The sequence below is a fragment of the Homo sapiens genome, chromosome 1 (genome assembly GCF_000001405.40).
Source record: "Homo sapiens chromosome 1, GRCh38.p14 Primary Assembly".
In the NCBI taxonomy this organism is placed as follows: domain Eukaryota; kingdom Metazoa; phylum Chordata; class Mammalia; order Primates; family Hominidae; genus Homo; species Homo sapiens.
The window spans coordinates 165475077-165606512 of record NC_000001.11 but is presented as its reverse complement, the minus strand read 5'-3'; the positions used below and the strand labels follow the sequence as shown (position 1 = coordinate 165606512).

The 131436-nt window shown below is 41.8% G+C and overlaps 1 protein-coding gene, 2 long non-coding RNA genes and 3 pseudogenes across 3 annotated transcripts, besides 4 other annotated features; 1 reads left to right on the top strand and 5 right to left on the bottom strand.

Annotated features, from left to right (window-relative positions):
• Positions 3978-4138: a silencer, noted in NCBI's record as "fragment chr1:165571612-165571772 (GRCh37/hg19 assembly coordinates)". NCBI's record gives its function as "represses an EF-1alpha promoter that drives an FKBP-Casp9 reporter gene in an ReSE screen in K562 erythroleukemia cells {active_cell/tissue: K562}" and the evidence as "EXISTENCE:reporter gene assay evidence [ECO:0000049][PMID:32094911]".
• Positions 9528-9600, bottom strand: TRK-CTT13-1 (tRNA-Lys (anticodon CTT) 13-1; annotated as a pseudogene).
• Positions 10123-10330: a silencer, noted in NCBI's record as "fragment chr1:165565420-165565627 (GRCh37/hg19 assembly coordinates)". NCBI's record gives its function as "represses an EF-1alpha promoter that drives an FKBP-Casp9 reporter gene in an ReSE screen in K562 erythroleukemia cells {active_cell/tissue: K562}" and the evidence as "EXISTENCE:reporter gene assay evidence [ECO:0000049][PMID:32094911]".
• Positions 23997-24955, bottom strand: RPS2P10 (ribosomal protein S2 pseudogene 10; annotated as a pseudogene).
• Positions 24358-129671, top strand: LRRC52-AS1 (LRRC52 antisense RNA 1). The gene is made up of 7 exons (NR_026744.2): positions 24358-25158; positions 31144-31230; positions 32425-32495; positions 83426-83539; positions 104886-105082; positions 123906-124164; positions 129398-129671. It is a non-coding gene; the product is annotated as an LRRC52 antisense RNA 1 (long non-coding RNA).
• Positions 42556-62513, bottom strand: LRRC52 (leucine rich repeat containing 52). Its single transcript, NM_001005214.4, has 2 exons — positions 61595-62513; positions 42556-43008 (listed from the first exon to the last, which is right to left on the bottom strand). The coding sequence occupies exons 1-2, from the start codon at positions 62214-62216 to the stop codon at positions 42689-42691; spliced, it is 942 nt and encodes a 313-aa protein (NP_001005214.2). The 5' UTR covers positions 62217-62513; the 3' UTR covers positions 42556-42688.
• Positions 45074-45603: an enhancer, noted in NCBI's record as "OCT4-NANOG hESC enhancer chr1:165530147-165530676 (GRCh37/hg19 assembly coordinates)". NCBI's record gives its function as "activates a minimal SCP1, AML or CMV promoter by ChIP-STARR-seq in naive and primed H9 embryonic stem cells {active_cell/tissue: H9 hESC(naive and primed)}" and the evidence as "EXISTENCE:reporter gene assay evidence [ECO:0000049][PMID:30033119]".
• Positions 70598-70982, bottom strand: LOC124904448 (uncharacterized). The gene is made up of 2 exons (XR_007066707.1): positions 70931-70982; positions 70598-70693 (listed from the first exon to the last, which is right to left on the bottom strand). It is a non-coding gene; the product is annotated as an uncharacterized LOC124904448 (long non-coding RNA).
• PRELID1P7 (PRELID1 pseudogene 7) lies at positions 108169-108788 on the bottom strand (annotated as a pseudogene).
• Positions 129267-129488: a silencer, noted in NCBI's record as "fragment chr1:165446262-165446483 (GRCh37/hg19 assembly coordinates)". NCBI's record gives its function as "represses an EF-1alpha promoter that drives an FKBP-Casp9 reporter gene in an ReSE screen in K562 erythroleukemia cells {active_cell/tissue: K562}" and the evidence as "EXISTENCE:reporter gene assay evidence [ECO:0000049][PMID:32094911]".
• Positions 129672-131436: the final 1765 nt, after the last annotated feature.

The window sequence follows — 131436 nt, the reverse complement described above, 5'->3', positions numbered from 1 at the left end:
CTTTGTCTTGTGTCTTTATTTCTTACAATCTCTCATCTTTGCACACGGGGAGAACACCTGCTAAGCCCTGTAGGGCTGGACCCTACACCTAATGATCATGTGTAGCTTCCTTCCTTCCTTTCTATTATAAGATGTTCCAGACTCATCTTGTACATTTCCTGCCCTAGATCTAGAATCAGCCATGATTTCTTTTAATGGAAAATAGATTTCAGATTCACAATATTGGCTCTAGAGATATTCATTGATACTAGGTTGATCATTATTTCTTGGCTTTTCAGTGGACAGAGCAAGGGAATTTTTAAAAGATAAAATACCTTACAAGTTAATATTGATACTTCTCTATTTCAAATTCAGCAACACAAGGTTTTAACTTAACTTCTTCTAATACTTTATCATTGTTCTTCCTTATTGATAATTGCCTTAACTTGCCATGATCAGTGGTCCTTTAGGGCTATAGATAGTTGGGTGAGGGTAGGACTGACTGATCCTGATGGAGCGAAGACACTGGAGGTACTCTTTGGGAAAAGCTCAGTTCCAATAGGGTAAGATATTATGGTTAGTAAGTTAGGCCTGAGCTTCTTCAAGTTATCACTGTACTAGAATTTAGACCATGTTAGTAAACTAAACCTAGGACAGGGTCAATAGTTGGGGTTCAAGAACAGGTATAGGGCTGCAACCAGTAAGCAACCAGTAACCAACAAGAACCAGGAAGGCACAGTCTGCCAGAGAGTCCAGGACAGTGGTTGGCAGAGGCTGAACAGGCAGAATGGAACATGGAAATCAATGAAATTCCCAAGGAGGCATAGCATCTTTAAACAACTTACCTAAAGAGTGAAGGTAGGGAGGGGTTTGGAGTCTTGCCAAGAAGTCATGGCTGCTGGTGGTGGTGGGCAGAGTTCAGGAACTTAAATCAAGACCTACTAGAGAAAACCAAATGGCTCACACAAATGTATGGTTGATCTAGGAGATGCTGGGGGTACCCACCCACATCTCAGCTGCAACCATTACCATGGATTACAATTTCCAGCTGTCAGCAGCTGCTATTCTTTGCCTGAGGGCACTCTCTGACTGCTGAAACCACTCTACCTGGGCATGCTGTAGATAGTGAATAACCTGAGGCTCCTCCACACCCCGCAGCTGCCTCCCAGATTGTATTTTCCAACCGGGTTTGGGTTCCTCTCTCTCCTTGTGCCACAGGCCCACGTATTTTCCAACCGGGTTTGGGTTCCTATCTCTCCTTGTGCCACAGGCCCACATGGACACTATATTCTAGTCAGTAGGATGTAGTTCCTCCAGCGGGTCATTCTGTTTCACATCTTTGTACCTTTGTACATGCTGTTCCCTCTGCTTCAATTCTCTTCTCCCATGCCAATCTTCTCCAACAATTCCTCTCATTCTTTAAAAATGTCTAAATGACCATCTCTTTGAAGCTTTCTTTCCTAGTTTCAGGGGTCTTTTTCTTATGTTCTTATAGCCCTAGGACATAATAAATATCCATTGAGTATTTGAATTAAGTATGGGCAACAGCAAGTAAGGATCCCAGGCACCAAAGCTCACACAGTTTCAATTCTGAGTGTCCTTCTGCCTCCATCAGCAAATTTCTTCCAGGAAGGATCCAATCTTAATAAGTTCCAAGCCAGCAAGTAGACACAGGGAAGCAGATACAATCTGGTTGGAGGCAATAGGAAAGGGCAGAAATATGAGACATGTCTTAATAACTCTCCCTATATTAGTTTTCTGGAATTACATAGCAAAGTACACCAGCTGGGTGGCTTAAACAACAGAAATTAATTTTCTCATAATTCTGGAGGCTGAAGTCTGAGATTAAGGTGTTGGCAGGGTTGGTTTCTTTGAAGACCGCTTTTTTTTTGGCTTGTAGATGGCCATTCTCTTCTGGTATCTTTACATGATCTACCTTTGGTATATCTGTGTCCTAATCTCTTCTCCTTAAAAGACACCAGTCATATTGGATTAGGGCCCATCCATATGACCTCATTTTACCTTAACTATCTTTTAAAGGCCCTCATTCCAAATACAATCACATTCTGAGGTTAGGACTTCAGCACATGAATTTTGTGGAGACACAATTCATTCCATAATACTCCCCCAATATAGAGAACCCATGTTCCTAACATTAAGTCCTGAAAAAACAACAGAGGTATCAATCCTGAGAGAGAGTTTCCAGGCTCTGGAGTCCTTAACTTGAGTCATGGGCTTTGTTTTTTAAACCTGTCTCTCTGTTTAAGGCCAGTACTAGAGGGCTAATAGGTTAAAGTCACAAAATGATTCTATTCCTTCATAGCTGTTATGATATCCCATAGCTAGTCTAGAGACCAAACTCCATCTAGGAAGTTCCTAGGACTGAGGGATGTTGTTGAGGTTGATTATTGGGAGATGAAGAAAATAACTGCAGTGAATTTCCAAAGATTATGCAGTGTCTCTTCCAGATTCGGAGTGACCAGGCACAGGCATCAGGGTTTGCAGAAAGAGCTGACTCAAGTAATCATTAACTTCTACCCAGAGCATCCTGGACACTGACATTTGCAGTGTCTCCGGGCTCTAAGAGGAGGTAATAGGGGCACTGGAAGGAAGCCACTCCTGAGGGAAGGATCACAGGGTAGTCTTTCTGCTGGGACCCTGTGCTTTGGGAAGTTGCTGAGCCCTTCCCACTCTAAACTAGCCATGTCTTTGGCTGAGGCCACTCCCTATTATTATTTTTTTAAAGACAGAGTCTCCCTCTGTCACCCAGGCTGAAGTGAAGTGGCGTGATCTCGGTTCACTGCAACCTCTGCCTCTTGGGTTCACGTGATTCTCATGCCTCAGCCTCCCAAGTAGCTGGGAATACAGGTGCATATCACCACACCCAGCTAATTTTTTGTATTTTTAATAGAGATAGGGTTTCATCATGTTGGCCAGGCTGGTCTCGAACTCCAGATCTCAAGTGATCAGCCCGCCTTGGCCTCCCACAGTTTTGGGATTACAGGCATGAGCCACCATGCCCAGCCCACTCCCTGTTTATATGTAGTCTTTGATTGAGGGACAGGAAACTGTTCTGCCTCTTCAAAAGGTCTGGAGAGGAAGGAGTTGTAGAGAATGCTCACAGAAGTGTAAAGCAATCCTATTTTAGTTCTTGATAGCCCCTGTTCCCCTAAAATCAGGAGATACTTTATTATTCACTTGCTGCCAGACTTCCATTAATTTATGAGAGTCATCATTGTAATAAGGTATAGAACATAGAATATTAACATTGGAAAAGACTTAAAGATCTAGTCCAGTCCCTCCTCCCCCTACTATTTTTGAGACAGGGTCTCACTCTGTTGCCCAGGCTGGAGTGCAATGGCATGATCTTGGCTCACTGCAGCCTGAACTTCCTGGGCTCAGGCAATCCTCCTGCTTCGGCCTCCCGAGTAGCTGGAACCATAGGCACAGGTGCATGTCACCACATCCAGCTAATTTTTTGATTTTTTTTTTTTGTAGAGTTGGGGTCTCACTTTCTTGCCCAGGCTGATCCCCAACTCCTAGGCTCAATCTATCCTCCAGCCTTGGCCTCCCAAAGCGCTGGAATTATAGGTGTGAGCCACAACACCTGGCCCAGTCCCCTTCATTTTGCATATGAGGGAAAAAGAGGAAACCAACATTTATTGAAGTAGATATTTTACATGTTACAAATCCTACAAGATGGATATTACCCTCATTTTATGGACAAAAGGATGCCACTCATAGAATTAATTAACTGGCCTAAACATACAAGCTATGTGCTAGGGGTGGGATTAAAATCCAGGTCAGTCTACTGACTCCTAGGCCACTTGTCTTTGGGTAATAATTCCTTAACAAACATCCAGTCAGGCACTGCTTTCTCAATTTTAATGCCCTAATCTATTTCCTCTATAGAAGATCATATCATCTAAAAAACTCAAACTGACTACTCAGGAAACTCTTGAAGATTACATAAAGTCAATCAACAGCCTTCTGTTACTCAGCCCTGTTGGACCCCAACGTGACTGGTGAAATGGCCAAACCAGTGGACTCTGCTGCATGCCTCACTTAGATTCCACTGAATGTGTGACTTGGAGATGCAGTGGAGGAGCTCACTTTTCTATTTTATTTATTTATTTAGTTTTTTTTTTTTGAGACAGAGTCTCACTCTGTTGCCCAGGCTGGAGTGCAGTGGTGTGATCTTGGCTCACTGCAACCTCCGCCTCCTGGGTTCAAGCGATTCTCCTGCCTCAGCCTCCCAAGTAGCTGGGATTATAGGTGCCTGCCACCATGCCTGGCTAATTTTTGTGTTTTTAGTAGAGGCGAAGTTTCACCATGTTGGCCAGGATGGTCTCAATCTCTTGACCTCGTGATCTGCTGGCCTCAGCCTCCCAAAGTGCTGGGATTACAGGCATGAGCCACCGTGCCCTGCCGAGCTCACTTTTCTGAAGGAGGAATTGCCGAGTACAGGACCAACAAGCAGGGTCACCTGCGAGTAAAGGGAATCCATGCTGAAACAATGAGAATTGAGACCTATTGAAAGAAAAGAGGAACTAGGGAAAGAGGACCACTGACTACGGAATGTGGGAGAAGAAAGGCACGAGGGTGTTTGCAAAGACAGCTTTTAAGGGTGCTAAGTTGTAAGAGGGCAGGGCAGCAGAGACAGAGCCCTTATGCAAAATGGAGTCACTTGGGAGGAAGGGAGTGCTCTGTGGCTGTTGTCCTATGCCACCTTGTGGCCACTTATCACTTCTCATCAAATGTTCCACCTTCTCTTATTCACTTTATATTTCTAATTACTCCTATATCCTGGAAAGTCAGCGTCACTTGAGTTTCACCCACAGCAATGCTTAATTTCAGTGGTGGATCTCAGGACACTGATTTCTTTGGACTCTCCTTGGTAGTGTGGAAGGAATTGATTGTGGAATACTGAAAGTTACGAGAGAAAGAGGTGGAAAGCAGTCAAGGTTCTCATATATTTCTTTTTCCACTGTGCTGCTAACATACTCATAGAGAAGCTATTGTAGAGAATTTCCACTATCAATGGATGACAATTCATACTGACCCTTGTATTAAAGTAGAAATGAAAATGGATTATGATGCTTTTACTGAATTCTAAGCAAAAGCTTGTTTGCTTAATTAATGTCCTGGACACCAAGTAGAGCCTATAACAATAAAAGAACAAGTAACTATGAGAAAGAATGCCCCACTGTCTTTGCTCAAAGAATGGTTGTATCAGAGACACTCCTGTGGTGGCAAGCTGCTGTGGGTTTGGGATTATGGCTCTAGAATAATAATAGTTAATACCTATTTAGCACTTCCAAATGCCAGATGCTATTCCAAGCACTTTATATAATCAACCTATTCAATTGTCACAACAACCCTGTGAAGTTGGTGCCATTAGTATCCCCCTTTTACGGACAAGGAAGCTGAGGTTGAGTAACTTGTCTAGGGTCACCACATAGTAATCACCACAGTGGAAATCAGAACCCAGGAGTTTGTGCCAGCAACCACTAGAGTGTTCTGTCTTCCTTATACCCATGTTCTATTTACAACATCGAGTTCACATACGTCTGAACTCTGGCCCTTCCTCTGTGTATCCTACTATTTCTAGAGTTGTCTGCCCTACAGTGTCACTTCTCCTGACTAGGAGCTTTTGAGAAAAGGCTTTCACTTCAGCTTTTTCCACTCATCTTTGTTCTCCTCTCACCGCCTCTTTTCCAAACACTCAAACTATACTGATTCAGCAATGAATAAGAATGTCCAGGATATTGTGATAGTTTAAAAAATGATGGAAGAGTAGGAGTTAGGGAAGGTGAACCCTATTTGAGCCTTTCCTCCCCAAGGTTTAGCATGCAGAGAGCCATTTAGATGGCTACAAGGTAACATCAGAGAACAACATACACCAATCTGCCAACATCGTGGGGAGTGATACTGAGCTCTTAAGGCCAGTGGATCTGAGGTCCAGACGTTAACAATCTTCCTTGTCCCCTTAAATGGCTTGAAAGCCTGAAATATAATTCACCTAAATTCTAGCAGCTAGAGTGACTTGAAACATCAGTAAGGTAGACCAGCTATATGAAAAGAGGAAAGGAAGAGTCAGGAAACAGCAGAAGCCAAAAAACTTTCTATTTGAGTTGTTAGAAAATTAAAGAGAGTCGGCCGGTCGCGGTGGCTCACGCCTGTAATCCCAGCACTTTGAGAGGCCGAGGCGGGCGGATCATGAGGTCTGGAGATCGAGACCATCCTGGCTAACACGGTGAAACCCCGTCTCTACTAAAAATACAAAAAGTTAGCCGGGCGTGGTGGCGGGCGCCTGTAGTCCCAGCTACTCGGGAGGGCGAGGCAGGAGAATGGCGTGAACCTGGGAGGCGGAGCTTGCAGTGAGCCGAGATTGCGCCACTGCATTCCAGCCTGGGCGACCAGCGAGACTCCGTCTCAAAAAAAAAAAAAAAAAAAGAAAAAGAAAATTAAAGAGAGTCAGCCTGCTGTTTCTAGTACCCCTTTCTCTGTTATACCATTTCAGAGCTCTACGGAGAACAAGACGCTAGACTCCTAATGAAGATAGATTCCAGCTAAGATTCAAAAATAAAACAAGAAAAACTCCCGAGGGACCTATGGGGAACTGACTGGGCAGAGCTGCTCAAAGATGTGAAAATTATAGTAACACTGGTTTTATAAGTCAGAGCCCAGATCATCAAAGCACAACGTAACATGGGTATATCTCCATAATGGAAAAGGAAGACCTTTCCTTTTATTAATAATGTTCCTGGAAAAGCAACTCTATATATAGGGAACTCAGAATTACAGCACCCTTTGTGTAGTCAGAAACAAGCTTGGAAGTGAAGTAAAAACAGTATAATAATGTGAGCAATGGGAAGCGACTTCAGCAGAATGGAGGCAAAGCCATTGTGAGAATAGGAGAGATTCAGCCAGGCACCTTCAAAAGAGAAGGGAAGGGGGTGACACAATGATTTGAAAAGTACAAAGATGTAATGTATGTAGGGCTTTAAAAATTAACATTGTTTTTCCTTTCAGAAAATAGACAAGGTCTGCACAGCTAAGAACAATTCCATGTTTTATGTGCATTTGATGAAAAAACAACTGAAGTAAATCTAAAATAATTCTGACGAAGAACTGACCACAGTCTATGACTCCTGAAGGTTTCTGAAGAATGTAGCATACATGCTCTGAGTGTTGATTGGATGCAGATTCTTTGCTGGTCATTCAGGCTTCCTTCTATCCTTTCTCTCCTGGGCCTATGAGTTAAATCAGCCATAAGACTGACAAACACGCAGCTTGGATTTTCAGGGACAGGACTAATTTAAACCAGCCACTTTCTCCACAAGTTCAATAGCTTTTTTTTCCATCTTGTATCCTGATAATGGACCAGAAAATACAGTCCTTTTATCCATGAAACAAAAGCTTGCAGAATTTTCATTTCCTTCTATTTTCACCTCCATTGGTTCAGCTGTTGTCTTTCTTCTTTCAAACTTTTCAATTATTTCTTTTTTCTTTCCTCTCTGTTATCTTTCATTATTCTCGTATTTTCCCCCTGAAACTCTAGTCCTTGCTAGGTCTCACTAGTGTGCAGAATGGGATTGGCAGAATACCAATCACCTCACCTCACCTTCCCTCCTCCCCTCTTCTCCTCTCCCTTGATTTCCCCTCCCCTCCCACTCCCTCCTTTCTTTCCTTCCTTCTGACGGTATTCTCTTCCCCAGAAGCAGCATTTTCTTCTTCCACTCAGAACCTTACTTCACCAACATGCCCACGCCTTCCCTGAACCTACAAAATTAGTGAGTTTCTCATGAGACCTGCTGCAACTGTCCCCACCCAGGGCTGTCATTACTATTATTGGGTTGTTTTGTTTTTCGATCTCAGGAGCAAACTCTGGAGTCGAGATCCAGTCACCTCCTTCAGCACACGACGGCAGGGTACCCGCAGGGTGTGATCTCAGACACGCAGGGGAGGGCTCCGTGGGCCCCTCGCATATCCCAGCACTCTCACTTCCTGGGATTTCTCTGAAACCATCCTTTTGGCCCCACAGGAACACTCGACTTAAAAGTCTCGGCTCCTCCCTTAACTGGAAAATTGAGCTTTAGTCACTAACATCCATTTCACACGCCAGGGGAAATACAGCCCCCTTCTCCGTCCTGTTTCTGCACCCTAACCCCGCCCTCCCAGGCAAGCTGACCACTCAGCTCGGGCGTGGCAGAGCCTGATTGGTGGATCACAGAAAGCGCGCTAGAGAGGGCGGAACTCATTGGGCAGACTCTCCGCGCTTGGGAAGTGCAGTCGCTCACGCAGGGACTTTGACTGCTGCTCTGGGCGGCCTGTTGCCACAGCAACCGTTGAAGCTCTGGGCTGCTGAGGTCGCCTGGCAGCGCGCTGAGCCCCACGCAGGTCCCGGGCGTGCCAGGGACACAAACCCCAGTTCCTTCAGAAAGCCTTCCAGATCGACGAGGAGAGATGGTATATCCCCGATGGCTCCGCCTCGGCTAGCCGGGGGAAGCCCTTTTATTCGTCATCCCCAAAGCATTCTTATTATTCACCCTTAAAGTAAAAATCCACTTGCTTTTGACCGGGGCACAAGAAATACTTTTATTTTATGAGTCAGTGTAATTGTTTAAAATAAGTAAGCTCTGAAAAGGTCGGCAATCAGCCTTTCTGTCACTTCCCTACTTTTGGCCTTTTATATGAAAAACAAAAACAAAAACAAAACAAAACAAAAACAAACAAAAAACCTTTCCTGATGTTTTTTTATATACTTGCTAGACATTTACATTTTGTTATTTGGGTGCTTACAGTGTGTTTCCGCCCACGTAGAGAGATTACACCACGAATCCCTTCCACCTTCTGAGGAAGTAGGTGCAGTTTACCTACTTTCCATTTTCAGATATGTTAAAAGAAGCAGAAAGAGTAAAGGAATATGTCGAAGTTACTCCCGGTGGGATTGGGGCTGGCCGTTGTAAGGGACATTCCCACCATCTCATTTCGAACCACCTTGGTTTACAGAGAAGAGACCTGGTTTTCTGTCAGAAGGTGGAGGGTACTGCTGGAGGAAGTGGGTAATAAGCAGACAAAAAGGGAAAGTGGGAGAATGTACCCGGCATTCTTGGGTATCCTCAGTGTAAAAATATTTTCCTTTCCCGAGTCGTTTTTATTTTATTTTTATGTATGCATGTATGTACACATTTTAGCAAATAGTCAAAAAGCATCTGGAACTAAGTAGATCAATAAGCTGGTTGGTGCCATTTTCTTTTCTTTTCTTTCTTTCTTTCTTTTTTTGAGACAAGGTCTCACTCTGTCACCCAGGCCGGAGTGCAGTGGCGCTCTCAGCTCACTGCAGCCTCCACCTCCTAGGCTCAAGTGATCCTCCCACCTCAGCCTCCCAAGTAGCTGGGACTACAGGCATGCGCCACCACACCTGGCTCATATTAGTATTTTTTTGTGGAGACGGGGTTTTGCCATGTTGGCCAGGCTGGTCTCGAATTCCTGAGTTCAAGTGATCTGCCCATCTCGGCCTCCCAAAATGCTGGGAAACACAGCGCCCAACGTAGGGCTCAAACCCATGACCCTGAGATTAAGAGTCTTATGCTCTACCAACTGATCTAGCTAGACACCCCGTTTTGGAATTTAAAAAGAAAAAGAAAAAAATATGACTGTTAAAGAATGTACTGGTTTTCTTATGTAACTTGGAAAGTGATTCCAAAGAGGAATTCCATGAACGTTCTGATCAGTGTGGCAGCGTCACTTGGAATTAGATATGTAGCTATAGGGAGTCCTTTGAAAGACAATGCTCATTTGGGTGTCTAAATTTCGATAATTAAAATTAGTCCATCTTTCCTTCTTTCTTTCTCTCTCTTTCTTCCATCTTTGTCTCATTTTCACACAAAGGATTTGGAGAAATGGCTTAATAGAGTCATTTCATTTAAAGCTACTTTGAAATATAAACAATAAACAAACATGAAGTGTATTACTATTATTTTAGGCATTGCCAAATTTATTACTGAAGTTCTTACTTCAGGTGAAACCCCATCTCTACCAAAAAATACAAAAATTAGCTGGGCGTGGTGGCACACGCCTGTTATCCCAGCTACCAGGGAGGCTGAGACATGAATCACTTGAATCCAGAAGGTGGAGGTTGCAGTGACCCGAGATTGTGCCTGCCACTGCACTCCAGCCTGGGCTACAGAGTGAGGCCCTGTCTCAAAAAAAAAAAAAAAAAAAAAAAATTCTTCTTAGTTATCACTGATTATATCCTGTGGTATTCAGATTAAAAGAGGCTATAGGTATGTCACTGAAAAAAATTATACATCTAAAAATAGAAAACATTGAACAAAATAATTTCCTGTTGACTTTGTAATTTGAGAAATATATTTTTTAAAAATTTTATTTCTGCAACCTTTTGTAGGGATTCCTAATACTCTCTTTAAATTTTTAGTGCCAATGTTGTTAATGAAATGTATAGCTTGAATTGCCAGAATTTGGGGGTTTTTGGGTCAAAAAGAGTCAAATATTTGCAGTTTCATATGATTCAACCTACTATGTGAGTAGGGAAATTTTTATTTAAAAATATTTTTGAGTTAATCCTTTTTTGATATGTGATTATCTAATGTATTGGTTTTATAAGTTAAGATTTTATACACTTACAGCAGGACCCACTTAGACTTTACCAGACTTTTCTGTTTTGCACATGTGTGGTATGATATCCTGACTAGAAATTCAGGAATTTAAGGGCAACCAGAAATCTTTCAGCACATGTCTTTCACAGCATTAACCACAATCTTCCCTGACAAGTTGGAGGTTACTGACTTTGAAACATAGCCAGCTGCTGGGAACTCAATGTGTATTCTTTCCATGACCCTTAGAAACTGGCTTGTTTCTTATTAATGATTTTTTTTGTTTTGTTTGAGGCATGTTATGGTCCATTTTTTTTTTTTAGTTAATTTCCAGATCTTCTGCCATTCTTCTGGTACAACTCATTTTCTTTGTGGTGGGTCTTAGCAAAAGATACCGTGTACAGAAAAGGGGCTTCTGGAAATTATCATGTTTCAGCAACAAAATTGTTTAAACATCTGACAATCATTTACAACCAAACATCTCTGGTCTCATCCATGGAAAATATCACACATAGCAGAGAAAATTGAAAAGAGCTGGCAGAAGATATCTGTTGAGTTTGTATTGTGCACTATTCAAGTGGGTTCCTAGGAAACCTCAGACCAGGGTTTTTTTTTTTTTTTAACTTCAATTTAACTTATTGGGTCTGTTCCCTTATGCTGAAAGTGGGGGATCAGAGTCTGGTTTTGAAGGCGAACTTGAGAAATTAATTAGTCCATTCTCCTCCTGTCTGGAAACTCGGCATCATGATTGACATAGACCCTGACTCCAAGGGGCAGATGGAGGCTCTTTGAAATTCTTGGACAGGCAGAATGTCTTCTGCCATCCCAGAATGTGCTCTGCCTGCCCAAGAACCCTGCTCATGAAGTCCAGTCTCAGGTACCACTGTGCTGAGGGCTCTGTAGAAGGAGCACCTCCATATGGTTTGGACCAATTGTTTGTCATCCTAGGGAGTAAGCCTGATCTTTTAATTCCTGGTTAGAAACTTTGACTGTATCTTGTCTTTAGGAGTCCATTGGCCTGTAGATTTCTCTAAGTCCATTTTTCCAGGATTGTTTTTGATAAGAAAAAGTTGTAAGGAACCCTGGTTAGCCTGAAAATAAGCCTTCGAGGTAAATAGGTTTAATCCTAGGATGTGACTAGCCTTTGGTTCACAATGACATTTCCATCTGCTTTAAAGACATTGAACTAGGTAGGGGTGAGAAGATTCTGCAGCGTCTTAGGAACATGCTTCTGAGGGGAATAGTAATAGCTCAACTTTCTCTAATATGAGAAATGTGAAGTTATTGTTGAGCCTGATAGAGCATATTCTTCTAGTATATAAATCACACTATTATTAATGTAATCTGCAGGATAAAAAACTTTGGGATAATTAGTGAACAAATCAGTCACTCATAAGGCATACAACCAGAGAAAATCAGGCTTCATTAGTTTGCTCACGATGAGAAGCTCCCGGTTAATAATTATAGTTGTCTTAATTGAACCTCAGATGGCAGTTTTCTGCCTATCAACTGAGCAGGAAACAGATTTTGGTTTCATGCCTGTGATCTTATACTAATTAATGTATGAAATGCGTTTCTTTACAAAAGCATGTTTGCATGTCTTTAAACCGGCGCTATCCAGTTGAAATACAGTGCCATCCAGACATGTAATTTAAAATTTTCTAGTAGTCCTGTTAAAAAATAAAACAGATGAAATTAATTTTAATGACATACTTTATTTAACTGGATATAGCCAAAATAGTGTCATGTCACTGTGTAATCAATATAAAAATAATTAATGGGATTTTAAAATTTTTATATGAAGTCCCAGAAATCCAGTGTGCATTTTACATGTACAGTGCATATCAATTTGGACTAGCCTAATTTCAAGTACCAATGGCCATATGTAGATAGTGGCTGTTGCTACTGTACTGTATCTATAGTTAGACAGAGGATTTTAGAGGGGAGAGAAAAATGGGGCAGGAAGGAGAAAGGAAAAAAAAGAGCCCCTACGGGTTAAAGAGAATCTGTGGCACCAAATCTCCCGGCATAGGCATCCCCTAAAGCTTTGGTTTCCTTTATTTAACACCCCAGCAGGAGATTGTAATCCGAACAATCTTATGTACTCAATATTTGCCTTAAAAAATTTGAAAAGTGAGAATAGGTGGTTTTGGTCTGTTAAAATGAGAATGGGCTTTTGTGACAGGGCAGACAGACCTGAGTTCAAACCAGCCCTGCTGGGTCTGAGCTGTGAGCTTATGCAAATCTGTACCTTTTTTTGGCTACACTCTAATAATAGGGACCCAATAATGGAGACGAAAATGCTAGTCTGGCAGGGTTTTAGTGGGGATTAAATTAGATTCCTTATGTGAATGTACCTTGTTGAGTCAGTGTGTGGTGTATGGGAGGTGCTCAGTCTCCTGGTGCTGTTATCTTCCTCTTACTCCATCTGTTTTTCTAATAAGGGCGCTTTTCTTAGCCTTTATTCCCTCTATTCCCTCTTTCAGGATTTGAACTGATTTCCTACTCCACATTCACAGAATTAAGGAAAAGTACTAGAGTACTTACTCCTTCACATTCATGACTCTACTTTCCTACTCTACATCCTCAGTTTCTGCCGCACCCCCTGCTCATAGGATTTAGTTGTGATTGTGTTAGGACTAGAAAAACCTTATTGTTGAAGCACCAGTAATGATGGTAATAACAATTCAGTGACTACCTATTCCAAATCCATATGAAATTTTCCATTAAGTCGCTCTAAATTTGTTAAGACCAGCCGTACTTCCATTTTTGGTCGATAGGTGGCAGCATTGTCTAAGTCACTGATCTCTGAGCTGCTGGTCTGTCAGCCAGTTTCCTTTTTGGTGCTACAATTGTAATTTTCTATGGTTCATTTTCTTAACCTGGAAAACTTTTTCTTTTCGTCAAAAAGTCTAGGGTAACTGGCTGGGCGAGGTGGCACGTGGCTTGTAGTTCCAGCTACTCAGGAGGCTGAGGCAGGAAGAATGCTTGAGCCCAGGGGTTCGAGACCAACCTGGGCAACGTAGTGAGACTCTGCCTCAATTAAAAGAAAAAAAGTCTAGGGCACCAGACTACCATGCCAAGGTGCCTATTAAGCCCCATTGGGGCTGGGTCCCTGGTAGGGGCCTAGGAGGGTGATGGCAGGAAAGAGCACTTTCCAGTAGGAGATCCCCAAGGGTCAACATGTGAGGAATGAGAGTGGAGAAGTGGACCCAGAAGGCTGGATGAAAGCTGGAACAGCTTCTATAGACAGAGACTGCTGATAGGCATCAAAGACTGGTCTTCTGGCAGGTTCACTGTAATAACTGGGAGCGGTTTTATTGCTCTCATCCCCCCTTATAAGATGTGTCATCTTTAAATTAGAAGAATACATTTGAAAAAAATATTCTGTGTTTTTAAATATTTTGTCACCTGGAGTTTCTATGCATCTTCTCTCCCCTCAGTACAATGAGAGTTGGTATTCTGAATGACAATCTTAGGGAATCGCATTATCCGACTATTTGAATTAAAGAGAGTCTAATTGTATTTGCAAACTTAAAGTTCTTACAGGCTTTCTTTTGCATTTCATCAGGTGAGTTCATTTGACTTATTTGGTGTGGATCAAGTGATTAACCAGAGAACATTTGGAGAATGCAGGAAAGATGCCATAGACAAAATAAAATGAAAGAAAGCTTTGGTTTCTTTGATTTAACACCCCAGCAGGACATTGTGATCAAATATCCCATTAGCTTTAAAATGCATGTATCTTAGAAAATAGGATAGAAACTATTAGTTATTATTCCAGAGGATGGACTAAACCAGAAAAACTTTTGAAGTCAAGCTACATGAATTCTATGACTGATCATGCTAACAAAAAAGAGAGCAGGAAACCACTAGGGTTATCTTGGTTTGTCTGTATTCAGTCATTTATTTATATATTAAAAAAAATTGGGCCGGACACCGTGGCTCATACTTGTAATCCCAGCACTTTGGGAGGCCGACGTGGGTGAATCACCTGAGGTCAGGAGTTTGAGACCAGCCTGGCTAACATGGAGAAACCCTATCTCTACTAAAATAATAATAATAATAATAATAATAATAATAATAATAATAATAATAATTGGCCAGGGGCAGTGGCTCACACCTGTAATCCCAGCACTTTGGGAGGCTGAGGCAGGATGATTGAGTCTAGGAGTTCAAGACCAGCCTGGGCAACACAGTGAGACCTTGTCTCTAGAAAATATAAAATTAGCTGGGCATGGTGGTGTGCACCTATAGTACTAAGTACTATGGAGGCTGAGGTGGGAGGACTGCTTGAGCCTGGAATGTCAAGGCTGCAGTGAGTTGAGATTGCGCCACTGCACTCCAGCCTGGGTGACAGAGAGAGACACTATCTCAAAAAACAGAAACAAACAAACAAAAAACCTAGCCACGCGGGGTGGCTCAAGCCTGTAATTCCAGTACTTTGGGAAGGAGGTGGGAGGATCACTCGAGCCCAAGAGGTCAAGGCTGCAGTGAGCTGTGATCACACCACTGCACCCTAGCCTGGGTGACAGAGCAAGAACATGTCTCAAAAAAAAAAAAAAAAAAAAAAAAAAGGCCGGGCGAGGTAGCTCACACCTGTAATCACAGCACTTTGGGAGGCTGAGGCAGGTGGATCACCTGAGGTTGAGAGTTCGAGACCAGCCTGGCCAACATGGAGAAACCCGTCTCTACTAAAAATACAAAAAAAATTAGCTGGGCCTGGTGGCGCATGCCTGTAATCTCAGTTACCCAGGAGGCTGAGGTGGGAGAATCGCTTGAACCTGGGAGGTGGAGGTTGTGGTGAACCAAGATTGTGCAGCTGTACTCCAGCCTGGGCAACAAGAGCGAAACTCCATCTCAAAAAAAAAAAAAAAAAATTAAGTACCTTCCATGTGCTATGTATTGTGATAGAGGGAGGGCAGAGGAAGGAGAGTTGAACAATGAATGAAGCACAGTCCTTACTTGTAAGTCCTTACAATTTATTGGAGAAGAGAGACAAGCAAATCAGTAATTCTAATGTGGTAAGTACCACCATAGGGAAATACAATTTGTTATAAGAAATAGAGAGAAAGCCACTTACCTGCCCACTGGTAGCCAAGAAAGCCTTCACAGGGAGGTGACACAAACTGTCTTAAAAGGCAATAGGAATTATCTGAATTGGGTATAGGAAGTTGGAAGAAGGCTATTCGAAAGAAATGTGCAAAGACCTTTATATTAGGTGGCTCAATATTTGTGAGGAACGGCAAGTACATTGATATGAAGCTGAACCACAGGGTGTGAGTGCATTGGGGAATGAGAGAGTGGTGGGAAATGAGTTTGGACAAAAAGCAGGAGTGAGATAATGATGAGGTTTTCATGCCATGTTTAGTAGTTTGGCATTGTATCTTATAGGATTTGATGACAGATGGATGTGGGGGTAAAGGAGTGGGACAATTGTGGGATGATTCCCAGGCTTCTAATTTGGATGATAGAATGAATGTTGGGAATACAGAGGGGCAGGGTTATGGGAGGTGAGAAAGACAATGAGTTTACTTCGGGACTTTGAGGGATCCTGCCCAGGTGACAACTGACTGTGTAGAACTGGCTATCAAGAGAGAGATCTAGATTTCCAGTTGCAGATTTTGTTCAATAATAATTACCATTTACTGAGGACTTACACTGTACCAGATTTCATATTAATCCTCATGTTAAATCCTCTTAACAACTCCATAATCACATTTTACAGATGAGAAAGATCAAGGTAGGTGACTTGTCCAAAGTTACATGGCCAGCCAGAAGTAGGGCTGGAATGTGAACCAAGGCTGATACTACTAGCATCTGCATCCTTAACCACTGCTTTCTGCAGGAGCCATCCACATGGAAGTGGTAACTGCAGCAACAGGTATAGATGAGACTTCAGGGACAGGATGTGCAATGAGAATAGCAAATGACTGAGGCTGCAGTTCTGGAGAATACAACCATTTGTGGGACAAGTAGGAGAAGAAGAGCTCATACAGACGGAAAGAATTGCCACAGAGGGAAGAGGAAAATGAGGAATGGATACTGTCTAGAAACCCAAGAGGAAAATTTCAAGGAGGAGAGGGTCAACAATGGCAAATACCACAGAGATAAGGTAACTGGGACTGAACAGTATCTTTGGTCTTCCAAAGATACTTCTGTGACTTCCTGACACCAGGCCCACATTTCCAGTGGATGACCAAACATAAGCATTTGGGATTTCTACAGGCATCTTCACTTGCTGAGTTCCTTTTCTGTTGATAATATTATTATCTTTTCAGACATCCAGAATACACCCATCAGGATTATCTTTCATGTCCTTCTTCCACATGAGCACCAATGAGCAAATCATGTTGACCCTAACCTGACAACATTTCTCTCATCTACCTCCTCCTCTCCTTGCCTTCTCTGACACCACAGTTCTTTGCTTTTTACCCACATCACTGTATTTCTATCCTGATTAGTCTTCTTGCCTCTGCTCACATTCTCCTCTAATCTGCCTTGCCCAATTAATCCTTCGGAAGCCTCACCCTTGGCATACCACTCCCCAGCTCAGAAACCTTCAGTGGCTCTTTTTTATGACATAAATTCCCAATTCCTATTGAAAGCCATCTATAAAATGGCTGTCACTTATTTTTCTACCCCCCTCCCCAAATTATGTGCCTTGCAGCCTATTCTCCAGCCAGACTGAAACAAATGTGTTGTTTCCTGTGTTTGTTTCCTTAGATTCATTGCTTAGAACGATCTTTCCACCTGGATGCACTTTGCTATCATCTTTCAGGTTCAAATCCTGCCTACCCTTCAAAGGTCATCTCAAATACTATTTTCCTCTGTGAAATTTTTCTAGACTCTTTCCATCAGAGATAATTTCAGCCTCTCTGAACTCACATGAGTGTGGCACTTTATACCCCTCTTAGGGCAATTAATGCTTTCTACCTTATTTTTTTGGGGGGTGGGGAGGGTTATATATGTCTTAGTTTTTGAAGGCAAGGTCTATTTTTAAACTACTTTTTTATTTCTCACTTTGCTTGCCACATGGGTGTTCTATATGCAGGTGTTTTTATTGAATATTTATTTATTGAATGAATGGACAGATCTGGCAAAGAGAGCATTTCAATGGGTGGTTGATGTCACTGTCAGAAACTGTGCAAACTCTGGATATTTCTTTCTTAATTATCTCTTTAGATAGAGACTCTCTAGTGCCCTGACATCTCAGCTAGATGGTAAAGACCTATATCTAATGTTTGAGAAAAGTTCATTTTGAGTAGTGTCAGTGTCTGTGACAGAAGGGTTTAAGCAGATATTTGGTTTCTCAGATATGCTCTGAAGAGCTACATTTTCTTATTTGGGGAAAAATCTGCAGTTCTCTAGGGTATCACAACATCCAGTATGGTTATTTTTGAAATGTTTAATGTAGTCACCCTCTGCAGAGGCAACGTTTAGAATGCGCCTCTGAAGGTGGGTAGACAGCAAGGTAAAAGGAAAAGGTGCTTTTCTTTGGAATGGAATCCTGGATCTCTTGGAAATGTCTTCATGTTTGGTGACTGTATACCATTTCTAGATTTTCCCTTGACTCATAGATAGAACCAGATTAGGGAATTAGAAGCCATAGCCAGGACACTGGACCCAGTTTGGTGGTGCCTGTCTGTCCTGCTCGTGAAATTCAATCTGGAGTATGGAGTTTCCATGGATGAGCCTTCTATCCTGCATGGGTCTCTTTGGCCTTCTCTGGCCTTTGAGGTATTTTCTTCTCTAGCCACATGTGGATGAGCTGCTTGTTAAGCAAAATGCAGTGGAACTCAAGGGAAACATCAATGGAAAATGTCATATGGCATTATGTTTATTTAGGTTTCAATGTCAAATTTAAACTTTATAATTTGAGCACGTGGACAGTTGGAGTTCTTAGCCTCTTACCTGCTTGGGCAGAGCTAAATTGATCCTTTGGGCTAAAAAAAGACTATTGAATTGCTCTCTTTGCTAGTTCCTATGCCAGGCAAATAATCAACAACAAATTTAATTTCTCTTGGTCTTCTTTAATGAAGATAGCATATCCTTCCCAGATGCTTATACCCAACCTTTCTTGTCTATCTTTTTCCCTCTACTCAGTGATGGGTTAGCCAAGAGGCAGCTGTGAACCAAGGTAAATGCCACATCTTCATCAAAAGGTGAAGCACAGCCCATCCTGGAGGAGGGGAGGAAAGGATACCCACCACCTGCTGCATTTCTTGAGCAGGTGCTGCAGGGGCTGTCTTATTTTTTTTCATGCCTGGGACATAGGTACTCATATCCCAAATGAGAAGCTCAAAGATTAAGAAGGTCCTAGCTATGGGTGCCACCCTCTGTCAGCTTGAATATCACTTTGTGCTTTCATCCTCTCTCTCTTTATACCGCCTTTTACCCAATCTCTGACTTATTCACAATTACACCTTCCTACATGGAATCTAAAGGGATTGATTTGGAATCATTTTCACTGCAAATCAGTAAATTCACATGTGCTCACAATTTTTTCATATTCTATTTTAGAAGGAATGGTTTTGGTATTTTTGTGTAAGCACTCTAGTGCTTTTCCTTAATTCTTTGTTTCTTTGGTTTTGAGTTCTACATGCCTTTCCCTTCTAATTTGACCCCATTTATTTCCTGTCCTCTTTTAACCTGTGCCTGATGCCTTTGCCTGCTATTCATTAGAAACTTGATGGTGACAAGGGTCTTGATTTATAGAATAAGAAATTAGATGGGACTCTCTTTTTAAAAGGGGGGCTCAAGTCAGAAACACCTTTTGTGCTGTGGTCAGAAATTTTATATGGCGCCTGGAGTTTAGATATTTTATATAAAGTCTGGAGTTGAGAATTAGGAATTTAAATTTATAATTGATGGTCTAAAGACTCTGGATTCCAATTTATGGAGTATGCCAAAATGGGTTGGTAGAATCAGGTGGCTCACTGCACAAGCAAAGGTAACCAACCTTTAAGACTTTAGTCAAGATTGTGAAGAGTGACAGACTTAACAAACTATATCTCCAAGTAGCTGATTAAACTTTATATAATAACATGGAATGATGTATATATAATATTCTAATCAATGTAAAGAATTAAAGCCAGTGGGATTGGAAATCATGTTCATAAAACACTTTATGGTTTGTTATTCCTACAACAAAACATGTTTTTTCATTTAATCATCACCATACCCTTGTGAAGAAGGCATTACCGTGACCTCATCTTATACATAAAGGAACAAAGGCCAGAAAGCTTAGCTTAATTGCCCCAAAGTCACACGCAGTGACTGAGACAATCCAGGTCATCTGGCTTCAGATGTCAGCCTCTTTCCATATATTTAAGTCTTTATCGTGGTGAGCAAATGTGACAAAGACAAAAACATTACATATGCACATTCAGAATCTTTCCATTCCTCCTGCCTTCTAAAAGAAAGTAGGTTTCTTGGATGGGCAGCTGCTTTTGTTATGTGGTATCTGATAATGAGAAGGGAGAATTGAATGATTGAGCTACATTGGTTAGGGCAGAGAGGTACTGGAGGGAGAGAAGAATATTCCAGAAAGGGAAACAGGAAGGGGATGACAGCAAATGCAGGCTGAGATTTGAGAGCTAGTTTTTGGGTGTTTGGGGGAGTGTGAGACATGAAGTTGGTAGCACGTCTGTTCTCACGAGAGAGTAGGAAGAGGATGGGGAAAGAGGGTCTTGAGAAGTTTTATTTTTATTATGAAAGGAATGCTCCCTTGGTGCCTTTTAAAGAAATTGCAGTAACAATTTCAGTTTTCAGATCTCTTTGAAGGCTAACTTCTTCTTTCTTTAGATTTAATGCTTCTCTGCAACTAGTCCAGCTTTACGTGTGTTACATGGGCTCATTAACGTGTAATATGTTAATCCAAGTTTTCACTTTCTCATGTGCAGTTAGGCAGGGAAAGAGAGGTCAACAATGTGTTGAACCCAAACTCAACAATGCCAAAGATAACTCTGAGGAATACGCAAAGGAGAAGTTTCTCTCTTCTTGCCTCAGGTCTGTTGTTGGAGGCCACACTCAGGCCTGAGCTAGTCTCAGGTTTGCATTGTGAGACTCCTCACTTCACAGGTTCTTCTTTTCTTCTTATACTTAGGAAATTCTTCTTGGTGCTAATCTGATCCTTCTGTAATTGAGTAATGACCATGAATTTCCTTTTATTCACAGGAAGAGAAACAGCACAGCTCTAAAGGGAGGTTTTTTTTTTTTTTTCCGTTTTCTCATATTTCAAAGCTTGTGGTAAGCATGGTCTTGTGACTCGATTCCACTGGTGTAATAGTCTGGACAGCAGTGGTAACCATGGATCATGAACTGGGTATAGAAATGTGCTGCCTTGGCTGAACCATTGATATTGTCCCAGGAGAGAAGCCACTGAGTCTCAGCTGAGTCAAGGCTGGGAACAGGAGAATCTGGGGCCAAAGGTAGACCCTGGCATATGACTTATCTGAACATCTGGGGACTTTAGGTTTGATTTTGTTGAGATTTGGTACTTTATCTGCAAGCTTCAGGCTATTACTTCAGGGATAGGAAGCTGATTATTCATTAATTTTATACCAATGTTCAGAACAGACTGACAGATCAAGAGCCTATAGTTTTAACATGAGTGGAAGCAAGTACTTTTCTTCCTGTCCCTTGAGCTACTCCCTATGACAACATGAAGTAACTAGGCTTGCAAAATCATGTACATTATTCATTCCAAAATACTGGCCAGTGCTTGATCAATACCATCATTTGGGGGCATTTTTTCATAGCATTTCCTCTGGTTGCCTACTTACTTGCAACTTCATTTTCCTTAAGATAACTACTTCGAAAGGAACTGCTGTCATTTGGATGAATACACCTTGGTATGTGAGTTTTAAAAGAGTCATCCACATTATTTTATTGTTTCACCTTGCAGGTGTTCATTTTTGTCTTAAATAGGACTCTTTGGGTTGTAAGCAACAGTTAAAAAGTGAAGTTATTTTAATCTAAGCTGCTATAACAAAATACCATAGACCAGGTGGCTTATAACCAACAGAAATTTATTTCTCCCTATTAATGGAAGCTGGGAAATCCAAGATCAAGGTGAAGGCAGATTGGTGTCCGGTAAGGGCTTGTTTTATGGTTCATAGATGGCACCTATTTGTTGTGTCTTCACATGGCAGATCAGGCCTCTTTTATAAGGGCACTAATCCTATTAATGAGGGCTCTATGCCATGACCTAATCACCTCTCCAAAGGTCCTACCTCCTAATACCATAACCTTGAAGATTAGGATTTCAACATAAACACTCAGACTATAGCCAAGTCAAACTAAAGTAAAAGTGGCAATTTAATTCCTCATGTGACTGAGAAGATCATAGATATATTAGTAAGGCTTGATTGTGTCTTGAGGGTCCAACTGTCTTCACTTCTCAGACTGGCCTCTTCCTGGTTGGCTGCAATTTTGTCTATGTTGGCAAGATATTTGCCAGCACAGAGCTGGCAAATATGTGCCTAAAGAGCTATGAGTAACTGGAGGGGCTCAAATAATTTGGAACTAGTATGAGAAGTCTAATGACCTTGCTATACTTTGGTTTCCTCATCTGTAAAATAAGATAATAACACTACGTCCATAGAGTACTAAGTGAATATTTAATGAGCTAGTGGAAGATGTATACCTCCACAGTTAACATGAGCTTTGGAGTCACACCTGGTTCCATCACTTACTCAGTTACTTGTGTATGAGGATACTTATAACACTTGGTCATAAGTTGTTTGAGATATAAGTTTCTAGAGTGTCTATAAAACCTCTAATAGGGTATCTGGCACAGAGTCACTCAGTAAATGGTAGCTATTAATTGAGTAGAATTTTGAGAAATTACCATCAATGGCTTGAATGTAAAGCTAAACTCAGGCACGGGGAAGGGCATGGGCAGTGATCCATAAAGGAGACACTTTGGGCTTGGGGCAGCGAGGTAAGCTTGGGTAGCACCCACGGGTAGAAATGGGACTCTTACTCTTTGTGTTAGAATTATGGTAAAAACACACACACCAAGAGACGGTCTGGGGAAGAGCCTGCCAGCCTAACAAGAAGTTAGCACCTTTGGAGGAGAGCTCTGGTTCCATCAGAGAGGCTGTGTTTTTGGAAGGATCCTTTTTGTAGAATTTCAGTACTTAGCTTAGTGTTCATTGCACTGACTTGAATTGCCTCTGAAGTCAGAGGGAGTCTTCTTAATATTCTTCATGGCGGCAAATCTTCCGCTTATGAGGTGGATTCTACAATTCAGAGCCACATCTAATGAATTAGGTAGGGGATAAAGCCAAGTAATTCTGATTCAGATTAAAAGAGAAGACCAAACTAGTGTGATTATTTTTTTTCCCCCTCTGGCTTAAGCTGGCTTTTGAAAACAACAGTATGAGTAAGTTATATAACACTTTAAAAATCAGTGTCATAATTTTATATTTTACAGGTGGAATGTATATATATATTACAGGTGGAATATATATATACACACATATATGTATATTTTACAGTTGGAATATATACACATATATGTATATATACACATATACATATATGTATGTATGTATGTGTATATATGTATGTATGTGTATATATGTATGTATGTGTGTATATGTATACGTATATACATATATGTGTGTATATGTATACGTATATACATATATGTGTGTATATGTATACGTATATACAATGTATGTATATATGTATACATATACATACATATATACATGCATGTATGTATATGTGTATATATACATACATATACACATACATACACATATATGTGTATATGTATACACATACATACACATATATGTGTATATGTATACACATACATACACATATATGTGTATATGTATACACATACATACACATATATGTGTATATGTATACACATACATACACATATATGTGTATATGTATACACATACATACACATATATGTGTATATGTATACACATACATACACATATATGTGTATATGTATACACATACATACACATATATGTGTATATGTATACACATATACATATGTGTATACGTATACACGTATATATGTATACACACATACATACGTATAGATGTATACACACACATACATACGTATAGATGTATACACACATACATACGTATATATGTATACACACACATACGTATATATGTATACACACATACATACGTATATATGTATACACACACATATACGTATATATGTATATAGACACATATACGTATATATGTATATATACACACATATATACGTATATATGTATATATACACACATATATACGTATATATGTATATATACACACATATATACATATATATAATGTATATACACACACATATATACATATATAATATGTATATATACACACACATATATGTATGTATATTTTACAGGCTTAATTAACTTTCTTTTTCTTGTATAAAAACCCTATGTTGTAGCTACAGCTGGAGCCTGGGTCCTCTGCACGGAGACTCTGGTGTGGGTCTTGGCGAGGTGGTCAGTGAATTCTTGATAGGGACACTTGGTGAATACAGCCGTCCTCCAGAGGTCAGGGGTCAGGTAGCTGTAGGTCTTAGAGATGGCATCAAAGGTGGCCTTGGCGAAGTTGCTCAGAGTGGCAGTGCAGCCCCTGGCTGAGGTGTAGCAGTCATCGATACCAGCCATCATGAGCAACTTCTTGGGCACAGGCGCCGAGACGATACCGGTGCCTCTGGGCACGCGGATGAGGCGCACGAGCACGGAGCCGCAGCAGCCCGTCACCTTGCAACGGATGGTGTAGGGCTTGCCGATCTTGTTCCCCTAGTAACCTCTGCGCATGGGGACAATGGAGAGCTAGGCCAGGATGATGGCCCTGTGGATGGCAGTGGCCACCTCCTTGGAGCACTTAACACCCAGACCGACGTGACCGTTGTAGCCCGCAATGGCCACAAACGCCTTGAACCTGGTTCGCTGGCCGGCTCCGGTCTGCTTCTGCACCGGCATAATCTTCAAAACCTAGGCCTCGAGAGAGGCCCCCCAGGAAAAAATCAATGATCTCAGATTCCGTGATGGGCAGGGAGAAGAGACAGATCTCCTCCAGGGAAGTGATCTTCATGTGCTTGACCAGGCAGCCCAGCTTGCTGACGGGCATCCACTCCTTATCCTTGGCCTTGCCTCCGCGAGCTCCGTGGCTTCGGCCCCAGCCTGGTCCACGGCAGTGACCCCGGCCTCGGATGCCACTGCCGAAACCTCCACGGAAGCCACCATGGTTCCCCATCCCAGGGCCCCGGGGCCTCCGGGACTCCCCCCGCAACCCAATGCCGGCTGCGCCGGCGTCATCCGCCATTTGGTGTTTTCTCGGAGAAGAAGCTACATGTGGAATATATTAACGCAACAAATTGTGCGTACTTGCTAGACATTAGGCATGATAGCAAGTGCTAGGGTTACAAAGTATTGCTTTTTGGGGAACCCATGGTTGTTGGGGAGAAACCAGAAGATCAGTCATCACAGTGCGGCAAGATCAGACTTGTGGTTTGTTCAGGTTCTGGGAGCCGTCACTGCAGTGAGAATGGGTGAGTTGGGGCAGGCTGTGGTGTCTGGGAAATTTTAAAATAGAAGTGATACTTGAGCAAGAAGTTGAAGGATGAATATGGATTTATAGAATAAGCAGGGTGTAGAGACATGTGTGCATGTGTGTGTGTATTTCATAAAGAAAGACATGCATGTGCAAAGGCCTGGAGGCTGTTGATGTCAGCAGAATGTTCTGAGGAATGAGTAAGATGAAACAGATGAAACACTTAAAGGCATTTTTTCTCCATTAGTCAAGTCTAGGAGAGGCATTCAATGTCTAATGTCTAACTAGGGTTAGGATTTGAAGAATCTTTCTAAGATGTCTGGTCTTTTTTTTTTTTTCTTTTAGAGATGGGGTTTCACTGTGTTGCCTAAGCAGTGGCTATTCATAGGCACAGTTACAGCACACTGCAGTCTTGAACTCCTGGACTCAAACTATCCTCCTGCCTTGGCCTCCAAAGTAGCTAGGGCTACAGGCACATGTGACTGTGCCTGAGTAAGACGTCCCCTCTCAAAAGTCAGCAAATAAAAGGCAGCTTAGAGAAAGCCATGGTTCCTACCTGATCACCCTCCCAACCATCCTATGAGGATTTTACAGATGAGGACCCTGACGTTCAGTGGGTTTAAGTAATTTCCCTAAAGTCTCTGCTAGGAAGAAGGAGAACTGGGCTTTCCATTGGAGTCTGCCTCACTCCAAAGCCCACGACAAATTGTGAACATAAGTTCCTCTTTATCTGATGACTTGGGACTTTGTCTCACCTTAGGACCAGTCTTCTGTATGTGAGATTATTAGGTAGTTTGGTAGCTGGAGATGTAGCAGCAGATGCAGAGGTCTGAGCACATGGACTGGCCTTAGGCAGTGTCCAGACTAGTGGGCCTCTGACTTCAGAGTGCCTAAGCATCCTCTGAGGGACTGCTCACAGTTCAGATTCCCAAACCCTGCTTCAGAGGGTCTGTCTTGTTATGACGCACCTAGGGTGACTCTGATGCAGATGGTACATGGTTCACACTTAACATCGCTCTTAATGAATTTCTTATATGAATTTGGTTGTCTCTCCCTCCCTCCCTCCCTTTCTTCTCTCCTGCCTTCCATTCTCTCCCTCCTTCCCTTCCTCCTTTCCTCTCTTTCTCCCTTCCTTCTTTTTGCCTTTATTTCTTTCTTGGTGTTTTGCTTATTCTCAGATTGCAGGATTGGGAAAAGCCAAAATAATCAAGGCTTCTGTCAGTTGGTTCCAATGACTTGAGGAAATCACTCAAACTACTATTCATTCTCTCTTTCTGTGTGTGTGTTCCCTGTCTCTCCAACAAGAGTATGCATTCCTTGCAGGCAGAATTCACGTATTTTGTGTGCCTTTCACAGATGCTTCCATGGTCATGCTCCCGGGTACACTGGGTGCCTAGTACCTTTTGACTACTTTTCAACTAGGCATTTTGAAAAATGTAATTCATCCAAGGCAGGCAGGCTTAGCTGCTTGCCTCAACATTCTGTGCTGTCCTGTGGACTTCCTGTGAATGTCCTCCACACAGCCTCTGTCTTTTCTAGCTCTTCTGCCCTTCACACCATCCTGGAGAGTCCTTGATGGGTGGAACATAGACTCAGGCCTAGTGACTCTTTTCCAGTCTCAGCTCTCAGCGTTTTCACAGCCTCTGGTGAAACTTCACCCCTTGGGAACCTGCAGACCTGTGCTTCCCTAGTCATGCTCACCTATTTGATGCTTTTATCATCTTGTGTTTCTAAAAAAGGATATCCCTTTTTGGTTGACTTTTGATTCAGCTCTCCTTGTTGCAGTTGGCTTAATATCTAGGTAGAGCTGTGTGGATGATCTGACCTTGTCCTAGTTAGGCAGTTTTCTCTTCTCTTCTGGGCTTTTAGTGACAAGAACCCAACCTTCTTAGCAGGCTGGAATCTTGCACAACATCACGCAAATGGGAGATTCCTGTCTGTGTTTCTGCCTTTCTGCCTTTCTGCCTTGGCCTATCTACCTGAATTCTGAAGTCAGATTACATGGGTTTGAATTCTGCTTGCTGACTCTGAACTTGGGCAATGTTTTTTTTTTTTTTTTTGTCTCACTCTGTCACCCAGGCTAGAGTGCAGTGGCACGATCTTGGCTCACTGCAACCTCTGACTCCCTGGTTCAAGCGATTCTCCTGCCTCAGCCTCCCAAGTAGCTGGGAATACAGGCACGAGCCACCACGGCAATTTTTTAAAGCGCTCTAATCTCCCATTTTCTCATCTGTAAAATGAGGATCATAAGGTGGTTACAAGGTTTAAAGAAAAGGATGCTCGAAATGAGAGAATACCTGGAGTACAGTAAATGGCTATTGCAATTATTGTTATTGGGTGATTTTTTTTGTTCCTTCACTTTCCCAATTCACATTCTATTGGTCCTACAAGGCCCAGATAGAACTGTGCCCCATCCACAAAGCTTTTACTGTCCACTGAAGCCAGTGGAGAACTCTGTCCCAAATTCTCATGATTGCTGATGTCTGAGATTCATGCTTGCTTATTTCCTTTAATATTTAATGTGTTACTACTGTACTGGATGCTAATTAATTTTATTCTTCCTCCCTATTGTGGAGAAAAGTCCTTGAATACTGAAAATAGACTTATTTTTTCTTTTAGCCTCTCCACTATCAGTTATGTTAGACACCCTTCTTACGGGTGTCATGATTAAGGACATATAAATCAATACACTCAACATAAACTCATTTGGGATAAATTGAGATAAATTGGCAGTGTCTACACTGCAAATGACAACATCCTGTTGTCTGACATTCAGCCATCTTTATCCTGTTGCTTTTACTAGATGAGGAAGAAAGTCCTTTTTTAAGGAGTAGTGCATTTTGGGCTTTGAGTGAGTCACTGGTAGAGAATAGGTGGAAGAAACCTGTCTCCTAAAGCTGGTGATTTGCAGCCCTGGATGAGCAGGAGAATTGCCTGAGGAGCTTAAAAACAACACAGATATTAAGCCATATGGGCCAGTTAAATCCATATCTCTGTGGTGATTAAGACTTATAGAAAATACTATACCTGATATAGTATTTTTTAAAAGGCTTACCAGGTAGTTTAATTATGCGGCTGAGGTTAAGAACCTTTCCCTGTTCTGAAGTCAGGTTCCCCAACCCCTATGCCTGATGAATGGACTTTGAATTATCTGCATCCAGTCTGTTTTTCTGGGGTGATGGCTGCAATTAGCTTGTAGGAATTAGCTTTTAATAAAGCATGGTTTTCTTAAGGGTCCAAACCATGCCATTAAAGAGGTTATGATGCCAGAATGCCTTGCAGCCTTGCTCACTGACACTCAGTATACCTACGAATAGAAGTTTCCTTGCCCTAGGTCACTAGTGGCATAGCAGAGAACTGACTGAGCTCTCTAAGGACCTAAAGTATTTATAACTCTTATAGTATTTCTGCAAGGTGAGCTTTGCTGCCAGAAGCCTGAATTGGGGCCGCTAAGTCTCTAGGCAGAGAAGTCCAGTACAGCTGCTGTAGGCTGCTTGGGGAGACAGTTCTTAGTGTGGAGAGGTAGGAACTCAGGTGCCCTTCCCAGAGGACACAAAGGAGAAAGGCTGGAGAGGAGATTTATCAGGCTGCCTCCTTTGCCGTGTTTCTGATATTTTGCAAAGGAATCATTAAGACCTTTTAAAAAACAGATTTATTGAGGTATCATTTGCATACCATAAACTTCATCTGTTTTAAGTGAACAATTCAATGAGGTTTCATAAATTTGCAGAGCTGTGCAACCATTAGCACAATCCAGTTTTAGAATATCTCCATCATCCCTCAGAAATCCCTTGTACCTATTTGCAGTTAGTTCCTGCTTCCAGCCCCACATCCAGGCAACCAGGAATCTGCATTCTGTTACTATAGTTGTGTCTTTATTGGATGTTTCATATAAATGAAATCACACAATATGTAGTACTTTGTGCCTGGCTTCTTTAATATTCCTGAGGCCCATTCATGTTGTATCATGTATCAGTATTTTTTTTTCCTGAATTGTTCATTGTGTGGCTATGTCACATTTTATTTATTTATTCAACAGTTAGTGGGCATTTGGATTATTTCTACTTTTTGGCTATTGTAAATAATGCTGCTATGAACATTTTGTACAAATTTTTGTGTGGAGGTATGCTGTCATTTCTCTTGGATAAATAGCTAGGGGTGAACTCACTGGGTTGTATGGTAAATTTATATTTCAGAAACAGCCAAATTGTTTCCCAAAGTGGCTATAGCATTTTGTATTCTCACCATAATGCATGAAGTTTCCAACTTCTCTACATCCTCACCACTCTCGTTATTGTCTGTCTTTCTGATTCTATTGGGTGTACAGTGGTATCTTATGGTTTTAATTTACATTTCCTTAATAATGAATACTGTTGGCATTTTTTCATGGGATTATTTGTCATTTATATATCTCCTCTGTCTAAATATCTCTTCAACTCTTTTATTCATTTTCAGATTGGTTTCTTGTCTTATTATTTAGTTGTAAGAGTTCTTTACAAATTCTGAATAAGTACATTTTTAGATATATGATTTGCAAATATTTTCTCAGTGGCTTGTTCTTTCACTTTCTTAATGGTTTCTTTTGAAGCTCGAAGTGATTAAGTTTGATGAAGTCCACATGTGATTTTTTTTTCCTTTTTGAGTCATACTTTTAGTGTTCTATTTAAGAAATATTTGCCTACCCAAGATCAAGAAGACTTTCTTCTAGATTTTAGGAGATTTTAGATTTTCTTCTAATACTTTTATAGCTTTAGCTCTTACATTTAAGCGTGTGATTAATTTTGAGTTATTTTTTCTGTATGATGTGAGCAGGGGTGTACATTAATCTTTTTGTGTGTAGATATCCATTTGTTCCAACACTATTTTTTGCAAAGATTATCCTTTCCCCTTTGAATTGTCTTGGTGCCTTTGTTGAAAATCAATTCACCATAAATATAAGGGATTATTTCTGGACTCTCAATTTTGTTCCAGTGATTTATATGTTTATCTTTATAGTCAGTACTACACTGTGTTGATTACTGTAGCTTTATGATACATTTTGCAATTAATTATAAGTCTTCCAACTTTCTTTTTATTTCCAAATTGTTTTGGCTACTCTGAGTCCTTTGTATTTCCATGTAAGTATTAGAATCAACTTTTCAATTTCTGCAAAAAAAAAAAAAACCTGCTGGGATAATATTATAGATCAATTTGGGGGGAATTATTGGTACCTTAACAATACTGAGCTTCCAGTATATGAATGAAATGTTTCTCCCTTAATATAGGTTTCCTTTAATTTTTCTGAGCAATGACTTAATTTTTGGTGTACAATTCTTATAATCAATACCTTCTTGTGAGTTTGTGTGGTCCTGCCAGGGACACTTGTTTTTTTCTCAGAGGTCTCATTGAAAGCAATGGACAGAGATAACCAGCTGAGCAGCTAAGAGCAGGAGGCAGTGTGCCAAGTGGGAAAGGCGTGGGCCTGGGGGTCAGGAGGACCGGGTCTGAGCTGTGGCAAGCCACTTAACCTCTCAGTTTGCTGACCTCTAAAATGAATGTAATACAATTTGTTTTGCTTCAATGTTGTAAGCACTAGAGTTAGAAAAATGTTGGTATAGAGTGGGTGTTCACGATTTGCTGCCTGACCTTGTTGGTGCCTGTGATGATGATTATACAGCATTGTGCATGCCATTAAAGGGGAGGGGAGGAACTTGAGAGGAGATCTTAGGGCCCTAGTCCTGGCCACAGAGTCTCCTTGCAGCCCAAGACAGAAGCTGATGATTCACAGTAGAGAAGAAGTGAATATTCCAGTTCATTTTATCTTCAAACAGCTAATTGGATTAGCTACTATCACCCGAATTTTACACCAAGAAAACTGATGATCAGAGAAATAAAGCCAAGTTCCTAGGACCACAAAGTGGGTAAGAGGCAGAGCAGGATTTAAACCCAGATTTGTTTGACTTCAAAGCTTATGCTTTTTCACTATTTCTCCTCACACCCACTGACCCCACAATGTCTCATAAGGGGATCTGCAAGGCAGCCCTAAATTCCAAGCAGGACATGTAACTCCTCAATGGACAAATGGACACTGGTAAGTGATTACTATATCTTGCTTCTCCTTGTTCCTTAATATGTTAAAGGTTTAACTTTGCCTCAAGATTCAGAAAGGTAGTTATGACTCCTATTACCAAGGATCAGGTGGGAAACCCAAGCTGAATTCATAAGGGGTGATCACAGTGAGCTATTACAAAAAGTCACCTGGCTATAGAGATTGAGATAAAAATGTAACCTTTGTTTCCAATGTTTCAGTGCGACCTGACTTGAGCACCACATTTCACCAAATTTCAAGCTATAAGGCTCCCATTTTCTCAGCTATGATAGTTTGTGAGAGGAAGGTGGAGCTTGTGGCAATATGAGCTTCGGATCCGGAGCTGTAAATATTCTCCTGCTGGTTGCTCTTGGCTTGCTCAACAGCAGCACAACTGTCAATGTATTAATATGTCTTGTTTCCCATGTGGGAGACTTACGTTTTGATATCTAGGAGATTCATTTCATTAATATGGCAATATAGAGAATGCATGGGCTTTGGAATCAGTTAGATGAATTTTTGTTCCATTTCCATTATTTATTTGCTAGCTTTGTGATCCTGAGAAATGTATTTAACTTATCTGAGCCTATTTGTTCATGTAAAATGGTGAAAATAATTGTCATGAGGATTAAGATGAGATGATGTCTATAAATCACTTATTAGTGCCAGGTATATAATACAATCTAGACAAATAGTGCTATTTCTTCTTTGGACTGGAGTTTAAAATAAGTAGATTTGGTGTCAAAGATATCTCACTGTGGACAAGTATATTAGTCAGCATTTGCTGCAGTAACAAACAGCCCCCAAAGCTCAGCTGCTAAAAGTCACATTCAGGCCAGGTGTGGTGTAGTGGCTCATGCCTATAATCCCAGCATTTTGGGAGGCCAAGGTGGGAGAATTGCTTGAAGCCAGGATTTTGAGACCAGCCTAGGCAACACAGTGAGACCCCTATCTCTACAAAAATTAAGAAAAAATAGCTGGGCATGGTGGCACACACCTATAGTCCCAGTCCCTCTCGCTGAGGCAAGAGGATCACTTGACCCCACGAGTTCAAGTCTGCAGTGAACCATGACTGGGTTACTGCTTTCCAGCCTGGGCAGCAGAATGAGACCTCAACTCTATAAAATAAAAAAAAAAATCACATTCATTTATGTATTGCTTATGTTGGGTTCTGCTCTTTGTATCTTTTCATTGCAGGACCCTGGTTGAAGGAACCTGTTGTTCTTATGGTGGAGGGCAGAAACCCAAGAGGGCTGGAGCCAATCCATGTAAGTGTATTTAAAGTCTCTGCTTGGCCATGGTGTGTATCACATTTGCTCACATTCATGATCATATGGTCAAGCTCAGAGTCACTTGGTAGGTAAGTGTACTTCATCTAAAGGGAAACATGGTAGGAGCTTTGTAAATGAATAGTGTAATCTGTAGCAAGGAAGAATTTTAATAGAGGGAATTCTTGGTAATACAAGTATTGATCATTGCATACATGCAATATTCGAGCCTTTTCGTTTCTATCTTTCCCTTTGGCTATGGAAGTTTGTGTCCTTATTCAGTTTTTCTTACTTAAAGCAGAGCTGATGAAAGATAATTTGTCAATATCTGAGAAAAGGTTTCCTGTTTCTCTTCCACCCTCTTATTCTCAGCCACTTGTGATTCATCCTTCTGTGCTGCTGGCATTCTCAAAGCTTTCATAGGCTCCTTTTTCTTCTTCTTCTATGCTCTTCTACAGGTGATCTTATACATAAGCATGGCTTCAGTTAAGTACTCTCTGTTGATTCTTACTTCCACATTCTCAGCACAGAAGCCTCAGAGTCCCAGACCCATATAACTTACTGCCTGCTCGACATCTCTGCTATGATTTCCACATAAATGTCAGTATAGTAAGACTTAACTCTAGTCACCGTAAGTGTACCCTCAAGGACAAGGCCATCCAGCCAGTTGTTCTTGGCAAACACTTAGAATCCATTCTTAGTATCTCCTTCTCCCTTACTCTCCTATCCAATCAATTTACAGATTCTCTTCTCTTTATCTCATTGGGGACCCTGTGATCAGCCACTTCTTCCCATCCCTACTGCTACCACCAAACCATGATCCTCTTTCACCTGGCTATTGCAATGTCCTCTAACTGTCTTTTTACATCCTTTCTTTTTCCTTTCTAGTCAGAGTCTTTTTATTTAAATTCAAACTTGGTCATCTTCTTTTGGCTTAAAACTCTTCGATGACTTTCAGTAGCTTTTAGGATAAAGACCAAAACCCTTTCCATGGCCCTGCTGATTTGGCCTTTTCCTGTCTCTCCCATTTTATTTTGCACCACTCTTCTTATTGCTTATATTGTAGCTTCAATGTTCTCCTCTTTCAAGTCCTTGAATATGTCATGCTGTCACCTACCTTGGCGACTTTGCACATGCTTTCCTCAGTTGCAATGTTTTTTCCTGACCTCCATCCTTGAAATCCCAGCTCAGATGTCTCCTTGTTGAAACACTCCTTAGCTTCTCCAGACTGAGAGAACTCTTTGCTCTTCTGTGGTCTAAAAAAGTCTAAACATATATTTATGTGTGAAGAATCCATCTTATAATGTTATTATTTGCTTATATGACCCTCTGCCTGAGGTGCAAAGTCTTAGAGTAGGGTACCATTTCATTTTCCAAACAATTTTTAAAAAATCTTTTTCTGTCAAAAAAAAATTTTGCAAAACCCAGCTAAGGCTTAGAGAAACCAAGATTCCCCACTTGAGGACTTCTTTTAAATGAAACCCGATACTAACAAGCGTAAAAAAATTGGAGGCAGCTGGGCACGGTGGCTCATGCCTGTAATCCCAGCACTTTGGGAGGTTGAGACGAGTGGATCATGAGGTCAGAAGTTCAAGACCAGTCTGGCCAAGATGGTGAAACCTCTTCTCTATTAAAAATACAAAAATTAGCCAGGCGTGGTGGCAGGCGCCTGTAATCCCAGCTACTCAGGAGGCTGAGGCAGGAGAATCACTTGAACCCGGGAGATGGAGGTTGCAGTGAGCCCGAGATCATGCCATTACACTCTAGCCTGGGCAATAAGAGCAAAACTCCATCTAAAATTAAAAAAACAAAAAACAAAAAAAACAAAAAAAAGGAGGTAGGGGGAATATCAGAGCTCTAGCCCACAACCTTTATTTTTACTAACAAAGAAATTGAAGGCTAGAGAGATAAAATTGTTTGCTTATGATTATGCAGCTGGTGGTGTCAAGCAAGAATGAAACATGAGTGCTATGAGTCCATCTGAAAAAGAGCATTCTTGTGTGTGGGTGCTAAGGTGGCTCATTCTCTCCCCCAAACCACCAGTTTTTTTGAACACCTAATTTGTGCTAGGAATGATATTAAAGTCCTTTATATGAAGAGTCTCTAACTTTTAGAACCACAAGGCGAGTTTAATCCCCATTTTAATTTGAGGGAAAAGGAGAATAACAGAGATTATAATGTGTTCAAGGCTCATGTCACTCACTAGGAAATGTCTAACCATGTCAATAATACTTATCATTATATTATATTTCTTTTTACTTGTTTATTGGGCAGGGTGAGGAGTTAAGGCTAGATCAGCCTAAGGAGATTTTCACTGGAAACTGGTAATCCCTGAGAAGCTTTCTTAGTAGGAGACTTGAGAGGTTTCAGCGCTTCAGTGTAAGTTGTTGCAGTATGAGTTTCAGTGAGCCTGTAATTCAAAGAGCTTTATGGAGCCCCTACCATGTGTACTGCATCATGCCAAGTTAAGTGCAGGTAAAGAAGAACTAGAAGCCATGAGTATGCGCCAGTCCTGATCCATTTTGCTGAATGAGAATGAGCCCAGAGTCACTTAAATGAGTGCGAGGAGTGGCATGCAAGTAAACTCTAAGTTATGTACCTGAGTCTGTTGTTCTTTTTTTCTTTTTTTTTTTTTTGAGATGGAGTTTTGCTCTTGTTGCCTAGGCTGGAGTGCAGTGGCGCAATCTCGGCTCACTGCAATCTCTGCCTCCTGTGTTCAAGTGATTCTTCTGCCTCAGCCTCCCGAGTAGCTGGGATTATAGGCATGCGCCACCACACCTGGCTAATTTTGTAATTTTAGTAGACACGGGGTTTCACCATGTTGGTCGGGCTGGTCTCGAACTCCTGACCTCAGGTGATCCGCCCGCCTCGGCCTCTCAAAGTGCTGGGATTACAGGCGTGAGCCACCGCGCCTGGCTGTTGTTCTTAAATGTTAATCTCTTGGCCTAAATAGTCGGCCTGCTTAAAACATCAACCAGCCCTAACCCTTTCATCATCTGATTCTTGTCAAACACGGAGTGTTGTGTTGAGAATTCCCCACATTCTTAGTGGTTCCTCTGTACTCCTCAGTAGTATCAGAACTATTATTGCCAGAGCTGATTGACAGTGTGCAGTCTTCACCATCTGGCTCCTTGCAAAGAGCGGATAATCCTTTTAAAGTCTTAATAGTAATAGATGATTTGTTTGGCCTTATTTTCTAACATTAGCTTTTAGACAGACTGTGTCAAATCCACAGGTTTTGAATTTGCATCCTAGCCTAGAGATGGAGAGCAGTTACTTAGAAACAGGAGAGCTGAGAACAGGGTCATGCAAAATAAGATTTGGAAAAATGTATTTTGCTAATTTCCCTAACATGGAAGTCTTTTTATCTGTACCTAGTGGGAGAGTAAGTTGGTAGAGAAAACGTGAAACGTGGTGTCAGGAAGACCTGGGTTGCTGAACATCTCAGTTGTGCTGGGGACTAGCCAGTGAAACAGGACAACTGTGAATCTTTCTAAGCATTAGTTTTTTTAACCCATACAATGAGGACAGTAGTATCTTTCAAAGTTGTGGAGTGATTTGTGAGTTAGAAATCATTCTAAAATTATTAGGTAGTGTTCTATGTGGAGCCCAGTCCTTTCTTCCTCAGGTGGGCCGGTGTTGAGGAAATGTAGGGAGGTGGGTGGGGTTGTACATGGAAGGGTTGCTTGTGAGGTATCCTCAGCCCAGTAACGACCTTGCAATCTCAGAAACAGCTGCTGTGTAGATGGGCTTGGCAAAGACCCGGCAAAAGGAGAAACTTCAACAGATGGGCTCAGGGGAGGTGACCAGACACTGCTTCCCTCCTCCCCTTTTGTTAACCTCAGGTATAGAAGGTTGAATTACTCAGAATCCTCCCTTAATGGTGTGTTATCATCCTTGATCCAGACTAGGCTCCTCTCTTATTTTGTTTAATCCCCTTTATCGCCAATTCCCACTCATCATTTTCTGCATGTGCATTCATATAATGTGTTTAAAAGTGTATTTAAAATAGTGCCTTTTTTGGGACAGGTTTTGCTCTCATTCTTGGGAGACATCAGTGAACAAAATAAGCAAAAATGCCCATTCTCAGGGAGCTTATATTCTAGAGGTGAAGGTGGGGATGAGAAGACAGTACTTATTGCCTTTTAGACTAGGATACAATTTAGTTATTATAATTGATTATTGTCTAAGTTAAAAATTGAGCAGGGTAAGGGAAAAGGAGTGTGAATGCATGTGTAGGGTACTTTGAAGGGTTACAAGCCCAGGAAGAGGGAAGAGCCAGTGCAAAGGCTCTGTGGCAGCATCAATGCCCCATATCATTTCATGGCAGCAGGGTGGCCAGTGAGGCTGGGCAGGGTAAGCAATGGGGTAGTGATAGAAGATGACATCAGTGAGGTAAAGAGGTGGTGGGGGTAGGGGTGGAGGCACATCATTTAGGGCCTGGTGGGAGATTGTGAAGACTTTGGCTCTTATTGTGAAGGAAATAGGGAGCCATTTCAGGATGCTGAGTGTTATAGAGTGTTCTCATTATATTTATTCTTTTTTCCCTACTCAGCTGTATTCATCTTGTTGCTAGATGTATACCTAGTTATTTATTTCTCTCTTCTTTTTTCTTTTTTTTTTCCTTTTTTTTTTTTTTTTTGAGACGGAGTCTCACTCTGTCGCTCAGGCTGGAGTGCAGTGGCATGATCTAGGCTCACTGCAAACTCCACCTCCTGGGTTCACGCCATTCTCCTGCCTCAGCCTCCCAAGTAACTGGGACTACAGGTGCCCGCCACCATGCCTGGCGATTTTTTTTTTTGTATTTTTTAGTAGAGATGGGGTTTCACCATGTTAGCCAGGTTGGTCTTGATTTCCTGACCTCATGATCCTCCCACCTCGGCCTCCCAAAGTGCTGGGATTACAGGCGTGAGCCACCACAGCCTGCCCCTAGTTATTTATTTGTAACTGTCCTATAGTAATCCACAAATTTTCCCTAGTCAGTCTTCCACACCCCTGCCATTACAAATAATACTGCCATGGATGTCTTCATATGTGTTCCCTTGTGGACTTGTATGATCATTTCTGTGGAGAAACACCCAGGAACAAGTGGATTTGCTGGGTCCCAGGTCCCACTGAATTTAATTTATTAGTGCCAGATGACTCTCTAGGCTGGCTGTGCCCATTTAGAGTCCCTTCAGCAAGGCATGAGGGTTCCTGCAGCCCAATATCCTTGCCAAAATGCAACATCCAGATTTCAAAGCTTTGCAAATCTAATAGAGACACAGTGACATCTATTGTTTTCATCTGCATTCTCTGATTACTGATGAGCATCAGCATATGCTTGCTAGTTTTTTTTTCATCTCCTATCCATTGCCTGTTCATATTCTTAGCCAGTTTTTTCTATTGGAGTTTCATGCTTTTCTTTTTGATTTGTAGGAGCTCCTTGTATGTTCTGGATATTATCCGGAGTTGTTTTTAGAAGCTTAGATTTAGAGGTGGCCTTTGAGGTAATCTAGTCTAACCACTTCATTTTACAGTTGGGGAAACTGAGACTCAAGCAATAAAGTGATTTTTTTCAGAGTACATATAGAGTGGAAAAGCTGAGACTCGAAATCCCTATATCATATTTAGTGGGAGGACTTGCACTGAGGCAGGAATGAAAGTCAAAGGTAAGCAGGAGCTGCAGGGCATTGCTGCTTCCCCACGATCTGCATTTCTTTGCAGGCAGAAAAGCCACTTTACCTGACTTGTTGGCCAAGGCTAGCTCTGGACCCAAGAGACCCTGGGTCTGATAACCATTTCCTCCTCCCATTCGCACTGCCATGACCTTATTTCAGGACTTTATCCTCTTGCTTGACTTGTGTTTCTCAAATTTTGGTGTGTATGAAATTCACCTAGCGAACTTACTAAAATGCGGGATACTGCCTATCCTTCCTGAGCATCTGAAGGACTGAGAGATCGTCAGGATCTTGATGTGGGTCCATGAGCCTTCTTTGGAGAAACATTTACCACTTTCGTGAGCTCCCTGATTGGTCTTCCATCTCCATTTTCTAGTCACCTTCATTTGTCTTCCAGGCTCCAAACACAACTACAGCTTTTCCCCTAACACATCTGTTTGCCATACCTCCATGCTCTAACCCTTACCATCCATTTGAAATGCTCCTTCCTGTGTGAAATTCTATGATTTTTCAAGATGTAGGTCAAGCATAATCTCCCCTAAAAAGCCCTCCTTGATTTTTCTGAGAATTAAGTGCAGGGGCCTATTGCAAATGGGGAAATGTGGCAGGTGGTATGAGTGTCCCACTGACTAGTACCCTACCCTTTGTAATCACAATGGACATCTCACCATTTAAGGTGGTTAAAGACAAAAGACACCTCTCAGAGGAAAGGAGCAACATCCTAGACCAGCTGGTCTTTCCTTTAAAAAAATTCATTTTTATCAGATATGTATGCACATAGTTTAAAGAGTAGCAGTTGTACAAATTTTTTTAAATTAAATAGCAGTCTTCCATTTTTTGTCCCAGTGTTTTTTCCTCTCCAGAGGCAAGCACCTGGAACTCTTTTTGCTGATTTCTTTTGATATGTCTAAAAATTATGCCTTTATTGCTCCCATTTGATTTTTCAGTGTTAGGCACCAGCTACCGACTTTCCACTGAGACAATGAGGATATAACCCTCCATCCTCCCCATATCCCTTCCCCATATTTTATTGCCCAGCACATTTTTGCATCCAGTATGCCATGTGGTGGTTTTCTCCTCCTTGGTGACTGATGCTGCCAGCCACCTGGCTGTCCAAATCAGAAATTTGGGCCCTCTCCTTAACTCCTTCTTCTTTCTCTGAATCCTCCCTCCATTAATTCTTCCCCAACATCCCAAATCCAGTTACTCATGAAATTCTGCCAACTCTACCTCTGACATAACCTCACAAATTCATCCAGTTCTGTTTGTTCCCACAGCCACTGCCTTTGGTCTATCACCCGCACCCCCTGCTAGAATACTGCAATACTGCTAGTCTCCCCATTTTCCGTCATGCCTCCCTCTGGTCTCTTCTTCACCTTACAGCCAGAGTGAGTTTTCTCAAATACAAATTAACTAGACTTGGTGGTTCTCATGCTTACAACTCTTGAGTGTACTTCATGAGCAAGTCCCATATCTTATCCTGGTGGGGCAGAGACAATTCCTTGTTTTCCACAGCATTTTTGGCACACAGACTATGTTTCTCTTCAGTAAGGTTGGGACCATGTGAAATGTGAGTTGAAGTGACACGTGTCATTTCCAGGCCCAGTAGTTACAAGCTGTGTGCCTATGGCCTCTCTTTTCTCTTCTGGAGTGGACCTCTGAGGCCATGTTCTAGGTGCTGGAGCTACAGGGTGGGAGGGCTCCCTACCCACATGGGACTCTACATGAGTGACAAATTAGTCTTTGTTGTGGTAAGCCAATGAAACTTTGGGGTTAATTTGTTATTGTAGCATAGCCTATCATAATCCTGACCAACACAGGGATATAAAAGGCCCTTCAGGATCTGGCCTTGCTTCTCTCTCTAACATTATTTCTCTTTTCTTCCTTCCCTTATACTCTATATTCCAGTTATAATGGCATGCCAGGCTCTTCCTCACTTCCAGGCCTTTGTAGATGCAGTTCTTGTTGCTTAGGATGTCTTTTTGTCACCCACATCCACTTTACCACTTTGTCTGGTGAATCTCAACTCAACTTTCAAGCCTCAGTGTAGATGCCTCTTCCTCTGAGAAGCCCTCCAGGATGCCCTACTGCCTCCTGGTTGAGGCGCCCTTCCTTTGGGTCCCCTTAGAATACTGTGCCGGCCCTTCACTTACCACTCTGTCTTGAAATGGACTTTTTTCTTGTTTCTCCACCAAACTGAACTGGAAGCTCCTTGAGCTTTCACCACTTTGCCACGTTCACTGTGATCTTCCCAGGCCTTGTCAGAGTAGGTGCTCAGCCCATTTTTGTGGAATTACTTATTGTTGGAAGATCCAGGCGAAATCTTAGGGGAGAAGCTATCATGAAAAGCTGCAATTCACATTTCTTTTGCCAAGACTTTCTTGGTAGTTTAAATTCCTGAGAGACAATATTGATTAGTGATTTGGAGGAAACAGTCTATAGTCAGCCACAGCTGGTTTCACTTCTGGTTGTACTAGATGTGTAATGTTTAGCAAGTTACTTACCCTCTTAAACCTCAGTTTCAGGATCTGATGGGAATAATGCTTACCTCATAGGATTGTTGTGATGATTCAATTAGTTGAGATGTGTGTGTTTGTGTGTGTATGTGTATGTGTTTGTGTGTATGTATATGCACTTAGAACAATGCCTAGCATATAGAAGTGCCCAATAAAGTTAGACGTGTTATTATATTAAAAATATCCTAAATGCAAACGTGGTATCCTAGATTGGGTCTTGGAACAGAGAAAAGGGCATTGTGGAAAAAAAAACTAATGAAATACCAATAAAGTGTGGAGTTTAGTTAATAATAGTGTTCCAATATAAATTTTTCAGCTTTGATAAATGTACCACTGTAATGTGAGATAACGTTAGGGGGAACTGGGTGAGAGGTATGTGGGAACTCTGTGCTACCTCTGTAGCTTAGTCCAAAGTTATTCCATAATAAAAAGTGTATTAAAATAAATTCTTATTATAATTGATATTCATTGTATTCTCAAAATATCCCTATATAAGCACTGCAGTGATTGCCACTTACAGATGAAGAAACTGAGACACACAAAAGTTAAATAACTTGCCCATGGTCACTCTTAGTTCAGGATAACAAAGTAGGAATGATTGGTGGGTTGGGATTTAAATAGAATGCAGTAATAAACACTTATTTTGTGGAAGTTATCACTCTATATGCTGTGTCAATAGAGAACACTGAAGGCAAATGGTCTCTGCTCTCAAGGTCATTATAAGTAGGAAGCCCAAGTTCACACAGTGCTAAGTGCAGAACTGGGGATAGAGATCCAGCTCCTGAGTCTGGACCCATGCTCTTAAGCATTGCACCAAACAAACTGGAGGGCAAGTGGTGATTAGAGTCACATGCAATTCACAGTGGAAGTGCAGATGTAAAAACGGGTCTGGTTGGGGGTTTAGAGACAGCTAGTTTCATGGGTGGGGGTTTGATCTGAGTCTTGAACATGAGTATAATTTGATCTGAGTAGAGCAAAAAGGAAAACCTGGAATGGGTCTTGGGGCCTGGGTTGAGCCAACCCTCTCTTCACTCCCTTTGCCACATGTCCCTGAGCGCAGGACATGCTTGTGTACACTTGGCTATTCTGTTTAGTGCTCAGTGATAAACAGTAGCTTGTAGTGAGAGGGCATGGACTTTGGCATGGGTCCAGCAGTTGCTCTGCTCTTACCAACTATGTGATCTTGAGCTGGTGACTTCATCTCTCCATGCCTCAGGAAAACGATGGTGACAATGACCACCTGACCTTGTTGTCACGCACATTAGCCCAGGGGGAAATGTGCATAAAGCTGGGCACAATGCTGGGTACTTGGGATGGACCCGCTGGGTGGTGGCCACCTTTGTGTGGCCAGGCTTACATGATGAACCCTTGGTTGTGCTGCTAAATATTTATATTTCATGTAAAGGAAAGAACATGGACTTTGGGAGGCTGTGTTACTTACCAGTTGGGTGACCTCAATCAGTTGTTTAACTTGTTCAGGCCTCAAATTTTCACGGTAAAATAATATCAATATTATAGGATGGCTGTGATAACTACAAGATGGAGTGTGAAGATGGTACATGGATGGACACATTCCATTAATGTTAGTTCTTATCATTGTCTTATACTTTTCTCCATTTGATTAATATTAATCTTCACTTCCACTTAAATTGTTTGCTCTTTAGGGAAGATCTTAAATCTTGTATTCCTTGTATCCATCCCTCCAGCACTTAGTTTGGGGACATAATATGTACTTATTAAACATGAGATGGCTTACTTTTGGGGTAGACTTTCTCGGTATTTAGGTGCATCCAACAACGTTTCTAGATTTTGTTCTACCCCATCCTGCTGAGCTCAAGGAATCATCCTCGGGCTGGTGCAGTGGGAAGGGACCAACCTGTGAAATGGCCATCAGAGATTTTATTTATTTTACTAGAAGGTTTCAATCTCTATGACAGCTCCAAGGTGGTGGGATGGGGAGGGCAAGAGAGAAAGCAGGGAGCCTGGGGGAGGCACATAAGATAGTGGTCTCTGGCAACTAAATAAGCTGAGGGAACTCCTGGACCGAGCTCGTCTGGGTTTGAAAAATCCGCCGGCTGACTTCCACCCTAGTCCCGGCCTCGTCCTCATCTTCTTCACTCGACTTGTGGCGGGTGTTCTGGTAGAGCACAGCACACACACCTGTGAGCCAGGCAGCCACAGTTCCCGCGGCGAAGATGCAGAAGCCGATGAGCAGCAGGAAGATGTAGTCTTTGTGGTCCAGGTGCGTGATGCACATGTATCGGAGTGGGTTCCCCACCCGGGTGATGGGCCACCCTGTCAGCTCTGTGGGCTCCACACATGTGGCATTTAGATCATCTAAGAAGAAAAACACAGCAGGCAGGGTGCTGAAACAGCGTGACTCCCAGCGTCCTAAGGCCAAAGGGGATCAGGAGGGACCATCTGCACCCTCAGTGCTCCAAGTGTGGTCTGTGGGCCAGCAGCATCGACATCACCTGGACCTTGTTAGAAATGCAGAATCTCAGGACCCACCTGTGACCTCCTGAATCCAAATCTGCATCTCAACAAGACCTTCAGGGTATCTGTTGCACATTGGAGTTTGAGAAGTACTGGGCCTGGACTGTTCCTTGTCCCCAGGCTTTGCTGCATTCAGGCCATGAAAATGCTTCTTAAGGATGCTCAAGGAAGGAGAGGCCACAACAGGGGTGGGGAGGTTGGAAGGTTAGGCAAGATTGCCATGGAGTGTTGACATCTCTCTGTTCTTTACCAGTCACCTCCCTCTTGCCCCTCCCTTGCCTCCATCCCGACTTTCCCTTCACCTTGTCCCTTTCTCTTTAGCAGTAGCTGAGTCCAACCTGGCATCACTAGCATCCCCCGAGAGCATTGCAAGCCACTCAACTATAGGCTTCAGGAGACGAGATTCTCCTGAAATGTTTACTGTGTGTTCTACCCGCTCACCACTTTCCCCCCGGAGCAAGTCAGGGGAGCCCAGGGTAAACAGGTTGCCAATAGGGAAAGCAGTTCTGCTTCTTGGTGGTGATGTTGGCCATCACTGGCTGATTATGTCATCGACATGAGTCTTCAGTCAGTCTTAGTAGCTGACTCAGCTTCCTGGCTACTTCTCTGAGCACCTCCCCATATGTAGCGCCATGGCCTTCACTATATAACAGAAAGAAAAGTGGGCTCTGGAGCTAGACAGGCCAGGCTTCTAATCCAGATTCTGTTACTTGCTAATTTTGTAAACTTCAGCAGGATACCGGATTCTGTCTCTGAATTCCGTTTCCTCATCTTACCAGTGCAAAGAATGACACTTCTCAGGGTAGTTGAGAGAACTGACTGACATAGGTAAGAAGGCACAGGTGATTGTGCCTCAAGCACGGAATCCTCGGAGCCCTATCACTGCCCCTACATTTTTCTAACTCCATATACTCTTCCATGCTGAGGCTGAGTGCTTGTGTGATGTGCTCAGGTGAATGTATCCAGCACACACTAGATCACTGAGCTCCGGCTCAGGGCTTGAGACAACCATAATCAAAATTATAATAGCAGCCAGTATTTGCTAAGTGCTTACTATGCACTAAGTTATTTACAAATATCTCATTTAATTCTAATAATAACCTTGATGCACATAATATTATTTTCCTTGTCTTACAAATAAGGAAACTGAGATTCAGGAGATCCCATAACTTGAAGGTTTTAGATAACTGCAGAATCTAGATAGAAGATAGAAGACAGAAGACAGAAAGCCAGTGTGAGCTTGCTTTGCGTAAGTGGGATTTGCAAACAGGAGCTATTGTGGAGAGGAGTTTCCTCTAAACTTCAGGGCAGGAACTGCCTGACTAGTGAAAACATCACTATCCTTGGTGACCCAGGATGTTAGGAAAATCAGGTTCAGTTAGGTAAATCCTAATGGGGGCTGGAAGCAGCATTCAAAGAAAAAGTACAGAAGTAAGTTGGCTGGGGAGAAGGCATTTGGGCTTATGGGTGGCTGGAAAGAGCAGTCCTCTTCACCCGGACACCAATACTTGCCTCTTGCTTCTGTATCAATGCACCTACAGCAAAGTCATTTTGTTTTGTTCAGGAAGATGGTGTGCAGTGTGTAATGCTGTTTAGGACTCAAGCTTTTAGACACAAGAGGGGAAGCCAGTGCACGAACTGTGTCATATCCACTGTTTGTAATGATTACAGAGGAAGGGAGAGGAAGAAGCCTCTCTCTAGACAGTGTGGGATGGTGGCCCTCAGGGCAAACCTGCCCCACCAGAGAGCTCTCAAGTAGAGGGAAAGGAGTTGAGGGCTGAAGTTGCAGGAACACAATTATGCCTCTGTACCTCTTTCTAGTCAGCCTGGCTTGAGGACCTCTGTGGCTTTGCCCAGGAGGCCTGGGCATGGGGCTCCCATGAGCAGGGGAGGCGCCTGGGAGCTCTCCAGGAATTCTATCGAGAGAGAGCTCAGGTCACCTGCCCAAACTGTGGGAGACACATGAATCTTCAAAGAAAGATGTATTTGAGAAAGGCAAACATGGGATTCGGAGGGTCTGGGATGTGTCTAGGGGGGTTTATCTCATTCTATTTTTAAAAAGATTGGGCTTTCAAATTGCAGCTTGGGCGGCAGAGATGAGACTAAACATCACACACGTTTCCCCATTTTGGAGCATTAACTTTGAAAGGAGCAATTAGGCAGTGATTTTAATGCATTGTTAGGCTGCTAAGTGAGGGATGTGGGTGGCTTTGTTGGGAGGGAGGCCTGGGTTTCTCTCCCACTGAATTATCTCCCCCTCTTCCCAGTCGCAGTCACTGCCAAGATTTGGGCTCTCCCCTCCCGGGCTCCCTATCTCCATTGTTTCCTTTTCCCAGCTCGGGGCCATTTCACACACTTCTGCCAAATTGCCTTCCCCAAGTACAGCTCTTCTCGGTCACACTCTGGCTCAAAACAGTCCTCTGACCTCCTGTGAACCTCAGAATAACACCCAGACCATTTGGCCTGGCATTCAGAGCCCCTCAGCAGCTACCCTTCTCCCCTTCCCTCCTTCTCAGCACTGCTGGTAACCTTTGCTCCAGTTAAATTAAACTACATATTATGCCTTGATTACACCTCACCCTTGCCCTCATCTATAGTTACTTTGTTACACTGCTCCTTTTTTGTCAAATGCCTCATACCCCTAGTTTTGCAGGATCATGTTCTTCCCATCTTTTAAGATCTAGCCTAAATGCGTCTATTCCAGGGAGACCTCCCTCAACCACCCCGTCCTCAGAGCTCAGAGGACATGTGATTGTTCCCACTCGTGAACTCATCCCTAGCATTTCCTTGTGTCATTCTTAAGTACCTATCACATTCTATCTTGCATGATGGTTATTTACAATGTGCATCCTTTCTCCCCTACCAGGTAGACTTTTAGCTCTTAAAGGTATAAACCATGTCTGATCATTATTGTTCTTGTTAATAAGAGCTATCATTCATTGACTGAATTGTGTAATTTGTAAAATTGAGGGATGTTCTGGTACTTTTTTAAATTATGAGATTCTAGGTTAATCCTACTATTCTGGTTTAATTCTATAGAAACACTCTGATCCTTTGAAATTTCTTGAGAATTTGCTATATGGCTGAATGTAAGGTCAATTTTGGTACATTTTCCATGTGCTACAAATATATTATACAGTAGATCCTCTAACAACATTATTTCATTCTATGTCATTTTGTTACAATGTTAATGAGAAAAAAAGTATTCCCAGCCAGGGCCACTGTCTGTATGGAGTTTGTGTGCGCTCCCCATGTCTGGACAGGTTTTCTCCAGGTGCCCTGGTTTCTTCCCACATCTCAAAGATGTGCATATTAGGTGGACTGGTGTGTCTAGATTGTGCCAGTCTAAGTATGTGTGAGTATGTGTATGCATGGCCCCCAATGGAATGGTGTCCTGGCCAGGGCTGCTTCCCACCTTACACCCTGAGCTGCCAAGATAGGCTCCAGCCACTCACAACCCTGAACTGAAATAATTAGGCAAATATTATCTTACTTGTTTGTATAAATCTTTCTTAAATGTATGTATGTTTCATATTTCAATGCTAAATATTAGAAGGGTTTTTTGATCTTTATTAGAAGTTTGATGATGTTTTTGTGACTAGAAATAAGCTTTAGAAACTTAACTCTTGCTTCTATCAATTAGCCTATGGTAGAGTTGGCTTTGCTATATGTCATTTTGCTTAAAGTGGCAGTTTCTAAGAACCTATGGATATTAAGTTAGGATTTACTGTATTCTTTGTTGAGTACATTGTTCTATGCATGTCAGTTAGGTTGTGGTGGTGTACTGATTTTCTATACCCTTATTGACTTTTTATTTATAAACATCTATTGTCTCTTAGTTATTATTAGACAATCGTCTACTAGTTCCTCTAATTATTTAAAATTACCAGTTTTTACTGTGCATTGGTCTGCTCCATATAGTTCTTTCAAGTTTTGCTTCACAATTTTTTTTTTTTGAGACAGAGTTTCACTCTTGTTGCCCAGGCTGGAGTGTAGTGGCATGATCTTGGCTCACTGCAACCTCTGCCTCCCAGGTTCAAGTGGTTCTCCTGCCTCAGCCTCCTGAGTAGCTGAGATTACAGGCACACGCCACCACGCCCAGCTAATTTTTATATTTTTAGTAGAGATGGGATTTCACCATGTTGGCCAGGCTGGTCTCGGACTCCTGACCTCAGGTGATCCTCCTGCCTTTGCCTCCCAAAGTGCTGGGATTACAGGCGTGAGCCACCACACCTGGCCTTCACTTTACAAATTTTAAAGCTGTGTTATTAGGTGCATACAAAGTTATAATTGTTAGGTCTTCCTGGTAGAATTACCCTTCTATCATTGACCAATATCTCTCATTATCTCTAGTAATGCTTCTTGCCTTAAAGTTTACTTTGTTTAACATTAGTATGGCTGCATTGAAATTCTTTTGGTTAGTGTTTGCATTGTGTATCTTCTTCCGTCCGTTTACTTTTAATCTTTCTATGTTCCTATATTTAAGGTATATTTTTGTAAGCAGTATGTAGCTGGGTTTTGTTTTTCATCCAAGCTAGCAAACTTTGTATTTTAATAAGCCCATTGACATTAAATGTAATTACTGATATATTTGGATTTATACCTAGTATCTATTTTTTTATTTGTCTCACTTATTTCATGTCCTTTTTCTAACCTGTTGCCTCCTTTTTTTAAAAAAATCATTTAACTTCCTTTTCTTTAGCTCGTTAACCATACCTTCTTTTACTATTCTAGTATGATGACTTCAGAGGTTTTATACCCATCTACTGATCCTGGAGTGCCTGACATGTGCTAGGCACTATATGAGATGCTTTACAAAATTAAGCTCTAAGCTCTACTTTTGATCACCCCACAGGGTAGTTTTAATTATTCCCATGCTATGGAATGAATAAACTATACATCAGTTCTTCCTTCTCTGGCTTTCTTAATTTCCTTGCCTCTCACACAGGGGGTCGGCAAGTACTGTTTTACATGCTGTGCACTGCACAACTCCAGGAGCTTCCATTAATTTTATAGACAGGTGACCCAACTTTATGCCATCCCTTTCCTCAGCCTCACTCCAGTGGGCCAGGCATTAACTACAGATGTCATTAATATTGAACTTCTTATTGCAAATAGTTCCTAAGGAAACATAAACCACCACCTGGTTTATTTCTGTACACAACATATTGCTCAAAGGCAGAAAACCTCTTTGTCAGAATCAGATGCATGGAAGAACTACGGTGTCTGGGTCCTGGAACCACACCTATTAGTGTAGGAGCCAAGGAGGCCTCTCTTTCAGAAAACAGTATTGAACCCGCCAGTTATAAGGGGAAATGGTTCTTTTCTTGGTCTTCAGGAGGGACCCCAGTTCTGCCCAGGGCTGTGCTGCAGGTTCCCAGGGCCTTGGTGCCCCCAAAGGAGCCAGGCCATGGGCAGGTTGCTCGAGCCCCTGTGGCAGCTTGCTCAGGAACCTTCTGGGCTGACTGGAGGGGTGAGCATCTAGGCAGTGGCAATGGAAAGCAAGAGGGTGGAATCTGAAGGCATTGCAATTACTTCTCAGTGAGGAAATTATGTTTCTATCAGCTTTATGCACCTTGTCAAGCACTTCGTCAACTTCTACCCTGGATCTAGAGAAAAGCCTAATTCCCCCATTTTTTCTTTTAGGCCCCAGTCCACCCAAATATCACTAGATGTACAGTGCTTTGCCTTCCATTTTTTTGCAAGCTAAATTATGTTTTTGTCAAGGAAATTGATTTGCCACCTATTCATTTTTCTGACTCCACTCATTAGATTACAGATACTATGAGCATAAGAATTTTTTGTCTGTTTTGTTCACTGACGTCTATCAGGATGCTAGAGCACAGGGCGTATTTGTTGAATGAATTGATTGTTATTCAAACCCCTTGGGCTCACTGTCCCTGACGTAATGCTCAGGTGGAGGAAAGGGAACCTGAGTGGTAGAATACCATAGGTGGGTCAGCTGACCTTGGACTGCCTCGGACACTCTACACTGGGTGAGTACCAATCCCTATGAGAGTCTGGGGAGGGTTCAGTGAGCTAAGTGAAGCTCCAAGGAGGCAGGAATGGATGCTCTCTAGGACCAAATGGAGGTATAAGCCTTGAACTGGGAAGAGCACCTCCTCTGTCCTGTGAGACTGAAGAGAAGGAAACAAGGGTAAGAGTATGAGGACAAACTGCTGCAGACATGATATCAAAAGGTAATTATTATTATTTCCAAATTACTTTTCGAGAACTGTTTGAGAGCAGAGACCCTTTTTCTGTACTCTTGTATCCTTAGTGCCTGGCACACAGTAGGTGCTCAATAAATGAATGCAAGGGTGGATTATTGGTCTGATCTCCTATAGCACTTTTAAAACTCTGATGTCTTTGGCCTGTTGTTTAGGACAGGTTCCCCAAATGGAATATGAAGGGATCACTATTATATATTCTGTCGTACTACAGGTGCCCAGAGGAGATGATTCCCTAGAAGGAAACCTAGGTTGGGCAATATGACTGCTCAAGAACACCAAAGCCAACTGGCCAACAAGGCCCCTTCTCAGATCCTCATGCACAAACCTATGAGAATTTCAAGCCCTGGCACTGGCTTCTACCTTTGCCTTTCTGGAGCTCCACTTACTCATTGCCCAGCTGTCATGCAATGATGGCATAAGCCAGGGGTCAGCAAACTACAACCTGTGGGCCAAATCCAGCCTGCTGTTTTGTAAACAAAGTTTTATTGGAACACAGCTTTCCCATCCTTTTGCATATTTTCTAATGCTGCCTTCACCTTAATGGCAATGTTGAGTAGGTGCAATGAAGACCCACAAAGCCTAGAATATTTACTATTGGCCTTTTCTGGAAAGTGTGTGCTGACTCCTGGTCTAATCCATCCTAGGCACCTTAAAACCTTAAGGATTTGTGTTATTTGGGCTTGTGCAAAGTATAATTCTTATCTGGTATTCACAATTTCCCCCCCTTGTATATAGAGTCTATAGATTTTTAAAGGTTAAAAGTGATTCATAGACTCATGGAACATGGAGATGAGACCTTGACGTTTAGCAAGTTCAACCTGATTATTCCTGTGCTTTACAGGTGTTTTAGGTTACAGAACTGGTCTCGTGTATAACTGGTTGCAAATGGGCATGATTCAGAGGCAAAAAGCTTTCTTTTTCTCATAATTCCTTCTCATGGGCTTGTCAGTACCCAGAACTCTGTCAGTGGGAGATGAAACATTCCATTTCACCAATAAAATAACACTCAAAGTGTAAAGTTTTCTGAAAAAGAAGCAAATGACTTAATCCCTACTCAGGGGTAGCCCCCTGCTACCACCTTTTGGTGGGGTGAGGGGAACAAGCTGCATGGTGGGGCTGGCGGCTGGGACCAGGTTCTTCTTGGAAGTTAAAAATTAAATTTTTTTCTTCTAGTTTCTTCTCAGTTTGGCCTAGAGCTGAGCCTGCTTAATAACTACCCATCTGCTCAGAAAAATCCAGAGAGCAGACAGTTGTCCTCATGGATAACAAACCATTGTGAAACCCCAGGAGCCGAAGGGCACCATCATTCACCAGTTCACCAGGCAGAAACATCAGGCAGAAATTGTTTGCTTCCTCTTTCACATTACATGTTCAGATCATAAGCAAACCCTGCTAGTCCTACCTTCAAAATGTATCCTGATTCTTACCTCTTCTAATTACCTGGACCATTGCCCTGGTCCCAGCCAGTGTCCTCTTTTGCCTGAACTGTGTTGGCCTCTGAATGTGTGTCCTTGCTTTTTCCTACAATCTCTATCTGGAGACAGCAGTGGGAGCAATCTGTAATTACAGATCATGTCACTTCCCTGCTCAAAATCCTTCCATGACTTCCCATCACACTTAGAATAAAATCAAAAGCCTCTCCATGGCCTATCTACCCTACGTGACCTGGCCTCAGTAATTTTCTATCTCATTTCTTCCCTTTCTCCTTTTCCTTCACTCTGCTCCAGCCATATTCCCTTTCTATTCCAGCCCAGAGCCTTTGTGTTCGTTCTCCCCTTGGTCTAGAAAGACCTTCTTCCACCCCTTGTAATATTTCCTTGGCTTCTCTCTCACTTTATTTCAGTTCTCTGCTCAAAACCACCTCCGCAGGCCCACTGAGCCTGAAGTATCTGCCTTGTTCTCAATCTCAGGCACACTCTTCTCTTCCCCTCTCTTATTTTCCTCCATGGCACTTGTTATTTGACATTATGTCATATGTCAATTTATTTATTGTCTTCTTCTCCCACTAGAATGTAAGTTTCATGAGAGCATGTCTGTTTCTGTTCACACCAGTATGCCCCGTGCCTGGCCAAGCGGCTGGCATCTGATTGGTGCTCAGTAACTGTCAGTGAATGCATGTACTCAGATCCCAGTCTGGGCTCCTTACCTCTTTGTAAATGTCAAATAGGGATGACAATGCCTGTGCCTCATCTCAGCCAAATGCTGTGACCAAAGCATCTTGGCTGTTAGAAGAAAATGCATTGAAAATTACAAGGGTTTGTCTAACATGACTTTAATTCCATCTTAACTATGTTTTAATTGGATGCATTGGATTTTTAGTTATTCTCTTATTTGGGTTGAGGAGAAGGCCAAATTCTTCTGTGTGATCAAAAAAGCTATCATTGGCCGGGTGCAGTGGCTCACACCTCCCAGCACTTTGGAAGGCCAAGGTGGGTGGATCACTTGAGGTCAGGAGTTCCAGACCAGCCTGGCCAATGTGGCAAAATCCATCTCTACTAAAAATAAAAATTTGTCTAAGCATGGTGGCACATACTTATAGTCCCAGCTCCTGGGGATGCTGAGGATCACCCCAGCCTGGTAAGTCAAGGCTGCAGTGAGCTGGGATTGCACCACTGCACTCCAGCCTGGGCAACAGAGCAGCAAGAGTCTGCCTCCAAAAAACAACAACAACAACAACAACAACAACCACCTATCATTGCATATGGGTCATGCAGCAGATTAGGTGTTTTTTATGACATCATCTTGGAAGCTTTAACGTCCCCCTCAAGAGCTCTGGCTCCCCCAAGTTGAACTCCTTGCCTCTGCTCACCCTGTTTGTTTCTGCAAACCCACATTGCTTTACCCGTCCTCTGCATCTCGTGTGACACTCAGAATCACTGCCAGGCAAAGAATTTGTAACAACAACGACAGCTAGCATTAATTGAACATGTACTGTGTGCAGTTCTAAAATCTTCATGTGGGTTTTTTCATTTAATTATCACAACTTGAGGAAATAGGCACTATTTTATCTGCATTTTGCACATGAGGACTTGGGTTGGATGGAGATTGTTGCCCACAGTCAAGTAGTCGGCAAGTGACAGAGGCAGGATGAAATGACAGGTGGCCTGCATCCACAGCCCACCTTGGTGTTGCCTGCTCAACTAGGATGTGAGCATCTCAAGGACAATGGATATTTTATAGTCGCCTAATTGGATTGGTGTTATGGAAGCTTCATAGAAAACATTACATGAAAATGTGTACTTTATAGATATATAGTCATTTTTTGTCTTTCACCTCACTGAAAGAGAAATACAGGCACCAATTGGGCCCCTCAATTGTATTTGTCCCCTGTTATTACAGTCACCCCCATCTATGTTTACCCTCGCCTCCTTCTCTGCAGTCCCAGAGGGCAGAGGGGGTGCCACTCCCCTTTCAAGGATTACCCCTTGGAGATCATCCATCCATTTCTGTCCTCTCAGGGACTTTACCCCACCAATGACTTCCCCTCTTTCTTGTATCTTTGTCCTTTTTCTCTGCATCGACTCTTTCCATCAGCAGATAAACACATGGTTGGATCTCTTTTCTCCTAAAAATCCTCCTTCTTCATTTGTTTTCTCTCCAACTAGCACCCTATTCCCTTCAGTCCACAGCCATGCTTTCTAGAAGAGTAGTTTACATGGTTTACTCCTTCACACCTTTTATGTTCAGTTCATAGCCCATTATGGATTGGTGTTCACTCTCATCATGCCAGCAGAACTGCCCAAGACATCAGGGATCCCTGGTGCTAAATCTGATGGACAGTTTTCTGTCCTTATCTGACCTGCTCCCACTTTTTGGAACTCTTTGGCTTCCATGAATTTATCCTGTTCTAATTTCCTTTGTCTGGGGGCTCCTGCTGTCCTACATGAGTTGCTCTTTCTTACTTGACCCTTTAGTATGTTGCATTCCCCAAAGCTTCTGTACTTGGCCCTTATTATCCTCACTTGAAACTCTTTTTCCTGATTGATCTCATCTTCTGTTAGGTTTCAGTGATCACTAGTAAGTTGATGATCCCCAAATATATGTATATTTTATGCCCTGTCCTCTATTCTGAATTTCAGGTCAGAACATACAAATGCCTAGTGTTTTACAGGGACTTCCCACTCAGTAAGGTCAAGATGGGACTTGACTTCTAGCCTGACTTCCTCACTGCCCTCCTCCAAGTGTGTTTATGTCAGCAAAGCCCCCACACTGTCCAAGCCAAAGTCTTGGGAGCTACCATTGATTTTTCCCTTTTCTATATTTTCTGTATCTCATTCATTCACTCAGGAAACACTAGTTGAGCATTTTCTCTGTGTCAGGCCTGTGCTTGTTTCCGAAGATCCAGATCTGCTGTCATAGAGCTTCCGGTCTATCAGGGAAGACAAATGTTAAATGAATACACATTTATTAATTAGAATTGTGCCAGAAGTTACAAAGGGTGCACAAGAAACTATGAGAGGAGCTAGTTCAGTCCCAAATCCTGTTGCTTCTGCCTTCTAAATGATTCCTTCTCAAATGTCTACACCTCTCCTCCTCACTGTTGCCATAGGCTGCCATACTGTCTGGCTTGAACGCCTACGGGAGCTTCCTTCCTAGCCTTACCTCCAGCTCACTTGCCTCCCAAGACTTCTTAGGATATATTGCATGTTCCCCAGAAAACCATTCAAGGCCCTTCCTAGCTGGGCCCCCATTCTTTTCTCTAGCCACATCCATCCTTTGTAGGATTACCTCCAGGATGAGGAGCTCTTCACCTTTAAAGATGAGCAAACTGAGGTTGGCTGCTTTAGCCAGACTTGAACTGCTGTTTTTCAGAGTCCTGAGTGATGCTGGGTGACCTGAGGGGCCAGGTGTAGAAATCTGGCATTTCTGAGCTTGGAGTAACCTTCGATCACCTACTCTCAGGGATCCCAATTGGCCTGAGTCAGGGAGTGTGTCAGCATCACCCAGGGGTTCCTAAATGTCCCATGCTTGCTGCTCCTATCCCTTCTTGGATTTTCTGGGTGGCTTAGGGATCACTGACTCAGTTGCACCCCTCTCAGCCCCCTCCTTGCCCTCAGGAGGCTGCTGTTCTGGCTTTCAACAGCCTTGGAAGCCTTGGAGCTGCTGGTTGCCCAGCCTTTTTTTTTTTTTTTTCTTTTTTAGCCTTTGGTCTTTATTTTAATTTCCCTGATGGAGGACATGGGTAAGCATTGATAGTGGAATAACGTGAGGACCTGAATTCATTCCGGAAATCTAAGTTTGGGCACAGTTGTGGATGACTTTGTACTTGGTAGGTAGAAATGGGGCCATTATCCCATTACAACAGTCTTGAATACAGGATGATATAACCTCGTAATGAAACTAAGATGTTCTCTGCTCAAAACGCCCTCAAAATGACTTGGACCTGAAGCAGCACATGACTCAACCCATCTGCTCCCTGCAGATGGCCCTGAGTGGCTTTGTCCACTGCCTCTGCAGCACCCTTGCTCAAGCTCCTCTGATGTGTGGGCCCCACCATCAGGCTCATTTAGTACTGGCTAAGGCTATCAGAGCTGACACAGAGGGGACTCTCTGTCCTCAAACCGCCCCACTCTAGCCCCTGGTAGCCTGTCACTTTCTGAATTCTCACTGTTTCTGGTTGTTCCCTGTCAAATTGCAAATGCTCCCTGAGGGGATATTTCAAAACACTAGCCATTAGCATCTCAGAGCAAATCGATTCATTTACTAATTGGAACAGCCACTGAAGGTCCAGAACACAGGCCACTGTTCTAGGGTTTCTGAAAAGTGGCCTAAGGACAACCGGCATGAAGAGTTGACTGAATCAGAACCTCAGGGCATAGGACCTGGGATTCTTGTGCTCATTAGAGTTTGAGAAGCACTGTTTGAGCAGGTCTGGCCTGGGAGGAAAGTCTGGGGCAATGAGTTTCTTGGGGTGGAGGCATTGTTTTAGTGAAGTTGAGGGTGCTTAATATAGGAGGTGGGAGAGTACAGGAGTTAGAGGCATCTGTTTCTTAAATGAACTTCCTAATTATGTGATGTAGCCCTCATCACTGGGAACACCTTCGCCTCAGCACTTGCCACTCTGCACTTGCTCACCTGGGACCTTGCCTGCTGAGCGCTGTTCTCCTCTCACCTCCTGTGTGCTTATCTTTCTATTTAGGTCCATAGGCTACCAGCTATAGGAGGCCTTTGAGGATCTCTAACCCAAATCCTTTATTTTAAGGACAAGAAAAGTGACTCTTGAAGAAGGAAAGTGAGTTTCCCCATATCACACAGTGGCATTTCTGGGATCAAGACAGGGCTTCCTGGCTTTCAATTCTATTTTCTGTTTCTCGTATCCTAGATTATCTTATTCAAGACAAAAATTATGACTTTTTTTCTCGGTGAAACAGCCACCCCAGCATTATAATGCAATGTTGGGGACATAATGAATATACAATAAATGTTTCAGAGTTAAATGGATCATGATGTGCTTGACAGCAAAGAAATATCATGGCATCAGGGAAAAACATTGAACTTGGATGTCAGGATATCTCTGTGCTGGGCTTTTCTCTATAGCCACTTACCTGTGACTCTGGATTCTAAAGTTCCAGCTTAAACATCCTATGTTAAAAGGCTACCCTAACCAGTATGGTAGCCAGTAGCCTTAGGTGGCTATTTAAATGTATTGAAATAAAATAAAATAAAAATTCAGTTCATTTGTTCTAGCCAAATTTCAAGAGCTCAATGGCCACATGCGGCTAGTGACTACTGTATCCGACACCATATATATAGACTATTTACCCTGTTGCAGAAACTTCTATTGGACAGCATTAGAGCAGACTTTGCGGGTAGAGGGGAATGGGATGTATGAGGCTAGGTTTTGTATGTTTTGGAGCTTAGAGTTTGAGTGAGTTTTCGAGAGCCTCCTGAAAGCCATTCAACCCTGTCCCCTGAGGGAAATCAAATATCCTGGGAAGAACTCAATGACCACTCTCACCTTCAAGTAGCATTAATGACTGGAAAATAACAGTGCTGGCCAGGAATTAGTCCTCCCACTTGCTAACCTGGGCCAGAAAGGAAATGGAATGTGTGGGTCTGTTTTCAGTCTGTATTGGTCAGGGCTCAATAGAGCACCCTAGCAAGGGACACATTACAACACACCTCCATTTCTGCTGTAACTTTCGTGTTTAAAAAAATGACTACATTAACTCTTTGAGAACTGAATACTTTTCAGTACATCTGGTGAGTATGCCATTGGAGAGTTTCTTTTGAATCAGACCTTTGATTATGGTGCCAGATCTCGCCAACTTGAGAAAGTTTTGATATTCTTGTTCAGTGTAGCCTTATGATAAAATAAAATGAATGAAACACTGGGCTTCCTCTACAACCCCTCTATGGGGGAGGTCCTTAGCAAAAATGTGGCACATTTTTTGAAGAAGCGTATGATATTGCCCTCATGTCTTTTCTTTTAAGACCTCTCCACTTCCTTCTTGCACCTCTGTTTCCTTCAAGGTTCTCCACTGCTGCAGAATTAATCTTAGCTAATCAAATTCCCAAGAATTAACTCCTCCTTCTGATATGAGAGCTGATAAAGGCTTAAGGACACTTGTCTTATTCTTCCCAGGAGTTCATGTATTTTTGCAGTTTCTTTTTCAAGATCATAACACATAATTGGGACCCAAAAGGATGAACCTCTAGTGACTAATTTCAGCTTAGTGGTAGGAAGTGGATAGGGACACATTGGGGCAAAAGTATTTATTGCTCAGTTATACCATGTAGGTGAAGTCTTTCTCCTGAGGCTAGAGAAAGTTGCCTACACATCCCTAGAATGTAGTCTACACATCCACACCTGCCTCTGGAAGTGGAGCTTGTCTTTAGGTAGAGCTTTGGTTCTAGGTTCAGGTGACTCAGGAACAGGCACCCTGCTGCTGCTGGTCCAGCCCCAAGTCTCATGGCCCAGGCTGAGACAAAGTCTTGATTTGAGCTTCTGCTTTTGTTCCTTAGGGTCTGAAAACCCATGTTCTTAACTTATCTAATAATACCCAACTTAGTCAGAATGTGACATAGACTTGTCCTGTCCCTCCAGGATTCTCCTTGCCCCATTTTTGTATGGATTAGAGTCTTAGAAGCAGCTACCCACCTTCCCACATTCTATCTATATTCCCGCCTGCATCTCTATAGTCATATTTCTAGACAGGGTGCGTTGTCCTCTAACACCACGTATGCTGAGCCTTCCTGAAGTCCACTGCTTATCTAGGGGAACACTTGACTGCTTTCTGGTATTCTACTCTCTTAGTATCCTGTACCTTTCCTCATCTACCAACCATTTGTTTTTTGATTGCTTATGGTGTGTCAAACTTAAATGCTAATGGTACTTCATAAATGTTCTCATTTCATTTTATGACAGCCCTAGGAATGTTGGTTCTATTATTATCCTTGTATTCAAGATGAGGAAATTAAAGTTCAGAGAGGTTAAGTAACTTATCTTATATCCTGCAGATAGTCAGCATCAGGGCTAGAATTATAACCCGTCAATTTTATTACAGAACCTGAGCTCTTAACACTGGGCTCTGCTGCCTGAGGGTGACTGTCCTTCATCTCTTGGAGGACAAGTGGCTGCCCCAAGTGCCTGTCACCCCAGCAGGCACATGCTGGCCTCGTTTGTCCTGCCCTGTTTTGTTCTGTTATGCACAACTAAACTATGACATAGATATGGCACAGATGACCTAGAGTTACGTAAGTCTCCATATGCAACCTCAGGTTTCTTGGTTAGTTACCTTCATGAGCACTTGTTTGGCACATAGTAGGCACTCAATAAGTATTTAAATAGATAAATGGATGAACTGAATTGTAGCATGGAAGTCCTTTACTTCACTGCATTGCTTTTCAAGGAATATATATGCACTCTCATATTGCCCTTAATATTACACTACAGTGAAAATTTCCCAGGGCTAAGGTTCAGTATTTCCTTGGGCCTAAAATGAGTCTGTTTGTGAAATGGATTCTGTTTTATAAACACCAGATAACTCAGGTTATTTCATAGAAATCTTCCTATCTCCTGAAATGTGGATATATGTAGAGAGATACATGGGCTCCATGCTAGAATATGTCAAAGATCACCATTTTGATAACAAATGTGGTATAAATAGGTGGGCTTAAGTTTGAAACTTCACCAAGAATGTTTGCCAATAGCAAAGATATTTCCACGTAGCAGAGACCATGAACCATCATTTGAGAGTCAAATGAATTAAATACCTTTCCTTACATTGAGGTTTGGCTAGAAGGCAAGAGAAGCAGCTAATGAATTTTACTGTATGTGTGTTCAACTTTATGGGTATGCATGTATCTGTTCATGTATATGAGTGTGAACTTGTACATTTATGTGTGTGTATGTAATATGTGGATGGGTACGTAAGTAGGTATGTATGTATAAATGGTATATACGTGTGGGTATGTAAGTATGTATTTATATATGGTATGAACATATGTATATATGGTATATACAAACCTTTGTGTTTGCATATGTGTGTGTAGGTATTTGTGTTTGCATGTGTGTTTGTGTGCATATTTGTGATTGTATGTGTGTATGGGAAGGAAGAACCAGACTGATTAAGGCCCAAATGAGAGCAAATGCTAAGGTTAGATTCACCCTTTTGGAGTTGGGGTAGACTGGGGTGAAACCTGGGTTTGCAAGGGAAGTACAGGCATATCAATGGATTTATGACGGTTAGTGCTTATTATCCAATGAAAATGATCTCAAGATCATTTCCCAGTTCCAAGCGGCAGCCAGATAGAAAATAAAGCTGAAGTTTAGATGCTGTAGCCATATGTTTATAATATAACTTATATTTATAACTAAACTCACTTACAGGATGATAGTTATGTAATTTGAGGATTTACGAGATAGTATAGTCTTGTGGAAAAAGACCTGCATTTGAAATCAAGGGGTTCAAGTCACTTTCTTGCCATTTATCAGCTGTGTGATTTTGGGCAGGTGAGTCTATTTTCTCATCCAAGGATAGGGTTAAAAATACCAATCCTAGACTCTTCCACAGGCTGAGGGCACAAGTTTAAGTGTTGGTGTGACACTCATGCTAAAGGAAATGAGGTACCATGTGTGGAAAAATGGAGGGAGATGAGCAAATTAGCAGTTGTGGGTACGTGTGTGGGGTCCCACGGCTGGGGGATGAAAGCTTTGTCTACCTCACAAAACAGACTCTTCATTCATGAGGAGCTTATAATCTTGACAAGATAGACACTCCTTTCTGATGTCTTGGAAAATATGCGGTGAAAAAGATCTACTTTATAATCCCATTCAACTGTGGATTGAACTGAAGAGTCAAGGAGTCCAAAGTGGTCAGCCTGAAAATTCTGAGAAGATACAACTGTGCAAGCAGAAATCTGATGAAGGGAGATGGAGTGGGAGGTGAAATGGTAGGCTTAGGTGCTGGGGTGGAAGCCAAGCTATGTTACTCTTGTCATCTGGGGTGGGAGGTCCCACTTGCAACCTGATGGGCTATACTCAAGGAAAAGTGCATGTATGGTGGGGAGGGGCAAAAGAAGATGACACCCTTCCACAGGCTAATTTACAGGAACATGGACAGGGGAGAATCCCCTTTATGGACCACAGGTCATGCATGAGGATGATTAATATTGAACCTCTTTGATAGTGCTTTCTAGACACTATCACAGTTTTGGAGAAAAGTAGAAAACATTATCTCTGCCTCCTAGAGTTGGTGTTATAGAGAGGCAAGGCAACCTACCTGAGATAACTGCTTCTGCATTCTAGTCCTGTTGGAAGATGGTCTGACAAAGTTAGTTTCTTTTGATTTATTCTAACAACTCAAGTTGAGGTATCTGGCAGTAGGGTCAGGTGTCTAAGGCACAACATTTAAGGAGGCACTGACTCACAATGTCTTATTCTCAGTGCACTCGCTCTCAGTGCCTCCTTAAATTTTGCCTCCTAAAAGCCCTGCTTGCCTCATCCCAGTCCAGACTCTGCCAGGAGGACTTTTTGAGACACACCCATTGGGAAGCCAGGAGGGCACGTTTTTTACTTACTGTCACCACTTGATTCTCTCTCCCCCAGTTCTCCTTGAAGTCTGTCATTCTGGCCAGGATTATTTCTAGCATATTGCCACCTGGGCAGTACTTCATGGTGGAAGTTTCAGCAGGAGTTTTATGAAGCTGCGTCTATGAAAACGTTTTCAAAGGCAAACACCCAGGGAAGACAGAAACTACATGGTTTTGACAGGATTTGATTTTCTACCCAGAGTCCAATTTTGCCGGATTACATCAGTGGCTCCAGACTTTCTGTGAGGAGTTATTTCTCATTTTTCTGAAGCTCTGACTTTCCTGGGTAAAAATGCTATTATTGGTGGAGAGAAGAATTGGAGGGTAAGGATGAGACAGTAAAGTCCCTAAGATAAAGAGGGAATGAAGCACAGGGGCCGTGGCAGGCCGGGTGAGGACAGCGGGTAGAGTGGTGGCAAGGAGCTTGGAAATCTCCCAGGTAAGAGCTGAGCATCTATCTACCTGTAAGACTAGAATCTCTCTGCTTGACACAGTGAGCACTGGACCCTTTCTCCATTGATTCATGCCATTCTCTCCTTCCATAGGAGGCCAGCATCTTCAAAACAAAGCAGCTATCAAAAGCCCTTTCTTCCTTCTTCCCTCCCTCTCTCACTGTCTGGGTAGCTCACGTGCCCCTCCTTCCATCTTTATGTTAAACTTTCCTTTCTATATATCATAATCCTATATGAATGACTGAATTTACTTTTTGATCCTGGAAAAATTCAGTTGCTGAATTAAACAGATTAAAACAGTTTACCAACAGAATACAGTGTCCCTATATTACCTTGTCACTTTGCAATTAGAGTACTTCATCATTTCTACACACATCATATATTTGATGCAACTCTGTGCCTTAGGTAATATTATTGTCCCCACTTTATGGATTAGAAAACTGAGGCTCAGAGAAATGGTGACATTTTCAAGGGTAGCCAACTGGTAAGTGCTGAGTTTGGGACCAGAACTCAGCTCTTTGAATTCCTATTTCAGAACTTTTTCTTACTGCTACTCCAGTCAACCCAAGGGTGGGCCCTGCAGAGTAATAAGAATGCATTCAATCAGCTTCACCCAACTTTTTCTCCCATTCTGACCATCTTTTGAGTTCACCTTTTCTGGAGCCACTTCAATCACATCCTCTTCCCCACACCCAATCAAGCCCTCACCTGAGGGGTCCATATGGAACACTATTAAGAAGATGGCGAAGTCCAGGAAAGAGCAGTTGCACTTCCAGGGGTTTCCACTCAGAAACAGGGTCTCCAGAGTAGTGAGGTGGTATAAGGCAGCACTGTCCAGGGTCTGCAAGCCGGTATTTCTGAGGTCCAGGTACCTCAAAGAGGTGGTGTTGGCAAAGGTGAACTTGTGAAGCGATAACAGGTGAGGGTTGTTGGCAATGTTCAGCTGCACCAGGTTGCTGAGCACCGAGAAAGTGAATGGGGAGATCGAGGTTAGGTTGTTGGAGCTGAGGTCAAGGTAGATGAGTTTGAAGACCCCGATGAAGGTATAATCCATCACCTCTCGAATCCGGTTGTTCTGACAGTCCAAATAAACAAGGTCACTGAGGAGTCCTAGATGCATTGCTGGCAAACTAGTGATTCTGTTCTCGTTCAGGAACAGCCTCCGGGTGTTCAGGGGTATGTCAAGGGGGTATTCGGTTAACTGCTTCCCTGTGCAGATTACTTCTTGGGCTTGACACAGACAATTATTTGGACACTTTGACCCTGATACCAGCCCCATTCCAAAGGAAAAGAGTAACCACCCAGGGCCAGGGCCTGAAGCAAGGGACATAGTAAGAAGCCACAACCACCCTCCTTTCACCTTCCTGCGGGCTCTGTCCTCTGATCCGAAGGCTGCCGGTGGGGGGGTGGGGCGGGGGAGGGGCTCTGGAAAGAACTGTAACACTTTAGCTTTGTGCAAAGCAATTTTCCATTACAGGAGAACTGAACAGAAATTGAAACGCGAGGCTCAATGCCCTGCCGCCCAGCTTGGTGGCTCTGTCGCTCGCTCCCAGACTGCTGCTGGAAGCTTGCCCACTTGGCAGCTTTGAAAGGTCTCACCCTTTCCCTGCGTTTGCAAGTGAAGGGGAGCCAGGGGAGAGCCACATGACAATGAGGTTGCCAGTTGACACCTTTGTGATGTCAGCAGCCTCAGGAGACTGCCTGGCTGAGGGAAAGAGATTCCTCACCTCTCCTTCTGGGTGGTGTGAGGGTGTTTTATGTGTCTTGGTAAGCCAGCTGGAACTCCCTGGGGGAGTTGGGGCCTCATGGGTAGGGGCCTGCAGCATGTGTGTGTTGGAGACCAGGCTGGGTTCAGTGTGTGGATGTGTATAGTATCTGTACCCGCTCCCCATGGAGCTGTAGTAGATTAGGTGACATTGGACCCCCTAATCTGCAGGCCATAGAGGGAACATGGGACATCTCCAGGCCAACTCCTTTTCTTAGTGATGAGCAGTGACTTGCTTGAGGTCAGTTCTCAGTGTGGGTCTTTTCTTGGATATTGATTTGGATGGGTGCCAGTTTTTCAGTGTTGCCAGAAGAAGATGGGAAAGGGGGTGTTTCTTTTGAAATGAGGCAAGGGGAATTCCTCTGATAAAGTGGTACTCTTTTCAGACTTTATTCCTAGGATGTATACATCTCTGTCTGCATTTTGAATATATATATATGTGTATTTTTAAAAAGTTTTTGAATAAGTGTAAGCTACTCCTTCTAACACAAAACCCAAATGTATATATAAAAAATCTGAGTGCAACAATAGAAGTATTTTTTTACCACTCGTATTCTCCTAGGACTTTTAAAATAGTGAGTGCCTCTCTAGTACTTCTAGTGTGAGTTTATATTCATTAATTACTTGTCAGGTGATTAGTCTTTTGGAGCGAGGGATAGAAAACCTGGAAGCTGAAGAGTTGGGATGTATCACACACCCCGTGGAGGAAGGCATATCAGGCAGAAATAAGATAAAACATCTGAGGAGTTGAAACTTTTATTTTTGGGAAAATTGGATTTCATTTTTTAAAAACATTCATATATACTGAGTTGTGAATATTAGTAACATATTGAAACCTAAGCACAGTGCCTGGCACCTGGTATGTAATAAATGTATAGTGAATGAACAATGTGAGAATGTTTCTGATGGTTTGCTTCCTTCTCTTGCTTCTTTGCCAAGAGAGAAATTAATAAAGTCAGATGGATTTGTGGCTAGTTAGCTAATGCTTGATTGTTTACTTACTCAGCATTCCTTGGGTGACTGGCTGTGAATTAATATGATGACTTAGGCGTGTTTACCAAATTGAAAGTGACCTTATTTAAGTAGACATTTCAAATACTTAAAGTAATGACCCCAATGATAGCTGTACTAATTGAAGCATGACTTAATTGATAGGGCAGACACCCTTTCCTCATAATTAAAACAAATTCTATTAAAATATAAGTTCCTTTCTAGATCTTATGTGATTGCCGAGGAGAGAAATCTAGCACATGAAGTCTATAGAAAAGAATTAATTTCCAAAGTGACTGCTCTGGGAGCTGTGGCGAGGGTGTGTTTTGCTGGTGGAGTGTGGCAGGGATACTTTGTTTGGAAGGGCTGTGTTTGTTGTCTGCTTCCTTTCCATGAGAAATGATCACTGATTCACTCGCCAAAGCTCATGGAGTGATTTTGCTGACGTGTCACCTTTTCTTTTATGCCATTCTCCCTCTTTCTGACTTCTTCCCCTCAGACGGCCCCATCTCCAGGTTGCCCTACTTCATTTCCAGCCTCATTATCCATACTAGCTTTCTCAAGATAGTAGTCTCAGGATTAGGCCTACCTGTTTGGCCGTATGGTTACAAGTGCTCTGCTTAGAAAAGCCTTAGGTAAATATATCATGCTAAAGGTTATTGACTGACACCAGTCAGCTATGCCTGGCTCTGGAGTATTACCATTTTCACAAAGCACTATGAGTGGTTTAACCTCAGGGAATATTCTTTTTGTTTGAGGTAGCTGTATTGTTTTTGGTCCTGAAACCTGGACACTCATGGGCTAGTTTCAGCTTTGCCAGGTTAGACCACATCTCTAAAGTGTGTACCTCATTTTGAGACTGAATAAATATATGTTCGATAAAGAAGAAGCAGACTAGACAAAGAAAAGAGAATGTAGCATTGCTTGAATTACCTGATTTCAGAACCTTAAATAAATTTTGTTTTCAAAGAACAACTTGTGAAACTATTATTTCAGAAATCCTGCTTTGGGAAGTCCTAGACTAGGCTGTTTGTTCTTGGTTGAGGTGCTTAATTTCTCTGGGCTTTATTTCTGTCATCTACATATTGAGGGAAATGAAGTAGATAATTTCCAAGTGTCTTTAGGACTTCCAAATTCCTTCATAATGGAAAGGTTTCAGGCATCACCCAGCAAACCAGTAGAGGCTGGAGTGCAATGGCACGATCTTGGCTCACTGCAACCTCTGCCTCCCAGGTTCAAGCTATTCTTCTTGCTCAGCCTCCCAAGTAGCTGGGATTACAGGCCCCCACCACCATGCCCAGCTAATTTTTTTTGGTATTTTTAGTAGAGTGCAGTGGTGTTATCTTGACTCACTGCAACCTCTGCCTCCCAGGTTCAAGTGATTCTCCTGCCTCAGCCCCCCGAGTAGCTGGGATTACAGATGTGCGCCACCACACCCAGCTAATTTTTGTATTTTTAGTAGGGACAGGGTTTCACCATGTTGGCCAGGCTGATCTCAAATTCCTGACCTCGTGATCTACCCGCCTCGGCCTCCCAAAGTGCTGGGATTACAGGCGTGAGCCACTATGCCCGGCCGCCTTTCTACTCCTTCTAATCACACCATATAGTCCCACCTATCATGTGGCTGCAAAAAGGACAATCTCTCTACCCAGTGAGCGGCTCATGCAGCTTCAGATGCAGCATGGTCGCCCTTCGTGTGTGTGGCTGTTTTATTAGCCTGCCCCTGCCCCTTGGATAGCTGGTGTGCCCATCCTTCCAGGAGGACAGGTGAAGCATCAAGTGAGCACTTGGAGAGGCCCCTCCTGTCTCATACAATCGCGCTAGCTGACTCTGCTCTCAGGCAGGCTCCTATTTTTAGCTGTATCTGATGGAGGCACTGTCTTCCCAGCTTAATGATCCCTCTCAGGTGCCAGTGTGCCTCCAAACAGCTCTCTGGTGATCCAAAGGACAGGTGGGCACAGGCCCTGATATCATACAAAGAAGAGGCTGGGTGATATAGGGCAAAGTGAACACAATTGAGAAGCTGAGGCAGTATGACATCGTGCCCTCTCAAAGCCCTGATTTTCTTTCTGTAAAACAAGACAGGACGCTCTCCAAAGGCTTTCCCAGTTTTAAAGTTCCATCAAACTTCAGTTGTGAAGGGAGAGAACAGATGATTGAAGCGTCAAAGCCCAAGCAACTAAGACAGAGTCAAGCGATTACAAAGCAGACCATGAATGTTAGCTAGTAAATAGTCCACTCAGCTGTCTGGGTACAAGTGCTAAGGGATATTTAATTTTGGCATGCTTTTATTTTCTCAGGAGAAAAATAGCAGAAGGAAGTGCACATGCCATTTTATTCCATTGAAACTGCCAATGTGCTCAACTTAGGACTTACATGGGGTTAGCAACGTAGGGGCACACAAGTCAGTACTTTGTTAAACTGCTCCCCAGGCAGGGAATGTTGTGGGTTCAGGTCTAAAGAATGTAACAGTCTCAAGGACTTTGGTGTAGGAGCCACTTATGGTATCCAGTTCACTCCAGACTTTTGACACTGCCTGGGCCCTCTTCAGCAAACTCATCTCTCAGCAGGTGTGGGGCTTGGGGACAAAAAGTTCAGCCTGAAAGTGGAAAAAGAGTTCCAAAACATGCCGGGAAGGCTGAGGCCTAAGGGCTGAATATGTGTGTATCTGTCTATTCATGAGCCTTGGTTCTGTTTGCTGTGCCAGCTGGTAGAAACTATTTTTGTCTTTTCCCTTCAGGCTGCCGGAGTCTCCACTAGGGAGATTGGACTCTAACAGAGTAAAGGCCAGAGGGCCAGAGGAAATCACTCCCATTTGTTGCATTCCCCAGGGATATCTTTGATTTCCAGGCTTCATCCGCATTCTATACTTCTGCAGGATTCACTGTCCAGAGGAATCCAAGGGGAAGCCTGTAAATTGTATACCCTTTTTAGGGGCAGAATTAGATCATGTTTTCAGCTTATAGCAAATCAATAAACTGTTGCCCATGGCTAAGATTATGTGTAGCAGTCCTTATGCCTGAAACTTGATTTGAGACTGCCAATAATGGTGGCTGTCTAAGCCCAGTTGATTTGGGAAGAGAATATGGACCCTTTATAGGAGACTTGTAGATTTCAGAATGGGAGAGAAAACTGTGGCACAGTGTGAGCTTTGTAGTGAGAAGATTCCTCTGTGGGTGGCTTTGGGCACACATTTTAGCTTCTGTGGGCATTGGTTTTCTCTTTGGTAAAATAGAGATGATGAATATTGCTTTTCCAGTGTTGTTACATAGATTGCCTGTGATTTAAGGAAACACGATAGCCACTATTTACTATTTACCCTGTGTCAAGAATGTGATCCTCCCAGCAACGCAATGAGTCATATTGCATGACCCTCATCTTATGAATGAAGAAACAGAAGCTCCCAGAGGTGCCACTCGCCCGTGGTCACAGAGCTGGTGAGTGACAAAGGCTGTATTGGAACAGGAAATTTTACTACTGGGCACAAGCTCTAACTACTGTACAGCATCAGTGCCTCAAAATGCTAATTGTTTTCATCAGCTCCATGGAATACATTGTCCCTCTCTAGCCCTAAATGGTGCCTTGACTTCAGACCAGATCAAACTACTGTTTTTAATGTGCTCTATTTATGCTTTTGGTTCCCTTGTCTTTCAGAAGGCTTATGACATGTTTCAGGCTTTAAGTTCTTATATTAACCGTTGAGATTAAGGTTAATGTATATATTATATATATACACACATATATGTACACACATATATATATATATAAATACACACACACACACACACACACACACACACACACACACACACATATATATATATTTTTTTTCTTTTTCCGGGTAAGGAAACTAAGTGGAAAAACAATTTGCCTAAGCTTACTCAGAAAATGAGTAAATATCTAGGTACCTAGGCTGGTGAGAATGTAGCTGGATAGAACATAGATTTCCTAATGTTTTTGAAAGGCAATTTCTTTTCTGGCTGGGGTGGCTAACAAAGAGATGAATGGAATGATGCGATGAGGGCTATCTCATCACAATATTCCTGAAAGGACAAAAGGATGAAAGGATGACTTCCATAGGTAAGCTCTTCCTAGCACTTCAATTCCTGGACACACTGAGAAAGTTACCTTTAAGACTTGGCCATTGTTCCAGTGATACCAAGTTAAAGAAAAGCTGAGTGGTCAGCTTTTGGATCTATACTTTCGCTTTTGTTGCCAGACATGCTGCCATTTGAACTCTTTACCACAGGATCCTCCATGATGACAGATGTGGCAAAGGCATCCCTCCCCCACCTCTTCCTGGTGTCCTTAGATTAGTCTAAATATCAGAGGCAGCTGGGTGCAGTGGCTCACGCCTGTAATCCCAGCACTTTGAGAGGCTGAGGTGGATGGATTGCTTGAGCCCAGGAATTCTAGACCAGCCTGGGAAACATGGCAAAACCCTGTCTCTACGAAAAATACAAAATTAGTCAAGTGTGGTGGCACACAACTGTAGTCCCAGCTACTCCAGAGGCTGAGGTGGGAGAATCACCTGAGCCTGGGAAGTTGAGGCTGCAATGAGCTGTGACTATGCTACTGCATTCCAGCCTGGGTGATGGAGTGAGGCCCTGTCTCAAAGAAAAATAAAATACAAATCAGAGACAGTATTGCTAATCTGTCATGGGGCTTCAATAGCTTCAGCTCCCTAGATCTTGCTATCTTCCTTCTTGGAAAGCCTGTTTCAAATGTCTCTACTCCCCAAATTGTAGAGGGTGAAAGGTCTAAAAAATGTCTATGTGAAGTCTTGATCCACGCGGCTTGCTGCGTCACTTGGCCACTTGCCTTCAACCCCGTTTTCCCAGCTTAGAGCCACCACTCTTCTGTGCAGAAACAGGCTACGATGGGTTCTCTCTGAGATAGGTTCTTTTGCTGTTGCCCTAGTAACAGAATTATTAAACCAAGTTCCAGCCTCGAGAGTATTTGTGCCTGGTGAGGTAATGTCTGTCGCATCCAGCCTTTCTTTTTGTTCCCACTCCCACTCCCTTGCTTCAGGCCCTCTGTACCTCACATCTTGACTGATGGCATTGGTATCCTCCCTGGCCTCTGTGTTTCCAGTCCGCTCTCACCGATGGGGCTGCCCCTCACTCAGCAACACTCTTTCTCAGGTTCAGACACTCTTCCTTGGTCGAATTCCCTATCAGCCTGACATTCAAAGCTCTCCACGATTGTTCCGAAATACAACCCACTGTGTGCCTGTGCTTTAGCAGAGCAGGATGTGGCCCAAGGGTGGTGACGGGGTAGAGCCAAGACGAATTGGAAAGAGGAAACTGTAGGGCTTATTGAGCAACCTGTTTGTTGGGAGGCTATGTAATATAGTGTTTAAGTGCATGGGTTTTGACTCAGACTGTCTATAAAATCTTCCTGCTCTCACTTAATAGCTGTGGAACCTTAGGAAAGTTTCATAACCTCTCTAAGTTGCACCTTCTCCAAATGCAAAATAGAGATAATGACAGTACCTTCCTCATAAAGGTTTTCTTCTGCCAAATTAAAGAAGGTCATCTTCTAAAGTGCTTGGCTTGGCATCTTCAAACTTAGAAAGGCACCAGAAATGTTAGGTGTGATGATGATGATAGTAGAGGAAGGTGGAAGGGTGGTGGTTTGAGAAATGGAACTGAGAATGGCTCCTGATTTTGGTGAGTGGGTGGAAATCATGTCAATAGAGAATTCAGGCACAGAATGAACAGGTTTTTGAGAAGAGATAATGATTTCATTTTTGGGCTTATTGACTTTGATCATCATAGCTCACTTTTATTGATTCTCACTGAGTGCCAGGCACTACACTAAGCATTTTGCATATATTGTCTCTTAGTAATTCTCACAACAGTTCCTTGCAGTAAAGGTTATCAACCCATGCAAACTTCAGTAACCAGCCCACAGTTATTAACTTGCCCATAACTTGTCCACAGTTATAAAGGTGTAGAGCTGGGATTTGAACCCAAGACTTTTGTGTCTCCAGAGGCGGCACACTTTACCACTATATACACTGCCTCTTGAATATCTTTACTATGAATATTAAATTAATCTCTTTTTCATGTTTTTAGTGCTAAGATGGTCTTTGGGGGAACATAATGGTCCACGCTGCCTCTTGCCTAGGTTGTGTTTTGTCCTCTTGTTTGCAGTCCCCTTGTATAAATTTGACCCCCAGACTCCAGGATTTCTTTTATGACATGTGCCTTCCTGAGTTTGTGCTTTCCCCCTGGATGGGATCTTTGATCTTGAAGTGAATTAGTGTCTCTAAGCATCAGTTTCCTCTTCTGAACAATGCAGTTGTAGAATTGTAGTAAATGTCAAGAGACAGATGGAGTTGATTGAGGAGAAAGGCTGTTTCTGATTTCTGTTAGCATTCATGGTACCCGGGCCAGTTCTGGGCATATATCAGGTGCTCTCTGATCATTCAATGAATAGATGACCAACTCAATACATATGCTGGAGTATATCATGAGGGCTTGCCCCTTTTGTTTGACTAGTGGCACTGCTTCCTTTTTCAATTGCCCTGCTGTCCCAGGTGATTACCCCAACTTAATGTGGTTTTTTTGGGTTGACTTTTAAAGAACGTTTGGAGTCATGTACACCACAATGGTAAACTGGGTTATGATATTAGTGTTGGGTGGTAGGCACTGCCTACATATGTGGTGGGGAATGAGGAGGTGTGGAGGTACATGGGGTGGACTTGATCATATTTCCTTACTTGACTTTCTTTGTAGTGAAGAAAGATGCTCTAAGAACCCAAGGGACATGTATTTAGCTCCAGTTGACGGAACCCAGGGCACAGTAAATTGTTTTTTAACAGACGTTTTCTGTTATTTTAATAACAATGCTTTAACGTGGCAACTTTCTAAGTATTTTTTCCCTATCATTTCAGGTACTTACACTTTCAATAACCTGCATATGGATTTCAACGCTATTTAATTAAGCTCTAAACCTATAAAAATGCACATTTAATACTCAGAGTAAACCCTTGCCTTGTTCTTTCTGAAGGTAAACAGAGGAGATATCTTCTTGAGCTCAGCGTTCTGAGATAATTACGATTAGTTGCCATAGAGAGAAAGAGAGAGAGAGAAACACATTAAAATGTATCTTGCTTTCTGTGTTTAGGAAATTCATTTAATGAAATATTGAGAGCCACCAAATCTACCCAGGCCCAGATACCTATTAATCTGTTAGCCACTTGGGCTCCAGAGGGATCTTTCTTTGCCAGGAAAGCTTTTTGATTGCTCTACTCCTGTGCTCAGAAACTTTTAATGGCTCACCATTTTCCTGTGTGCAGATGGAGTTCAATCTTCTTAACATGTGAGATTCTAGGCCTGTTAGGGTCTGGACCCAACTGTCCTTCTCAATCTCATTTGTTACCACCTGGGTAGTAACACAGGGGCTTGTTGGCTCTGCTGGCACTGACGGTGGTATCCCAAGCCTCTCTATGGTATTTTCCCTTTGAAGTTCTCTTTCATGCACTCTGTTGGCCTTGAAGCTCCTGCTCACCCTTCAAGACCCAGTTTAAATTCCATATCTAGTTCAAATGCCAAGCCCCCTTGGATTCCTCTAGACAGAATTACTCTAAGCTTTCTTGGACTTTGTACTTTCATGGCAATTCTAATCACAAATATAAATTTCTGCCACTAGACTGTGAGTTCCTTGGGGACCACAGACCTCATCTTGTTTTATTTATTTGTATTTTTGTATAATGAATAGCTCATAATAGGTCCTGATTCAATCTTACTGAAGGAAATTATGTTAATGACATATTGCCAGTTAATAGTGTGAATTACGGTGTCATAAAGTTTTTTTAGGGGAATGAATTACCTAACCCAGATCTCAACTGTAGCTGTGCATATAAAAGTTCCACAGTTTCCTATTGAAGGAGGATTTTCTTCACATACATGGCAGCAGTAGTATGAAGATAAATCTAGTGTTTATTGCTGCCCCTTTGGTTAACTAGCAGAAAGCTCCAAGTTAGAGTCTACAACAGAATCACTTCCTTCATGATGCCTGTAGCATACTATAAATGCTCTAAATACTCAGGAATGGGATATCATGTAACTTAGTGGTTAAAACATGAATGTTAGAGGCAGGTGGACCTGACTTATCAGCTGTACAACTGGCAACTTATCAAACATCTCTTCAGTTTTGTTACCTGGGGATTATCATAATTTACTACTAAGATTGCTTTGAACATTAAATGAGCTATTCAGGCCATTTGATTAAAAGGGCACCTGGCATACAGAAAAGTGTTCAATAAAAGATAGTAGCTATTATTTTCATTTCATTTTATGGTTATGAATTATTAATAAAATAGCAATCCAAAATAATATAATAATATACATTCCCCCAAAGAAATAGCAACTGCAGTAAGAATTACTAATTTGCTGGTAAGTTAGAAATGGTTTGTTATTCTGAGTACTGTCAGAGGTTAGAGCCAGACCCATAATTCCAAAAGAGCTGCTCGGCTAAGGTTATCCTCAGAAGCTGTTCAGATATCCATGGTTCTAAGCACAGCAAGAGCAACTGGTAAGGTTTCTGCATGAAGCAGTCAAAGTCTATGTATGTTCAGGACCCTCCATGTGAATGAGGCTGGGACACAGCTGTGTGGATACAGACCTGCAGCATTGCCACACAAAGCATACGTGATGCAGGTAATCTATCTGCACACAATGCTGGATTGCATGACACTGTCATCCCCTGCACTGGATAAAAGCTCTTGACAATGAACTTTCTTGGGGGTGTTACAGGAAGGCTACTCTTAAAGCTTCCTCTTGATTCTCTCCTATCAGACCTGTCATTCTCAAATCTTGTGGTGCATTCTGACTAGGACAGGTGAGTGTGTGTGAGTGTGTAACCTTGGATGAATAAATTCATTAAAAATGGGATCTTATGTCCTTGGTGTCTTTTTAAACATTCCTCTTTATGATCATGCATTACCAAAGAGAAGTGTTGCTTTATTTGATCATTTGATCTTTGCTTTTACAATTACCAACCTCCGGCTGGGTGCGATGGCCTGTAATTCCAGCACTTTGGGAAGCTGAAGCGGTTGGAACCCTTGAGCTCAGGAGTTTGAGACCAGCCAGGGCAACATAGGGAGAACCTTGTCTCAATACAAAAAAAAAAAAAAAAGAAAGAAATTATCAACCCCCATCCTTTTTTTTTTTTTTTTTTTTTTTTGGTATGAGGTTTCTGCAGGCAACTTAAAGTACAACTGACTCTGATTCTTTTTTTTAGAGCATGAGAGGGAAATCATGTGTGTGTTGAGGTCTGCAAAGAAGGTCCGAGGAGATTACTAGGGTGTCCTTAAAAGACCCAGGAGTGTTCATGAGCTGGCCTCTAGCATTTGCCAAATCCATGAGAGGCCAGTGCCCCTTCGGAGGCTCCGGAAACTGCCTTGGCTGGGCAACTCATTCTCCTCCTCCCTCTTCTTGCTTCAGCTCCTGCTGAAAGTCAAGCATGGAGCCACGGAAAAGGCTAATTGGATTGGACTTAGGATTGGGGTGGGAGATCTAGCTGGAAAGAGCCTGGAACTGGAAATCTGGGGACCTGAATTTTAGTCCTGATTCTTTCATAAACTCACTATGCAACTTTAGACAAGTATTGCACTCCATAAACTTGTTTCCTCATCTGTGAATCAAGACAGCTATGGCTTTGGGTCTCAAGTTCTGCGGGGGCCAGGCCAGGGACAAACAGTGGCATGTGAAACAGCTCCTTCTCCTCCTAAACATTCTAGCTGTCCTTTAAAAATAGTATTGTCTAAACTAATGTGAGTGGTGCACCCTGGAATTGGCTGCGTGAGGTCTAGAACATCCAGGAGCCACTGGGAGAGGAGCGGACACTGTAACCTGGGGACAGCAAAGCTCTCAGATTCCTTGGGACGGGAGTGGAGAAGTATCCTTCCACAGAAGAGCCACTGAGAGCTCAGGAGAAGGACAGACTCTGGTCTTTGGTCTTGGAGGTGAGGAACCTCCCTCCTGCAAAACAAAATGAAACAAAAACAAACCTACAGGATGCGGTGATCTCCATTCAGATAACAAAGTGAACTTGAAAAGCTTAGGGACCCTGGGAGGCAATAGATGAGGCTGAGGAGTTCTATTGATAAGGCAAATGTGGCTTAGTCCACTGGGCCAGTTAGAACACCACCAGTGACCAGATAGAAGGAGATTTTTATAAATTGAAAAAAATAATTCATGTCCCTGGGGATAATTTAATACAGTACAAAAAATTATCATTGAAAAATAGGTTTCTCTGTTACTGGCTCCCCCTTGGTGTCCATTCCCAGAGGCAACCACCTTTTACAATTTCTTGTGTGTCCTTCCAGAAGGAGTCTAAGCAACAGTTGCACTTTGCTGTTTCATGGAACAATACATCTTAGAAATTGTTCTATACCAGGACACATATTCATTAATTAAACTCCTTGCCATGGTCACAGGGCCACATGGGCTCGTCCCCTGTCCATTGCTGTGATGTCCTCTCCCCTGACTCCCGTGTCTCACTCTGCTTAGCCACACTGGCCTCCTTCCTGTTTCTCTAATGTGCCAACACGTCCCCATCCTGGGACCTTTGTCCGTGTTGTTCTCCTCACCTGGAAGGCTCGTCCACCCTGTCCTTGGCATGCGTCACTCCTGTATGTCACCTCCCCAGACTGGCCCTCCCTGGTCATCCCATCTCAAAGAGCTCCCATCACTTACGTCTTCTTACTGTTTTTATTTTCCCTCACAGCACTTAGCACTACCTGGCATTATAGAACATAATTACCATTCCCTTGTTTATTTTCTGTTATTGCTGCTGGAATGTTAAGGAGGGCTGAGACTTTGTCTTGTTTTTCCACTGCTGTAATTTCAGTGCCTAGAACAGTCAGTGCCTGGCCCTTAATAGGCACTCAAATATTAATGAATACAATATTCAGGAAGCAATGAGATGTTTAGTTTAGAGGGCATGGCTTAGACTAGAGTTGGAGATAGAAGTTTGGGTATCATCAGACACTATTTTAAACTTTGGGATTGAATGTAGAGAGAGAATATAGACAGAAGAAGACCAGGGACTGATTCCTGGGTCCTTTTCACATTTAGATGTTGGGAAGAGGAAGAAGGTCTGACACAGGTGACTGAGATGGGACAGCCAATCAGGGAGGAGGGAAATATGAGAATATGGTGTCCCAGAAGCCCAGCCTAGATAGTATTGGCTAAGTCCGCTAAATCTTTCATATGTCTGCATAGTATTCCATTGCAACGCTGTGCCATAGCTTATTTAATTAGTCCTCTATCCACTGGTGTTTGAATTGTTGCCAGTCTTTGGCTGGTAAATAATGCTGCAGTGAATGCAGTTGTCTTTATCAGTAGTTCTGGGTGAGGCAATAGCAGGGAACTATTTAAAGATCTCAATTTTCTATAGAAGCAGAATGCATTCATGAGTTATTTAGATGTGGCATGGCAATAGCACTGGCTTGCTGAGAGCATTATATACATATATAAATGAATGTATTAATTGCATATGTAATGCACAAATAAATGAATATTGAGAGAGTCAGAGGTTAAGGGCAGGAAAGCCCTTTTGAAACCACTAGCCCCAGCCACTGCCTCCACGAGCAAGAAAACAAATTGTCCAAAGTCATCTGATACCTTGAACATAGCCAGGGTTAGAAAACAAGTCTCTTGACTTTCTGCCCACTCTTGGCAGAACTCCACAGTGCATGCAATGGCGTTTCTGATGATCAGCTTTGCCAAATTTGCTGAGCTGCAGGATATGGATATTTCTTGATTGAAGGCACTAGAGATAGATGAATGAGCAAAGATTTGAGACCAAACTGACTGGAGTGAATTTTGTCTCCAGCTTTTACTAGATGTGTGGCTACATACTTGACTCTGGACCTTGTTTTTTGTAAAACTCCTACTCTTGCCCTGTATGTAGCAGGCAGTAAATGTAAACTCCCATCTTTGCCCACCCATACTCTTTCTGTTTCTTCCAATGCAGTCCAACAATGAGAGAGAAACTGGAAACTTCCTTATAAAACTTGAAGAAAAACAAGACCACAGAAAGCAAACCAAAAGCAGTACTCTGTGTGTGTATGTGTGTGTAATTTAAGGCTTTGTCTTATTCTGGAAATAATGTCAACACAAATGTCTCTAAGCAAACTATTAATATGAATACATTAGGACTACCACTCTCAAAGGATGGGTGAAGATGGAAGTAAGAGAGACTAAGGAACACAGAAATCCCTAGATAGTCCTCATTTTAAAATTAAAAAATCCTATTTTTCTGAGTATAATACTTTTTTTGTGATTATTATGCTTTCTGCAAAAACATGAAAAATATAGAAAAGTACAAAAAGGAAAATAAGTTTAATGCATAATTCCATTATCACTATTAACATTTTGGTACATTCCCAGCCTTTATTCTATGCAGATACAGTTGTGGACCACTCAGCTTCCCCTTCCAGAAACACCTTGACTCCAGCTGTTAGCTCCTTCAAGACTGGGCTTAGCATTCGAGCCAAGGTCCCACTATTTTAGTGGTGGTCCCAGTAGGTGACTGGGCCAGCTTGTGCCACAAAGCCTGGCTACTTCTCCCAGTATAGGGCTCTTCTAAAGGGCGATCTTTGCTTTGTTGCTACTTGTTGGGCTGGCACTGATTTTCCACCTCTGCACTGTAGTTTGAGGGTCCCATGCAATTCTGCTGTTTGTCTTTCACAGGTATTACTCCCTGATAAAATATTTTGCTTTCCTAACTCCTTATTGTCTACATCCTGGAGAACCTAACTGTTCATACATATAGTTATATAGTCAAGCTTATATTATTAAATACAATGTGTATGTGTGTGTGTATGTATATATATGTGTGTGTGTATATATCATATATTAAATGATATAATATTTATCATATTATTAAATACAATGTGTGTATGTATAATTATTAAATACAATGTGTGTATATATATACACACACAGTATTGTCAATACTGTGTGATATTTAATATATGATAATATATAATATTATTAAATAAAATATGTGTGTATGTATATAATGTGTTAAATACAATGTGTGTATATATTATTAAATACAATGTGTGTGTATATATACACACACAGTATTGCAAATACCATGTGATATTTAATATATGATGATATATTATATTATTAAATACAATGTATATATATACATACACACATTGTGTTTAATAATATATACACACATTGTATTTAATACTATTTAATAATATGATAAATATATCGTTTAATATATGTTATATATGTTATATGTATTATGTATAAGATATAATAGATTATATATATTTTTATATATGATAAATATATTTGCTCTTTCATTATAATTCTTTATATACATTATTTTTTATTAACATTGCTTAGTATTTTCATTATTTGCATATAATAGAATGTTGATTTGTGCAAATTAATTGTGATTTAAATATTGCTGATGAATATTAACATACATAAATTTTCTAGAATATCCCCTATTGTTTCCATGAAATAGGTTCCCAGAGTGGAATTACTAGATCAATCTGTCTGAATATTTTTAGGGTCTTGGTAGGTAGTTATTAATTGCTCTAGGAGGATTACATCAGTTTATACTTTCATCAGTGTAATGGTTGTGTACACTTTACTGCACCATCACCTGCATTGTGTATTGCCATTACAATTACATTGACAGGCAAAAATAGTGTTTTATTGTATTATTTTGTACATCTTTGATTTTTACTAAAGTTGAACCTTAAAAATAAGTTTATTAGCTAATTGTATTTACTTTTCTACAAGTTGTCTGCTCTTTTTGTAATATCTTTTAATTTAGAGGGATTTAAAAATATTTTTGCCTGAAATCTATAGTTGAGAAGGCACTCCTTTCTCAGGCAATTCTCCCTCAGACTGTTTGGCTTTCTATTTGGTTTTGTGACACATAAGTGTTTTATATTTTTATGTAGACTGATCTTTTCTTCTCTTTTTTTAATTTATAAAGGAAAGAGGTTTAATTGACTCAGAGTTCCATATGGCTGGGGAGGCCTTGCGATCATGCAGATGGCGAATGAGGAGCAAAAACACATCTTACATGGTGGCAGGCAAGAGCAGAATGTTTTTCTTTTGGGATTTTTTCCATTGCTTTTTTGTGTGTGTATATGGGCGGACAGGGTCTAGCTCTGTCACTCAGGCTGGAGTGTAGTGATGTGATCATGGCTTCCTTCAGCATCAATCTCCTGGGCTCAAGTGATCCTTCTGCCTCAGCCTCTCAAGTAGCTGGGACTACAGGCATTTGCCACCACACCTGGCAAATTTTTTTTTCTGGTAGAGATAGGGTCTTGCTATGTTGTCTGGGCTGGTCTCAAACTCCTAGGCTCAAGTGATCCTCCTTCCTTGGCCTCCCATAGTAGTGCTGGGATTACCAGTGTAAGACATTGCACCCGGCCTCCATTGCTTTTATGTGTAGAATACCTTTCTTCATCTAGTGATCAGGCAAATCTTTGGCTTTCTTCTTAATAGTTTTATTTTTTTGTGTTTAACCATTTAATCCATCTGAGATTTATTTATGGTGTCAGGTGCAGCATCTACATGGAATTATTCCCAAATAATTTTCCTGGCCCCATTTATTGCTTGACCAAAGGCAAGTTTTTAAATCTCCTTTAACTTCCATTTCCTTATTAAGAGAGGATTATGCAAATGATACTTCACTGGGTTATTTTGAAGAAAAATAAAATAAAGTCATGGATCAGAAAGCATTTTATAAATGCTATAGAAATAATTGGTTTTTACAGTTGCTATCATTCACATGACCTAAGTGAGGAAATACTATGCGAAGAAATGCTTGTTTGATGTAGTCCTGTCTCAGTTCATTGACAACAACAACCCCAAACAAGGCTAGTTCCCTAGATCCTAACAAGCTCAAGACTTCTTGGACCGCCAGAAAGGGTTTACAGTATCACAGATGAGTTAAAAGCAGGCTATTTATAGTGAGTACACTTCAAGGGCACATATATTTAGGAGTGTGGAGCAAAGAAGAATGCAAAGCCTGATTGGGGTTGGGGGTGTGATCAGGGAAAGTGGCCAAAAGCCTTTCGTGGAGAGACAGGATCTGAGGAAGGGAAGGAGTTCATTATTATTCTCTGAAGTCATCAGGGAGCACCAAGAGGGTGGGATTTCAGGAAGTATTTAAATGAAAGGAGACACATGGCTTGGCACAGTGAGAGGGAGGTTTTCCAGGCTTCCTGTGCTGTCTTGGGGACCTGCTCAGAGGCTGGACCGCGTCATGCTCAGAAGGGTGAGTTGGACTGTACTCTCTTGGCCTGGCCATGGGTTCAATTCCTCATTTAGACAAGAAGAGAGACGTCTTGTTTCTCATCAGAGGGAGATGCAGAAGATGTTTTCTGGCAGTTGGAGGCCACTCTTAACCACTGAGGGGAGAATGGCTGAAGATCTAACATTATAAAGAAGGCGCTGAGAATTTAACCACTTCCCCTTTGAAGCCAAATTATTTACTGGCTTGTCTTTCTTCTCTTTTTAAATCTGCCAGCATGATTAAGATGTGTTTAGCAAGGTAGGGCTACAGAAGGTTTGATGGAACTCCTAAACGAATACTGTCTCTAAGAAATAGTAGAAGAGGAGACAACTGTGACAGAAGAAAAATAAGAGGAAAAGACATTCTTTGAGGTTAAGAATTCTATCTTCTTCATTTTTGAGTTATTTAGGGAGTTTAGTACATGGATTATTAGCATGTAGTGGGGGTACACTTTAAGCTGGTTGGTGGAAATAAATGAAGCACAGACGGCTTCATCTGTGTGAGAAACTGCCTTGGCTAGCGAGGAGTTAACATGGTGCTCTTGAGGAGTAATTGGTGGTGGCTGAGTTGTGGTAATAATGCACATTCCCTGCTTAAGTGCACATTTCCTGTTCAGGACAAGGATACGATGGGGTCTCTTAGAAGTAGGTGACTTGGGCAGTTCTTTTTATTGGGGGAAAAAAATGAAGATAATTTGGCCAGGCTTTGGAACCTAATTTCCCATGATTCTCATCACAGGGCCTTCATCCTAGCCGGGCGAGTCTACTCATTATTCTTTACATCTAAACAGACTGTGCAGATCCTGCTCGGCGCCCTTGTTTACGCTGTTCCTGGCAAGGGCGGCGCCTGCTTCTCTGCCCTCTGCTGGGATCTTACCCTCCTTCAAGGTCCAACACTCGCTGCTTTTGCAAAGCTGCTTTAAAAAGCGTTCATCCTTTTCCAGTAATTTCTCCCTCTCCGAATTCTTTTTATTTTATTATTTATTTATTTAGTTATTTTGAGAGGGAGTCTCGCTCTGTCACCCAGGCTGGAGTGCAGTGCGCGATCTCGGCTCACTGCAAGCTCCGCCTCCCGGGTTCACGCCATTCTCCCGCCTCAGCCTCCCAAGTAGCTGGGACTACAGGCGCCCGCCCCCAGGCCCTGCTAATTTTTGTATTTTTAGTAGAGACGGGGTTTCACCATGTTGGCCAGGATGGTCTCGATCTCCTGACCTCGTGATCCACCCTCCTCGGCCTCCCAAAGTGCTGGGATTACAGGCGTGAGCCACTGCGCCCGGCCTGAATTCTTTAACTAGCTATGATTGTCTATGTGACTCAAATAACACTTATATACTGTGATGTAAAGTTAGTGTTTTACACACATATGTTTAAATCTCTAACGAGATAATGTATTTCTTATGATCTGAAACCTAGTTTTATATCCTTCTTACTGCTCCCTTCCCACTGTGGTGGTTAGTACAAATCTGGCCCCATGTCAGGTGCTCAAAGATTACTTGATACGTTATTTGACGATTTCAGAAGATTCCATGAAGCTCATCACCAGGTAAATCATGACATCTTATTCTTTTTGTGATGCTAACAAGGTAGGAACAAAGGCTGTGTCCTAATTAAGCTTAGCACATTGACAGCACTCTCAAGGGAAACAAAATAGTTGTTGTGAGGGTGGATAAGTAACTGGTCAGTGTTTCTCCTCTCGTATTCTACTGGCAAAACTGGCTCCATGGATGCAAAGTCCATTGAGGCATGGCCTGTTCTGTTTGCACAAGCTGAGTGTGGGAGACAATAGGGCACTGATGATTACAAGACAGTGTGGTAAATATTATAATAGAGTTGTGTATAAGAAGCTATGGGAGTCCAGAGAAAGGGCCTGGAAATGAGGCTGGGTTAGGTTGTCAGGGAAGGCTTCCTGCAAGAGGTAGTGCTTGACTTGAATTTAGACTTAGAAGAAAGGAAGGAAAAGATTTTTTTCCGTCACAGCCCTAGTTAGGAAAGAGTGTTTGGGGAAATTTAGAAGGGAAACTTTTCTAAGATAAAGTTATTTTATGAAGAAGCAGCACTGGGAAATTAAGGAGATTTAATTACAACTGCCTCACGAGCAGGATTTGAAAAGGAGTGGGAGGCTCATGGAAACCTTAATTGCTGAGAAAAGTTAAGAGGAGAAATATGACAGAAGTAATGGGTCTATATGTATGTCATGTCTGATTTGTCACTTTTCTAGACAGGCACTCTGCCTCCTGCCTTATTCTAGGTTAGAGAAAAAAGGATCCTTCAGCAGCTAAGGTGAAGATACCATCCAGGATGCAGAAATGGGACCTGGAAAGACTCCGTATTCCTTTTAGGGAAGAAAAGGTCCATCTCGAATTACCTCATTGTTCAGAGAATAATAAGTATTTGTTCAGCAATAACAATGTGTGAGATGCCTGAAAGAGAAATCAGGCTAAATAATTTCCTCATTCCTTTGGAAAATACAAAACAGCTTGCCTGGTTTCTCTTCCAATTTATTCTTGTGGCTTTTTATTCCTTTGGAGATCTGGGAGGATGCTTATTTTATGAAACTTGTAGACTAGCCCTTCTGTATTCAGGGAGGATGTCCTTGTGTGCATTAAGCTGGGTCTTTAAGATTAATGTAATACATGGGAAAATGTGATAAATGATGCAGCATTAGCAGCTTTTAGCTTGTCAAAGTGGCCGCATGTTGAAAGCATCTGGAAAAATTGCAAATTGCAGCATGATCAGAGCATAACTGACAGATGTCAACACAGAGAAGTGGCCAAATGAGCGGGATGGAACCAGACCCAGCTTCCTGGGTTGTGTGCACAGGGATTGCTAGAGAGACGGCAGGATTTAAAGATGATGTCTTTTGTAACTGTTAGAGCATAGAAGTGCTAGAAGGAACAAGTCTGTTGGTACAGACAAAAGAGAATCTATGTTACTGAGAAGAGAATAGTTTTCATACACAAGTAGAATGATAAGACTGGATCTTCTCTAATGTCCTGTCCAACACGAACTGGGATCCCATGACTCTCTGAAACAGGATTTAATGAGATTTTGTATAGGCTCTAATATCTCATAGACCAAGGGAGCCCTTGGATACATATATATTTTTCTGCCATCCTTAAGCTTTAATAGTTTACATTTGTGTAATACTTTACAGTTTGTGGGAGCCTAATCTCCCAGACTATTGGTTATCTGTTGTCAAAATAATGCTGTGTAACAAACAACTATGAAATCACAGGGGCATACAACAATATGGGTTTATTGCTCGTAAGTCTAGAGGTTTGCTACATGACTCTGCTGATTTTGGCTAGGCTTATTCACATACTTGGGGGTTTGGGGCTGTCAATTGATCTGAGCTATCAGATGACCTGGGGGACTCAGCTCTGATCCATGTGCCTTTTATCTTTCATGAAGCTAACCTAGGCATGTTCTCATGGTAATGAAAGAAAAGATAGAAGAGGCACAAGAAAGCAAGCAAACATTGCAAGGTCTCATATAATGGCCAAAGCAAGTCACATGAATTCCGTGCCAAGGTGTGGGGAAATGTACTCCATTCCTTTTGATAGAGAAATTTCACCTGGCAAAGGGTGTAGATACAGGGAAGAGAAAATAATTAGTACAATTATAGCAATTTACCATACAGATATTGCCTTGTTTAATCTTCATGGTATAATCCTTTACCCATGAAAATTGGTATTAATATTATTCCCTCTTTCGCAGATTAAAAAAAAAAGGAAACCAAAGTAATAAGAAATTGCTGGGTGTGGTGGCTTGCACCTGTGATCCCAGCTATTTGGGTGGCTGAGGTGGAGGGAACTGCCTTAGCCCAGGACAACATAGTGAGACCTCCATCTCTAAAAAAATAAAAGCAAATTAGCTGGGCATGGTGATGCATGGCTGTAGTCTCAGCTACTTGGGAGGCTGAGGTGGGAGTATCACTTGAGTCCAGGAGTTCAAGGCTGCAGTGAGCTATGATCACACCACTGTGCTCCAGCCTGAGTGACAGAGTGAGATTTCATGTCTAAAAAAATAAAAAAGATTTTCTTCTAAGGCCACATGGCTGGTCAGTAACATTTCAGAAAGAATAATGCTAGTCTCCCTATTGCAAATGTAAGGAAATTTCCATTGTACCATACCATGCTTAATTAAGATGATAAATCCCAAGGATTTTGTCAGAAACTTCCTAAAGGTAGACTGGTAAAATAAAGTGTGTGGCCCTTGATTTTGTGTGAGTTGGAGAATACACAAACTTTTACTTAGGTTTTCTTAATCTATTTATGAATTTCTTAGTGCCCCTATAAGATATAACATTTTCACGTAATAATATATTAATCCAAGGAATTCACTAGCCATGTGAAATTTACTTTACTTGTTAATTAGGTAGTTACTAGGTCTATTTGTAAGAGTAGGTGAGCTGCTGTAACTATGTACTCCTAAATCTTAGTGATATAGAGTAATAAAAGTTTATTTCTTATTCATATTGCCCAGAACTCAGGCACGTGGCCACATCTAACAGCAAGGGAGTCTGGAAAACACAGTTCAGCTGTGTGAAGGATATTTATAAACATTTAGCAAGATCCAAAGGAATGGACCATAGCACAGGTAAGTTTTCCAGGGAGACTAGGAGATATATAATAGGTAAAGGAATATGGAAGAGAAGAGTCCATAGCTGAAGACTCTATCCAAAAATTTGTTTTGGCTTCTAAGACATTGCACACAATCTACTCCCTACTTAGCAGGCAGAGTGATCATTATGAATTAGGATTTAAGAATTTGAATCTGATTATGTCACTCTACTGCTTAAAAACCTTCACTGTTTACCATAATAACAAATGCTTAATGTGGTTACACAGTCTTCCAAAATGAATCCTCTGTCAATTTTATCTATTGCACCTTTGCATTCACTCTTTTCACTTAGTTATAAGTCTTTTTAATTTGCCTAAAGTGTGAGGATCTCTCCTTACCTGTAGGCTACTAATCATGCCATTTCTTTTGTCTCTTGGACCCTCTTCTCTGAAACATTGCTTACCCTTTCTTTTTCTGACTAAGATCTCCTTCTTTAGTTCTCAGCTAAATAATTATACCCTAATGTTAGGCAAAGTTAGGTCCAAAATTAAGATACCAAATTACAGATCCAGAAAACTCAGAGATCATCAAGCAGGATAAATAGCAAAACACACACATCTACATATATAATCCAAATCACTGAAAATGAAAAACAAGGGATATTCTGAAAGGTAACCAGAAGTAAAAGACACATTGCATTTAGATGAACAAAGACAATTACAGCAGACTTCTTAGTGGAAACAGCCAGAAGACAGTGGAGTGGCATTCTTACAGTTGAAAGAAAAAAAATTGTCAACCTAGAATTCCATACCCAGCAAAACCATTTTTCAAAAATGAGGAAAAATTACAGATCTTAGGCAAACAAAAACTGGAAGAATTTATTTCCAGCAGACCTGAGCTACAAGAACTGTTAAAGGAAGTTCTTTGGGCAGACAAACATGATACCAGACAGAATCTTGAATTTACTCAAAGAAATGGAGAGCACTGTAAATGAAGGTAAATTTAAATATGTTATCCAAACTTTTGCTTTGTGTTCTTTTCTTCTGCGATTTCAATTACACGCATATTAGACTTATATTGTCGCACAACTCTTGGGTGCTCTGTTCTTTTTTTGTTGTTGTTGTTGTTTTGCCTACTCTTTTTTCCTTTGGGTTTCAATTTGGGTAATTTGTTGTTGTTGTTGCTAGATAGAGTCTTGCTCTGCTACCTAGGCTGGAGTGCAGTGGCATGATCATGACTCACCACAGCCTCTACCTCCTGGGCTTAAGGGATCCTCCCACCTCAGCCTCCCTGGTAGCTGGGACTACAGGCACACAGCACTACACCCATGCTAACTTTTTAAATTTTTTGTAGAGATGGAGTCTCACTATGTTGCCCAGTTTGGTCTCAAACTCTTGGGCTCAAACAATCCTCCTGCTTCAGCCTCCCAAAGTGTTGGAATTACAGGCATTAGCCACTGCACGTGGTAAATTTGGGTAATTTCTATTGGCTTATTTGAGTTTCACTTATTCTTTCCTTGGCTGTTTCAAGTCTACTGATGAGTCAGTTGAAATCATTCTTCAGAGCTGCTGTCGTATTTTTTATTTCTATCATTCCCATTAGATTCTTTCTATAGTTTTCATCTCTCTGCAGAAATTACCCATCTCATCATACCTGTTGTCACTTTTTCATCTGGAGTATTTTAACATAATAATCATAGTTATGTTAAATTCCCCTTTAGATAGTTCTGCCATGTGTCATATCTGAGTCTGGTTCTGTTGATTGCTATTCCTCTTGACAGTGTTTTTGCTTTTCTTGTTTCTTTGTATACCTTCTAATTTTGTGATGAATGCCAGACATCTTGTGTAGTTTAGTAGAGGCTGAGTTAAATACAGTCGTGTGACACATATGATGTTTTGGTCAATGACAAACCACATATACAACAGTGGTTCCATGAATTTATAATATTGTATTTTTACTTTGCTTTGTGCTTAAATATGTTTAGATATACAACTACTTACCTTTGTATTACAATTGCTTACAGTCTTCAGTACAGTAACAGGCTATACAGATTTGTAGCCTAGGAGCCATAGGCTGTACCATATGGCATAGCCTAGGTGTGTAGTAGGCTACATCCATGTTTCTGTAAGTACACTCTGTGATGTTTGGACAACAACGAAATTGCGTAACAACACACTTCCCAGAATGTATCCCCTCTGTTAAGAGATAGATGACTATAGCTGTTAGACCTGGAACTGGGCTTGCTTTTCCTTATTCTTGGCATTTAACGTAGGAGATGAGTCAATCCTCCTAAGAGTTGAACCAGTTTGGGATTTTTTTGTTGATATGGTTACCCTCAGCGTAACACAGTTTTCATATTCCTCCATATCTTGTGTTTAGGGTGGGGGCTGGTTTGCCAGAAGGTTTTTTCCAATATCTGCTCTATACTCAGCTTTAGGTCTTCCCTTTGCATTGTGCCCAGTGAGGGTCTCTCTCCCTGCTTTTGCATCTCTCTCAGTAGTAGACTACTACTATTTGTTACTAGATTCTTGTTAGCCTGGTGGTAGGGTATGGGGGAAGCATTCTCTGTTGTTCTAAATAAGCCTCAGTTGTAGGAAGTCCTAACCAGAGCAATCAGTCAAGAGAAAGAAATAAAAGGCCTCCAAACAGGAAAATAAGTCAAATTATCTCTCTTTGTGACAATATGATTCTATACTTAGAAAACTTCAAGACTTTACCAAAAGGCTCCTAGACCTGATAAGCAACTTCAGTAAAGTTTTAAGATACAAAATCAATGTAAAAAAAATTAGTAGCATTTTTATACACCAATAACGTTCAAACTGAGAGCCAAATCAAGGATGTAATCCCATTTACAATAGCCACACACACACACACACACACACACAATAAAACACTGCTGAAAAAAATCAGAGATAATACAAACAAACGGAAAAACATTTCATTTTGGAATGAAACGTTTTTCATTCCAAAAACATTTGGAAGAATTAATATTGTTAAAATGGCCATACTGCCCAAAACAATCTATATTCAGTGCTGTTCTTATCAAATTACTAATTATCATTTTTCACAGAATTAGAAAAAAACTATTTTAAATTCATATGGAATCACAAAAGAGCCTGAATAGCCAAAGCAATTCAAAGCAAAAAGAACAAAGCCAGAGACATCACATTAACTGACTTCAAACTGTATTATCAGGCTATAGTAACCAATACAGCATGGCACTGGTAAAAACAGACACATAGACCAATGGAATAGAAGAGAGAACTCAGAAACAAAGCCAGACACAACCATCTGATCTTTGACAAGGTTGGCAAGAATAGCCAATGGGAAAAGGACTGCCTATTCAATAAATGGTGCTGGTGTAACCAACTAGCCATATGCAGAAGAATGAAATTGGACCCCTACATTTCATCACATACAAAAATTAATTCAAGATGGATTAAAGATTTAAATCTAAGACTTCAAACTATAAAAATCCTAGAGGAAAACCTAGGAAATACCCTTCTGGACATTAGATTTGAGAAGGAATTTATGAGTAACTCCTCAAAAGCAATTGCAAAAAAAAAAAAAAATAAGACAAATGGGACGTAATTAAACTAAACAGCTTTTGCATAGCAAAAGAAACTATGAAGAGGGTAAACAGATAGCCGACATAGTGGGAGAAAATATTTGCAACAATGTATCCGACAAGGGGTCTAATATCCAAAAATCTATAAGGAACTTAAACAATTCAACAAGCAAAAAACATATAACCCTATTAAAAAGTGGGCAAAGGACATGAACAGACACTTCTCAGAAGACATACAAGCAGCCAACAAACATGTGAAAAATGTTTCATATCACCAATCATCAGAGAAATGAAAACGCCAAAGCCACAATGAAATATCATCTCACATCAGTCAGAATAGAAATTATTAAAAAGTTAAAAAAAAAAACAGATACTGGCAAGGCTGTGGAGAAAAGGGAACGCTTATATACTGTTAGTGATAATGTAAATTAGTTCAGCCACTGTGGAAAGTAGTTTGAAGATTTCTCAAAGAACTTAAAACAGAACTACCATTTGACTCACCAATCCTATTAGTGGGTACATACCTAAAGGAAAATAAATCATTCTACAAAAAAGACACATGCACTTGTATGTTTAGTGCAGCACTATTCACCATAGCAAAAATGTGGAATCAACCTAGGTGCCCATCAACGGCGGATTGGATAAAGAAAACGTGGTACATATACACCATGGAATACTATGCAATCATAAAAATGAATAAAATCATATTCTTTGCAACAGCATGGATGCAGATGGAGGCTATGCTCCTAAGCAAATTAACAACAGGACCAAAAAACCAAATATTGCATGTTCTCACTTATAAGTAGCAGCTTTACATTAGATATTCATAGACATAAAGATGGCAACAAGGCCGGGCACGGTGGCTCACGCCTGTAATCCCAGCAATTTGGGAGGCTGAGGCAGGCGGATTGCGAGGTCAGGAGTTTAAGAACAGCCTGGCCAATATGGTGAAACCTCCTCTCTACTAAAAACACACGTGAACCCGGAAGGCGGAGCTTGCAGTGAGCCGAGATCGCACCACTGCACTCCAGCCTGGGCAACAGAGGGAGACTCCGTTTCAAAAAAACAAAACAAAAAAAAAAGATGTCAAGAATAGATACTGGGGACTACTAAAAGGGGAGAGGAGGGAGGGAATAAGGGGTGAAAAACTACCTGTTGGGTGCTACGCTCACTACCTGGGTGACAGAAATATTCATACTCCAAACCTCAGCATCAAGCAATATACTCATGTATAGCAAACCTACATATGTACCCCCTGAATCTAAAATCAAATTTGAAATTATTTTAGAAAGAAGTCTCAGGTATAGGCAGGCATTGTGTCTCTGAGTCTTGGGGGTGGGGCTTTCTCAGTGGTCCTCTTTTACCGTTAGCTCTAGGTCTGGGCCCAAAACATATACTTGCTTCTTCCTATAGCTGTAGAGTTTGCCCCCCACCTCTCTCCTTCTCCCAGGTGCAATGGTTTCTTTATCAGTGCTCTAAGAGTGACAGGGATTGTTGCCTTCCACCAACATTTTAAGGCTTTTGTTCTGTGGGGGAGATATCAGGGACAAAGATCCAAATGTGGCTTTATGCATTTCCCGTGGGGGCAGCTGTTACTTTCTCCCAGGCTTGCAGCACATGGGATGCTATCTGAAGTCTCTTGTCCTGCTCCCCATCTTTTATGTGTGTACTCAGTAAGGTCTGTGGGGAAAAGCCTGCAAGAAGGGGTAAATTCTCCTTTGTCTGGGTCCCCAGGGCTTTAATAGTCTCTTGCTAGCCTAAACTCAGCCCTTAACAATTTGCTAAAAATTTTCATTGAATTATCCTTATCTGGGAGCAGTGGCCTCTGCCCTTGGTAATCAAGTGCTTGTGTTTGTCTCCCTTTGGAGATGTCCATGTTTCCTTAGATTTTGGGTTTGCTGGTTTCCCTTTCAACCTCAGCTCTCTGATAGGTTCAAGAAAAACAAATTTGTAGATTATCCAAAATTTTGGGGGGTGTAAGGGTAGAAGCAATGTTCTTTCCAGTTTATAAATTCTAAATGGGAAACAAATGAATAATTTAAAAACATTGTTTATTTTTCCAGTTGACAAGAGTTTAGAATACTATTTCTCATGGTGTCATCTCCAGACCATCTGTAATCAGAATGGTGAGCATATTAAAAATGTTGATTCTGAAGCCACTCTCTAGACTTACAAATCTGAAAATCCAAGGGCATTCATTTTTTGAAGCTCACCAGGTGATTCTTATGCATTTTAAAGTTTAAGAATTGTTGGATTCAAAATGAGCAGTTCGAAGGTCAAAACACGATACTCCAAAATATGGTTCTTTCGTGTGCTACATACTTAGAATTGAAAAAGATTGGAATTGGGAGGCCGAGGCGGGCGGATCACGAGGTCAGGAGATCGAGACCATCCCGGCTAAAAACGGTGAAACCCCGTCTCTACTAAAAATACAAAAAATTAGCCGGGCGTAGTGGCGGGCGCCTGTAGTCCCAGCTACTCGGGAGGCTGAGGCAGGAGAATGGCGTGAACCCGGGAGGTGGAGCTTGCAGTGAGCCGAGATCCCGCCACTGCACTCCAGCCTGGGCGACAGAGCGAGACTCCGTCTCAAAAAAAAAAAAAAAAAAAAGAAAAAGATTGGAAGGGTCTCAGAAACAAGGTCTTTCTGACCTGTCTCCCACCTGTCTTTCTTTCTGGAAGTGAGTCACATACAATTCCTCTCCCCTAAAGCAGGTCACAGAAACTAAAACTTCTCTCCCCAAAGCAAGCCACAAAACCTAAAAAGTTCACTCTCTGATCTTCTTCTTTATGTGACAGATGTTCTGTCCTATGCATGGAGGAAAGAGTGTTACACAGAGAGGTCAAGAAGAATCTGGACAGGCCTTGCTACTCCCTCTCCCAACACCCTAAGTCTACTACTGTTAGTTCATACCCTTTTGTCCAATCACATTTTTACACAGCTATCCATTCTTCACTGAAACCAAGCATAAAAAAAATCAATATTTTTCCCTGGGTTGTTGGTTCTTCATTTCCTTCTTTTTTCTTTTAAGAGACAGGGTCTTTCCACGTTGCCCAGGATGGACTCAAACTCCTGGGCTCAAGCTATCCTCCCACCTCAGCCTCCTGAGTAGCTGGGACTACAGCAGGCACCACCATGCCCAGCTCTTAGGTCTTCATTTCCGAAGTCTCCTGTGTCACATAACATTTTGGTTTTAAATAAATTTGTAATGCTTGCCTCTTATTAATTTGTCCTTTATTATAGGAGTGTTGGTTGTAATCCTTGTGATGGGTGATCAAAAAGGCATTACACATTTTTTCACCCCTACAGCAGGAAAAATGTATTAGCACTTGTGTTGTACCAGTGTAGGAAGAGAATTGCTTTCATCTACTCTTCTAGGTTCTTTGCTGGCCTACAAACTAAATTGACATAAAACAGATTAACAGGAGAAAAGCCATTTTAATAGTGTATGCATGGGAGTCCCACAAAAATGTGACTTAAAGAAATGGTGAGATGATTGAGGCTTATAACAGCATGCTGAGCTACACTAAAGAATAAGAGTTAGGGGCTTCTGTGGGGTATGCATACTAGTTAGGAAAGAATGAGGGGAGGAAATGCATGGTGAACAAAGATTGTCTTGTTATGAAGATAAAAGTTTCTCAGGTGATAAATGTTATCTTGGAGCAGCTCTCTTTCTGGTACAGACATCTTTACTAATAAAAATTTCCTTTATAAATGTAAATTTCCTTTACAAAAGGGCAACTTTTCAGAGCTACGCTGTGTCTGCAATTTCTCAAAATAACCTGCTCAAAATGATATGCCAAAAAGGTCTATTTTTGGGGTGGTGTATTTTGGTCTCCTGCAGTCATATTTTGGGGTGGTGTGTCTTGAGCTCTAACACCTGTCATTTTTTTTTTTTTTTTTTTTGAGATGGAGTTTTGCTCTTGTTGCCCAGGCTGGAGTGCAATGGCGTGATCTCAGCTCACTGCAGCCTCTGCCTCCCAGGTTCAAGCGATTCTTCTGCTTCAGCCTCCTGAGAAGCTGAGATTACAGGTGCCCGCCACCACGCCAAGCTAATTTTTTGTATTATTAGTAGAGATGGGGTTTCCTCATGTTGGCCAGGCTGGTCTTGAACTCCTGATCTCAGGTGACCTGCCCACTTCGGCCTCCCAAAGTGCTGGGATTACAGGCGTGAGCCACCACGCCCAGCCAACACATGTCACTTTTTACAAAGATTATCTTATTTAAATCTCATAACAAACCTCTGGCATAGGCACTTTGTTATTCTCTTTACATACAATGTAACTGGGCCTCAAAGACAATTAACATGTCCGAGATTACATAGCCTCTATGTGGCAAGACCAGGATTTGAACACAGGTGGCCTGATTCTAAAACCTGAGACCTTTTAAAAATTGAGATATAATTCACATAACTTTATCTTTTGAAGGGTACATTCAGTGGTTTTTAGTATATTCACAAGGTTGTGTACCCATCACCACCATCTAATTTCACATTTCATTTTAATCACCCCAAAAATAAACCTCATACCCACCAGCAGTCACTCCCCCATTCCTCCCTCTCTCCAGTCTTTGGCAACCACTAATTTACTTTATGTCTCCATGGATTTGTCTATTCAGGACGTTTCATGTAAATACAATCATAAAATATCTACATAGTGTATTTGGCTTCTTTCACTAGTGAAGCTAGAGATCTTAGTCACTATGCTAGAAAATCAGAAATGGCAATTGTACCTACGTAGACAAAAGTATGAACACCTTTCACCTTGCTCACCCAGGAGATAGGATAAACATAAAACACAAATATAAGAATTCCATTAAATTTAATAAAGACTTATTGAGTACCTCCCCTGAGCAAGGCCTAGGGCTGGATACTCTATCAAAATTACCTGTAGAGTTCGATAAAAACAGATTTCTGAGCTCCACTTCTCAGAGATTCTGATTCTGTACTGGGCCCCAAGTTCTGTGTCTAATAAGAAACTCCAGGTGATGCTGATATAACTGGTCAGGGACAAGCTGGCATGCACAACTGGAGGGTAATATTTCCCGACTTTCAATGCGCATATGAATCACCAGTGGATCTGGTTAAAATTCAGAATCTAATTCATTAAGTAGGTCTGGGATGGAGCCAGAAAGTCTGCTTTTCTGATAAGCTTCTAGGTGGTGCTGATTTGCTATTCTGAGGGCCACCTTTTGAGTGGCAAGGCTGTAAGGGATGAAGGTGAAGGATAGGGAAGGCCTGGTTCCTTCTTAAGGAGCTTACTGTCAAATGCAGAGAGACCTGAATACAGCTGACTAGGTCAAGGCGAAGTGGGCTAACTGTCCCAATCAAGACCCAAAGATGGTATGGATGGAGAACTCTCCTCAGCCCTGTGGTTCATTCCATGTTCATAAGGAGAGATCCAGGAAAAATGGTGTATGTAGTATTTGTTACACCATTTAGCAAGATGGGAGAATGTATTACATGTTTGACACGTATTTCCATCCCAACTGGTTAATATCTTCAGAAAAAGAAAATCAGCGCTAAAGAAGTACGCCCTGGAAAAGCAAACATCATATGTGCTTACTCATATGTGGGAGTTAAGCTATGAGGACACAAAGGCATAAGAATGATACATTGGACTTTGGGGACTCGGGGGAAATGGTGGGCAGTGGCAAGAGATAAAAGACTACTCTTTGGGTACAGGGTACACTGCTTGGGTGATGGGTGCACCAAAAATCTTAGAAATCACCACTAAAGAACTTATTCATGTGGCCAAATACTACCTGTTTCCCAAAAAACTATTGAAATAAAAAAACCTGAAGATTAAAAAAAAGGGGTAAGCCCTAATTTTCCAGAAAATTCACTGATGTGGAAAACTTCATTTCCCAATAATGCTGGGTAAATCTGTGTTTTGTAGGATGTTCCATATGTTATCGGTGCTTATGAATTGTTTAGTTTTATTATCCTCATTAACAGGGATAATGGTTGCTTTTTAACAATCATGATCACCATCTGGAGCCTGGAAAAGCATAGTTTGAGGCTCAGGTAGAAAGACGAGACTGTCCTGACTGGGTCTCAGCCCATTTCCCCGCTGCCAAGCCCTGTGTGTGCCCATGTGCTTGGCTGCCAGGCATGGCAAGAACCACACTGATGGATGTGGCGTTAGTTCAAGCAAAACTGAACAAAATTCAGAGAGTGCAGGGCACATTGGCTTGACTGCTTAATCACATTCTAATCTTAAATATTCACAAAGTAGCTTTCCATGTGTGCTCCCCTCACAGCCCCGGTGACCCCTAACTTTGCTGTTGACATTGTGACAAGCAGACGATGTGACTAAGTCACTGCTCCCCCGGCTCTTGGGGTGAATTGGGTTTAAGCATCTTCTCTGTGCTTCACAGAGAAGTGTTGCCTTGTTGGGAGGAGGTGGCTAGACAACCAAGCTGCCAGGTAACCATAGCAACCATGCACGCCTGCCCTTGTGAGTTTTTTAGGACTCTTCTCCGGACCTTTCCCAGACCTCTATTTTCAAGCTCTCTCAACCTGCAAGAAAGCAGCATCTGAGATCAACTCAGCCCTAACATACAGGGGCAATTAGGGAGTGCAGATCGGCAGCCTTTTCCTGGAACCTAAACAGTTAGCACCCCATGGGCTAAGGGGAGAAGCTGGAAGAACAGGGAAAGTGATGAGGACAGAGTCCATAAGGGAAATAAAAGAGCAGCTTTTGATAGACTCGAAACAGGGGAGGGTAGGATGCTTACATTCAAGAATGCACTGGACCCACTCTAAGGAAATGTATCTAAAAGTTTGCTGGAGATACAGCCAGTAGGTAGATTGGTCAGGATGGTTTTCTAGAGGAGAGTTTCTAGCAGGATTCTGGGGGCCAAAAAGAGGGCTTCAGGGGTAGGGATGGCAGGGAAGAATACTGCGAGGCAGAGCAAATGGAACAGGGTGTTGGGCACCTATGGCTGGGGCTTGCAAACCTAATTCACCATCGTAAATCCAGCCGATTCCAGGGAGTGAGACAGAGAAATCAAGCTTCCCCAGGTTCTGCTTTTCCCGAAACTCCAGTCTTTCTGTCTGCCGCTCTCCAACTCACCCTTCACAGCATCCTCTTCCTTGACTGTTGCTTCCAAAATGTCAGTGTCATTCGATCAACTGGTATCAATTTGAAAGAAACTGGGACACATGTTGACTGTATTGATGCTTAAGACACTGTTAGGGGTCAGCCAAATCAACCCCTTTGGTTTCTTGACCATTTCTCTGATCCCATGTAAACACCGTGAATGTTTACAAGAAAGAAAGTCGGAGGATGTGCATTCTAGCTGCCCCTCACTTCACCTCCCCATCGTCTCCTACAAACAGATGTATCATTGGAGATGGAGTGGACTACTACATCTTAAGTATAAGGAATATTTCACCATAGAGGGAATGAATAATGGTGTTACTTCCTCCACCCCACTTTTTCGCAACAAGTCGGGGGTGATATTTTACATTTAAAAATAAAAATATTCTACTTGATCACTTTCAGAAGCTTTTGAGCCATTGATCTGTATTTCTCAACATCTATCTTTGAATAGGTCCAGGTTAAGAGTTAGATCTTCTGCGGCATCTAAAAAGAGTGAGAAATAATGACTTAAGCTCCATAGCATTTTAAGACTAGCTATTTTCTCTTTTTGACTTTTTTTAATGCTCTTTTAAGTAGCTCACCTACTGTATTAGTGAATTAGTGCTTCTATGACAACATATCTGAGACTTAGGGAATTTATAAAGAACAGAAATGTTCGATGTCTTGTGGGGGTCTGGTCTCTGCTTCCAAGATGGTGCCTTGTTGCTGTGTCCTCTGGAAGGCTGTTTTCTAGCACAGTGGAAAGGTGGAAGGGCCAAGAGGGCCTAGCTAGTTCCTTGCAGCCCTTTTATAACGTTACTAATCCCACCCATGAGAGCTCCATCTTCATGATTTAATCATCTCCTAAAGGCCCCACCTCTTAATACCATCACAATGGAATTTAAGTTCCAACATATGAATTTTGGAGAGAGACATACATTCAAACCACAGCACCTACCTAGCATATTTCAGTGTTCCGTAGCCAAGTTTTAATGTTTCGCTGATTGCTGCCAATCTACCACTCCAAGGGATTGGTATCATTACAAGTTTTAACTTTTCCTAAGGCTAGATTTTCTCAGTGGCAATTCAAATGAGATTGGCCATATCTATGGTCCATAGGTAAGCCAGACCTAGGCTGTGAGATTAAGGCATATTGACTAGTTGTTTGGTTTATTTTAGTGGCAAAGCCGTGTCTCTCTTCAGGATTGCTGTAGCTGTCTTCTGCGCTCAGGAGATGCCGCTTTGATTGCATACTAACAGAGTCAACTGAATATAGGACTCAGACTCTGGCACACTCCGCTGCATGCAAAAATGAGTATTTGGTTATGTATGTCTTAACAACATGGCTTTATGACAGGAGTAAAACCCACATTGGTAAAGTACTATACTTTTTTATGGACCCCAAACTGCTGGACTGTTTAGGGTAGAAACATGCAGCCAGATTTTTATTATTCGTTGTTTGGGTGATACATACATCATATTAGACCTACCTCATGTTGCATTTGGCTTTGACTGGGTGAGATCACTATCCTGCCCTCTGAAGCTAGAGGGTGACTGTGATGTTTTCTCATGGACTCTACATAATAACTCTTCTGTAATTTATTGGGTGATATTGGACACTGGGCTTAGCATCTCTGGGACCTGCTTTCCTCAGCTCTGAAATGAGGGGAGAAGAGGTAGAGGGAATTGAACTAGATGATAATTAACACCCCTTCTGGCTTTAACCTTCTGTAACACTCCTGAGCGCTGGGCAAGGCTCAAGTTTTAATTATAGAAATGCCCGTGAGCACTTTTCATCATAAGCTTTAGTACCATCCTCTGTGGCTGTGGCTAAAAGTGATCCCTTCTGTGGTAGGGGCTTTGGGCACATGTCCAGATGCCTAATTGGAATGTGCAAGGCCACGAAGTACCCAGGACACAGCATAAGAGGCAGGAAGGAAGCTCCTTGAGTGGAGGGGTGATCTGTATCTGAAAAGATTAAGTGCAGCTATATACAATGAAAAACCTAAAATAACTGTCTTAAAGCAGTGGTTCTTAAAGTGTGATTCCCTAACCAGTGGCATTAGCCTGACTTGGGAGCTCATTTGAGATATAAAATCCCAGGCCTCATAAGAATGATGTAATGGACTTTGGAGACTTGTGGGGAAGGGTTGGAGGGGGATGAGGGATAAAAACCACACATTGGGTACAGTGTACACTGCCCAGTTGATGGGTGCACCAATATCTCAGAAATCACCACTAAAGAATTTATCCATGTAACCAAAACCACCTGTTCCCCAAAAACTATTGAAATGAAATAAAATTAAATTAAAAAATAAAATACCAGGCTTCCCCACCATACCTGATGAATCAGAAATTGGAGCCCAGAAATCTGTGTTTTAAAAAGTCTCCCAAGTGATTCTGATGCACACTCAAGTTTGAGAACCACTGTCCTTTTATCGTGGAAAAAGAAGCCTAGAAGAAGACCATCCTGGGCTGACTGAATGTTACCAGGAAACCAAACCACTCAAATCTGCTTTATCAGACTCAGGTCTGAATGACTTTGACTTTCTCCCCCAAATAAAATCCACTCTTAAAGCAAAACATTGAACAGCCATTGAGGACATTTAAGATAATTTGGTTCACCTATTGAAAATAATTCCCAAATATGAATTCTAAAAATATTTTGACAACAACACCATCATTGGGCTAAATGCTTCCTAAGAAGATATACCACTCACATAGATAGACAGTCGTTGGTATATTTATTTGAAAATTAACCTCATTAATTCATGGTCATATATCTTAACAATACAATAGAATTATAAGGCCATGTCTTATGATCCTTTTGTATCTCCCTCATAACATGTTACTGATCACAGAGTAAGCTTTCAATAAATATTGAATTAAACTGATGACTGTTATAGAGACCTAGGCAAAACACAGGTTGGGCAAGATAAAATCAAGAATCAAAATTCTGGATAACAAAATCGGTGCAGATAGCAACTGAAAAAGCTTCATAATTTTAAATATTTGGTTCTCAATAGTAGATATATATTTTTTCAATATAGTTTGGGTTGTATTGATTCGAACAGTGTACTGGGAGCTGAGAACCAAATTTTACCTTATCTCTGCCTCTAAAATTAGGCAAGTTACATAATTCACTTTGTATCTCATTTTCCTTTTCTTATGGGCAAGGAACTCTTACAAATACAGGGATTGGACAAGAAGAACTAGTCCATGAATGCTTTCTTCTCCTGAGGGAATATGTATATGGAGCCTACCATTAGGAGAGAATGGGTCAGTAGCACAGTTAAGGCACACCAGGTACTCCTCCCTGATTCTACACTCCTTCAGATGAAGTCACTTTCTATCAGGTCAGACATAGTTGTGCACACCCATAATCCCAGCATTTTGGGAAGCTGAGGTGGGAGAATCACTTGAGGCCAGGAGTTCAAGACCAGCGTGGGTAACATAGCAAGACCTCATCTCTACAAAATAATAATAATAATACAATTTTAAATAGTAGGAAAGAAGAAAAGAAATTACTTTCCATTGGTCTCTGTGAATCTATAGGTGGGAGAATCACTGAGTGAGTCTGAGGACAGAGAATGACACAGTGAGTTTTCATTTCTAATTTAACTCAGAAGTCTTAATAGCTTAGAACATTGAAGTAACTTCTTTTAATTTTCACACATAGCTGTGGTTTCCAAGAGAGAACATCAATGTTTTTGACCAACTCGTAATTTCAAAGACTGGAAAAACCATGCTTATATGCGCAGCCTCTTTTCTGAGGAACAGACTAGAGGATGTTTGTTTATGCCAGCAGAAAGCAAAGCCACTTCTAGATCAGATCACCTGCTGCTGACAGTCAGATCAAATCAACAGCACTGAATGAGCTCCTCCCAGGGACAGTGCAGGTACTCCAGAAGACATGAAAGTGGTGTGGCTGATACTGCAGGTTGTCTACTCAGCATTCATTCTCTTATTCCCAATCAACAGAGCTCCTGTATCACTGAGGGCAGCAATGTGCCCACTTAAAAACTACATTTCTTAGATTCCCTTGCACCTGTATGTAGCCTCGTGACTACATTTTGGTCATTGAAATCCAAATGCAAACTTTATACGGATCTCCAGGAAGGCTCTTTAAAGGGAGGTGACTCTGCTGAAAGTGTGCCTATTTTGACTTTTTTCTGTTATCTATCCAGCTGCCTGGAATTTGAATGTGGTATCTGGAGCTTCAGTAGTCATCCAGGACTGTAAGTGTGAAAGCCATGCACTGAGAGTGGTGGAACAGAAGGTGAGAAGGAATCTTAGTCTCTGTATACGTTGCCTTCTTCTTCGTGTGTGGTTTTTTGTTTGTTTGTTTGTTTTTGTTTTTGTTTTTCGTTTTTTTGTAGGGGAAAAACTTTTTTATGTTTAAGTCTCAGTTATTTTGGGCATTCCATTATATGCTACTATACCTAATCCCAGTTAATACAGGTGGTCCCTGTTCTTAGGGACCTTTGTGCCTCTGGTTACTGGTACATTCCAGGGACATGCATCCCTACCACAGAGTTTATCATTTTTCAATCAGAGCAATGGAAGATGAATCCAAAGCCTGAGACAGAATGACTCAGCAGATATTAGGACCTGAGGCTTCCCTATCACCAGTGAAATGGTCACAGAATGTTAGAAATGGAAGGGATGTTCATGATGACCTGGTTTAGTTCCCCCCACCCTACCTGCCCCTCTACATTTCAGAGATGAGGAGACTGAAGCCCAGAGACACTAAATGGAGTGTCCCAGATGACTCAATACATTGTAGGAGGGTTCTGACGTAGAATCCATGGGAAAGTATTCTCCTTCCCATCAGTAGAAGACTCTTTCCATCAGTAAAGGGGAGCAGCATGGCCTCACCCAATAAGGACCAAATACTAACATGAGGGCTAGCGTGTTATAGAAGGTCTGTGTATCAGGCCTGGTTTCCTGGTGTGGTTTTAAACTAACTCTCAAAGTTAGTTCAGATGAAAGCTCTCAAAATGTTTTAGCAATGATTTGTTCATGTATCTTTTAACCTCATTCTATCCCCACTGTTGAGAGGTTATTGCAGTGAGAGCTAAAAAAATTTTGACTGACACACAGAAAGTCATATGAAAGTTTTATAGGCTTCATATTAAAACAGATTTCTGGGAATCGGATCTTTCAAATTAGTCTCCAAGTGAATGAGTATGTGGGGTAGGTTCAGATATATGCATTACCCATGGGAAAAAGGGCGGCTACAAAACAAGGCGATTTTGCAGCAAATATGTCAATGAGCCCATCCTCAGAGGGACAGATTAGTGGAGTATTAGGAGCTTTAGGGCTAGAGGTGGTGGTAGATAAAAGATGATTATAAGGTAGGTGGAACCAAGAAAATAGAAGAGTATAGGTGGCAGGTGTGGTTTTTGCACAAGTTTTCTATAACTCAAGAGTAAGCATTGATCTTAGCATGGAGGGTCTAAATTTTATTACTATTTTGGTAATGTCTTTTTACCTAATATTAAATCCCATTCAGCTGCTGGTAAAATACAACCTGCTGAATAGGGAGCCCACCCAACTTGAACCTATGAATGCACTCCGAATACCATGTTGTAGAAGGACCTTAATTATAGAGAACATCTACAAATATCACTTTGTTTACATGTGGTTAGTGATGGCCTTAAAATGCTCTGGGCTCTTGAGTGTCTCCCCGACCACCCACAGCCCAGGACCTGCTGAATCCAAGTGGTTTCTTGCTTCTGCTCCTGTTCCAGGACCTTCTCCAGTTTGGGAATTTCTCCGATCTTTGATAGCAGGTGTCTCTGGAGTCTTCTGCTTTCTCCTTATGACACTAGAGCACTTTCCACAACTTGTCTCTTTTTTCACCATTTCTATATTTGCTCCTCCTGAAATCTCCTCACCCCAACCAAAAGCCAGAATGCAGAGCTCCTGTTGATAAATATGCAGTATCCCACAGTACTTCACATTTGCAAGTCTTGGGGAATCTTTTGAAGACTTGGAGTTGAAGGGTTGTATAATTTTTTTTTCCATTGCTGATTTATTCTACAGAGACAGATCAAGTTCAGTATCTGGTACATGTACAATGGAGAATTCAGAGAAATCATCAGGGGTTACTGGGGCTTGGAATGAAAGCTTGGACCACTGAATCAACAACTCTGCTTTAAGCATGAAGTGGAGACAGGATTACATAGGTGGTAATCTCTCTGTGTTTATCTGGATTTCAGCTGCAGAATGCAGCTAAGGAAATAGGTATAGGCTTGGTTCTTTGGGTCTAAGTGCTCTCTTTGCACCTACACAGAAATTTTTAATTAGCTGCACTGGTCTCAATTGAAGTTGACCATCGATCCCAGCTTATAATTCCAACTAAAGGGGCATATAATAGGTTTATTATTTTATTTTACTTTTACAAACATACAGTAAAATTTACTTTTTGGGAGTGTAAAGTTTATGGATTTTAACACATGCATGGTCCTGTAACTACTACCACAAACAGGATACAGAACGATTCCAACACTACAATTTCCTCATGCTACTTTTTTTTGTTGTTTGTTTTTTTGTTTGTTTTTTTTTTTTTTTTTTTTTTTTAGGCAACTTCATTCTGTTGCCCAGGCTGGAGTGCGGTGGTGTGATCTTGGCTCACTGCAACCTCTACCTCCCGGGTTCAAGCAATTCTCCTGCCTCAGCCTGCCAAGTAGCTGGGACTACAGGTGTGCAACACCATGCCCGGCTAATTTTTTTTTGTATTTTTAGTAGAGATGGGGTTTCGCCATGTTGGCTAGGCTGGTCTCGAACACCTGACTTCAAGTGATTCACCCACCTTGGCCTCCCAAAGTTCTGGGATTACAGGCATGAGCCACACGTTTGGCCCATGGTAGTTTCTTTTAAAAACAGCTTTATTAGAGATATAATTCACATACCAAGGCCAGGCATGGTGGCTCAGATTGCTTGAGCTCAGGAGCCCTTCTCTTAAAAAAAAAAAAAATTGCCAGGCATAAGGGCACACACCTGTGGTCCCAGGTACTCAGAAGGCTGAAGTGGGAGGATTACTTGAGCTCGGGAGGCTGAGGCTGCAGTGAGCAGAGATTGTGCCACTGCACTCCAGCCTGGGAGACAGAACAAGACCTTATCTCATAATAATAATAATTCATATACCATATAATTCACCCATTTAGAATGTGCAATTCAATAGTTTTTAGTATATTCACAGGTATGCACAACCATCATCACAGTCAATTTTAGGACATTTTCATCATCACAAAGAGAAACTCTTTATCCTTTAGCTATCAATTACCTATCCTTTCACCCTCCCCCAGGACCTAAGAAACTAGTAATCTATTTTCTGTCTCTATAGATTTGCCTGTTCTGGACATTTCATATAAATGAAATTTTGTAACGGTTAGTCTTTTGTAACTGGCTTTCTTCACTTAACATATGCTTTCAAGTCTTATCCATGCTGTAGTATCTATTACAACTGCATTCCTTTTCATGACCAAATAATATTCCGCTGTGTAGAGATACAGCATATTGTTACTCATTCATGAGTTAATGGACACTTGAATTGTTTCCACCTTTGGCTATAGTGAATAGTACTGCTTTGAAGACTTGTCTACAAGTTTTTGTTTGAAGATCTGTTTTTGATTCTCTTGGGTATATACCTAGGAGTGGAATTGTTGGGTCATTTGGTACTTTTATGATTAACTTTGCGAGAAACTGGCAAACTGTTTTCCACAGTGGCTGCACCATTTTACATCCCCACCAGCAATGTATGAGGGTTCCTATTTCTCCACATTCTCACCAACACTTGTTATTATCTGTTTTTGTTTTGTTCTTTTGCTTATAGCCATCCTAGTGGGTGTAAAGTTACATGGTAGTGTTTTGAGTTCTAAGATTCTCACAGACTGGGAAGAAATGTGGAGAGATTTTTGTCCTTTTTTTTTTTGCCTGCTGCTGATCCAAACAGTAAAATATAAACCTTCAGAATGAGAGCTATAAAAAGTAATGGACAGAGAAAATACATCAAGGGGAATTGTCAAATAGGCACTGCCAGAGAAGGAGCAGAATGTTATGATGGGAAAATCATGAGTTCAACGTACTTTAAGTCAACACATGTAATTTATTCCCATGTGCCAGGCTCTGTGCTAGGCACTGAGGCCCTAAAACGAGTTAGACAGAACCAAGCCTTCAAAATTCTTATTGTATGGAGGGAGAGCAGAGAGTAGGGTTCTTCACATAGTCTAGGTATCAGAAGGGGCTTCCTGGGAGTGGAGGGATGAAAAATAAAGAAATTCTCATCAGATAATAAGGGCCTATAGCAGTATATGGGGAAAAAAAACTATGCTGAAATATTTGGGAAATATCCTCCGGATGGCCTACTTTTCTTTGGTCTTTGGGTAACAATCTTGATTAAAGTTTGGTTTCTTTCATTTCCCAGTCAGTAATTGGTGGGTACAATTCTTTCTGGAGGAAAATAAGTCATAACTAAGACCTTTGCAAATATTGCTAGCTTTTGCTTATTTGCACTGATTAAAGGGGAACATATAATTCAGGACAGGACCTATCTAAACAGAGTTCATATTTTGCTTTGGAATATGTGTTTTTCTCTTGCCTCCCAGATGTTGCTATGTCAAATGTTCTCGGAACTCACAGATCCAACTAAGTCATGAAGCCCTAGGAAACGGGGACTGTAGTCTCTCAGGATGATGTACTGGCCTAAGCAGAACAAGTTTCTTTTGACACTGCTTCTTGTTCACACCTTTCCCGTGGTGAGAAATAATAATTTGAGTTTTATATTTTCTGTCTAACTTCTGCTAGACAGGAAGAATCATCCAGAAACCTTTTGATCTATTTTAGATGTGTTAAAAATACCCAGAGATTACCTTTGCTACTCATTCCCTCCTGGTACCATAAAAACTTTTTGTCAAATTCATGAGAGGAAAATAAATTCCTTTGATGAGACTCTGTGGCTTTTTAAATAATCACCAATAACTTATTAATTCATGTCCCAAATGACAGCCTAGATATCATCATAAAATATACCCAAATATACACTAGACTAGCTTCCCAATGACTTGTTTCTGGGAGGCCACCAATGGAGAACTGACTCTAATCCCAAATAAATAATATACTAGTTGGTCAAAGTCAGGGCAGGTTCACATAAATACAATAAAACCTGAAATTTATTTGGGCTATTTATGGGGAATGAGCAACAAATTTTTATTAAATATTTCCTAAGTTGTAGAAAATAAGCATCCTTAGGTTTCTGGTTTGAATGAGTGATAATAGTAATTTGTAATTAGCACATGAGTTATATATTGGTTTTCTATTGCCCAGAACAAATTATCCCAAATTAAATGACTGAAGGCAACAAAACACATTTATGATCATACATGGTTTCTGGAAGTGGGTTAGCTGAGAGATTCTGGCTCGGGAACTCTCATGAGGCCGCAGTCATTTGCAATCTTGACTGGCACTGGAGGATCTGCTTCCAACATGGTGAACTTGCAAGGCTGAAAAATGGGTACCTCAATTCCTCTTCAGGTGGAACTCTCTATAGGGCTGCTTGGGTGTTCTCACAGCGTGGCAGCTAACTTCTCTCAGAACAAGTGGTCCAAGAGGGCAAGGTGAAAGCAGCAGTATCTTTTATGACCTAGTGTAGGAAGGCAGACATCATCACTTATGCCATCTTTTATTTGTCACACAGACCAATGCTGGTAGGATATAGGAAAGGACTACACTAGGGCATGAATACCCAGGAAAGGGGGATCACTGGGAGGCACCTTGGAGGCTGGCTACCAGAAGTTGTTAATAAGTAAATTGTAAATGAATCACTTAAAAAAAAAGAATTGGTTGAAGTACCTCTCTGTTCCTGCAATTAGTATCTGAATATTACTGTTTAAAGAATTCCAAATGAGTGAAGCCAGATTATAAAATTATTAGAACTCTTTTAGGGAGAAAAAGATTTATGATCAGAATCGGATGGATCATTAGTCCAGGGCTATGCAGGACCATCTGTAATTAGCTTGATTCTTCCTTCTGTTGCCATTGTGAGCATGGAGCACTGGGGTCTTCGTACCTCCCCAGATTCTCTGAAATACATAGCAGGCCTTCAACAGCTATTCCATGTCGTCTCTTGTGTTATTTCCATGAGGCTACTCAGTTTTCTTGGCCCCAGCACTTGTTTCCCACCATTTCCTTCTATAACTGGTTAGGTTCCCTAATGTCATGTCACACCCATGAGTAATCCTCAGATTATGTGCAATTCCCAGACCACTGGCTGTTTTCCCACTCTTTCTCTTTAATTCAAAGAAACCATTGGAATACCAGTAGGAGAGGAGTTATCACTCAGACAAACTCAACTCGGTTCTAATTTATATAAGTAAATAAAGCACATATATAAATAAGGCCTTTACAAACTTTCACACATTAACCACTGCTAGTAACACATTCCTTAACTCTGAGGTTGAGAGCCTCAGGAAGGACACCAATTTGGCGAGTCTGAGTTTGAAAACTGGGCTGACCTCCCAGTTCTTCCAGTTTCATGGCAGGCTTGCAAGCATGTGCCATGACTGGTAAGGTGAGCTGGGTGAGAGAGTATCTGTGTGATCCCTTCCTGTCCATCTAAACAGGTCCAGCTGTGGATATTGGCTTGCCACTCCAGAAGTTTCCTCAGCCTGTCCCCTGTTATCCTGTTTCAACTCACTACTTTTGTTCTTATGTCTCTTTATTCTCCAGCCCTGTTTTCTTTAGACGCTGACTCCTGCTGTCTACCAGATCCTCGTGGTACAATGACTGGTGTAGACTGGCTTGTTGAAGTCACTCTCTGGATCTGAGCAACGCTGGCTGAGCCGTGATGAAGTATTCCTATCCATCCACTATGCTTCACAGTGGGAATCTCTCACTGTTCATCACCGCTGCCCTAGCAGCCGCAGGTGAAGGATCACATACACTGATGATTGCATCACTGCTTCCAGGGGGAATAGTAGTAGTTTTCCCCTAGAAGCAGTAACACATCAGTACTTCTAGGGGAAAACATGTCAGTGACCATTAGTTAAGATCATTCTTGTAACTTTAATTCATAATTCTAAGAGTCAACATTTGTTCATTCAAGTCTTTTATTCATTTCTTAAATGAGAGTTTTTAGGTGGCGAGTTTTCTTCTCTCTCATTTAACAAATGAGAAAAACAAGCCTGGGAGAAGTTAAGCCACACAGCCACCAAGTTATGGGGACAGGATTAGAATCTCAGCCTCTGATACTTGGTTTAAATGGTTCTCATTATGCTACAAATGGCACAGAAAAATGTCAGAGTAGAGGATGTCACAGACCAAAACTAATGAATGGGTGATTTGATGAGAGTGCTTAATGATACACCTTTAAGAGTCATCTTTTGAGAAAAACTGGACTTTTTAAAAAAGGGATGATATGATGGCTTTCACTATGAGGATGTACTAATAGTCTTCAAGCATTAGGAAATGAAGTTCAAGTTAGCAAGGTAAGTTGGGTGGAAGGTTAGTGGCAAAAGTATCAGAATTACAAGGCATTTGGACAGAAGTGCAGTTGCAGTGCTTCATACACATACTTTGAAGTATGAATAGTGAAGAGCCAACTACTGGAAGTGTTTTTACTTCTCAAATATTTATTGCAACCTACTGTAGGTAAGGCAGTTGCCTTGATATGTAGGTCCCTGAAGGGTCTATATTTTGCAGAATATTATATCCTAGAGTGTGCTTTGAGAGCTACTCTAATAAATGTACTGTGAAACATTTTTTTGTATTTAACTTGGAGATGCTGTGGAGAACATTGTAGACCACATCATGTAGTATGCCTTTTAATGACAGGAATATTTTTTAGATCTCAGTGTGTCAAAGAGCTTCTAAGAAACTGTAAATCTTAGCACCTGTTGTGTTTCCTTCTTTGAGTTTGTCTTATGGTTTGCATCTTTGTGTACTAACTTTATCCTGTCTTTATCTTACAGAATCGCTTAGTTTGTATTTTATCTGTACTATGAGTTCCCCACCCACATATGTGTATTTTGTTGTTCTACATATCTCTGAAGTGACTCTGAAGTAAACGAATAAATGAATGAGCTTATAAGTTAACCTGGGGAGGCTGGCATGGTGGCTTACGCCTGTAGTCCCAGCACTTTGGGAGGCCGAGGTGGGTGGATCACCTGAGGCCAGGAGTTCGATACCAGCCTGGCCAACAAGGTGAAACCTCATCTCTACTAAAAATACAAAAATTAGCCAGGCGTGGTTGCGGGCACCTGTAATTCCAGCTACTTGGGAGGTTGAGGCAGGAGAATTGCTTGAACCTGGGAGGCGGAGGTTGTGGTGAGCCGAGATCCTGCCATTGCACTGCAGCCTGGGCAACAAGAATGAAACTCCGTCTCAATAAATAAATAATTAATTAACCTGGGGAGATATAATAACTTTAAAAACATCTATAAAGAAAGTTTTAGCAAACAAATGAGATTTACTATTTGCATCTTCTTGTTTTAGAGACAGAGGCTCCCTCTGTCACCCAGATTGGAGTGCAGTGGCTGATCTTGGCTCACTGCAGCCTCAACCTCCTGGGCCCAAGTGTTCCTCCTGCCTCAGGCTACTGAGTAGCTAGGACCACAGGTGTGTGCCATCACACTCGGCTAATGTTTTGATTTTTTTTTGTAGAGATGGGAACTTGTTGCCCGGTTGCCCATGCTGGTCTCGAAATCCTGGCCTCTAGCAGTCCCCCCACCTTGGCCTTGCTGTTGCTTAATAACGCTCATATGCTTAGAAACAATGTGTTATCAACAAAGGAGTGAGTTTAGATAGAAAAATGAAGAGGTGCCGGCCTGGACCTTAATTTCCCATGGACTGTATTTCCAGTCAGTGGCTCAGAGAGGCTCCACCCAGAAGGCTGGGATTCTGTTCCTGACACAGTGATGCCTGAGAAATAGTTGAGGCCTCCTGAAAGACTGGCTAGTTGATCTTGTGAGATTACTCAGTATAACTCATCTCTCATTGAGCTTTGTATCTGGAGTGGAGAAGTGTGTGGGGAAGAAGAAAGTTCTATCAAGAATTTTCTCCAGAGGTAGAATAGCACAGACAGTGATTCTCAAATGTGTGGTCCAGTATCATCAGCATCACCCTGGAATGTGCTAGAGAAGTAAATCCTCAGGTCTCACCCAGGACTACTGAATCAGAAACTCTGGGAGCAAGGCCCAGCAATCTGTATTTTACCAAGCCTTCCAAATGCTTCTTCCTGCTCAGGTTCAAGAGCTGCTGGGATATAGCAGTTAAGAGATGAACCCTGCAGCCTGACTTCCTTTGCTAGAATCCTGGCACTGTTACTTATTCCTTGTATGTCTCTAGGTAAGTTGCTTGATCTCTTTGTGTCTCCGTTTCTCCACCTGTAAAGTGGAGATAATGATAGTACCACCTTCAGAGAGTTTTAAATAAGGATTAGATTAGGGAGTACACTTAGAATAGTGTCTAGCACATAGTAAAAGCTCAATAAATGTTAGCCGTTATTATTGGAAGACATGGTGTCATGGAAGACTGTGGGAGTTTCTCTCCCTAGCCACCCTCTTTCCATGAGAACCCCATGAAGCTTTCTAATGCAGCCTTCTCTGAGGAGTAGGTACAGGCTGGAGTAGCTGGGATAGGGTCAGAACTAATGCTCAAAGCCTTATCTGAACACGTCATATATGTTGCCCTAGAGGGAGCCTTAACTTTTGAAAAACTTTGCTCTCCTTCTTAGCATTGGCAAGACTATTTCCTGACCTAAGGGGCAGAAGGTTGATTCCTTGCTGGATTTTTTGGGAGAAACCCTGAGTGTCTAAGAGAATGCAAGATTATAATGAAATTCACACAGACATCTCAAAATCAAAATCATTTACAATTAACTTTAAATATTTTTAAAAATTTCTTTTGGGGGGCTGGAAGTTGATTTTTTAATAATAACATACAATGGGGAGAGGGTAGAGGAAGTTGGCTGAGCTGTCTGGGGTGCTGTGGCGTGGTGAGCTGGCTACACTAACTGCAGCTGCTGTTTGGGGGCTCCCTGGATGGCTGGGTCTTTGGCCTTCTCTGCAGCTTCCAGTGCTGTCTCCTTTGCCTTCTCCTTGGGTCCCTTAGCTGTCTCAATAAGTGTTTTGGAAGGGGCCACACTGTGCAGCTTGGCCAAGATGTATTCAAAACCCTTCCTAGTCGTGATCACGTTGGTTTTGAATTGGGTGAGACCAAATTGCTGGACAGCTCTGGAGATGGTTAAATAAGCTACAGGAGACCCAGGCTTTCCAGTGGATTTGGGTCCAGGCGCTGCTGTCAGAGTTCCCAGAGTAAGCGCGTGGTTCCTCTACCACCACAGCTGGGTGTGGTTGATGTTCCAGGTGAGGTGGTCATGTCTGTTTCCGTGGCTTCACAGTAGAGTGTTCCAGGATGGACACCGAGCGAGCAGCACTGGCAGGAAACAGTGGCTCAGCCCAGCAGGGCATCTGCTGGTCTTGGTCAGGTTGCCAGGACAGGAGCCTCTGCTCAAGGGTCACCACCCTGTGTACTGTGTTTGCTGTAGGGATTTGGGTACCGCTGTCATTAGGCGGCGAACACTTGGACCCAGGACCTCTGGAGCACACTCTGGCCCAGGAAATACTTCACCATCATCCTGGCTGGGATGGGGTTGGCACCCACTCAGCATCAGAGTGCAGAGGGTGGGGAGTATGTGGGGTCAGGCCAGGCTAGGCACCTGCTCCCGACCAGGCCCCACAGTGTGCCCAGGCACCGGCACGGTCAACTTTAGATTGTATGTTTGGGGACAGAGTCCATACAGAACCAAATGGCTACGTGATGTTATAACCCCTCCCAAAGTTTGGAGGTCACTGTTGCAACTTTTAAATGGACTGTTTTCTCCAGAGTTGCTATAGACACATGCATCAGCACAGCCTCAGAACCCAGTTTCCAGTCGAGATAGTGGACATGGTGATTCCCCTTCTTCCAAGGTTTGAAACTGTCCCAGGATGAAATACAGCTTGACTGAATTAAATTGTTGTCAATAAGATTTTTAAGCAACCCACCATATCAATTGGGGTTTTACTTTTGGCAGCCCCAACAGCCAAACTGACTCATCCATATGGCTGATCCATTAAATAATGCGCAAGTAGTTGATGACATGACCAGAAAAAGTGATTTATCTGGGGAAAAATGTTTGGAATTGGAAAGGGCTGGGATTTAAGCTTAGGAGCTCACAGGTTTCAGTCTAGGCCTTAGTAGCCTCAGGGTTCAGGCAGCCACTTTTCCTGCTTTTAGCAGGGTCATTGACTAGAAGGATAGGATAGAACTGGAACAGGCTGGGTCAAGGTCTTTCCAATCAATGTGTATCTTCGGACCCATGCAGGCACGTAGGCTACAATGTGCAAACTGGTGTTCTGAAGATCAACCCAAGAGCCTTCCATCTCCCTCTCTTTATCCTGTTTCAAGTCTGAGAACCTTTTGAGGCCAAAGAAAATGAATTTGAAAGCTCAGACTTAGATCCAGGAGTCAGTGTGAAAGCATGTGCCATGGAGATGCAGCCCAGCATTGCAGGAATGTGTTCTCTGAGGACCAAGTGCTTTTCTTATCTCAGTATGTTTTCCTCTTATCCCACCCCTCCCATCTGACCATCTCTCCTCATTGAATCTCCCAGTGAATTCTCATGTTGCTTTGACAACAGCTGGAAAGTGGGTGTGGGGGATGGTGAAGTGGAAGACTGGAAATACCACATCACCCTGTGGTAGAATTGCTGCTGAGATCCAGAAGGGAGCGCAGCCAGAATGAGATGTTAGCTTGAGGCTTGGAAACAGCAGTGTGGGATGATTTGCCCTAGAATTGAGGGGCTTCTCTTGCTCCTTTTCCTGATCCTTGGAATCCTCAAGGACTCTGAAAATAAAGGATATATTTCAGGGGACAGAGCTGGTATCTTTCCAAAAGAAAGGCAAGCTGATGGCAAGAGGCTGAAGCCTCCAGTCACAGCATAATTTACGATGGGGGCTTATCAGCCTGAAGGAAGCAGTTTGGGGGTGGCCTGTTTGGGTCTCTCCCCACAGGAATGCTCTGCTCAATCCTCCTGCTACTTGAAAAATGAAGTGTGGTGGACTAGTGGGGAGACCTCGTAATGCTTGGATGATCACACAGATTTGGATACGGAGCCTGGTTTCAGAGCATAAGAATGGACCCAGGCAATACCACTTAGGGAGTAGAGATAAATAATGGCAATTCACATAAGAAGATCAAACATATGACTTCAAATAACATGTTTTTTCTCCAGCTGAATTTTCTAGAGTTGAATGAGGGTCAGATTTGCATCCACGTATCTTTCCTTAGCTCAGCTCATAACTTTCTATGTTTTCTCCCGAGGGGGTATTAAAAACAGAGCTGCTTCACATGAATGTAATGGTTCCCATTCAGAACCCTGTCACGACTTTGTCTTTTCTCTATCATCTTGACAGGAAAATTATGCTCCATAGTTTCAAGGTCAACTGTGAGCTATTTGGGCTTGGAAATGAAATGAGACCCTTCGAAAGCTTGTCCCTCTCTTCATTCATATTTTGCTGATGTTTAATAAAACTCAGTTATTCTCCAGCCTGGGGTTGGAGGTCAGGCAGCCATAAACAGGCAGCCATAAACCTGTCCAGAAAATTTCATTAGGTAGAATTATTTTTTCTTTTTTTTTTTTCCTGCTATAAAAGGAAGTGTGTGTTTGTGTGTGTGTGTGGTTTTATTTTTATTTTTGGTTTCGTTGTTTTGTTTTTAAATTGTTTGCTTTTGCTTTGTGTTTTGTTTCTGGGGCTTTTTAGAGCTGGTCTTATAGCCTGAAGGAGTGCCTGGAAATGAATGTGTAAACAGTAGTGGCCTCTCTCCTTGGGCCCCAGCCTGCTCCTTTAACTTTCAGGCTCAGAAGCTGGAGTCCCCAACTCCCCAGGGGGCAGACTTAGCCTTGCCCTCAGCATTGGGGTTGATTTTATTCCTGGCTGAGGGAATGTCAGGGCACTAAGGTCAGGAGTGGGATGACTTGCTGCTGTCTGGTCATGCTCTGATCTGGTGCTCTCCATCCCGAATCACACCCTGGTCATAATGATCTGTCTTCAGCCCTCTTCCTGTTTGTCCTCTCTGCAGCACTGGCCCTGTTGACCATCACCTGCTCCTCCCTTGGTTTCTGGGCAACCACTTGTTTCCTAGTTCTCCTCCTACCTCTTCTTAAGTCTTCCAGCCTCCTTGGCAGGCTCTCCTCTGCTGTCCCTAAAATGTTGACATTCCCTAGGGCTCTATCATTTGTCATCTTCTCTGGATAATCTTCCTTATACCTGTAACGCTAATCACCAAGTCTAGGGTACTGGCTTCCAGCCACTGAACTACAGATAAAAGTTTCCAGGCTTTCTGGTCACGTCAACTGGTGTGCTCTTTAGTAGCTGAAACTTAATACATTTCAACATGAACTCGTTAACTTCTCTCTTGTCTTAGTCCCTTTGAGCATCTATGACAAATTATCATAGGCTGGATAGCTTATAAGCAATAGAAATTTATTTCTTACTTTTCCGGAAGCTAGGAGGTCTTAGATCAAAGTGCTGAGAAATTTGCTGTCTGGTGAGACTTGCTTCCTGGTTTATACATGACTGTCTTCTCACTGTGTCCTTACGTGGCAGAATGGGCAAAGACGCTCTCCAGGGTGGTTTTTTTTAATAAGGGCTCTGATTCCATTCACGAAGTCTCTGCCCCATGACCTAATCACCTTTCAAAGGCCCCACCTCCTAATACCATCACACTGGGGGTTAGGATTTCAACATATGAATTTTAGGGGGACACAAACATTCAGTCTATAGCACCTCTCAAGGTAGATCTTCTTGTAGTTTTGATTTTGATTGGTAGACTACCACCCATCCAGTCCCTCAGGTCAAAATCCCAGGGTTGTCCTAAACAATTTATTTTTCTTCATTCCTTGTGTTCAATTAATCTCATATTCTAATGTTTTTACTTCAGAAAATTTTCTTGAATCTTACCTCCCCTATCCATTTTCACTGCTACTACTTTGGTCCAAACCCCCATCCTCCTTCACCTACAAAAATACAATATTATGATTCTTAAACAAGCATAAGCTCAACAAATAATAAATGAATGAATGACCTATCTGGTACCAGACAGACTATTGTGAGAGTTAAATGAGGTACTTTATGGAATGCACACTCAGTAAAATGATTGGCACATAGTTGGGGCTTAATAAATGAGTTATTATACATTATATATAGGAAATATTTAAAAGCATGGACTTTGGACCTAGGCAGCCTGAGTTCAAATCCAAATTCCATTATGTACATTTATTATGTATATGATCTCTGTGCCTCCATTTGCTCATCTGTAAAATGGGGATGAATATAATAAGGCTGTTGTGAAGATTAAATGACTTATTTATGTAAAGCACTTAGAACAGTGCCTGGAATATAGTGCATGCCCAATATGTTAACCGTCACTATTATTGTTATTAGTTTCCTGTTTCCTATCTTTTATAAGTCAACATGTCGGCTTTATTAGAGGAAGAAAGTTGAGTTCTTATGCATGGCACCCTAAAATTACATAGAGAAAAAATCATCACCTAGTTTTCCCCAAGTAAAAGTCATGTCTATCAGTTATGAATTTCATAAATGCTGAATCACAGTCTTTTTTCATAGTACAGTGTTTCTAATAGCCCTTTTGGGTGGGTGACCAGCCATCTTGGTTTGCCTGAGACAGTGGAGGCGGGCGGGGGCGTGGGCAAGGGGGTTCAGTTTTCTGGGATGGTGGACTTTCAGTGCTAAAACTAGAACAGTGTTGGACAAACCAGGATAGTTGGTCATCCTGTTTTTTATGAACTTCTGAAGTTCATCTTCCAAACATAATTCCTCAAGCATATTTCAAAGATGAAACAAAATATAAGAATTAAGGTGAGGGAGTTGAATGGAAGGTTGGGGACATAACCTAGGAGTCCTCACGTACCATCTTCAGTTCTTATCCATCAAAATGTCCACTTTAATGGGATTTCTGGGACAGATGAAGGATTTTTCTTACCGGTGAAAAGAACAACTAATTTCTGGCATTGTTCTGAAACACTGCAGCTCTCTTCAGCGTAGTGTCTGTATTGAGCAGCCAGCTGAAGTCCAGTTTCTCATCCCTCAGGCCTTCTCCTCTTCAGATGGACTGCAGGGGGCCACGAGACTCCAGTGGCAGCCGCTCAACTCTGAACACAGCCACTGCATAGAGGGTTCAGTGAAGTGAGTGGGGTTGTTACTCCCCACCAAGCAGTGAGTGGCTTTCTGCTGTTCCACTCCAGAGGCCTCACCTCCTGTGTTTTTAAACTCCAGTTTCTGTCTTTCCCTGTTGGCACCAAACTTATCTTCATAAAATATAAATCAAATCACATTATTTCCCCATGAAATTTGTTGACGCCTGTGGCTAGTGGGATCGGTGCCAAATCCTCAGCTTACTCTGTAAGATCTTTCACATTCTGGCCCCCAGCAACTCTCAGCACTTCTCCTGGCACTCCTCAGGTGACCTCTGCTTTAGTAACCCAGGACTCACCAGTGTTCCTCAAAGCTCACTATGACTTTTCATTAAGTCAAGCTTCTGCATGTGCTATTTTCTCTGCCTTGCAAACCCTTTCCCTTGCTAGGCAAATTCACACTTGTTCCCACATAAAAGATGATCTCCTCTGTGAAGGTAATCCTTGGCTCCCCTCTGGGTACCTATAGCACTTTGTTCAGACCTTAAAGAAGTTACTGCTTTGCATGAGAACACATTTGTACATCCAACCCTCCCTGGAGGCTTTGAGCATCTTGAGGGACTGGACCGCTGGTGTATTCTTCTTGGAATTCACTGTGTCTAGTACAGGTCTGTTGAATGATGGAATAACAGCAGCAACAAACCCACATCCACGACAACAACAGTTAACCTTGACTGGGAGCATTTATGCTGTGCTGAATGCTTTGCTAAATGCTTTACAAGCCTCAGCTCAGTCCTTTAAGGAAAGTGACACTACTACCCCCATTTTTTGGTGAACGTAAGTGCTAATTTGGTCAGGACCTGGAGTTCATCTTTGTTTTGCCTAGGGAACAAAAACTTATGAGGCTTACACATATCACCAATAGAATGTTTAAAAAAAAACTTTAAAATACTGGAGTATAACTTTTTAAATCCATTCTAACATGTTAGAGGCTCTTGCTTTCATATGCAAAGAGCTGATGTGCCAATCATAAATTCAATCTAACTGCTAAAGCAATCTCCAAAAAAAGAAAAATTGTTTAAGACGTTTCCTTAACCCAATGTCACTTTTAGCTTGTATCTGAAAGTTATAAAAGTGTTTCCTTGGAAAATATCCTTAGTGAAGGTGTTTAATGGAGCCACCTTGGCCTTGCCCTGGTTAGTATGAATCAGGCTTAAGAGCCATCGATGGCTATGCCTCCTACTCATTTCCCAGGCAATATCTATGTTAGCCTTTGCCAATGCCAGTGCTTTGTACCACATGCCCTGCTTTGGTGTACAATTTGAAATGCCGAAAGCACTCACTGAAAACTTAAGCCAATCCACAAAATATGGCTCTGAGAATCCTTCCCATAATGGATTCAGTTATAGTTTCATCATTCTAGGTAATTATAAAGGATAGTAAAGATAACTATAATTTCTTAAGACCCTCTTATTTTTCAGCTGTGCATTGCCTCAAACCCCATATTCCATTTACAGAGGAAGAAACTGAGGCTCAATAATTTGTGTAATTTGTCTAAGATCTCCCTGCAAGTGAACGTAGAACTTGGGAATGGAACCAAGATTAGTCTTCTAAGTCCTATGTTCTTCACCAGTGAGCTACACAGCCTTACGGTGCAGATAGCACAGCGTCTGTGGGCATCCAACACTCGAATAGTTTGGAAAATCATCAGCCTGTGTTCCCCAAATGAGATCTGGTGCCTCTTCTTGGCCTCAGTATTTCTAGGGGAATTCCACATTCTGTGTTATCAGGGTAGGTTAATCCTAAAGGTAACTGGGTACTCGTTCACTATTCTGTAGGGTTGGAGATTTCCTTTGGACATTTTCCTTGGGCATGGTGATGAGTGGCACCAGGGTAAGGATGTAGTGGGCGACAGCTGGCATAGTAGCCTAAGAGCAGGGTAACTGGCTGACCTGCTTAGTGGGCCATGTTTCAATCTGTCCCTGATCTTTTCCTAAGCACTCTGTTTCTATCTTATTTTGTTTCTACTTCTGGCATGATCTAGACGAATCTAATGATGAATAATGACAAAACTCAAGAAATGTTCTTATTACTATGATTTTTAATCTTGAAAATGAGGATTATGTGGGTAAGCAGAAACTCCAGGCCAACTCCATGTAAAGACCTGGGTGGCCCTGCTAACTCTTTCGTATACTGAGAAAATCTTGGGTTTACAAAAATATTGCAGCAATTTGAAAATAGTTTTCTCCAGGCTATAAAATTTACCTAACTAAAACCAATCTAATCCCTTGATCTAAAGATCAAACTTTTTGCCAGGTATAGTTTTACATTGTTATTTTAACCTTCAGGTGGGAAAGCAATTGTTTCTGTAGAGAAACTGTCTCCATAACCAAAAGGAAGTGCGGGTGGAAGCAATTAACTGGACAGTTCGGTCAATTAACTCAGAAACTTACTGACCAGAGTGTTCAGAGCTACCTACCTTTATTCTGGTTTTAATTTTGTAATTTATCAGAGTCCAGAATTTCAGTCTGGATAACTTTTATTTAAACACTTGATTTCTGAAACTGGCCTTGAACTAGTGCTTCTTTGGACTTTTTTTTTTCTCTTCTCCCTTTGGTTTGCTCTCGACAGCTGGAATGAGAGACTGGATGGCGTTGAAATGAAATGCTGGAGCCATCCATCCATGTGCTTCCAGGGTGGCTTCCTGGCTGTGAGAACACAGTGACCCTGTGAGGCCAACATGGACTCGGTTCTCCTGACATAACATGGCTGGAGGAGCTCCAGCTCTGGGATGTTATCTTGCTGTTTTACACTGGTGGTTCAGCCAGCCCATGGGAAACTGAACTTGGGCTGGGAGACCTGGCAGCAAATCCAAACTGAAATAAGAATCAGCACTTCGAGTTCAACTGTGAAACAAATGTGGGCCCAAGGCCTAAATGCCCGAAAGACATAGGGAAGGGTTGAAGTGGAATAAAGAAAGCTTTTGGTGACACTATGGGAAGGGCTATTGAGTATCTTCTCAGGACAGTACAAAATGTCAGAGGCACAGCATATTTCGAAACCTATTTTTAAAGCTGCTTTAGATTTTTTAACTTGATGGATAGATATATTCATTTTTTAAAAAAAGAAATGGTGACCCTCTTAAGAGGCAAAGTACGAGCCTCAAGTGTTGTGGGATGTATCCATCATTGGTTACTAAGTTTTCCAATGGCTCAGACACTCCCAGAAGCGAAGACTCCTGAGCCAAAGGAAGATGAGAGCTGAAAGGAGCATCGAGCTCATCCAGTGCAATGCTTCTCAGCTTGTGCCCACTTTGGATTCACTTGGAAATATTTTAGAAATACTGATGCCTGGGCCCCATTCCAGACCAGTTAAATCATACTATCTGGGAGAGATACCCAGAAAGTGGTATGTTTTAACACCTCCTTAGGGATTCTGCTGATCAACCAAGGTTGAGAAGAATCAAACTAGACTCATTTTACATATGAAGAAATGGAAACCCAGATATTGAGATAAAAAATGTTGCCCAAGTCACGTAGCTAGTGTCAAAACCTGACTCTTAATAAATGCCCTTATGTCACACTAACTTGCCTCTCTTTATTGTGGTTTTGCCATAAATTAAAAGTATACTTGAAAATGTTAGTTTACAAAGTAATTTTAAGAAATGGATTTCATTTTAAGGAAAACAGTGATTCAATGGCCAATACACTGATGCTTTCTGCATGATCTTCAGACCAGTCTACATGTTTATTATGCTTGGGCCTTTGAGTCAAACACTGGCTCCTTTTCTGCTTCTCCATTGTCAGCCTAGCATGCTTGAATTCTGTTTCTCCTCTGGAAACCTTGCACACTACTTTGATTCACCTTGTTAATGGGAAAATGGAAAATACTCTCTACATTTTTTTTTTTTTTGAGATGGAGTCTCACTCTGTCACCCAGGCTGGTGTGCAGTGGTGTGATCTCGGCTCACTGTAACCTCCAACTCCTGGGATCAAGCGCTTCTCTTGCCTCAGCCTTCCGAGTAGCTGGGATCACAGACTTGCACCACCATGCCCAGCTAATTTTTGTATTTTTAGTAGAGACTGGATTTCACCATGTTGGCCAGGTTGGTCTTGAACTCCTGACCTCAAGTGATCCACCTGCCTCAGTATCCGAAAGTGCTGGGATTACAGGCATGAGCCACCGTGCCTGGCCCTCTCTACGAATATTTAGCTGGTGATACGTTTCTACCAGAGAAACATTTTTTTACATAACACTTCATGTGGGAGCCATGCGTCCAAGAGAGACATCATTTTGGGTGAAGGGCACATCCAGACATGTGCCAGCATTACCCTACAAGATACCTGGTTATCAACTAAATGTCTACATTGCATGTCAGCAACCATCCATGGAAACTTACTATTTTTTATCCAGCTCACCCTGTTTGCCACATTCCAATTAAAATTCATAGCCAGGCTTACCCAAAATACCATTTAATCACATTTTATAGACAAAACTTCAAGGTGTTCAGGTCCATGTATAAAAATTTAAATGTCTTCTTGTATTAAGAAAAGGAACAATCTATGATCCAAATTTCAAGATATTTAGAAAATTGCCTTATCCAGACTAATGGTCCCCAACTCTGACCACATTAGACTCACCTGGGGAATTAAAAAAAAAATACATTGATGCCTGGGCCCCACCCCAGAGATTCTGATAGAATTGGTCTGGAGTGGACCCAGAGCACTAATATTTTCAAATGTTCCTCAGCTGAGTCTCACAGGCAGCTTGGTTGAGAACTGTTGCACCTGACTGTAAAAGAGGGCTCTGAGCTGGGAACTTTTTTGCTGTGACCTTATTGCTCTAGCATTTTTATTTCATTTTACATATTCAACAAATTTATGTTTAAGAGGGAAATATTTTTAAAATACTTCTTTGGGTATCTTTTCTCCCAATAATCCATACACTCTTCTCTTCACCTTGCAACCTCATTATGGCTAAGGCAGAGATTTATCACCCCTGGGAAGGAGAAGCTGGGTTCTGCCAAGAACGGTGATTTGCAACCCTAGATGCCCTTTAGAATCACCTGGGGAGCTATAAAAAAATTGCCAGTGCCTGGAATCCACTTCAGACTAATTAAATCAGAATTTGGGGGGATGGGCTGAAGGATTACTACTATAAAAGTACATCAGGCTTAATACTTTTTTATTATGCAGCTAACATTGAGAACCATGGATCTAATAAGAAATGACTTGTCAACTTAAAATAAGATTCTTATTTCTTAAAATCTCTCATGTTCTAACCCAAACTTTTAAAATTCAGAGAAAATAATTTACTTACCTATAGCTGGAGGTGATAGAGGTTATTGACAATATGATTTTATGATTTAATCTAATATTTATTGAACGCTTACTATATGCAAGGCAGATGTAATTGAAAACACCTCCTGGAAACTTTTTTGTTTGTTTACTTTGGGTCAGCTAGAAGGAGCCTGGGGTGAATGTATGAGTCTAGGTCCCTGCAGGAAAGAGATGGCACACTCAAACTGGAGATATGGCATAACAGTGCTAGATAAGAATTTGGCTTTGATACTAACTAGCCACACAGCATCCTAATGTTATTTTGGAAATTTCTGTTCTGATTTTCCTAGATATAGAGGTGTGACTTGGGCACCATGGAGGTAAAGATGCTCCTGAAGATATTTAGGAAAGTAGCTAGGGATGGTCTCCAGAATAAAGAAGAGATTTCCATTCATTCAAAAAATAATTTATTGGGTGACTATCATGTATAGACACAGGGCCAGGTGTTAGGAATCTAAAATAAAGACAGAATCCCTGCCCTCAAGGAGACTAGTTTCATGGGGATTCAGGAAAACACATAGAGGTAAATAGTAACAAGGTTTACCTGGAGGTTGTGGAGTCAGCTTTCTGGAGTCTCTTGAAAGTGGCTCAGTTGCTTTTAAAGAGAAGGATTTGAGTATCTGCCAAATATTTGTGAGTTGTGCATGTGTGTGTTTGTATGTGTGTGTGTAAACATACATGTGCATGCTTGTACACACATTCTTCATATAGAAAGAATTCTTACTGGGGTATAGTGGGGGAGGAACGAGGGAAAATCTAGTAGCTTTTTTCTTAACATTTTTTTCTGGTGTGAACATAAGCAGAAACTCAACACAGCACAGGCTGCGAGGGAAGGAAAATTCATCAAGTCTAAACTATCTTCTCTCTTCTGGCACAAAAGTAAGTGACATCAACAGGATGTGGGGTTTCAGGATGAGCCTTGAGTCCGATGAAATGAATTAAACCTCACAACTCTTTGGAACAGGAACCTGTTTTCATGTGAGTTCCCCAACAGCTTTTGGGGGAGCCTTGAAACAAATGGATTTAGCATCTGGAGATTTTTGGTAGGTTTGATTTGCTTCTCTAACATCCGGTACTTTTGCAAAAATCTTTGAACACAGAAAGCTAAACCAAAGCCCAGGAGGAGGCAAGTGTCCAAGAACATATGGAAGCCTAAGAGGTGAATATGCTCCTCTTTGCCTCTGTCATGATGTACATCCTTTCAGCCTTGACTTTTAGCAAGTGACATTTAGCAGAGATGTGAGGGTCTGTCACTCTGACATTTGACAGCTATGAAGATTCATTCTCAACAGAGCAATAGTTACGGGTTCAAGGGGCAGGCTGGTTGGCCTATTCTAGTTTTTGTGAGGGAGAAACAATACCTTGGGAGATCGATTCTCTAGTAATATGTATTTGGTTGTTGTTCAACCTCAGTGAGACACAGAGACTGAGATGGGTCCCAGAAGGAGTAGGGAAGAGGGACTGAAGAGGGTCTGAGTGAGGGATGGAGGTGGTTGTTGGCATTTATTTAGGAGCATTGCAGAGTTGCCTTTTAAAGATCTCTTTAAAGACAATAGAAAGGAGTAGAGACCGATCCCTTTATAACGTGGGGGTTTAGCATTATCTCATTTTTGATATGCAGAAGGATATCTCATTATTGTGTTGGATGCCCCTTAAATGCTTCAAACTTTCTTCCTGAATGTACCCAGGGCAATTTTGGGGGTGTTAATGTGGCCTCGCAGGCAAAGGGAGATGAACAGGATGACCTCTTGCGAGGTAGTCCTAGCATCTCTAACCCTACGGTTGTCAAGTCTCTGACACCATTCTGCTTCTGACGTGTCTCTTAAACTTCAAGTGACCTATATTTAGGAGATTACGTAAAAAGTATTGAAAGCAAATGGCCATTCTGCTCTAAGGTCAGAGTTCTGCTGTGGCTGATAATGCTGCTTTGATCTCCAGGCCCCTGCCTGTCTGTATCTATGGTATCTGTCAGCCAGCTTCACTCTGGACTTGACCTTTTGCTGGCCTAGACCTGTGGTTACTGTCAGGGGTCTAATCTCTTAGCATGTCACCTCTGGCAATTTTTTAAAAAATCCCCAAATCTTACAATTCAGATATCTCAGATTTTGCTTCAGCCCATTGCAAAGTCTTTTCGAAATTAAAAAAAAAAAAAAAAGAAACAAAACAAAATAAAACAAAAACAAGAGGGCAAAGAAATGGTTTTAAGAGGAAATTTCAACAAATGATAAGATCGATGATGCAGTAACAGCAGTTTGTTTGGCAAAAGCCTTATAGAAGGCACATAGAATCATAAATGAATTCGAATAGAGCTGGGTAAAATTGAGAGATTATTTGTTCCAGCACCCTGTTTGGGGGCAGGTGACCCTCCAACAATCGAAAATAGATGCTTATCTTTTGTCCTTTTGAAAATTTTTGGATGTGCTTTCATTTGATTTGCTCATTTTGATATTTCATAACCCTGGTAGCCAAAAACTGCTTCCTCATATTCAGCTGGAATCTTTGCTACTTAATTAAAAAATCTATTTTCCATCCTGTGGCAATTTCGGTTATTTTTTATGGATCTCTTCCAGATGTGTACATGGTTTTCACAATGTGGTGAACTAAGTTGGACATGATACTCTGATAAGGGTCTTACTGCTGTAGAGTATATTGGAACCACTGGGCTAGGATTCAGAAAGATTCTAGCTCCTTGCCTGCCAGGAACCAATGATTTGACCTTGGACAAGCCACTTCCCCTGTCTGGACTTCATGCTCTTCATCTCTAAAGTGAGAGTATCTGACTACATGATCTCTTAAGATTTCTTCCAGCTCTGATGCTTATGTTCAATAATTTTGCTAAAATTAACATACCTCAGTCAATGAATCTGTGCTTAGCATGTAATAGATGGATAATAAATGTTTGCCAAACTGAATTAAATCATAGGAATTTCCACTGAAGTTTCCTCTCAGTATGTACTAAAACTTTTAATCACCCTGGTGTCCTCTGTCCCTTCCAGGAAGGATGTATGTCTTTTATAGAAATCAGAACCAGCGCACAGTGGTGAAGTTGCTGTCTTCCCAAAGTGTCACAGGCACCAGCATTGGAGGAGTGAGGATTCTCAGGTTTCACAGACAATCAGGCCCAAACTGTTTCTAGTCACTTCTCTACTGCCTTAGCCAATCTATTAAAATGCCTGTGTGATTCTGGAAAGAAAACAAGTGCCCATGAAAATGAGGTTATAAATACATCCAATTATAAATATATCCCATTAAAAATAGATATTGACAAGGAGCTCCAGATAGAGTTGTCCTCAGCAAACTGAGCTGAATAGAACAAAGTGGCCTATTATCCAGAAAGCAATAATACTTTCTTAAGTGATTCCTTAATAATATCTTTGGAGTTATATATGCCTCATAACTAGCTACTAAATAGTGTTGGTGGTCAGTTAAGAATTGGACTTGAAAGGTCCAGTAAAGATAGAATTAGGACTTAATACATATTTTTCCTCTCTATGTCACAGGACTTATAAACCCCAGTGACTATATTGCTGGGAGGACTGAGCTGACTTTCGAAAGTGAGAGTGGCATGCAGTCCTTAACATCTCTGGTCTTTAACAACTCCCATGGATACCCCTGGCCTGGTGTGAGAGAGAACCACAGACCTGGAACCAGACCTAGGCTTCTACCTTGGGTCCTGCATGCCCTACCTCAATGATCTTGGTGACATGGCTTGGCTCTTTGTCCCCACACAAATCTCATGTTGAATTGTGAACCCCAGTGTTGGAGATGGGGCCTGGTGGGAGGTGATTGGATCATGGGGGTGGTTTCTAATGGTTTAGCACAATCCCGCTAGTGCTGTCTTGTGATAGAGTTCTTTTTTTTTTGAGATAGAGTCTCGCTCTGTTGCCAGGCTGGAGTGCAGTGGTGTGATCTCAGCTCACTGCAACCTCTGTCTCCCAGGTTCAAGCAGTTCTCCTGCCTCAGCCTCCTGAGTAGCTGGGACTACAGGTGCGTGCCACCATACCCAGATAATTTTTTTTGTATTTTTAGTAGAAATGGGATTTCAGCATGTTGGCCAGAATGGTCTCGATCTCTTGAGTTTGTGATCCACCCACCTCGGCCTCCCAAAGTGCTGGGATTGAGTTCTCACAAGATCTGGTTGTTTGAAAGTGTGTAGCACCTCCCCTTTTTCTCTCTTTCCTGCTCTGTCATGGTAAGACGTGCTTGCTTCTCATTCGCTTACCACCATGATTAAGTTTTCTGAGGCCTCCCAGCCACACTTCCTGTACAGCCTACAGAACAGTGAATCAATTAAACCTCTTTTCTTTATAAATTACCCAATCTCAAATAGTTCTTTATAGCACTGTGAGAATGGACTAATACACTTGGGGAAACTACTTAACCTCTTTTGAGCCTCAGGTTTGCATTAACAATTAAATGAGGTAATATGTGAGAAAGCAGCCTAATATAGTGTCTGGCAGGTGGGAAAACTCAAATGTTAGTATCTTGTAGTAATGGTCTGAGGTCAGGTTGTGATGTAGGAATGAAACAGCAGTGATTTAGCTGGCATGTGTTGAGGCCCTCCCGGGACACCACATTCAAATTGTATGGGAGCTCTTTCCCCAGTGTTTTGTCTGCTAGGGTTGCCATGATAAAGTTTCACAATGGGCAGCTTAAACATGAGAAATCAATTTTCTCACAGTTCTGGAGGCTGGGAGTCCAAGCTCAAGGTACCAGCAAGGTTGATTTCCTCTGTGGCATCTCTGCTTGGCTTACAGATGGCAGTCCTCTTGCTGCCTCTGCATGGGGTCCTCTCTCTGTGCACTCTTGTTCCTCGTGCCTCTTTTTGTGTCCTCATCTCTTCTTTTTATAAGGACACCAGTCACATTGGATTAGGGCCCACCCCAACAGCCTCATTTGAGCTTCATCACCTCTTTAAAGGCCCTATCTCTATAGTCACATTCCGAGGTACTGGGGTTTAAGATTCAATATAGGAATTTAGGCAGGGGGATACAAATCAGTCTATAAGAAGACCCAGGAACTCACTGAGACTACACGAGGAGCTTAAATCACAGGGCTGTGTGGTTTTGCAGTGCAGCCCCGTTTGTAATGTATGAAATTCTATGCTCAAAGCTAGTCTTCTTCCTTCCCCCCAACTTCCTCTTCTTTTCCTGGTAGGAAGACTCAAGCGAACATCTCCATTTTGACAAGTATATATTTCTTCTTTCTTTGCAGGGATTCTTCACCCATGGTTGCTTAGGTTTATAAGCAAGGAAGCTGAATGAAGTCCCTTTCCTCTCTGGATGAGCCCCTGGGTTTCTGGAAGAGTCTTAAAATCACCCCTAAATGGCTTCCAAGCACTGAAGCCCGAGATGTTAGCTGGCCTGTGTGAGGCCTTGAGACAGAATGCCACAGCCACACCCCAAGGATGCTGAAGGGGATTTCCCTCCTCTGTGGTTTTTCTCCTTTCTTCCCGCAGCACTCCTCCTACGTGGTGAGTCATCCAGAACTCCAAACACACAGCCAGCTGTTTGGAACACAAGAAATAACCATAGCCAGAGGCATCTTGGGCCCAAACTCTTCTCTCTTTTATTGCTCATTTCCCAAGTCACTTCCTTTCCCCTCCCCTACTTTCCCTCCCCGTTCTTCTTAGGACTTAACACAGGTGTCTGGAGACATTGGGTCTTTGTCAGTCAATGTCAGACCTCTTCTAACATTGATATTTATCAAAGTAACGGTTACATCATAGCCCTCTTTCATATACTCGGAGTATTGTTCCTTCCTTCCCTACCTTCCTTCCTTCCCTTCCTTCCTTCCTTCCTTCTTTCTTTCTTTCTCTCTCTCTTTCTTTTCTTTCTTTTTTTCTTTTCTTTTCTTTCTCTCTCTTTCTTTCTTTCTTTCCTTTCTTTCCCTTCCTTCCTTGCTTCCTTCTTTCCTTCTTTCCTTCCTTCCTCCCTCCCTCCCTCCCCTGTCTCCCCTCCCTCCCTTCTTCCCTTCCTTCCTTCCTTCCTCCCTCCCTCCCTCCTGTCTCTCTTTCTCTCCTTCTCTTCTTTCTCTCTCTCTTTCTCTTTCTTTCTTTCTCTCTCTTTCCTTTCCTTCTTTCCTTCCTTCCTTCCTTCCTTCCTTCCTTCCTTCCTTCCTTCCTCTCTCTCTTTCTTTCTTTCTTTCTTTCTTTTTTCTTTCTTTCTCCTCACTCTGTCACCCAGGCTGGAGTGCAGCTGGAGTGCAGCTGGAGGGATCCCAGCTCACTGCAACCTCTGCCTTCCCAGTTCAAGCGATTCTCCTGCCTCAGGCTCCAGAGTAGCTGGGATTACAGGATTGTGCCACCACACCTGGCTAACTTTTTGTATTTTTTAGTAGAAACAGGTTTTCGCCATGTTGCCCAGGCTGGTCTCAAACTCCTGGGCTCAGGCAATCCACCGGCCATGGCCTCCCAAAGTGCTGGAATTACAGGTGTGAGCCACTGCGCCGGCCTGCGTTTGTTTCTTAAGGTGTGATCACTTTCCTTGTTGAATCTAGAGTATTAGCTAATATCTAGAATGTTAGCTTCTCATGAACAGGGATCATACTGTATCCTCCATGGCCAATGCTTTACACATAGTCATGCTCAAACACTTTTTGAAGAAAGCAATGAAACTTTTAAGAAAAATATTATTCTCTGAGAGGTATAGGCTTGCAGTTAGCTTTACAGAAACTTGAGGAGTCCGCTGAGTTATGTAAACCTGGAGTCACAGTGTGCCACTAGTACAGGTGTTGCCAGTTACTCTGGTGATACCATTTCAGACACTAAGCTTAGCCACAGGTGTGGTTTATTTTAAAATATACATATAACTTCTTTTGATACTAAAATGTAAAGCAGATAATCACATAAATTCATTTTTATAGACATAAATGCTTAGGTAAGATATACCACCACATTAACTAGATATGATTTTATCATGTTTATTTGTTGTGGCACATGTGCACCATGGAATACTATGCAGCCATAAAAAGGATGAGTGCACATCCTTTGCAGGGACATAGATGAAGCTGGAAACCATCACTCTCAGCAAACTAACACAGGAACAGAAAACCAAACATTGCATGTTCTCACTCATAAGTGGGAGTTGAACAATGAGGACACATGGACACAGGGAGGGGAAAAACACACACTGGGGCCTGTTGAGGGGTGAAGGGCTAGGGGAGGGACAGTATTAGGAGAAATACCTAATGTAGATGACGAGTTGATGGGTGCAGCAAACCACCATGGCACGTGTATACCTATGTAACAAACCTGCACGTTCTGCATATGTATCCCAGAACTTAGTATAATTAAAAAAAAATAAAATAAAATAAATTGTGACAAAAATAGATTGGTATATAATATAGTTACCTATTGACTCTCACTTTCATTTCTACAGAAAGAATAGGTTAATTCTGATATGTAATAAAAATCATCCATATGAACCTTAAAATATATATAAATATATTATATATTTAATATATAAAAATATATATTTATATATATATATTTTTTTCCTTCTTGTGGCTTCAAAGTTAGAAATACCCTCTTAGATACTTGCTCTGATATTAAAATCCCTGAAGTTTCACTGAAGTTAATGCCTTCAAGCTTTAAAGAGCAAGTTTAAGAACTTCAAGCTCTTAAACAGGTGGGGGCAGTGGGCTCTGACCCCATCCTAACCTTGCTGGCTCTCTTTCTCTCCTCTCTCTGCCATCAGAGGAAGAGGAAGGCAATGAGGAGATCAAATGGATCTCAGTTTTTCATCTCTGACCTTTCCTGCACTCCTTTCTGCTTAGCAGAAATAAAGATGGGGTACACATGTGAAACTTGTACTTATTCATTCAACAAATATTTAATATGAACCTACTGTGTGCCAGACATTTTGCCAGGTTCAGGCACTACAGAGATGAGAAAGTCACAATCCTAGCCTGCAAGGAGCTCATAGTCTACTGGGGAGTAGAAATGCAACTGAATCATTCTTATAGACTGAGATATTGGAAATATGTATAAAGGACTATGAGAGTACTGAGAAGGGGTTTGCCTCTTAGTCCAGGGTTTCTGTAGATCAGAGGTTCTCCAAATGAGGTCTCCAGACCAGCAGCATCACCTGGGAACATGTTAGAAATGCAAATTACTTGGCTCCAGCCTAGACCTATTGAATGCGAAGCTCTGAGGTTGGGCCCAGCAGTCCTCATTTTAACCAGCCCTCTGGGGATTCTGATGTTCACTCAAGTTTAAGAAACTCTGCCCAACCCTAAAGGATTTTTACAGTTGAAATCAAGTTAAAATGAACACTAGTAGAAGATTAAGGAGAATAAAGGCAAACAGAAATGGATAGACTGATAACAAGTTACAAATAAACAAGATGGGAAAGCTAGACTCAATCTTGTGCTGCTGAGTCAGAGTCAGAGGTATAAACTCATACTGATTTTAGTATATGTAGGCAGATAGATATAGGACATATAGATATGTGTATATGGGCTGGGCACGGTGGCTTATGCCTGTAATCCCAGGACTTTGGGAGGCCGAGGCAGGTGGATCATGAGGTCAGGAGATCGAGACCATCCTGGCCAACATGGTGAAACCTCATCTCTACTAAAAATACAAAAATTAGCCGGGTGTGGTGGCAGGTGCCTGTAGTCCCAGCTACTTGGGAGGCTGAGGCAGGAGAATCGCTTGAACCCGGGAGGTGGAAGTTGCAGTGAGCTGAGATTGTGCCACCGCACTCCAGCCTGGTGACAGAGCAAGACACCGTCTCAAAAAAAAAAAAAAAAAAAAAGATATGTGTATATGTAGGTTAGTACACATGAATATATTTCCTACCTCTGTCTGCTGAGAGGTCCTAAATGCAGTGATACCCCAGCAGCAATAAGCATGCCTAGAAGCCAGATTTTGGTTTCTAATTATTGTTCTCTGATAAAAGAAACTTAGGGTCCTTTGGAGAAATGGCAGATTCTAGGGGGAGCAGGAATACAAGATAAGCCTGGAGCATCTTATAGTTTTAGAACCCCTAAGGAAAGCAAAGAAGTTCTAAGGAAACAAAAAATTAAGGTACATCAAAAGGACACAGAAGCCAACCTGAAGGAGTTCCCAATGGCCAGAGCTGGAAGAATTAAAAAAAAAGAAATTTTAAATGTTATTTCAGTAGTTTTAGGGGTACAGGTGGTTTTTAGTTACATGGATAAGTTCTTTAGTGGTGATTTCTGAGATGTTAGTGCACTCATCATCCAAGCAATGTGTGCACTGTCTCTTACCCCCTCTCAACCTTCCCCCACAAGTCCCCCAAATCCATTATATCATTCTTAGGCCTTTGCATCCTCATAGCTTAGCTCCCAATTATAAGTGAGGACATACGAAATTTGGTTTTTCATTCTTGAGTTACTTCACTTAGAATAGTTGCTGCAACACATTACTTCATTCCTTTTTATGGCTGAGTAGTATTCCATGGTGTATACATACCACATTTTCTTTATTCATTCATTGGTTGATGGGTACTTAGGTTGGTTCCAGATCTTTGCAATTGTGAATTGTGCTGCTTTAAACATGCACATGCGTGTGTCTTTTTCACATAATGACTTACTTTCCTTTGGGTAGAAACCCAGTAGCAGGATTCCTTAATTGAATGGTAGTTCTACTTTTAGTTCTTTATGTAATCTTTTAGTTCTTTAAGGAATCTCCATACTGTGTTCTATAGTAGTTGTACTAATTTATATCTAGATTACACCTAATTACACCACCTAGAGCATGAAGAATTTAAGCAATAAAATAAATGATGATAGGCTTGTATTATAACAACAACAACTATATACATATATATATATATATATATATATATATATATATGTTATATATTCACTAGCCCATGCAGGCTTAAATAAGTGATTGAATAAATAAATAAATGAGGGAGGCAGGGACAATTATTTTTTACAGAAGAGTTTTCAATAGTATAGGTAGACCATTCCTCCTTCAGAAAGTGGAGCTTAAATCCTCTTCTCTTGAGTGCAGGCTGGACTTAGTGATTTATTTTCAAAGAGTAAAATATTGAAAGGGACAAATAGTAGCTTTATGGAGCACTCTGGCAGACATCATCTTAAACAAGCAATGGGATTAGCATCACTAGTGATGTCATACACCCTGGCTATGATGATGAGAAGCATCACACCTCTGTGGTATTATCTTTAAAAACTCATAACCTCAGTCTAAGCATGCAAATCCATCCAACAGACTCACATTGGGAGATATTCTACAAAATATCTTACCAGTACTCCTCAAAAGTATCAAGGTCATAAAAAAGAAAGACTGAAAGACCGTCCCAGACCAGCAGAAACTAAGGAAACAAAATGCAATATGGTACCCTAGGTGATTCCTGGAAGAGAAAAAGAACATTAGTGGGAAAACTTGTAAAATCCAAATAATGTTGGTAATGTAATAGTAGTATTATATCAATGCTAATTTCCAGTGTGATAAAGAAGCCATGGTTATATAAGATGCTAGCGTTAGGGGAAATTGAGTGAAGTATGTACAGGAACTTTCTGTACTATATTTGTAATTTTTTGTAAGTTAAAAATAATTCCAAAATAAAAATTTATTAAAAAATAAAGATAGCTTGGTGACGGCAAGATAGCTTGGTAAGGCCTAATATTACGTGCTGCCTTGATATCTAGTGCAACTGGAAAGGCTTCAAATGACCTAACTGCAAGTTCTCCTCTCTACTCCACTCCTGCAGCTAACATCTTCTAGTCAAACAACTCTCCTTTTCAAAGGGACCAGGCACAGTTTCTGCTTATCCCTGAGTAGCAGTGTTCAGTTTCCTGCCAGCCTGTGGAGTTTTTCAAACAAGCCAATCACCTCCTCCTGTGGGAACTGAGAAGCACCCCACCCTCTCGATACTACAAAGCCCCTGCTTGTTCCCTAGTGCAACTCCCATGTGGTCCTGTGGAGCATATGGTATCTTCCTCTTCTGGGCAGTGAGCATATGTGACTAATAAACTATCTATCTCATCTGTTCAGTGCCAGGTGTCATTTGTTCTGCCATCCCATGACCTAGGGTGGGGATTCCTTCCACACCAACAGGGTGAATGCAAGGTGATTAAAACAAGAAGCCTCTTCAGGATCTATATCCTAGGGAAAAAATTAAACAACAACAACAAAACAAGAAGCTTCAACTCTGACCCTGTATTCCAGATGTGTTACAGGGGCCTGTCTCCCCAGAGCCACTCTCCAGGTCAGAGCTTACCTCCCCTTGCTCAGGGTTAGGAGCTCTGGGCAGGAAAAGGACATCATGTTAAAAGCCAGAGATGAAGAGGGGAATATGGTAATGAGACAAAGGAAGAGAAGCCAAGGAAATAGAAAAAGGAGGAGATGACACACCTTGAAGGCTCCGGCCAGTGCTTAGGATATGCCAAAAAGCATTAGGGTGCTTTAGGCCAGTGCCACAAAGTGCCTGGCATGTAGTCAGTGCTCAATTAGTATTGGAGGAGTCTGAAATTTTTACTGCCATAAGGCTTGGAGCAGACTTCAGTGGAAAGGGACTGGATCCAAGCAGTACATCAAGAACTTGATCTAACCATGCAATGGGCACTGCATTGGGTGTTACAAGCTTGGAATGTTGTTCCCAACACACCATCTAGCTGGATGACCTTGGACAAATTCTTCAGTCTCTCTGAGTGTATATATTCTCAACCGTAAGTGAGGCTAATGTAACCCATGTGGTTCATACTTACCAAACTGGGTGAGACCCAAATATAATGTTCTATGTGAATGTGCAAAAAGTGTTAAATATCATAGCTTTAATAAACATATTAAACACACTGACTTATGGGGCAGAAAGATTATGAGAGAGTATCAGAATAAGGATAAAAGATGTGGCTTCTGTTCTCAAGAAAGGTGTAACCTATTGGGAAGGAGCACACACAGAGGTCACAACAGTTCCAGCAAAGTCAGAGGTTCCATGGAAGAGGCGTACACAGCATGCAGCAACAGGGAAGACTTGACCTGGGGATGGATAGAGATTCCACTGAGGAGGTATGACATGAATTGGACCTTGAAGCATGAGTAATTATAAAGTATTATGTGGGGTGACACCAGCAGGATTGGAATGAAAAGACTGGTTCAAATATTAGTCTCTATACTTACTGTTTCTGTGACACTGGGCAAGTTTGACTCTTTCTGTGTCTTAGTTGCCTCGTCTTCTAAAGGGGATAACAATATCTATAGTTGTGATGAGAATCAAATGGAAGATACAAGTTAAAGTGCCCCACAGGGTGCCTGGCCTGCAGTAGGTGCTCAGTTAGTGTTGGCTGAGTCTGAAGTTTTTATTGTCATAAGGCCTAGAGCAGGCATCCCTGGATGGGGGTTCAATCCAAGGAGCAGATTAAGAACTTAGTCCATCCTTGGAGATTTCCCAGACATCATTAGACTTGTTCTGAAATACTTCCCATCAGCCACAGAGCCTTCAGAGCTACCTTGGGGATAGAGAGTGGGCCAGGGAGTGAGGCCTGGACAGCTGGGTTCCCAGTGATTACAAAATGAGGTGGGGAAGTCAGCCTCCCTCATGTGCTGTCCACGCTGGGGACTGGGCAAAGGAGGCAGGCACTGGCTTTCTGACCTGGCAGTTATCGGCAAGCATATGGCAGCTGGCTTCAGTGGCTGCCACCTCAACAGGTGGTCCACTTAGCCATCACCTGCCATCTTAAGCTCAACACATCCAACCTGAACTCCTGATCTTCCACACCCACCTGCTCCGTCTAGCTTTCCCCATTCAGT

Bases quoted from the DNA above. Each gene is read 5' to 3' on its own strand.
- LRRC52 (NM_001005214.4), bottom strand. From the start codon at position 62,216: ATGTCCCTTGCTTCAGGCCCTGGCCCTGGGTGGTTACTCTTTTCCTTT. The intron at 43,009-61,594 runs GTGAGGGCTTGA...TTTTCTTCTTAG, and splicing joins GTTCCATATGGACCCCTCAG to ATGATCTAAATGCCACATGT.